Source organism: Peromyscus leucopus, chromosome 1, assembly GCF_004664715.2.
Source record: "Peromyscus leucopus breed LL Stock chromosome 1, UCI_PerLeu_2.1, whole genome shotgun sequence".
Lineage (NCBI taxonomy): Eukaryota > Metazoa > Chordata > Mammalia > Rodentia > Cricetidae > Peromyscus > Peromyscus leucopus.
The window spans coordinates 60,928,923-61,051,737 of record NC_051063.1 but is presented as its reverse complement, the minus strand read 5'-3'; the positions used below and the strand labels follow the sequence as shown (position 1 = coordinate 61,051,737).

At 48.0% G+C, this 122,815-nt stretch overlaps 2 protein-coding genes, 1 non-coding gene and 1 pseudogene across 7 annotated transcripts; 1 reads left to right on the top strand and 3 right to left on the bottom strand.

Annotated features, from left to right (window-relative positions):
• Positions 1-11,301: 11,301 nt before the first annotated feature.
• On the bottom strand, positions 11,302-46,603 carry Nap1l4 (nucleosome assembly protein 1 like 4). Of its 3 annotated transcripts, XM_028871030.2 has the most exons (16): positions 46,524-46,603; positions 37,675-37,705; positions 36,193-36,251; positions 34,188-34,287; positions 31,632-31,773; positions 31,376-31,462; positions 28,560-28,691; positions 27,130-27,201; positions 24,342-24,481; positions 22,132-22,277; positions 20,156-20,178; positions 19,616-19,735; positions 18,867-18,896; positions 17,936-17,992; positions 16,371-16,406; positions 11,302-12,379 (listed from the first exon to the last, which is right to left on the bottom strand). In XM_028871030.2, exons 2-15 carry the CDS (start codon positions 37,686-37,688, stop codon positions 16,401-16,403), a joined length of 1,128 nt encoding a protein of 375 aa, XP_028726863.1. In that variant the 5' UTR covers positions 37,689-37,705; positions 46,524-46,603; the 3' UTR covers positions 11,302-12,379; positions 16,371-16,400. The 3 variants fall into 3 exon arrangements, with proteins under 3 accessions (XP_028726863.1, XP_028726853.1, XP_037064714.1); XM_028871020.2 differs by lacking the exon at positions 16,371-16,406; XM_037208819.1 differs by lacking the exons at positions 16,371-16,406; positions 46,524-46,603 and adding an exon at positions 46,237-46,257.
• Positions 26,379-26,505, bottom strand: LOC114695448. Its single transcript, XR_003734867.1, has one exon. It is a non-coding gene; the product is annotated as a small nucleolar RNA SNORA54 (small nucleolar RNA).
• An 8,196-nt stretch (positions 46,604-54,799) lies between the features above and the next one.
• Positions 54,800-97,698, bottom strand: Cars1 (cysteinyl-tRNA synthetase 1). 3 transcript variants are annotated; one of them, XM_028871046.2, is made up of 22 exons: positions 97,441-97,698; positions 93,789-93,880; positions 92,419-92,507; positions 91,683-91,779; positions 90,975-91,073; positions 89,555-89,704; positions 73,203-73,343; positions 72,099-72,187; positions 70,620-70,741; positions 67,810-67,922; positions 67,086-67,214; positions 66,560-66,689; positions 66,373-66,476; positions 65,934-66,031; positions 65,410-65,599; positions 64,840-64,908; positions 62,070-62,151; positions 58,733-58,813; positions 57,628-57,695; positions 56,818-56,877; positions 56,281-56,364; positions 54,800-55,099 (listed from the first exon to the last, which is right to left on the bottom strand). In XM_028871046.2, exons 3-22 carry the CDS (start codon positions 92,430-92,432, stop codon positions 54,965-54,967), a joined length of 2,055 nt encoding a protein of 684 aa, XP_028726879.2. In that variant the 5' UTR covers positions 92,433-92,507; positions 93,789-93,880; positions 97,441-97,698; the 3' UTR covers positions 54,800-54,964. The 3 variants fall into 3 exon arrangements, with proteins under 3 accessions (XP_028726879.2, XP_037064712.1, XP_037064713.1); XM_037208817.1 differs by lacking the exons at positions 92,419-92,507; positions 97,441-97,698 and having other exon boundaries at positions 93,789-93,869; XM_037208818.1 differs by lacking the exons at positions 92,419-92,507; positions 93,789-93,880; positions 97,441-97,698 and having other exon boundaries at positions 90,975-91,089; positions 91,683-91,771.
• Positions 76,851-77,687, top strand: LOC114694214 (annotated as a pseudogene).
• Positions 97,699-122,815: the final 25,117 nt, after the last annotated feature.

Here is a 122,815-nt window from a genome sequence, read left to right as displayed (position 1 = left end):
CCCACGGGTTCTTTCCTAGCTCCGGCAGCCGTCTCCTCCCAGCTTGGGCGCGCATCCAAAGGCCACCCACTAGATCGTCTTGGGAAGTGGCCCTGCCCCAACGGGCTTTATTACTCATATTGCTCCCCGGAGTTGTGCCTCGAAGGAGTTCTCTGAGTTTCTTTTCCCTTCTGTAAAATGGGACGATGACCTTTATTAGGTTTTAGGTTAGGCAGTGTGGAAGGGAGAAGGGGGAACGGAACCCCGCAATGCTCAGCCATGTGAACAGAGAGGCCTGCCTCCTTTCTGGAGTCCTTATGTGCCCCAACCTGAGCAACAAACACCTCGGGCTGCGACCCTACAACCCCGACTTGCAGGAAGTTCGGGGGGTGGGGTGGCTAACAAAGCTAGCTTGGAGAATGTGGGGACCGACCTAGGGGACAGGGGTGGTGGGGGCGGCTGAGTCATCGCCTTTCAGTGCACGGTTTTATTTATCATCTGCTTTTAAAGGTTTAATGGCAGCAGGAAGCGGACGCTGCTCCTCCAAGATTCCCAGGGATGGGGGAGGAGCTGGACGAGGGACCCCAGAGAGTCCCCCACAGGTATGAGATGGGAGGCAGGGGTGCTGGGATGGGGTGGGGAGCGGGCGGGGCGGGGGAGGGGCGGGGTGTGTGCAAGGAAAAACCCCTGGCTATTGGAGAACTAGACAACCTGCGTCTAGGCCGGCTGTCTCCCAGTGAAAACGCAGGCCCCTCCATTTAAACAACTAAAATTAAGACTGACAGCCAGCCTAAAAGTCCAGTTCCGTGACCTGGTGTGATTCTGAGGCAGGTATATCCCACAATGAGGAGGCTGAGGCAAGAACGGCCAATCTAGGTCAGCCTGAGTGCCTGAGTTTTATAGTGAATTCAAGGGGGGGGGGGGGGCGAAGAGATGGCTCAGCAGTTAAGAGTGCTTGCTGCTCTTTCAGAGGATCTAAATTTGGTTCCTGCTTCCAGTTGGGTGGCTCACGACCATCCACCCAGCTCCAGGGAAACATGTTGCCCTCTCCTGCCCCCCGACACACAAAAACATATACATTAAAATAAAAATAAATCTTAAAAATAAAAAGAAATTTGGTAGTGGCCCAGTGGGCTCAGGGGTTAAGAATGCTTGCTTTTCCAGAGGACTTGGGTTGGGTTCCCAACATCCTCAGGGCGGCTGACATCCACAACCCCATGGGACGTCCTCCTCTGACCCACGTGCACATGCATGTGTGTGGGCAATACACTCAAACACATAAAATGAATGAAAAAAAATTTTTTTAAATATAAACTGGGCGATGGGGGCACACGCCTTTAGTCCCAGCACTCAGGGAGGCAGAGGCAGGTGGATCTCTGTGAGTTCGAGGCCAGCCTGGTCTACAGAGTGAGTTCCAGGACAGCCAGAGAAGAGAAACCCTGTCTCAAACAACAAAAAGTTAAAATATTAATATAAAAACAAAAAGAGAGGGCTGGAAAAATGGTTCGGTAGTTAGAGACAGTTGCTCTCAACCTTGATGGCTTGAGTTTAATCCCTGGTATCACTATGATGGAAGAAGAGAACCTGAGTCCCTCAAATTGCCCTGTGACTTTTGTGCATGGATGCGCACACACAGAGAGATCAAAGTAGTGTAAAATAAAAATCTTTTTAAATTGAAAAATGACCAAGAAATCCTGGAGCCAATCACTGACTTTCACTGTGGGTTCCACAAGCCCCTTCCCCAAAACAACCCCCCCCCGCCCCCGTGCGCGCGCGCTCACACACGCACACAGAACCCTGCCTTTCAAGGTCCCTGAGGAAAAACGAGCTTTACAAGCTCTGCCCAGGGCCCTCAGGGGGGTGTGGAAGAACAGGAGGGTCCAGCATACCTGTGGAAGAAGAGTAACAATACAGAAACAGGTAAGCAGTCGGCCAGCCCTGCCTGCTCAGATAAGAGCAATCCAGAAGGTGGATGGGAGCGTGCTCTTGGGACCCTTGGATAAGATAGGCAGTGAGTCCACACGGAAGGAATCCCAGCTGACTAGCCAACGTCAGGTTGAAAGCACTCCCAGAGGGCGACCGCTCTCCCTGGTGTCCCTTCTCCAGGCTGCTTAGCCACGTGGCGGCCTGAGCTGCCTCTGCTTGTGCTTCCAGTAGGTGAAGCGGCAGCCACTGAAGAGGCCACTCTAGAAAGTGGAAGTTAGGAAAGGAACTAACAGCTGCCCTGGATCCCCGTTCCCATCACGCTCGGTTCTCCGTGCTCCACGCTGCTCGGTGGAGCTCTTGCTCCAGGCCTCGCAGACATTTGGTGGTGTTCAAGCGGTGCTTGCCAGACTGAGTGCTGGGGAGGCAGGAGGGAGCGAGCCCCTGCTCGGCAGAAGCACTGCTGGTAGATGGTAGTGTGAGAATAGGGGCAGGGATCTGGCACTTATGGGGGCCTTGGAATGGTCCCCCAAAGAACATGGAGGGCCTTTTGCTACCCAAGTACTAGGCACTGTGTGCCCAGCTTCCACCACCATCCCAGAGATCCAAACAGAATATTCTAACCCGTGTCACTGGAGAAGAAAGAAGTTCAAGGGACCGAGGGCCTGCACGGCCCCAGGGCAGGGGAGGAGGGTGAGCACTTCAAGACCAGGGCAGGGGCAGATGATCGAGGCTGGAATCCAGCCACCCAACTCCTCTCTTTACCCAGAAGCCCTGCTGTTCTCTGGAAGCTGGGGATGACCTAGTGGACAGGGTCCTGCTGTGGAGAAAGAAGTGGGGGAAGGGAACTGGGAGGCTTGGCACAGGACACAGAAAACCCTGTGCCCGGCATCCTCTCGAGGGCTTCCTGTCCAAACCATCCAGGCCCCTCAGACAAAGTCAAGACTGGGTGTGGGCTGTGACGGCTTCTGGTGAACTGGTATCCAGATGAGTAGAGCCGACCAGCAACATTAGACCCTCTGTCAACAGAGAGCCCTTAGCTGGTCACCCGACAGCTGATAGATATCCTGGGCTCTAGCATGGCTGAGTCAAGAAGAACTGAGTTGGTACCTTGGGCTAGGTACAGACTTTCTTAGTGACATCCTCGGGAGCACCTGCCCAACACAGATACTCAGAAAGAGCAGAGTTATGTCAGGGTTACGCTGCCGGGAAGGTTCCGTCCCCAGCCCCCAGAGGCCATCTGAGTGCCCTGAGTAAGAGGCCTGAGGTGCCTGTTTCTGTTTCTCAGGTTGTTGGGGCAGGCATCAGGGGGAAGCAAGCTCTGACTCACGAGCCCAAGTGAGAGGCCCGGGACCCCAGGATGTCCTGTTGTATGTTGAGACAGGGTCTCATGCAGTTCAGGTGGGCTTTGAACTTGTTGTGTAGCAGAGGACAAGCCTAGACCTTTGATCCCCCTGCTTCCACTTGTCAAGGGCTGGTTGGTATTACAGGTGTTCAGGACCACTCCTGGCTTTATACAGTGCAGATCAAACCCGGGGCTTTGATCAGGCTAGGCAAGTGCTCTGCTAACTGAGCTCCAATCCCCAGCACCCGCTTCTAATTGTTTCTTCATCCACAATTGTCTGTGTGTGCGCACAGGTGTGCCTGTGCCACAGTGCATGGAGGTAAAGGGACGAGTTTCAGGAGTTTGTTCCCTCTTTCCAAACTCAGGTCATCAGACATGCATAGCAGTTGCTTTTACTTGCGGAGCTGTCTTGCAGCCCCCCTCAGCCCCTTTTATATAATTTCTTTTTGAACATTTTTTTAATTAAGGGCTGGAGAGATGGGTCAGGGTTAAGTGCACAGTCTGCTTTTGCAGAGCAGCCATGTTTGGTTCCCAATATCTACATGGCAGCTAGCGCCCAACCATTTTTTAACTCCCGTTCTAGGGGATCTGGCACCCTCTTCTGGCCTCTTCAGGTACTGCATGAATGTGGTGCACAGATGTATATGCAAGCACTCGTACCACATAGAATCAAAATAAATATTTTTAAAGAACCTTTAAAATTAATTCAGTTAATTAGTTAATTGATTATGTGGTGTTGGACATCAGACCATTGGCTTTATGGGCCAGTTAAGAGCGCTACCTTCTATTGAGATATACCTCAGACCCTGCCACCCTTTTTTTAAAAACAGGGTCTCATGTAGCCCAGGTTGGACTGGGACTCAGGAAGCATAACCTTCAACTGAGCCTCCAGCCTTCTTCCGCTCATCAAGTGCTAGGATTGCAGGTGCACACCATCACTCCTGTCCTTATGCAGTACTTCAGATTGAACCCAATGTCTTGGGCATGCGGCACAAGCATTCTACCAACTGCATTACATCACTCAGGCTCCTGACAGCCAAGAGCAGCCCTAGTGCCAAGACCAGGTACCAGTTTCCTGAAACGATGAGCCTGGGTGTGGATTGGGCTGTGCCCCTGGGTGGGATGTTCCACCTGAGCTCTAGGTCAGCTCACACCCAAGGAGAGTCGAGTGTGGTCCCACTCCATCCTCAAGCTGGTGTCCTCTCCTTCCCGTTACGATTACACCACAAGGTGGCAAGTGGGGGTGGGGAGAGGCACTCAGAGAGGTGATGTGATTCAACTAGTGTCCCATAGCAGTCCACAGGAGTCATACACAAAATGTCTAGTTAAAGGAGGAAGAGACGGCTCAGCAGTTAAGAGCGTTGGCAGCTATTCAGAGAACCCAGGGATTTGGTTCTCAGCACCCCTAGCAGGCTGCTTACAACTGCTTGTAATGCCTGGGGAATCAGATGTCCTCTTCAGGCCTCCATAGGTACTGCATACACAAAGCATCCATTCACATGAATATACATACATACACAGAAATACAATTAAATCTTACACATAGCATCCATTCACAAGAATATACATACACAGAAATACAATTAAATCTTATTTTTTCCTTATATTTTTTCGGAGCTGAGGCCCGAACCCAGGACCTTGTGCTTGCTAGGCAAGCGCTCTACCGCTGAGCTAAATGCCCAACCCCTTTTCCTTTTTTAAAAAAACTTTATTTATTTATTTATTTATTTTTACAGTGTAATGTCTGCATGTATCCTTGCAGGCCAGAAGAGGGCACCAGATCTCCTTACAGATGGTTGTGAACCACCATGTGGTTGCTGGGAATTGAACTCAGGACCTCTGGAAGAACAGCCAGTGTTCTTAACTGATGAGCCATCTCTCTAGCCCCCCCTATTTATTTGTTTATTTATTTATTTATTTTTATGTATACAAGTGCTTAGCTTGAATGTATGTCTGTGTGTCACATGCATGCAGTACCCACAGAGGCCAGAAGAGGATGCCAGATCCCCTGGAACTGTGATCCACCATATGGGTACTGGGAATAGAAACTGGGTCCTCTAGACGAATAACCAGTACTCTTAACCACTGGGCCATCTCTCCTGCCCCCTATTATTTATTTTTGAAACAGGGTCCCCACTGTGTAGCCCTGACTGGCCTGGAACTGGCTATTAGGCCAGGTTTGCCTTGAACTCAGAGATCTGCCTACCTCTGCCTCTGGTTGCTGAGATTTAAGGTGTGTGCCACCATGCCTGGAAAAAGAGTCTGTTTTTAAAAGTGGGGAGGGAGCTGGTGAGATGGCTAAAGTCAAAGGACATGCCATCAAACCCAACAACCTGCAGATTCCCAGGATTCACGTGGTAAAAGGAGGAGACTGATTCCCACCATTGTCCTGTGATTTCCACATGTACGTGTACACACACACATACACACACATCAATCAATCAATAAACAAAGAAATGTGATTTTAAAAAAAGAAGCCTGGCTCTATTGCATCCCAGTGCCTGGAATCAAGAAACAGCCCCTTAACTTGGTGTGGATTGGGTTAGGATTTCTCAGACGAGGTGGTGGGGAGGGGCGCAGCGTAGGGGGCTAAGCTTCCCCCATCAGTCAGCATCACTCCTGGCCAAGTTTACTAATATCTATTGGGGCAGTATCTGGATTGGCACAACTTGAGCCAAAGGATCTGCCCTCCCAGGCAGGCCAGAGTGGGTTATATGTGCCCCAACTTCTGGCGTGAACACTTTCTGTCCTGTCCAGCTGCCTGGCCCTTTGGCACTGGAGCTGGGCTGTGTGAGGCTCCGGCTCAGCCGGGAGGGAGGAACGAGGCACCTCTTTGAAACTCACCCAATGAGTTCATCTCCTCGTGGTGACAAGGCACTTGCCCAACCAGCTTGGGGAAGCCGCCAGCCTATGAGGAAACTGTCATGGAGCCTGTTGGAGTGTCAGGGACTGAATGCCACTCTCTTTCTGTGGACAGTGAACTCACTGAGGCTTGGGGATTGCCTCTTCAAGGACTGCTAGGGTGTCTAAGGCTTGCCTCTCATCAAGTGCAGTCCTTGGGTGCACAGCAGGAGGTTGGAGGAAGCATCTGATGCTACCTGTGGGGCCCACAGAGCCCCTAGTCTAGGACCTAAGAGTTAGGGCAGCCCTGGATCTCTCTTCTCCCCAGCTAGTCTAAGCAAAGAAAGAAGCGGGGGGGGGGGGGGGAGTGCAGAGGCTGGTCTACATGCCCTACTAGGTTTCAGGTCTTTGCTGTCGTCCTGGCCTTAGCCTCCCCAAGAACTGTCCTCTGTCCCTGGTTCTCGTTTGCTGGAATGTGAAGCTGCAGGTACCGGTAATGCAGGCCAATGCTGCCACCCACAGTATCCTTTCTTTTCTTTTCTTCCTTTCTTCCTTCCTTCCTTCCTTTCTTTCTTTTTTCCCCTCCAAGACAGGGTTTCTTTGGGTAGCCTCAGCTGTCCTGGAACTCGCTCTGTAGACCAGAGGTCATCAGCCCTGCAATGTAGCACATGGAAATGTCTGCCAGAACCAGCCAGGGCATTCAGAAGATGATTCTGAAGACAGTCAAAAGCTCATCTGAGACAGTCCTTAGCCAAAAGTATGGGCCAGGCACAATGGTTTGCAAGAGCAAAACTCAGCTCCTTGATGTGCTGAGCCATACCAGCAGGGTGGAACAGACTTGCTGTTCTCGGAATTCACAAGTGGACATGGTGCCTGAGGGCTGGTAAGATGCGCCCATGCTAGCCAGGTCTGGGGAGCTGAGAGGACCCATGGGCCTGACAGAAGAGGGAGGCAGAGTCTAATGAGTTCTGCCCTCCCTGGGGATCCGGTCAAAGCTGAAGGAGCCACTATGAACTCACTATGGAAACAGAGCTGAGAGGGATCTGGGGCCGTCGCTATCATGGCAGACATCATCTCACTTGAACTATTCAAATGTTCCCAAACTGGGGTCTCTGTGGATACTTCTATCCTCCCCTCACCTGATATTTATGGGGTGTTCCCTGGCTGAATGGTAGCCACCAAAGGCATGTCCACTTCCTAATCTCCAGAACCTGACCTCATTGGCTAGAGATGTTTCCCAGGTGGCCGGAAATGTCATCCCTGGTGTCCTCTAAGACACATGGAGAGGAAGAGACCAGGTGAAGACTGAGGGCAGGCATCAGTGACAGGGCCACAAGCTAAGGACACTGGGGGTCCTTAGGGCTGGGAGCAGAAGGAAAGATCCTCTGAAATCTGCAGGGAGCAAAGCCCTGCCATATTTGTGGGACTGTGTGTGTTTTAAGCTTGCACACTGCGGAGTCATGTGACCAGAAGGTCTAAGGGCAGTCTGGATGACCACCCCCAGGGGCACGCACAGATAAAGTAGCCAGCAGTGTTTTCCAGGGCTGCTGTTTTGGAGGTGTATGTCTCTGGTATCAAGCTCATGGTTGCCTCCGTCCCGAGATGTACCTGGAGAGGCAGTCAGCACAGCAGGCCACTGGACTTCAGCAAAGGCCGGCGGAAAGGCCCACCTGCTGACTCAGGGTCATCCTCTTACCTGATTCCATAAGCAAAGACCCTCTTGCCACCTCTGCATACCTGGGGGCCAGTTTGAGATACCTGCCCTGTATCCCATCTTACACAGAATGGGCCTGGCTAGAGAGCTCAAGCTCCTTACTATCTGGAGCTTCACCCTTGGAGGTGATGCCCAGGGACCAGACCCCTCCCCCACACCACAACAGAGCTGGGAATGGTTGGCCAGTGGGGTGGGGCTTGTTCAAGTCTCAGTATGTAATAGCCACAGAAGCCACCTGCTCTCTACTCCCCAGGTGAACATGAGGTTTGGGGGTGCCAGTCTAGTCAGAACTTGAGCAGGTTGAGACTCAAAGGAATCCTCAGGCTTCCTGATGCCACCTGCTGAAGGCTCGTGACAGACGGCTGTCTGTCCTCCAGTGCTGGACTGGAAAGGCTGGAGTGGGCAGGGGCAGAGTCTGAGACACTGGGGCCCTGGGAAGTGAGTTAGCTGACACTGGAGACGTTGAGGCACCAGAGAGCGTGATCTGCCACGTGCAACACATATTGGGTTGTCATGGACAACATCCAGTCTCCACCTGTGGGAGATCAATCAACATGGCCAGGCAATTGGCTGGCACAGAAGCTCTACCCAGGCACATGAAAGTGACTTGGACTTGGTAGGTGTCCCCAGGCCTCATTCTTCAGCCATTGGTGACCAAGAACTGTCCCTAGGTTAGTGGCCTATGCCCCGAGCAGAGACTTCCTGTCGACACTTCAAGGTCCATGTTTGAAAAATGATTCTATGTACATTGGAAAGCAGGTCAGATGAACCCTATGGTTCTGGGACACTTGCCAGGCTAGGTGGGGTCAGGGCCAGTATAGGGTGGAAGAATGTGTAGGTTCTGTCTGCAGAGGAAGGCCTGGGCCAAGATCCTTATTCACATTGTGTAGGAACCTGTAGGAAGCCTGGGGCAATGCTGGAGACTGTTCTGACAGCCTGGCCCTTCTGCTGGCCAAGGTCTCCTCCTTCTGCGGGCCAAGGTCTCCTCCTTCTGCGGGCCAAGGTCTCCTCCTTCTGCTGGCCACGGCTGGAACTGGAGGGGGCAGCCACTAGGAGCTCAGCCCCGCCAAACAATTTGGGGACAGTGCTAGCAAGTTGACCCAATTGGGGAGGCCAGAGCTAACTCCCCCATGATATTCTCACCTGATCCTCACCACCAGAGGCAAGTGTAAACCCTGGCAGGGTTAACACCATCTAGCTCCACCCAGGGAGGTGCTGGGGCTAGGCATTTCAGTGGGTTAGTGAGACCAGCCAGGCAACAAGATCCTTTTGCGTGGGATCTCAGTGGCCATCTGTGGCTGGATGACATCCACCCTTCCATGGCCAAGTGAACCACACAGATGCAGCCACTGATCTGGCAGCTGGCAGCAGAGCTGTCAGGGTGCTAGCTCTGCCCCTGACCCCAGCAGCCTAAATGGAGTCGAGACTGTGCAGGAGGAAGCTAGAAGGCATATCCCTTGGCCAGAGGCTTAGATGCCTCATTTGGAATACTTCAGGGACAGCTGCAGGCCTGCTGCCCCAGATCTACACAATGGGTCAGTGATGACCCATTTCTTGGGGTCTGAGCACTTAGCAATGGCCAGTCAGGGATCTGGGCTGAATGCTGAGGGACCACGTTGCACATCCTGTGACCCCAGAGGGGGGGCAACAGCATGGAACCTCTGACTACAGGTCGCCCAGCTCCATTACCCAGTCCCAAGTAGGTGGGTCCCGAACACTTCCATGTCCAGAAAGTAAAGAATCCTACCTCGCTGGGTGGTGGCGGCGCATGCCTTTAATCACAGCACAGGCAGAGGTAGGTAGATCTCAGTGAGTTTGAGGCCAGCCTGGCCCACAAATCAAGTTCCAGGGCCGCCAGGACTGTTACAGAGAAACCCTATCTCAAGGGGAAAAAAAACTAGCTCTATTCTGGGTCACGCCCCCACCCTGCTGTCTTCCTGTGTTCTCTCACACCAAGGGTGGCACTGTCATGGCTCATCTGAGAACTGCCAAATCACTGGGCACCTCTGTAATTGTGATCTGTTGGACACCTGCCAAGGGCACTCACTTCTCATTTGGGTAGAGGAGCCCCGGTGCAAAGTGCTGCATACACTGTCAGCTGACCCTCACCAGCACTCCTTCATCGAGGCCTATTGCCCATGGATGGTAAATAAGGAGCAACCCGTACATGCAGCTGTGACACCAGCTGGATTGCCAGGCTAACACACCTAGAAATTACCCAAGCACATCATTCTGTGTCGTTACCTTATCTTTTAATGGTGTGTGAGATGCACGTTTTTAAGTGAATTTAAATGGCTCGGGTGGAGATTGTGGCCTTTGCTCAGTGACTCCCCTCACACTAGGCTGGGAGTAAGGGGCAGCATGCAGGACTGTCATCACAGACGAGATAGATTCCCTAGGGGAATGACACAGGATGAAGAAAGGGTGCACCACAGTCACAGCACCTTATGTATGTCTACCTCCAAGCCTAATTCTCCTATTGCCTTCTTCTGTAGCTTTCAAGTGGCAAAGGACGGGGCAGTCATGCAGGCAGGCCACGCTGGACTTGCAGGGAGAGTAAGTCACTTTTTTTTCAAGACAGGGTTTCTCTGTGTAACAGCCCTGGCTAACCTGAACTCCCTTTGTAGACCAGGTTGGCCTTGAACTCAGAGATCTGCCTGCTTCTGCCTCCAAAGTGTGCCACCATAACCTGTTATAAGCTACTTCTGTAACTAACTGAGCATGTAAAGTAGGCATTCCTGGGATAAGCTCTTCGCCCATTAGGCTCAGTCAGAAAAGGCTACCATAAACCAGGTCTACAGCAACATTATCTCACAGCCACCCTCCCCACTAAACTTCAAATAAAGGCCTCACACAATTCTCTTTGAGGTATACATCTCTTCTGGATCCTGATCCACAAGGCACAGGCCCAGATTCAGTTGTTTTAAGTTTTATCTTAGTTGGACAATGGCAGCACACGCCTTTAATCCTAGCACTGGGGAGGCAGAGGCAGGGGGATCTGAGTTTCCAGGCCAGCCGGGGCTACAGAGAGAAACCCTGTCGTGAACCCCACCCCCACTCCCCCCACCCCCGTGCGCCAAAAAGTTTCATCTTACTGTATGAATGTGTGTGGACATGTAGACTTGTGTGCACTACATGCACACAGTGCCCAAAAGCTAGAAAAGGGCATCAGAGTCCCTGGAATTGGAGTTACAGATGGTTGTTAGACACCACGTGGGGTCTGTGAATTGAACTCTGTTCCTCTGGAAGAGAAGCCAGTACTCTGCAGAGCCATCTCAAGACCCCCCCATCCCTGGTCATTCCTTAAGCCTTTCCCACAGTAGCAAAATACTCCCAGGGCCCCAGGCTGGTTCAACAATCAAACAGCTCCCTTCTAAGAATGAGCTCTCCCAGCCCCATCAGCCAAGTGTGAAGTCTGCAGTCATTCAGTTGCGTCAGGGTGCAGCCAGTTGTGGGCAGTCAGAAAGGGTAGGTGGGTGGTCAGGAAAACAGTGCTCACTTCGTGTTTCACAACTTTAATAGAATATTCTAACTATTCTGTACAAATCGAAAACACCGTATTCAGTTACAAATGTGTTATCGGGTAAGGCTGAGCACGCTCTATATGGCTGGTCACTGTGGACATGGCTGTCCTGGCTGCCAAAGACCACAACCACACACTCAGAAACGCCACACACACACACCAACCACCAACTGGTCACCAAACCCAGGTGTGGTCCTGGTGTGCACAGTGCAAGCTGAAGCTGTGCTCTACAGGCCAGCAATCCCTAGTGAGGGAGCGCTCTGGCCCCTGGCTACAGCCTGGCACCCTCCAGAGGGGACAACAACATGTGGTCTGCATGGCACAGAGCAGCTAGTGGCAGGAGGCAGCGGGGCTTCCTCCATAGACCTCACTCACTCCACTTGATATCACATCCTCCCGGTCAAGTCAGCAACATGGTCTCATAAGTGAGAGGAGGAGGAAGGTGAAAATCAAAGCCCCCCGCCCCCAAGCACAAGTGAATAAATAAGTACAAGGGTGAACCAGACAGCTCTGGCCTCAGAGGTGTGCCATAACCCACGCAGCCCTGAAACCAAAACTCAAGGGGGAAAAAAAAGAAAGAAAAAGAAAAGAAAAGCTCTAAGGCGAGCACAGCCTCCTCTACAGTGCTTGGGAGATGACTAGGGTACAGCAGCTGGAGCGGCCTCCCACCAAGTTCAGTAGCTGGAAACCATGGAGCCTCTTCAGTAGGGGAGGGCCATGTGCACAGGTCACCAGGCTCTGCCAATTCCAGGCACAACCCCAGCCTACCCTACGTGGTCTTCAGGCACCAAGGCCGCAGGTGCTACAACTAAATCTATTCTGAACGGCAGCCCAGTCTCCACTGTACAAGTTAAGCAAAGTAAGAAGGGAAAGGGGAGAGGGATCATGCACTTGGAAATGGTTAGATGTCACAGCACTGTCAACAAAATTCTGCTTTGGCAGGGACTGGGGCCCCTGCCTGCGGCCTGGGGTCCTGACAGCCGTCCACAGGGCGGCCCCTCAGGGTCGCTGCTTCTCACTGCTGCTTGCACTCCGCTGGCTGGCTGGGTTCTTTCTGCAAGGAGAATACAGGATTTGAAGAGAATAAAATCAGTATCACTCAACAAGTCTCCCCATCCCACAAGAACCAAGATTCAAGGAGCTCATTCCTTCTTACCAAAAAGATGGCTCCTGCAAACAGACTTTAAGAGCTGACATGAAAACAAGCCAGCTCCCCAGGGAAAGTCCCAGGAGTTTGCTCTTCTGTTCTAATACAAAGTCTAACTCAGAATGTGCTAGGCAAAGATCTGCTTGGGGCCACAGAAATGAACCACGCCACAAGAGGCTTTGCTGCTTGTACAGACCACCCTGCCTCTGCCAGCAACCTCCTCTCCCAAGGGCAGCTCTGTCCTTGGATATTCATGCAGGGAAGGCTGTCCTTCCCAGCAAGCTAGTTCTCTCCACTGACAGAGAAGAACACCATAACAGATTTAACTCCAGTAGCTCAGGGTGCAGAAGCAAACGGCTAGGGGCCAGCTCCTATGAAGAGTCACGTCCATCAGTCTCACAAAGCAGGAGTCCAGATCATGCCTGTCTGAGGAGCAAGGCGACTTCAATCTAGCCTAACACACAAATCTGGTGCCGTTAAACAACATTCAGGATCCAGGGAAGCTTTGTATGGAGGCCACTGAAAGCCTGAGAACAGATGAGGACCTCAATGCTACCTCAGAGCTAAGACATGTACTCAACTCATCTGCTACCCAGAATCTCTGGGAGCTACAACTAATAATCACTGTGGCTGTGGAGCATGGTGAAAAAAGCCTGTAATCCCAGGATAAGGCAGGGAAATGCTATGCTGGAGGACAGCCTGATCCACATACTGAGACTCACCATGTCTCCAAGTAAGAAGAGCTAGTGATGCAGCCCAGTGGTGGAGCATTTGTCTGGCACGACTAAGGTCCTGGGCTTTATGCTCAGCATCCCATCAAAAATCAATTATTTTTAGACCAGAACTATGTACGCAGCTCGCAGCTCTGGCTACCCTCAAACTCAGAGCTCTACCTGCCTGAGTCTCTTAAGTGCTTTAAAAAAATTACTTTTTGTTTTGAGACAGGGTCTCACTATGTAGTCCTGGCTGTTCCAGAACTCACTGTGTAGACCAGCATAGCTTTGAACTCACCTGCCTATGTGTGTTGAGTGCTAAGATTAAAGACACGCACCACTATGCTCCATTTCTCTTATTTTATGATGTGCATGGGTGTTTTGCCTGCATGCATGTCTGTGTACCATGTACGTTCCTGTGCCAGCAGAAGTCAGAAGAGGGGGTGGTCAGATTCTCTAGGCTAGAGTTATAGACCATTGTGAGCTGCCTTTGGAAGAGCAGCCTGTGCTCATAACTGTTGAGCCATCTTTCCAGCCCCAATAACATAAATTTATTAAAAGCAATTCTGACTATTACATGGCATGGCTATGGCAAGCTAATAAGAAAAGCCTGCATTGTGTGAACATTTAAGGTAATACCAGAAGTATCTATGGTGTAAGATGAGACCTCCCCTCCCCCCAGTCCACGCTTGAGACATCACATTTCACGGGCAAAAATATACACACAGCACCAAAACATGCAAGGGGGAACCTTGGCCTGGTCTGACTTCTATTTTTTTCTCAGTTAAAAAAAATTATTTATGTGTGTGTCTGTATGTCTTTATCAGGGTAGGCAATAGATTCCCTATAACTGGAATCACAGATGGTTATAAGTTACTGTGTGGGTGCTGGGAATTGAACCCAGGTCCTCTGCAAGAGCACCTAGTGCTCTTAACAGCTGAGCCATCTCTTAGCCTCTGAACTGATAGAAGAACACAGGGATATTACTATGCCCTCCAGGTTGGGGCTCCCATCCCTACCTGTGTCTCAGGGGCCTTATAAGTCAACAAGGAACCCAAGCCCAGAGATGCTATGCTATTCTCAATTGTCAACTTGACTACATCTGGAATGAACTCAAACCCAAGCTGCTAGGCACTCCTGCGAGGGATTTTCCTTGACTGGATCATTTGAGGTAGGAGGACCCATCTTAATAGGCCACACTTATATAAAGGACATGGAAAAGAAAGCTTTTGCTCTTTGTCTGCTTGCCCTCACTCTGGCAAATCTATTCCTTCACTGGCATTAGAGCAAATTTCTTTGGGATTCTGACATATACACAAGATCAGCTGAGACATCCAGCCCGTGGACCAAAGAAGGGATCAAATTTTTTAACCGGCCGTTGGGAGATAGCCATTGTTGAAATAGTTGGATCACAGACTGTAAACCACATTCTATCAATTATTTTTCTAGAAAAGCCCAATACAGATGCGAATCAAGCAAGAACTATCAGAAGACAGCCAAGGCTAGATCTAGAGGCAATCAACACAGTGCTCAAGGTCACTGACCCACTGACCTGGAGAGCATCAGGGAAGCAGGGTGTCCCAGTCAAGTATAGCAGGGACAGTAGTAGAGAGGAAGGCAAACAATGCACACATGGGAAGAGTGTGAGCTCCATGGGCTGGGGTCCACTCGCACCACAGAGGGAAATAAAAAAGGCAAACGGAACAAGAGGCATTGCAGGTGGAAAACCAGCAGGCGAGGAGTGGGTGCCTCCCCACCACTGTCACAGATGCCTCAGGCATCCTGCACTTTATCCTGTTACTTAAATCAAGTGGCATTTTTGACCACAAGAACCTAACATTTTTGTCTCCAATAAAACCAAACTGAGGATGTAAAATCCAAAACACAGACCCCAGCAATGTAGGGGATGAAGCTACTAGGGAGCACAATCCTACTAAGGAGCAGAGGAGGCTGTCGGCAAGCCAGGGTAATGAGGCAGCAGGCTTACACAGGGACACTAACTACAGCTCCAGACCCCAGCCCTCCCAGGCAGTAGACAGCAGTGTCTGTGACTACCAGTTACACTGGTGCTCTGGGGGGTAACAAGCTTTTGAAGTGGATTGTGCAAATGGGACACTTACTGGCTTCGGCCTGTGACAGTCAGAAACTAAAATGCAAATGAACTGTAACATCTGCCACATCACAAATCTTAATGACAATTTGGCCACTCAATGCTAGCCAGCCTCTCAAGGGAGGGGAGCCAGTACTTATGGTCTGCTGCCCCTTGATAAACAGGGGCCCTTTAACACTGAGTCAACTGCACCTAACTGTTGGAGTGAAGAAGGCTCCAGAGTAAGGCCACCAAGGCCGAGGCTCTGTAGGACTATGCTATCATTCTGGACAATTCCTTATAAACTGTTGTCTTCACAACAAGAGGCGGGGCCTACCATCCACTGCTGAGTTCTTGTGATGCCTCCCACTCTTCCTGGCCTTCCTTCTCCTACCACAGCATACATGTGCAAAGCTTCCCCACAAGGAAGCCCTTGCACTGGCAAGGGTCTCTCCTCCCTGCTAGTAGTCTAAGGATGAGGGACACTCTCCAGACTGACGACACAGGGAAGAAGAAAAGGTGCCTCACACCATGTCCACAACTAGCTCTGTCATCCTCCAACCAATCTTGAGTAAGACTTTATAGTCCCCACACTGGCAGGGACTCTGTCAATCTGACCTGATCTGTTCACTCGTTTGAATAATGTCTGGTACAGTGTAAAACCCAACAGACCTACACAAACCCAGGCTAACTACAGCCAAAGGGTGTCTGAGCCTGTCACAATGCAGCCAACAGATACCCCCCCCATCAGGGCTGTGTGCCATCCTGCCAGTTGCTGACCCCCAGAGCCTCTTGTTCAAGTGACAATGCCCTCCCCTCAAAGTACAGCTCATTGACTAGTTAACAAAAACCACCAGGCCCTGAAAACAGGAGCTAAGCCTCACTGTTCTGCTGATTTTACCCATGCATTTAGCTGTGGAGCCCCATACAAGTGCTGCTCACAAGGCATGGAGGAACCCCAGCTCCTGCACACTGTGATGGACTGCACCTTTCTGTGTCCCAAAAAAAAAATAAAAAATAAAAAAAAAATCAAAGCAATGCAACGAATCAAGTAGACAGCAGTTTGGAAGTTAGGTATGAACAGATTCCACCTTACCTAGAAATGCATGAATGATTAACACAAAAATTACACCTAAATGGGGAAAAAAATTGAAAGGAACTGTCAGCATGAAAGAAATGAAAAGCACAAAATTATACAGGAGGCAAGAGCCACATTCTCATGATACAAAGGGCTTCCAGTGGGGGTAGGAGCAGCTTTAGCACAGCAGAGCTGCATTCCTTCCCAAGATCAGAACCTCATTCCCTCTTACAACAAACAACTCCCAGACAACTCTCTGTGCAATTTGTGTGCAGATTCCAGTAACCCTTCACTGTGGAAGGTGCAAAGGATGCCACAAAACCACATCTTGACCCAAGGACATCAGGACCAGCCCTTGGCCTTCCTGCGACAAGAGCTCGCCGCTGTGCCCCATTGCCTCTACTGCTTTTGTAGCTTCTCTCCACACCCAGACAATGCAAGAGGTCAGGTGTCCAAAGGGCTTTCCACTAATCACACGATCACCGAGGTGAGAGGATCTCTTCAAAAACAGGGACGTGAGGAGACAGAAGGGAAACAACAGGAAAAAGAAAAGGGAGGAGAGGGACACACCGGAGGCTAAGTGAGACAAGCACAGCACAGAGGCCAAGGTGCACCAAGATCAGGTGTGCACGTGACAAGCTGCCCTGGTCCCTGCCAACTGCACTGTGACTGTGTCATTCAGTGCCCACAGGACATGAAAGGGACCCCCTCCCCAGGCTCACCAGTACAGTCTCTGGGACCCAAGGGTGATCCTTAGAGGGGAGTAGCATTCGTGACTGTGGCAGCAGCCCATCTCTCATTTTTTCCCTCTGGAACTTCACAGTGTGTGCATGCATGCCCTGCAGCACAGCAGCCACAGCACCAAGTCATTGCAATGGCAGCTTTTAGCACACACTCCACGCAGGGAAAACAAGGACAACAGACAGACACTAGTCAGTCAGAGACACAGAGCACAGGGACACCAGGCAGGGGTGCATTCCAACAGACCCCACACACTGTCAAAACACAAGAGGGCATAGCTGCGCTAGAGCAGCTCAGGGCATCCTGTCATCAGGTGCCCACAGCCCCTACAAGTCTCCTGAGGCCACAGAGAAAAATCCCAAACAGATAAAATAGGTAGAGGAGCTTGTCCATTTTTTCTTTATGTTTTCTTTGGCCAATCTTCCTGTTCTGTTCTCAATCACAAGGCATGTGCATGTACACATACGGATGCCTAGGACACTGTTTCTGAATCTTCTCAACGGATATGAATATGAAGTTCTGACCACAATCTAATGTTCTCTTTATTAGAGCACACAATCCCCCGCCAGGTCCTCTACAGACAAACACGGGGGCTTCTTGCTATAGCATTCCTCTAAGGAAGGGCTGGAAGCCACAGGTGCATGCTCAAGTCCACAGAGCTGATCAACACCTAGTTGAATCCGACACCCAATGAATGCTTCAGGCACATGAGGTACCTTTCCTCAACTGCAGATTTTTTGGACATATGTATTCCTAGCATCACTGCCTCAAAATGGGCACAGCTTGAAAAGTCCCACTGTGTAGTACTGGTAGACTCAGTACTACAATCCCAAATAACTAACCTTGGGGTTAACATCAGCATCGTCCTCCTCTTCTCCCTCCTCATCACCTTCCAATTCCTGTATTAAAAGGAACAAAAGTAAAGGGTGCTAACTAGGGATGCAACCAAAGGCACCACTGAGCATGTAAAAAGTGACACACACACACAGCTTATTCTACATAACTAACTCAAGCTAATTCTAACAAAAGAAACCAGGGCTAGAGACACACTCAGTGGTAAAAGCACAAACTGCCCTTGTAGAGACTGAATTCAGTTCCTATGCTCACAACTACTGCAAACTTTTGCTTCAGATCTAATACACTTCTACACCCAGCACGCAAGTAGACATATTTGGGCAGACACGAGCATTTTTTTCTTTAAATCTTAGAAAATTTCTTTAAAAATGAAGGGGAGGGGGACCTCGACAGATTTAGCTAAATAGTCTGATCCAGAGGCTCACTTTCCTGTGGTTTTTACTTTCCACAAGCAAATCACAGCAGAGACCTGCTTTCAAGCCAGTCACTAACAACTACTCTGCATATCTTTTTGTTTTCACAGATAATTTGGAAACACTTCTGAAAATTTAAATATTGCTTATTAAATGGTTACTAAAGACCCCCACCCTCCCAGAGACAAGGTTTCTCTGTGTATCTCTGGCTGTCCTTGAACTTGCTCTGTAGACTCGGCTGGCCTCGAACTCAAAAAAATCCTCTTGCCTCTGCCTCCTGAGTGCTAGGATTAAAGGCGAGTGCCACCACCACCCAGCTAAGATACATTTTTATAAGCAACTACAGGGTCAAAAATCGATGGGCACCAAAACAAAACAAAACAAATGGTTTCAAACTGGCAACCCAAACCAGAGCAAGGCCTTTTGACCTCCTAATTCAAGCAAAGAAGTCAAAACCACAAAAGGCTTCAGTGAGAACACTGCATACAAACAACTTCTTCCTTACCTCCTCTTCTCCTTCCTCGCCTTCTTCAAACTGCAGGGGAAACAGAAAATAACTTAAATTTCCAGAACCATGATATAGCCCCAATACCAAGCTTATAAGCACCCTGCTATGCTAAAGGTAGCACAAAGCTTGGTGCTGCTGCTACAGAAGCAGTGATGGCTCCCTCCATCCAGGTGTCCGAGAGGCACACGCTGTTGTTGCAGGCCCAGCTCAGCCCAGCAGAGTAGCACTGAGCTGTATGATGAGGGACTTTCCAGTACCGAAAGCTGCTCAAAGCAAGAGTTAAGGATGGGGAGGTGACAAAGAGTTGCTGGCTGGTGACTAAAACAGGGGCAACTAGAGTCATTTGGGAAGAGGGACTCTCAACTGGGAAAATGCTTCCATGAGATGTGCCTAGAGGCCAAGTCAGTGGTACATTTTCTTGATTAATGATCGATGTGGGAGGGCCCAGCTCACCAAATGTGGTACCACCCCTGGGCTGGCGGTTGAGTATAAATAAGGCCGAGCAAGCCAATTAAGCAGCAATCTTCTATGGTCTCTGCATCAGTTCCTGCCTCCAGGCTCCTAACCTCATTTCCCTGGATGATAGATTACAAGCTGTAAGATGAAACAAACCCTTCCTTCCTCACGTTACTTTTGGTCATGTTTCATCACATCAACACACACCCCAACTAAGACTAAACTAAGTTAATCAGCTGCCTAGCTACATACAGGAATTTGGGCATTTCATACCCCCCTGGCCCACATACATTGTCATCGTCCTCTATGGCCTCCCCAGTGAAGTAGAGGACAGCCCGTGGCACGATTCGCTCACGGAAAAAGTGCCCAATTTCAAAGTCAGAGGCTAAGGTGAACTCGGAATCTTCATCCTGAAAGGAAAAACCAATACATTAACTCATTTCAGTGGGGTAAAGACACGCTCCGCACCCTCCCCTACCTTCAGCCCTCACATCATCTACACTGCTGGGCAATAGTCACCACATTCAAAGCCACTTCAAATGTTCTTAAAGCCAATGTTCAAATTACACTATGAAATAACATGAACGCAAAGCAACAGAGAAGATGGGCTGCAGCTCTGTCACTTGTCTGGATTTCAGGCTAAGGGCACTGGGGTCTCTAGCGAGGACTAAAGGACAGGCATAAAAAAACAAATATTCCTCCCCAGGCCCAAGATATAATGACTTCACTTTAACTACAGAAACTAAAGGAGCAGGAATAGATCAGAAAGAGCAAGTGTTTATTCAGGAAATACTTGACAGAAAAGCAGTGCTTCAGACAATACATCTTACCAGAGACTCTCCATCTCCAGAGGCTAGAAGAAAAGACAACACACTTTTATTACGATGACAATCAATGTCTTAACAATCACACTGAAGGGAACTCAGCTGGCGGTGCAGCTTGTCACCCATGGATGATGCATTCATGAGGGTCTACACACAAGACCATCAGACTGGTGCTGGGATTCACCAGGCCAAACAGGAGACATGAGGATTCTTAGCACACTCCATGAAGCTAACCATCACCTGACAGATGATCTGGACTTTGACTATCAATGTGTTGGAGTTAATCTAATTCTCTCTGCTCAACCTGTGGTGCCCAAATTTCTCACAGGGCTCATGTCATTTGGTGTTACAGCCTGGCAACATTCACTGGTGCAAAGACACAGTGTTGGTTGTATGAGCACCACCCACAAGAGACTGCTGCCATGTAGGCAAGGTACAGGGTCTGAGGGCTAGAATCCCATCTCCCCAGGTACAAGCACCCCAGCACTTGCCTAGATCTAGTTTGAGCCTGTACTATGCAGTGCTTCCTTCATCCCCAAATCTATAAGCCACCCCCTGCCACCATCCTCCTTTCCTGTTCACAGCACTTGACCTTGTGCTTTGTGCTGCCTGACGGAAATGCAGGCTGGAATTTTTTGTTTGTTTTGTTTTCTGAGACAGGGTTTCTCTGTGTAGTTTTGGTGCCTGTCCTGGATCTCGCTCTGTAGCCCAGGCTGGCCCCGAACTCACAGAGATCCGCTTGGCTCTGCCTCCTGAGTGCTGGGATCAAAGGCGTGCGCCATGGCTGGAAACTCAATGAGTGAATTTCAGAGTTGTGCTTCTGTCAATCACCACCCCAACATCATGTCTACTTAACAATCCCACTTTCGCTTTAACAACAGTTTTAAGAAAATTCCCAGAGAAGCTGACTTTGTTTTTTTTCCTCTTGCTCTCATCTTCCTTCAAGACAGGGTCTTACTTTGTAGTCCTGGCTGTGCTAGAACTCACCATATAGATCAGGCTGTCCTCGAACTCAGAGATCTGCCAGTTTCTGCCTCCCAAGTGTTGGTATTAAAGGTGTGTGTCACTATGCCCAGTGAGCTGACTCTTGGAGGCAAGGATTCTCTATCTGGGCTCCACATGGCCTGGTCCAACAAGTCAGTGTCCTCAAAAGGGATTTCCTCACACAGAAAACTTGAGCACTAAGCTTATGGGTGCTCTTATTTACCAATCAACATACTTTGTATTTTCTGGGTTCAAAGAAATCATAGAAAATGGCCATTATAACAGTAACACCCAAATGTCCCATGAGGGGCATTGTGGTGGACAAGAGCCGTGAGCTCTGGGACAAAACAAAGCCAGCTGCCTAGATCCTGGAATGAACACACCTAAGGCCACACACACAACTCTCCATGTGCTGACCTTGGTCACAGAGATGGACATTTATATCCAATGACGGTCCTTTCATGGAAAATGACGAAAAAAAAATCCTGTCCCCTCATACCCATGCTCTAATACTGAGAAAGGGTCTGGCCAAACACGTTCTCAGGACTACAGAATTACTGTAGGACCACCAAGATAGGACTCCCAAAATAGACTGAGTAATTATTACAAGGCTCAAGGTCCCTTCTTTATCGTATAGCTCAGAAAACTAACAAAAAGTTTCAATGTTATGGTTTTGCTCCCAGCCTTTAAAAAATGTAAATCGATGTACTTGTGTTTATCACACAGAAACTCCTACGCTCTATCAAATTGTGTAAAACTAAGAAAAGCTGAATTTATAAGAAAAAGAAGCTGCACAGGTGATTCTGAAGCTTTGCAACTGTGACTAGTTTAAGCCAGGAAGGGTCCCAGAGACCTGTACCTGCCTCCTGCCTGGGAAGCTGGCCTGTTCCCCTCCATATGCCCAGGAAAGGGATCATCCTCCCAAGGTGCACACTCCTGAGAGCTAAGCCAATGTGGGGAGGGAACGACTTCACACAGTACAGAGTGCCCCTGCCCACCTTTCAAGGGGCTGAAGAAGTTGAAGAAGGACTCATTGGGCACTTGTTTGGTGATGGTTCGCACGGTGCCCCGGCCCTTGTGCTTCTGCTTTTTCTTGATGGTTTTGACTGTAACATTTTTCCCTTTCTTCCAGTCAATTGTACACCTGCAGGGACAAGGCAGCTGTTATAGACACTTGCTCCAAGAGAAATCCTACTACTATGCAAGATGGAAATCACCGCCCTACGGGACTTCTGATACCACTAACCTACAAACCAAGGCAAAGAACCCAAAGCTCATCTGTATGGCAGCTTACAAAAGCTAGCCTGGTCCCATCATCCTGAAGTAACCAATGCTCAAAAAGCTTACAGCTCTGAAATGACAACAGCATTCTTCCACAATGGTCCTAGGGGTTCTGAAATGTGTCTTCTGTACAAGACCCTGTAAAGTGTGCATAACGCTCAAGAGCCCATCACCTGCTATCTCTCAGCAAACTGAGGATTACCACACTCATCCAGGACATCAGGGGCCAGGCCACTGTCTCACCTTTGGTGGTAGCTGAATGATGTCTGCTCGGGAGCACTTGGAAAGCCAAGCCCTCTCCCACATGACAGAATGTCCCCAGGAAAAGATCTTCCCTACCCCAACCCTAATTACTCCAAGCCTCTGAATCAAATGGGACTTTAATGAAGCCCGTCACTTAGTGACAGTAACAACAATTCTGGCAAGTGTTTTACTTCAACAGTCAATTTCCCAAACAGTGAGACACAGCCACAGGAGTCAATTCTAAGATGGATCTCTACTGAGTGGTCTAGAGACTAACACTAACATGCATCAGGTGGCAAATGCAGGGCCAAATTCCAAAGCTGTCACTGGGCTGTGATCTGCATCAAACTTCATCATTCAACAAATATTTTTGCTCTTAAAGAGTTTAGGGCTTTACTGGGCATGATGGTGGCACAGCCTTTAATCACAACACACTTGGGAGGCAGAGGCATGTGGAACTCTAAGTTCAGCCTAGTTTACACAGCAAGTTTTAGGCCAGCCAGAGGTACACGAGATCCCGTCTCAAAACAATCCAAATAAAAAAAACTTCAGGATGGGCTAGAGAAATGGCTCAGAAGACCAGGATTTTGCTCCCCAGCACCCACATGGCACCCCACAACCATCTTTAACTCCAATTTCAGAGCATCTGATGCCCTCTTCCAACCTCAATGGGCACTGCATGCATATAGTACACAGATACACATACAAACACAACACCCATATACGAAGTAAAAATAAAAGTAAATCTTAAAAAAAGCTTGGGGCTGCCAAGCCTGGTCTACAAAATGAGTTCCAGGAAAGGCGCAAAACTATACAGAGAAACCCTGTCTCGAAGAAAAAAAGCTTTAAAAAAAAAAAAAGCTTGGGGCTGAGTACAAAATCCAGTGGTAGAGCCCTTGGTCTGATGTGGACAAGGTCCTGGACCACAGTGCCTCAAAAATGGACAAGCCAGGTGGTGGTGGTACATGCCTTTAACCCCAGCGCTTGGGAGACAGAGGCAGGTGGATCTCTATAAGTTTGAGTTTGAAGCCAGCCTGGTCTACAAAATGAGTTCTAGACAGTCAAGGAAGGCTATATATATATATAAACTTCAATTATGTCTAGAGAATTCAAAATCTGGCCCCATTCAAACAAGAAACTGAGCACAGGTTTCCAAGTGTATCTGAACTTTAAGACATGACATACTTTCCAGCTTTGGCCAAGTCCACATTACAGCTTCCCAACTAAAAGCTACTGCACACAAACCCAGCAGGGCTTTTAAGTGCAGATTTTTTAAACTATATTTTTTAAAAAAATTATTGCTGGGTGGTGGTGGCACATGACTTTAATTTCATTGAAGCAGGGTTATTGTGGAACCTGGGGCTCATGCTTTCTTGACTAAGCTGGAAGCCCACAAGTCCCAGTCATCTTTCTGTCCCCTGCCCTCTCAAAGCTGGGGCTATAGACGTATGCAGAATGCCTACCTTGTTATGAGTGCTGGGGTCTGAACTCTGATCCTCTGATTGCATAGCCATCTCTCCAGCCCCTTAGACTTTTTTATATTACCATTTCCTATCTTTTTGTTGTAGACAAATCTCGCTGTACAACCTAGACTGGCCTTGAACACATACACTCCTACACCTGACTCTTCATTTTAAAATTTCAGAAGCATTACTACCTTCATTTTAGAAAGACATGTTCTTACCCATCACAGTCCACAATTTCAGGACCTTCAAAAGAAAATGGGTCAGCCTTGTCTGGTTCTGATTTCATCTTGTATGTTTTCGTCAGGACAGGATTGGTGAAGTAGTCGTTGGGTTCAAAGTGAAACTCTAGCACAAAAGACTGAAGCAAAGATACAGAGTAAGAACTACCTAACATCTGCAACAAGAGCTTAAGGAACCTCACAGCTCATCTCATGGGCTATAGACCTGCCTACTGAAATCAGCATTGGCAGCCCCACCCTTCTCCCCCCTCTCTGTGTGAAATCTAGATCATATTCTGCGCCTTGAAAACAGGACCCTTCATAGGCGGTGGAGAGGACAAAGTCAACTGCTCCCTTGAAACTGCACAGTACTCAGAGAGCACATGAGACAAATACTTGCAGAAAAATAGGTACACCAAAGCCACATGGCAGCAAGAAAGAAAAAAAAAAAAAACCCAGACAATTCACAAATATACAAACAAAAAACAAAACAAGCAAAACTGGGAATGATGATGCACACCTTTAATCCCAGCAGTTGGGAGGCAGAGACAGGCAGATCTCTGAGTTCAAGGCTAGCCAGGACAGCTAGGCCTACACAGAGAAACCCTGTCTCAAAAAACAGAAACAACAACAAAATAAACAAAAAATAAGCAAGCAAGGTGTACTTTTCTGGGGCAAAACGTACCAAAAAATAAACCAAAATAACAACAAAACTATGTAGGACTGACTAGTGCTCTAAGACATAGAACTGTTCACATACCAAAAAATTACTCTGACGCACCTATCACAGCTTGATCTTGGGAATTCATACCACCGGATGAAGCAGGGTGATGAGTGTGTTTACCCTCAACTTATTCAAAGAGAAACAGACCCACCTTCTCTGTCCCCAAGCCAGCTATCAAGAGACACAGAGGGTTCACAAGTGCTTCCTCCTAAACTGGAGCACAAACACAGACACTTTCCCAGCTGGAAAAGACCATGTGACAGGCCCAGACTCTGAAGGGAGGAGCCCCTGGAAGAGGAAGTTCCGCCTTCTCACTGTGTTCACTTTACCCAGAATTCAAACAAGAAACAACTACCAGAAGGGGAGAGATCTGTGCCATGCTCGCTCTACACTGGCCTGGTTTATGTTTAGAACATTATGCATAATGATTTCTTGTTACTACCTTTTTTTGGGGGGAGGCGGGGACAACACACGACACAGTCCACTCTAGCTTAGCTGATCTCATGCTCACAGCAACCCTCTTGCCTCAGCAGGGAGTATAACCCTGACTAACAAGCAGAGGAAGACAAGATGTTGGCTGGGAATGGAAGAAAATGGGCCTAAGAAATCAAACAGGCTTCTAGGAAGAAAAGAAAAAAAAAATCCAATCCATCTGAAAGTAGGTGGGCTCACGCTTTTATAGTCTCAGCACCTGGAAGGCTGAAGCAGAGGGTCTGTCATGATTTTCAGCCCTGCCTGAGATACAGTGTGAATAGGCTATCTCTAAAAACAAACAAATGAAAACCAGCCAAGGTGGCATATGCCTGTAATCCCAGGACATAGCAGAGACAAGAGGCGGCCACAAATTTGAAGCCAGCTTTGTCTATATTCTGGGTTAGTTAGCACAGGTTACACAGCATGACCCTATCTCACAGTAATAAAGGGACTCATAAGAAGGCAAAAGTGTAACAACTAAGTTTGGATGAATTGAAAGTAAAAAAACACAGAGGACCTCTGCCTGTTCAGGAAAGGCAGGGATCAGGCAGCACAGCCAGAGGCTTGGATGAGAAGGGAGCTTCTGTGGCCACATGAGTTAAGAGGACAGCCCCCCGACCAAGACAGGCAGCAAGCATGCTGAGCTCCCACTATCCATGGCCCTATCTTCAGAGCGACAGTCAAATGTTACCTCTCACAAAGCAAAGACGGATGTGTACAGTTGCCCGAGGGACTGCTGATAAAAATCCCACCCACACTGGCATGGGGTAGAGATGAGAAGACAGAGAGAGAGACCTCTAGGTCCTTCTCAAGATCTCTTGCCTAGCCCCTCATAGCATGTGTGTCTCCAAGACCTGAAACTGAAAGCCACCAGCCAGCCAGTCAGTCATGTGTCACTGGGAATCCTGTAGCACTGGAATGGAACCCGCCAACCACAGCAAGACTGACAGGTTACGAACAGTGCTCCTGAGTAGAGGGTCAGACTCAGCAAGCAACAGCCCTGCACATCCTAGGTTGTTAAGCCCATCTTCCCAGAGGCCAGATCATCTCCCACATTTGAAGCTATTTCAAGGTAGTTTTCAGTCACATCTATAATGGTTATTTTAGGCTAAACCCAGCAGGTTACTCTCCTCAGTATCTAGACTTCTGTACCTCTGCTGCTCATGTTTATATGCTCTTCCCATTCTTTTAAGAAAGGACCTCACTGTGGTATGATTCAGGTGGGTCCTGACTTCCTACATTCAAGTAATCAATCTCCCTCCCAGGATTATAAACTCATGCCACCACACCTTGCTACCTCCATGTGATACTTGGGAAAAGTATGATATACTGATCATCTCTACCAAACAAGAAAATCCAGCAACTAAATCGGAGGCTGACCATGTGATAACCCCAGCCCAGCAGTCACCAGCCTGTATTCAGCTGACTGCTCGGCCTTGGGAAAGGATATGGTCTGTGTTATTAGCCAAATGTCCAGCTCACATTGTCAACTGCAGCACCAAGAGAAGTCTGATGTCTGATAAGCAGGCATGCTTAGGGCTGACCAACTTGGAGTGACTAGAATCAGGAAGGAGCTTGGTCAATACTCACCATAGGCTGCCCGGGGTCTGAAAACTTGACTTTAATATCTTGCAGGTGTTTCAAGATCGGTTCATCATATTCCTAACAGAGAGAGAACCTTGAACAACGGCACACAACTCATGGCAGTCACAGCTGCATGTGTCCCAGATGCTGGGCACTTGTCCCTACTGGAATTCTGTCTTTGTCCAGTATTAACTTCTGGAAAGCAATGCAAATCTGTTCATTATGTATCTCTGGTGGAAGAGATGCAAAGAATCAACTGCCACCTGTCTCTGGAGTGGCACCATGGCTACCACCAATGCTCGCTGCAGGGAAGCCCCATGCTCTGTTACTACTTGACACTGCAGTTGGCACAGTGCCACCAAGACTCCTGGCCCCCAGCATCTGAGATGACAAAGCAAAAAGGCTTGGTGTCAGAAGAGATGGCTTAAGTCAGTTGTGGGTCTTCCTGAACAATATCCACCAGGGACAATAAATATCACAAATCTGCACATGCTGCTTCTATAAGATCACAGACTATGTCAAAGCCTAACATACAGGAGCCAACAACTTGCGTGGCTCTATGCTTTCACAATGACTACTGCTTAGACCTGTACTGTAAAGACCTGTGCTATACAAGTCTAAGCAATAGTCATTGTGAAAACATGAGAAAAAGCTAAAGGAATTTAAAAAAAAAAAGACGTGGATTCTCAAAATGACACACTAGTGACAGGTGTAGATTGTTAATTTCTTCATCCAAATATTGGCATTGAGTCCCAGAGGTTAAGGTTGGAAAGCTCTAAGAAGTAAGCCCACTAAAGACGACCTTCCCAATTTTAAGTTCTTTTGACATGACAGAATGAAACAAAACCAGGAAGAAGACACCTAGTAGGTATTTCAAAAGGGAAAAAAATCCAAAGACAGTTCTGGAAGCAGGCTACACCAAAAGCAGTCACATCTCTGATGCTGACAGAGGGAGCATAGAGCTCTCCAACAATATGCCCAACACCCTATGCACCTGATCTGAATGCCTAGCAGCCTATCATGCATCTACTGGCACATCAAATGAGAACCAATATGGAAGTGTGAGAATCTCCCCAGGCTCCCTGCTTTCACACAGGAAGAACTATGAACAAGGTCTTAAAGATGCAGTGCTGGACTCTGCAGGAGGTGCAGGAGACTGCCCCTCAAGCTCTTGGGTGTGTGAACAGAACTGTCAGCCTTGCCAAGAACTGCAAAAGAGAATGAAGCCTCTCCAGCAAAGACCATCCCCCTACAGCTCAGGGTTGCTGTCCAAATGCCAGCTCCCAGGAGACTTTTCATTCTCCTAAAAGGACCTCCCAGCACCCAGGTGAGGAGTACATGAGTAATATAAAGCAGTCCCTCAACATACTACAGGAGCTGTGTATCACCCCAATCTTTCCCCACTTGTACCCACTAGAGAGAAGCAAGCTCCTCACCTGCACCAGCTCGCTAAGCATATCTACATTTCTGAAGATGGTGAACCAGAATTCAGGGATGCCTTTGGGGTTCAGTTCTTCTGCTGTTGCTGCTTCTTTCTCTGCTATAACTACTTTATTCTTCATATCTCCCTACAAAACATTCAAAATACAAGTAACTGAAACACATATTTATACACAGCTCAAGGTCTTACTGAAAGATATTATTTGAGGGTCCATCACACATTTCCTTTTCCTTCTGTGTGTCTCCAAACCAAGGAGTTGGAAAAGGCATTCATGGCACTATGTCCACATGTAACTTCACAATGAAATGTCCCACCAAGGGGAGAAAACTGAAAAGGTGGCAAACTGCCATTGGTCTTGTGGAAGAATGTCCAGTCTGGCTTGGTGAGCTGCCTATCATATAATGAATACTACAATAGCTTCCATCACACACACACACACACACACACACACACACACACACACACACACACACACACACACACACAGTCATATCCATTACCATTAAGGTGGAGAAACCCTAGTTTAGGCCAGGTGTGGTAGTACACACCTGTATCCCAGCACTTGAGAGGAGGCAGAGGCATGAGGACTACCATAAATTTGAGGGTAGCCTTGTCTACATAGCAAGTTCCAGTCCAGCCAAGGCTATATGATGAGATCCTGTCTCCAAAAAAAGAAAAAAGAAAGAAAGAAAAAATAAAGTCTGTTTGCTGCAGCAGCACTGTAATCAGCAAACTGTTCGGCAACTTGGGCATGCAGTTCCCAGGACACAGAGCACATAAGGGTAGATATACTGGGCAAACACCAGCATTGTGACCAGAAGGGCCACACAGCACCATGGAAGAGAGACTTGTAACACAGCCTTAGGAAGAAGGTAGATTAAAGGAAGTTGAACCAAGTGAATTCTGAATGCTTGTCAAAATAGCCTGTTGTGATAGAACAAAATGCAGAAGACTGTCAAACCATCAAAATGGGCTTTTCGTGGGTCATAAGGAACAAATTAATGCAGAACCCAGCTTCAATCAGATTCTGCCTATGTTAAAAAAATATCTCTTGCTGGTGTGTGGTGTTATGCCATCTCTGAGTCTGAAGTCAGCCTGGTCTACACAGTGAGTTCCATGTCAGACAGGGCTACAAAACAAAATAAAACCAAAGGACTTTATACATAGCCACAAAAATTAAACATATTTTAAAAAAGATCCCTAAGAGATAATTCTACTGAACCAAAGCTACCTGTTATCTAAACACAAAATTAGGCTGACAGGGGCTTGGGTGTGACTTAGTTGTGGAAAACTTGCCTTTTGCTTGTGAACCTCTGGGCTACATCCCTAGTACCTTTAAAAAAGCAAACACACCAGGATAGAAGTTAAAGTTAACTTTGTACCATGCTGGAACTTTCCATGGCATTTGAATGAGACTGTCATAGAAAATAAATAGGACTGACAGAGTGAACCATTAAGGGGTAAGGCAGAAATTTGGAGCTAGGGAAATCCCCAGGAACTTACAAGGATGTCCCCAGGTAAGACTGATAGCAATGGTGGACAGGGTGCTTGAACTAACCTTCCCCTGCACTCAGATTGGTGTCTACCCTAATTGTCATCATAGAATCTACACCCAGTGACTGATGAGAGCAGATGCAGAGACCCACAGCTGAGCACTTGGCCAAGATCCTGGAGTTCAGTTGAAGAGTGGGAGGAGGGATTATTAGGAGCAAGGTGGGGTCAAGATCATGATCGGAAAAACCACAGCAATAGCTGATCCAAGCTAGGGGGAGCTCACACACTCCGGACTGACAGCTGGGGAGCTGCAAGGGACTGCACTAGGCCCTCTGAATGTGGGTGACAGTGGTGTGGCTTGATGTGTTTGTGGGTCCCCTGGCAATGCAACCAGGCCTTGTTCCAGGTACACGAACTGGCTTTTTAGAGCCCATTCCCTAGTGTGATGCCCTTACTCAGCCGTGATGCAGGGGGAAGGGGCTTGTCCTGCCCCAACTTGGTATGCCAGCCTGTGCTGACTACTCAAGGGAGGACTTACCCACTATGAGAGGATGGAGGTGGGATAGGGGGAGGAGGGAATGGACATGGGATGGGAGGAGGTGGTGGGGAGAGCGGGAGAAGGGGAAGGAGAGGGAACAGGAGTTGGTATGTGAAATGAAAAAACAATTTAAATTTTAAAAAAAGAGGGAGAAAAATAAAAGAAATAACACTCCAGAACAAAGAAAAAAAATGAATAGGCCATCATGATGCTGGCCACTCACTCACCTGCTGGTCTAGAGACAGAGTGAGGCTGAGCAGCCTGAGGTCTCCAGATAACCCCTTTCCACATGTGCCTACTTCCCACTGAGGAGGATCATACACAGTTCTTACCCATTCTAACCTCCATCTCCTCTGGGTTGACTTTCACTGGTGTTACAGTTAGTTTTGTTCTGGAGATAGGGTCTCACTATGTAGACCAGGCTGGCCTGGAACTCAGAGATCTATCTGCCTGTCTCTCTAGTACTGGGGTAAGAAGCATGTTCTACCATGTCTGGCACATTACAATCAATTTTTGCCTGCCTAACCTGTATTTCAATCCTGTGTTGCATAGACCACTGATAAGGGGCCACAACTCACTTGTGATAACCAACAGCACTACCTCAGATACCAGGGTGTCACCATGGACCCATGCACCCAGTGGAAGTGAAGGCCAACTACTGCCGGCCTGCTCTACAAAGCTTTGCGGACAGTAACCATGAGTAGAACAAGGCCTCGAGTTCACCTTCCAATACCACAAAAATAACTAGGATTAAACAACACTCCCCAACAGAAACTCACAGCCAACTTTTCTTCTTCCTCGTTCTCACTGTGCCACGCTGACTCTGCATCTGTTGGCTCCACGTCACCAGTGATGAATTCTCTTCTCTGCATTAAAAGCCAAGAGTCCATCAGCACTTTAGGCTCTCTGCAAACTCAAAAGCTAAGATGTTTATTTACACAGGCCTCTGAAAATACAGTCTCGAAATCCCTGGGTGGTACAGTGTCTCAGCCCACAGGAGTGACCACATGAGGCAAGCACATCAAAGGCACACACCTTGTCAAAAAGAGGCTGGTACAAGGCTGCATACTTCCTCTCCAAGTCGTGAACTTCCTCGTAGAACTTGGCTTCTATGTGTGCACACCTTACCTGGAGCTGCTTCAGAGCATTAATTCTCCTTTTGACGGCTTTGGGTAAACTACAAGAGAACAGGAAATCAAACACCTAGTGCCAGCAAACCATTACACACAAACACCTGACTATAAAGGGCTGCTAAAACCCTGCATGCAAACAAGCCAAGAAAAAAGAATGAACTTGTTAAGCCAGGTGGTGCACGCCTTTAATTCCAGCAGAAGCCGATAGATCTCTGTGAGCTCAAGGCCAGCATGGTCTACTTAAGTTCCAGGACAGCCAGGGATACATAGAAAGACCATCCCCCCACCAAAAAAAAAGGTAAGAGAAAAGGACAAGGGACTAACAGAGGAGGGCAGAAAAGACACAAACTGCCAGATGGAAAAACAGGCTCAATCTCGTATCAAAAGAAGAAATGGGAGATCAGTTTGTAAAATTGCTCTTTTGTCCCAAACTGGTGATGAAAACAGACCAAATGAAGCTGGGCACACTTGCAATCCCACCATGTGGAAGGCCACAGCAGTAAGAGTAGCAGTATAAGGCTATTCTGGGCTACAAAGAGACCAAGGAAGAAGAGTGTAGTTCACAGGTAGAGCACTAACCTAACATGCAGATAGTTCTTGGTTCAATTCCCAGCAAAACACACACATACATACACATATATACAGACACACACAGTGGGAGCTGGGCATGATGCTATGCACCTATAATCTTAACACTTGAGAAGTTGATGTAGAAGATCAGGTATTCAAGGACAGCCTTGGCTCTAGTGAATTCCAGGCCAGCCTGGGCTATACAAGATTCTATCTCTCAAAAAAATAAAGACAGCCGGGCGTGGTGGCGCACGCCTTTAATCCCAGCACTCGGGAGGCAGAGGCAGGCGGATCTCTGTGAGTTCGAGGCCAGCCTGGTCTACCAAGTGAGTTCCAGGAAAGGCGCAAAGCTACACAAAGAAACCCTGTCTCGAAAAAACCAAAAAAAAAAAAAATAAAGACTGGGGCTAGAGAGATGGCTCAACGGTTATGAGAACTTGCTGCCCTACAGAAGACCCGGGTTCAATTCCTAGCACCCAGTTTGAGTGGCTTAGAACCACCTAGAACTTCAGCTCTAGGGATATCTGATGCCTCTGGCTTCCGTGGGCATCTGCACTCAAATGTGTGTGCACACACATCCACACTCATAACTTAAAACAAAAATCCACCAAAAAGATGGCTCAGTGGGTGAAGGCACTTGCTGACAAGCATAATGACTTAAGCCCCTGAGAATCACAAGATGGAAGGAGAAAATCAACTCCTTCAAACTGTCCTCTGACCTCTACATGTGCACAATAGGATCAAATAATAAGCAGCAAACATAAAACCCCCAGGTGAGGACCAGACACAGGCAAGCTGACAGGCACAGGGGCCCTGATGTTGGCTGTCTGAAAATTCAGACACATGAAGTCTGAAGACACCCACATACAATTTTCTATAATCACCAGCTAAGAGTTTCTTTGCCTCTGTTCCAGAGTTTAATTTTTTGTTTGTATGAGTACTCCTAAAATCAAAAGAAAAAAACATGCCAGGCAGTGGTGGTCATGTCTTTAATCCCAGCACTCAGGAGGCAGAGGCAGGCAGATCTTAAGTTCTGAGGCCAGCCTGGTCTAGAGTGAGTTCTAGGACAGCCAGGGCAACACAGAGAAATCATGTCTTGAAAAACAAAAAAAGAAAAAGAAAAAAAAAATTAACCTATAAAATTGTTTAAAACTCACAAAAATAGTGTCCCCAGGTGAAAACTTGTTCACAGCAAACCTGAATGCAGGGTACACATAAGCACCCAGTGCTGGCCCAAGCACCATTTAAGGCCAGCACAGATGTGAGGCTGTGCTCATAAGCTGTCACTATCCTGTGTTCCATCCCAGTGAACAAATGACACTCCATATTACAAAAGCCAGAAAACCAGACATCATTCTCAACTCCCTCACTACAGCCTACCACCTACTCTACAAACAACTGCATATCAGGTACCTGTGCATTAGAGGCTGGAATCAATGCAGTACAAGAAAAGCAAAAGAGGACAAAGACAAACTGTATCCACTAGGTAAACCAGAAAGGCCTCCAAATGAACATGAGGAAATGTGCAGTGTCTCCTCCAGTTTTAACAGCTAAGCCTTGGAGACTGAGGTGGCTCATCTCTTCCAGCAGACAGACAGGAAGGCCCTGAGAAGTGCTGTTCAGAGTAGACGTCTCATTTCTACTGTACAACACAGCCACAACACAGGCCTCCTAACAGGGGTAAAGGTATAGGTGTCCAGCAGCCAGCCAGCACTCTATCAGCACTAGCTTATTAGCTGAGTTCTCTAAGAGCCACAAGGTGGCACTGTGCATCACCAAGCAGATGAGACGAGCTGGCTGATGCTGAGAAACAAACACCACACTTGTTCCTACTGAGGCATGGAGATATTTGTTCTGTCACTTGACATCTCACTGGCAATGTACTCACGTTTCTATGTAGCTAGAAGGAGTGTGAGAGACGTTATCAAGACGTTCCTGCAAAGCTGCCAGCACTTGTGGGTTCTGCATCACCTGGTCTGTGAGCTTTTCTATGAGTTGAAATGAGACCAGAGTTATTATTTAGCAGAAAGAGCTCAAACACCAATATGGATCTCGGGCTTGTCACCCCACCTACTCAAGAGGCTGAGCAGGGAAATGCCATGCCAAGACCTTATCTCAAAATAAACCACAAGAGAGCTGGGGCTGTAACTCAATAGTGGAATGCTTACCTAGCTCATGAAGCCCTGGGGCTCAATCCTTACCACCACAAATTTGTTTTAGAAGTACACATTCCCAGTCAGGTGTAGTGGTGCACACCTTTAATCCAAGCACTTGAGAGGGGCAGGTGGATCTCTGAGTTTGAGGCCAGTCTGGACTACAAAGTCAATTCTAGGACAGCCAGGACTACACAGAGAAACCCTGTCTCCAAAACACACACACACACACACACACACACACACACAAAAAAAAAAACATTCGTAGTTCTTTAGGCCAATATTCACTTTAAGAAAAGAAGCTTGTAGGCCGGGCAGTAGTGGCACACGCCTTTAATCCCAGCACTTGGGAAGCAGAGGCAGGAGGATCTCTTGTGAGTTCAAGGCCAACCTGATCTACAAAGTGAGTTCCAGGACAACCAGGGCTGTTACACAGAGAAATCCTGTCTCAAAAAAACAAAAAACGAGGCTTATGTTAAGTCTGGATATGGAGAAGACAACTCCAGAGCCCCAGACCACATTTGCTTCTTTAAAAAAATTAAATAAATAAAACCCCAAAAAATGTATACTTAGCTTTGCTTAGCTAATTTCTAGAAATAGTAAAGTACTTGTTTAGAGACTCCTATCTTAAAAGTATCTTTGTTAATCACCAAGTGGTTGGTGGGTGATAGTCAGAGGCTTCTGCCTGTAGCCAGATAAATCCTAAGCCCTGATCTGAGATCACTACCAACTTCAGGGGTCTACCTCTGGTTACATGTTGTTCCCCAGTCCCATTGGTGTTTGGAAGCCACGGACAGGGACATGATTAGCCCCTAGAGTGAAACAGCATCCACTCACTTCTCAGTTCAAATAGATGGCTCTCTCCCCAGCTTTCTTTCTTCCTGGAAAGCCCTTTCCCCCCAAAACCCACCTCCTACAAAAAGTACTCTGAACACCTTGCTTCTGATGGCTCACATGCCTTTGTACTGGACTTGTAACACTGAGCTGTTATTTAGAACCTGTTCCCCAAGTAAATGAGGAGACACCAAGAGAATAACTGTCCTTCACTCAGTGATGGAGTTGATCGATTTCCCTCTCATATACTTCAGGCCAACCTAGAACTTGAGACCCTCCTGCTTGGATGGACTCCCAAGCAGGGATTACATCAATCACAGTACCGCACCCAGCTCGGATACAGGTTAAAATCTTTGCATTTTATCATGATTATTCTTTTGTGTATGCGTTTAAACAGACATGCAATGTGCATGAGAACAGGTGTACATGCTCCATAGTTTGTGTGTAGAGGTCAGGGGATCACTTCTGGGATTTGCTTCTTGCCACCCAGTGGGTTCTGGGGATCAATTTCGGGTGCCATGTTTGCACAACGAGCAATGCTACAAGCTGAGCCACCTTGCTAACCCATTACATATAGATTTCTTCATGGGGAGAGACAGTGCATGTGAATTTATCGAGACAATGACACGTCTAGGTTTGGCTTCAAAATAAGCGAGAGGGAAGTTGGGGGTACAAGTCTGATTAACATTCTGATGCCCAGATTATGTAAAGGCCAGCACAGAAGCAGAGTTGTGTTGTTCTCTTTCATGGAGTCTGAATTTCTAATCACTAAATGAAGTACTGATAGTTCTCTTAGATAGAAATCCTTTATTTACTGCTACTATAATTATTGTAACAGGTGGTTCTGGAAGAGATTCCCAGACACACATGGAAACCCTCAATCACTGCTTCATCCATTGCACTGACCTGTATTACTGGCATTTTTAGCAGCTTCCGCAGAATCTGCAGGGCTTCCATCTGAAAGACTAAAACAAGTTTACAACGTATTATAAACAGAGTCCTAGAGACAGCACCATCTGGCATTTTCAGAGTTTTCCCAATATATTAGGGATCCGTGCAGCAAGGAACTTCAGGTCAGGTGAAGATAACACTGGTTGGGTATGGTGGCACATGCCTTTGATGCCAGCACTTGGAAGAGGCAGGTATATCTGAGTGACAGGACAGCTAGAGTCACATAATGAGACCCTTGCCAAAGCTTCTTAATCCCCCTTTTTGCTTTGAGACAGGGTCTAACCCAGTAGCTTTGGCTTTCTGGGTGCTGGGGTGACAAGTGTGAACTACCTACCACACTTCTCCTCATTTTTATCTCTAAGATTTAAAAAAGAAAAAAAACTTCTATGTGCCATGTGTGGTGACATACACCTTTTATCGCAGCACTTGGGAACAGAGGTAAGTGGATCTCTGGGAGTTTTGCTCACAGAGGTCTAGGTCACCCAGGGCTACACATTTGAGACTCTGTCTTAAAAACCAAATAAAATCCAAAAACAAAAATTATGTTTATGCATATGTTCATATGTGGGTATGTGGAAGAGTACAATGCCAGTGAAGGCTGGCCAGAAGAGGACATCAGATCCCCGGAACTGGAGCTGGTGAGCTGCCTAATGTGGGTGCTGGGAAGCAAACTTAGGTCTCCGAAACAGCAATACACAATATTAACCACTGAGCCATCCCTCCAGCCTTCCGATTTTTATTTTGACAATTTCTTGATTGTATAATTGGCCTACAGCACTTAAACCACACCACTCAAATAACATGCTACCATATGGTTAGCAGTGCACACAAGTGGCCTTGTGCAGTAGACACAATGGTCACAGTACTCTGAATGCCAACCATGCAGCATCACCAAAAACAATGGGCTTCACAAACACAGGCCTCACAGCTACCAGAGAGCCATGTATATCTTCCTGAATGAAGACAAAGGTCTACAAGCCCTGTGACATGAAAGCAGTCAGAGCTATGAGGAAATGAAGGGCAAATACAAGCAAAATATGACACATGTATGAAAATGCCATGATGAAATCTATTATTTTATATCCCAACTAAAAAATTAAAACAAGCACTCAACCAACACTTATCTTGAACATCCCCCCAAAAGAATCCTTCCCCCATCCCTGGTAGCTACATCAGGTTAATGGACTTCACCAAGGGTGAAGAAGGGGTTAAAGATCAAGGAACACAGATACTATATCTACACAAGGTCTGCAAATATCAGTATCTGAGACAGTTGGTATCTGGCATCAATTTCTTTGCCAGCAAAAGAGAAAGAAAAAGGCCATTACCACTTGAAATTTAAGTTATTTAACTTTGAATTCTAGTTTCTGAAATACAGTGAACACTAGCTCCCTACCTAAATCTAAGTCCAATAAACAAAAGTCCATGTTGGCTTACCTGTTTTCTGCCATCTGAATGTCTTTGTCCCCTAAAATTGAGAAAGTTAACAGTTACATTCACAAAAAAATGTTGTGTATTACTCTTCCAACACCATCTAATGATGGCAATCTATACCAGACGTAGCAGTTGAAACCTTTCTGCAGGTGAAGGAAATGTCCCAGATGTGACCTGAAATTATTTGAGCACTCATGTGTCTAATCTAATACATGGGTACACTTAAGATGTAGGTTTCACTAGACATAGAGGTGCATGCCTTTCATCTCAACTGGGAGGCAGAGGCAAGCAGATTTCTGAAAATCTGAGGCCAGCCTAATCTACATAGAGAGTTCTTGGCCAGACAAAGCTACATAGTGAGATCATGTCAAAAAATAAAATTAAATGTATCTAGGTTTCATGTCCTGCATGCCTTACTTTAAAACCTTTTATTTTTGAGACAGGATCTCATGTATCTGAGACTGGCTTTCCACTTGCCATGTAGCTAGCGGATGACCCAATTTCTGACCCTCCAATTCCACCTCCCCAGTACCAGGATTACAAATGTGCACCATCATTTTGGATTTTATGCAGTGCTGGGTGTCAAACCCAGGGCTTCATACATGCTACAAACTAAGCTAGATCCACAGCATTCTTACTGACACTTAAGTGAACAGACTTCACGGTAAGAAAACAGAACCCCAATCTGCCTTCTTTCTTCAATAAATCTAACAGATCTACATAGCAACTCTAACCCAAACAATTCAAAAGCTTTCACTGTTGTTTAAACTGTCTCTCAGATACACACAGTAATGCTAATTCTATCTGCCTTATCTTTTATGTCATCTGCACTTAAAAACATTGTGAGACACTCCACATGATCTCAAGGTGGCCTCTTTACTTTAAAGTGTAATGAACAGAGGCCACACAAAGCCCCTTACACTTGCCCAGTGCACACAGTAAGACTTTCTGAAAGCTGTGCTGGTGCGAGGAAAACAGGAGACTTAGGATCCTAAAACAGTTCCAGCAAGTGATGTACAACTGTTTTACCGTTAACTCAGTTCCATCTTCTATTAGGTTTTTATTGCTTCAAAATAAACTGTGTGTAGATGGCCCAAACCTTTAATCCAGGGTTTGGTAGGCATAGGCAAGTATTTAAGGATTGACATCATGGTCTACATATTGAGGTTCAGTGAAACCCTGTCTCAAAACAAACTCAAAATAAAATGTACAAAAACAGGCCAGGCGGTGGTAGTGAACACCTTTAATCCCAGCAATCGGGAAGCAGAGTCAGGCAGATCTCTGTGAATTCGAGGCCAGCCTGGTCTACAGACTGAGATCCAGGACAGGCTCCAAAGCTACACAGAGAAACAGGGTTTTTGGTTGTCTGGGAACACTCCCTCTGTATACCAGGCTGACCTCGAACTCAGAGATCCACCTGCCTCTCCCTCCCAAATGCTGGGATCACTACAGCCCTACAGCTATTTTCTTTTTGGTTTTTCAAGACAGGGTTTCTCTGTGCAGCCCTGGCTATCCTGGAACATGCTCTGTAGACCAGAGATCTCCTGCCTCTGCCTCCCGAGTGAGTGCTGGGATTAAAAGTGTGCACCACTATTGCCTGGCTATTGTCTTTTTAAAAGTAAGTCATTTAATAGAAGCAAAAGGAAAAAAAGAGGCAACAACAGTACTGCAGATGACCAAGTCTACAGCACTTCCCACACCCAGCTTCACCTGTCACCTCCAAAGAACCTTCCACAGACCCTAGCATCTTCTTTGAAGTCCAAAATCACTGGCCACAGGATCTACATTCCTTTATCCACCCTGCAAAGCTCACCATTCTCAATGCCAGCAAACACAATTGCCTAGATGGCCAGACCAAAGCTTTTCTACCATAGACTTTTGGTTCATGGTCTCCATGAACACCTTAGTCAAATGCGGTTTCCCACCCCTTGCTATTTTTAACTTGCCCACCATCCTTTCCCAGTTATACTGCCTCACCATAGTGGTATAGCAGGCCTGCCCACCTCTATGACACATACATAGACTATCTTGCCCTGTCATTCTATCCCCTGCACAGAGACCAAGGCAAAGTGCCAGTACATGCTACAGTTCACTTAGCCATGCTTCAGCATCATCCATTATTGTGTTTACCAAACACTGAAAGTCATAAAGAGTTATCAATTTACAGGTATGAGAGAAACATTCATTTTATTTTAAAGGTTGGAATGATAGGTTTAATGCTGGTTTTATGAAGCCATAGTACTAAGCCTTGTCAGGCAAACTACTTTTAAAAGGCATCAAGAGCCAGACATAATGATGCATGCCTGTAATTCCAGGACTTGGAAGGTATGGTTATGCTGGCTATATGGCAAGTTAGAGGTCAGCCTGGGCTACAGAAGTATCCGTCTTAAAACAAAATAAAAAATAAAAAAAACCTAGCAATCAAGTTAGATTATAAATGACACCAAGGAATCCTAAGTTAATATAATACAGAGGTTTAGATTCACTTCCAGGGCCAACATGCTGTTTTTTTTTGTTTTTTTTTTTTAACTTCAGGACACCACGACAGCCCTATTATAGTCATTTCCTTTTTTTGTTCCAAACATCAAAAACTTTTCAAAGGAAAAACTTTTGTAGCAAACTTTAAACTGGCCACTTCTTAAATGTTTTTATATATTTTTATATATTATCTGTCTTCATAAAGTCAAAGGTCCTCAAAGTCTTAACACAAGATAAGCAAATGATTACTATTAGCCAAAACTAGCCTGAAGAGATAGGTCAGTGGATAAAGATGCTTGCAATCAAGCCTGATGATCTGAGTTTGATTACTGGGCCCTATACGATAGAACAGACTCCCAGAAGTTGTACTCTGACCTCTGTATCTAGCACATAAACACATTATGTTATGTGCATGTACATAAAGGAACCCTAAAGCACAGTAACTTGGTTCAGTCAGAAATGGCAGGATGAGCTAGTGAAGCTGAGGATGTGTGCTCAGGTCCTATAGGAGTACTGACTCCCAGCAACTCAGGACCATGTCAAAGGAGGAAATAAATGGCCTGTTCAAAGAAGGAATCAGAAAGCCCCCTAGGACATCCCAATTTCCCCTGGCCAGTGAGTGAGGCCAACACTGGACACAGCCCATCACTACCCCCAGTATGCTAAGTGTACATGGAAACACTTAAGCCCTTAGGGAACTGACTCAGATTCCCACATGTACACAATGTCTTGCTAACTAGGCTGGAGATGCAGCTAGGTAGTAAATCACTGCCCAGCAAGCAGAGTGCCTAAGTCCATTTCCAAAAAAGAATGGAAAGGGCTACTAGTCAACATTCATTTATCCTTTTAGTTTCAGAGTTGTTAAAAACAAAAGGGAGCCGGGCCTTTAATCCCAGCAATCGGGAGGCAGAGCCAGGCGGATCTCTGTGAGTTCAAGGCCAGCCTGGTCTACAGAGTTCCAGGAAAGGCCCAAAGCTACACAGAGAAACCCTGTCTCGAAAAACCAAAATACAACAAAAGGGATCCAGGAAGATTGCTTTGAGTTCAAGGCCAGCCTGGGATACATAAAACCTTGTCTCAAAACTGCTGTAGTTTCCTGCCCCCTAACTAAAAGAGGTAAAGTGTACCTGACCCTAAACACACACCAGTAGCCTTTACGTTTAAACTAATTTATACTTAATGTCTATTATCTAATATATACGGCCTTCCTTTATTGTAGATGTAACGGTCTTATTAAATAAGAAACAGAGCCAAATGCAGAGTTAAAAGCCCCAGAGGTCAGAGAGCAGTAGCTAAGAGCTGAGACCAAGACCGCTTTCTTACCACTCACTGCCGTTGCCGTCCTTCCCCTGAGAGAGAGAGAGACCTCCTGTGTGTCTGTCTTTTTATTGACTTTCTGTTTGGCCTTTTCATTGGTTGTAAACCCAACCACATGACCTCGTCACTGCCTGTCTATACAGACCTCCAGGTCTCTATGGTTGGTATTGAGATTAAAGGTGTGTGTCTCCATGCTGGTGGTGTCCTTGAACACAGAGATCTACCTGTCATGTGATTGGGATTAAGGGCGTGTGCTACCACTACCAGACTTCTGCTAAGTGGCTTGTTATTAGCTCTGACCCCCAGGCACTTTTATTTATTAACATACAGGTAAAATCACATTTCAGCACAAATAAAGTATCACCATACTTTATCTTTTAGCCTTTATCATAATATTTAACTAAACCAGGTATGGTGGCTCATCTCTGTCTCAGCACACTGGAGGCTGAAGCCACAGAGTCAGAACATAAAGACCAGCCTCAACTGAGACAGAAGAACCTCTCTCAGAAAAATACAAAGCAAACCACAGGAAGTCAGACGTAGTAGTACACACTTGCAAGGACACTGAGGGAATGAGACTGAGGTCAGGCTGTCTCAAAAAAACCCAGGCCAGCACTAAAGAAATGGAGTAGTGACTCACCATCAGCTACATAGCAAGGTCCAGCCAGGCCAGCTAGGGCCTTGTCTTTAAACCAAACAATAAAAAACAGAAGGAGACCCCCCAAGTGTTGACAGAGGCAGATGTTGAAGTCATATAGCTGCAGGCGAGGATCTATAGTCATCAACCCTTGCTGCAGGTTTTGAAAGATAGCATGGCCCTGACAATACCTTGACTCTATACTCCTAACCTCTGAACTATGACACAATAAATGTGCTATTTGTTGAAGCAAAACTGAAAAACAAAAACTCACCAAAGAGAACCCCTACATGTAACATGGTTATTATTTGACCATGTTATTTTGGAGTGACTTATTATGTGTGTGATGTGTGCCCCTGTGCACATGTGTGTGGAGGTCAAAGGACTGACCTACCACTTTCCACCTTATTTCCTCAAGACAAGACTGTCACTGAACTTAAAGCTTGTCTTAGGCTAGGGCACACCTGGCTTTCCACATTGGTGCTTGGTCCACACTGAGGTTCTCATGTTGTACATCAAGTGCTCTCAACCACTGAATCATCTCCCCAGCCCTAATAATAAAACATTTTACAATTCATATTTATTTATTTTGTGTGTGTGTGGGGGGGGAATTGTGCCATGCACATGGAAGTCAGAGGATAACTTCCATGAGTAGGTTCTCTCCTTTCACCATGTGGGTATAGGGAACACATTTAGGTCATCAGGCTTGGTAGTAGGCACCTTTGCCGGCTGAGCCATCTTGTTAGCTCTTTTTTTTTTTCTGGAGCTGAGGACCGAACCTAGGGCCTTGCACTTGCTAGGCAAGCGCTCCACCACTGAGCTAAATCCCCAGCCCCAGTAAGCTCATATTTTTAAGCAATTAGATTTAAGCAATTGAAGGGCCGGGCGGTGGTGGCACACGCCTTTAATCCCAGCACTAGGGAGGCAGAGGCAGGCGGATCTCTGTGAGTTGGAGGCCAGCCTGGCCTACCATGTGAGTTCCAGGAAAGGCGCAAAGCTACACAGAGAAACCCTGTCTCGAAAAACCAAAAAAAAAAAAAGCAATTGAAGGTGCTAGGGAAGATCCTTGTTTTTCTGTTTGCTTTTGAAATTTCTCATCAGCATTTATCACTAATGACAGATGAAAATTCCAGGAGGGCAGAGCATGTCCACTGACTCAATGCAGAGTTCAGGCTCAGCAAAGGACTTGGCAAGAAACAGGTAGCCAGAAATCTTGCCCAATTAATCCCTGCTGTTTCCTGTAAGTACCATGGTACTAAACAGGAACCCTTTGCACACCTTGACCTCTCCTAGGCAATTCTGGAAGACACAGGATGAAGACATTTCCTTAGTCACACTTGCTTACAATACCTACAACTCTGAAGTAACTGTGACTTAAACTATATATTAATCTTTGTACATAAAACTCAGCCAATCTCATCTCACTAGACTGAGTTTCCTGGACACAGAATGGAAGCACACTCAGTTGCAACAGCTGACACACCAGACAACACAGTAGAAGGAATTTAAGACTGCACAGCAAGCAGTCAGGATCAAAGGTAAAGTTCACAAAGCTATCTTCTGTAGTCTTCACACTACAAAAACACAATATGCCTCCTGTTACTCCAAATCACCCCAAAGTAAAGCAGCCGAGCTTCCTCTACCAAAGGCAGGGGACACCTGACTGCTAAAAGCAAACCTACACTACCATCAATTATGTCCTCGAAATGCCTAAAGGTCCAATCCAAGACTCCACTATTTACTCATCTAAACAGGCCTCCTCGTCTGTGATCAATAACAGGTCCCCCAAGTGTGGTTCAGGGAGCCTCCACATGCTACCACTAACAGGTAGTTCCATGCAAAGGCTGGGGGTAGAAGAGGAAGTCCCTGCGGTTCCCCTAGTAGCTTCCTCCACTACAGCAGAAGCAGCAAACTGACATCAGCTTCAATTCTCAATGCCTGACATGCACTTCATCTTTATTGCTGTGGTGCTGGCTGGCCTTGAGCTACCTCCCAAGTTCTGGAATACAGACAGAAGGCAGCACACCCACTTACATTTCCTTTTAAATAAACAAAAGCTTGTACTCATCAGTTAGTGGTCCCCAAGAGCTCATGACCACTGCCTTTTTTCAGAACATGTCACCTGGGCCAAGATCCAAGCTGTAAAAACACTCACCCAACTGCCCACTCCACACAGAGAGTAGCCTTTAGACCTTCAGGGATCTAAACTACTCTTTCTTAAAATTTTAATTTATTTTATGGGTATGGGTGTTTTCCCTGCTTGTCTGGCACTACTTGCAGAGGCCAGAAGAGGGCATTGGATCCATAACTCCATGGGATTGGAGTTACAGACCATTAGGAGTCAGCCTATGAGTGCTGGGACTAAAACCTGGGTCCTTTGCAAGATCACCCAATGTTCTTAACTGCTGAGCCATCTCTCAGCCCCTAAATTACTCTTGCCCAGATTTTTTTTTTCTTCCAAAACAAAAATTTTTAGGTTTTCTACAAGCTGCTTTTTTTCTTTCTTTTCTTTTTCTTTCTTTCTTTTCTTTTTTTTTTTTTACAAATACAACACAAACTTTTGTACAGGCCTCAAACCATATACAGCATGAAGAGAAGACAGCAAGCAGGGAGTTAGTACTCTCTTAGTTAGCTCTCATTAAGGGGCAAACAGGAGAGAAAAAAATTGAGCCAGGATCTTGCTGTGTTACCAAGACTGATTTTGAAGTCTGAGTTCCAGAGCAGCTGGGACTACAGATGTGTACCGCCACACCTACCTTAGTTGGGACATTTTAAAAGTCAGGCACAAAGTCAGACTGAGGTGGTGAACTACCTCATCCCTAAGAACTGCATCTCTGCAGAAGTATTAACTTGTAAACTCTATACTTGCTAGCTACTACACACTGGTAAACTATTCTCTACACAAATCCAAACAGCCAACTCACAAGCCATAAAGGCCATGCTTTCTGAGAAGATCTCTAAATATATACATCTTTTCCAATATTTTGGTGGTCAAGGCTAGTAATCCAGAAAACGATAGAATCAGCTATCATTTTCAGCAGTTATTCCATATATTTGAAAAACAGTTCAAGATTTAAAGCTAACACATCAGAATTTAAGCATTTAGATACTAGGACATTGTGAACCAATAATACTGGTCAACCCAGGGGAAAAAAAAAAAGCCACACCTGAGTCTGACAGCAACTACTTTAGACAAAGGCATTAAAATGCTAACAGTCCCTGACAGGTGAACCATCCCTCTTTAATTCTGGACTATATCCCAATCCTATCACTGCCCTCTTTTCTCTGAATCTCACTATTCATCTGCAGTGTTTATTTCAACAGCAACTGAGCCAGATCAAGTCTACTTGAGCTTAAATTCAAGCTACCATCACAAACCACCACACTTAACCTAACAGGGCTTTAATTTGCAATACAAGCCAAACACTCCTATGCCAAAAATTCAGAACACTCCAAACCCCATTTCTTTCACAGCTTTCTTTATGCCAGATTTTGGACTTCCAGATTAGGAACGCTAATCTGCCAAACCTACAAATATTCCATAAACTAAACGGCTTCTAAACCCAGGCGTTTCGTGTAAAGGCATACTCAGCCTGTTGCACCTATTACACACACTATGAACAACAGAGTTAAGACACCAGCTTTGAGGAGCCCCTGGTGTGTAGTAACCAGATTAGTCACCGAGAGGAGGCAGCTACTATGACAGGAAGGCGGCACTAACTTAAAAGCATGTAACTTTTAGGACCAAGAACTTCAACTTGGGCCTTTTTACCGGGGAATTTGCATACGCCTGTTAAGAGTGGCGTACATGCAGCAAGGTACCCCAGGGATTCCTCCGAGGCAGCAACGCCAAGCACAGTCGGATGGAGGAAGCGCAGGCCGACTGCCCCAATGATACCCTGGGGAGAAGGGGTACTGCTAGCGTCCCTGCACCCTTTAGGGGCCCACGGGTCGGAAGGCTCAGTGTGTCACTAAGTTGGCTACGCCTCCACCTCGGCTAGGAGAGTCGGACCAGGGAGCTGTGCGAAGACCATGCAAAGCCCGGAAGGGCGAGGCGGCGGCCCGGCCGCGCGAACGCCATAAACCCCTTCCTTCCCAGAAGCGGTTTCAAGACAAGGCGCACCCAGGCCCACCTCGCTGGGAAGGCCTCGTCCCCCTCAGGGAACCGCCTGCGCGGCTTCGCGTGCGCTCTCAGGCGGCGGGAACAAAGCGCGCTGACCTTCAGCCGGGGGCGGGGCGGCGCAGAGGAGGGACGGGCCCGCCATCCGCCGCCACCCGCCACCCGGACTGCTGATGGGGCCGCCGCCCGCCTCTGCTAGCCGCCATGGCACGTCGGCCCGCCCGCGCCACCCACCCCCCGCCTCTGCCGCCCCGGCCCCTGTCCAGCCGCCCGCCGCGCCGTTACCCGCCGGGACCGCACCTCGCGCCTCCTGCGGCACTGGCGCCCGTGTAAAGCTCGCTCCGGGGCTACGCCGCCGTGGCCGCCAACAAAACCACCTGCCACTGGCCACGTCGCCAGGCTCCGCCCTCTCCGAACAAAACGGGCTGTGAATTGGCAACAGAGCTGCCTGTCAACTGCACCTAGGCGCTGGTAGAGGCGGCATCCAATCAAAAGCCGTTGAGGGGGCACGGCGCCACGCTCGAGCCCGCGAGCTATATGTAAATAGAGCCGTGACGTGTGTTCCGGCGCACGCGCAGTTCCGCGCCTTTTTAAAGGGGCTGCTGGGGCGTGTGGAGGACTTCGGGCTTTCTTGTCTCTTGACTCTGCTGCAACGTCTAAGGCTTGCGTCCTGGGTCAGTTGACAGTGTTTTCCCCACGTTACCTGCCGCCCGTGGCCCGGGGAAAGCATTGCCTACTTCCCAAGGCCTTCGGGTCCTCAGTCTACGGTGTGTGCCTGACCTGGGGCTACCCAGCTGATAGTTAGAAAACTTCCACACACCTGATAAAAAATAGATTGCTTAAAGATGTGTGCTCTCCTAACATCTACAAACAGGGTCATTGAAAACAATTCTGAATGTGGTGGGGCGTGCAAGGTGAGAGAATGAGCCATTTGCCACTTTCAACTACGTAGCAAGTTTAGGACCAGCCTAAGCTTCATGAGACGTCTCAAAAAACAAAACACAAAATGAAGTGTGGTTGCTGAAGTCTAGAAGGTTTACAGCGCAGGATTTTACTGTATTCCCTCCCATCCTTCAATTGAAACTGTACTATATAAAGTTTCAATTACAAAATTAAGAAAAGTAAATAAGCTCATATATTTTTAATTTTTACTTGGGAAGTGGGATGAGTGGAAAGTGGTTAGAGTCGACAAGAATAGAAAATAGTTGGACAGCTAGGAACTCCATTTGCTTTGGGCTGTGCATACACCCCTCTTCTAATACTACACCTGGCAGTCTAAGAGCCCCCTGCCTCCACACACACATACACATATAAATTTTTTTTGGGGGGCGGGTTTCGAGACAGGGTTTCTCTGTGTAGTTTTGGTGCCTGTCCTGGAGCTCTGTCTATAGACCAGGCTGGCCTCGAACTCACAGAGATCCACCTGCCTCGGCCTCTCGAGTGCTGGGATTAAAGGCGTGTGCCACCACCGCCCGGCTAAAAATTTTTTAAATCTTAAAAAAGAAAAAAAAAAGAGACAATATCCTTGGGCATTTTCTCACTCTGTGGCCCACTGTCACAGAGTATTTCCCATCTTTACTATTACTTTGCTTTTGTATAAAATTTCCTTGCTACTTTGCGATCTGTGTGTAGCTTTATTTCAATTCCTTGAATAAAATGCTCAGCCCACCAACAACTGGTAATAAGTCTAGCGAGATCCAGGACAGGCGCAAAGCTACACAGAGAAACCCTATCTCAAAAAACCAAAAAAAAAAAAAAAAAAAAAAAAGAATCTTTTTTGAGACAGGGTTTCTCTGTGTAGCTTTGTGCCTTTCTTGGTAGCCCAGGCTGGCCTTGAACTCACAGAGATCTGCCTGCCTCTGTCTCCCGAGTGCTGGGATTAAGGGCATGCGCCACCACCGCCCGGCTTCATTATTATTTTTGAGACAAGGTCTCACTATGTAGCGCTGGCTGTCCTTGAATCCAGGGATCTGCCTGCTTCTGCCTCCTGGGTACTGGGATTAAAGGCATACTCCATCATACCTGGATTATATGAATATAGACTGAGTTAAGAGAGGTGCTCAGAAAAAAGACACAGCCCAAAGCATGGGCATGGGAGGGGGGCATCTAAAGCATGGCACTACTTAATTTTTAACTTTACTAAAATTTTAAGGTAATCTTTTTTTATTTTGTTTTGTTTTGTTTTGAGACATGGTTTCTTTGTGTATTTCTAGCTGTCCTGGAACTTGCTCTGTAGACCAGGCTGCCTCATGCTGGGAATAAAGGCACGCGCCACCACCTCTTGGCTTAAACTTCATCTTTAACTGTTGCTATAAATTGCATTCTTTGAGCAGTCTGACTTAGCCACAGGGTTACATCGACAGTTGCTCTTAAGGTAGGTAAGCCTGGCTTTCAGCAGCCTGCACTCATGTCTCACATATGAACTCTCTCTCTTGCTCAATGCCTGTGCTTAAATCCAAAGCGTAAACTATTTCCTTTTTTTACTAAAACTTAAAATTTATTTTACATACCAACCATAGTTTCCCCTCCCTCTCTCCTCCCGTTCCCTCCCTCACTACCTCCTACCCCAATCCACTCCTCAGAAAGGGTAAGGCCTCCCAAGATGGAACTATTTCTTGTTTAATATTCTTGCTAACTTTGCTTTGTTATGACTTGTCCTGAAATTCTTTTCTGTAGCTGTCAAGGATCCAGTTTTACCTGAGTAGTGGCCCCTAAGGAGGAACGAAATGCATCAGGCTATAGCAGTACTGGGCTCTCCACTGCTGCTGACAAGGGTGCTAGGGAGCTGGGTACCAGCCTCAGCCTCCCCGTGTCAGTTTATAGAAAAACATCCAATTTGGGTAGCAAATAAGGTTCCCAGGCAGGGATGGACAATGGTCTTCATTTCTTAGAAATTAGGTTTTTTTTTGTTGGGTGAAGGTTGCTTTGGAACAATTTCAGTCTGATATTTTTAGCACACGATTCCTGCTCTGTACTAGCTATAACAGGAAAAAGTTTAAAACCACCTGAAGGCTCGCGATGAAGGAGATGACATCAGGGGTTGCTGTCTTAATTGTGTTTTCACTTGTCAAACACAACCTAAAGGAGAAGGGTTTATTTTAAGTCACAGTACAAGGTACACTCAGTCCATCATGGTGGGGGTGTCAAGATGACAGGACCAGCTGGTCACATTAAGTCTAGAGTCCCAAGCAGTGCTGGTACTCAGCCCACTTTCTCCTTTTCATGCAGTCCAGGATTCCCCCATCCAGGGAATGGTCCTGTCCAGAACTAAGAAGGGTCTTTCCACATCAGTTATCCTAATGAATACAATCCCTGGGACCAGGAATTATAATCTCCTAGGTGATTCTAGTTTCTTGCATTGGCAATGCTGACCATGATAGCTGGTTACAAACTTCAGCCGCATCTAGACTGTGTCTCACTCAGTTAAGCTCTGCTATCCACGGGACACTCCTGCCTCTTACTTCACCACCAGGCTTTGCCTTTGGTGAGCCTGGGAGAGGCAGAGGTGAAGAAGCAAAGACAAAAGAAACTATAGAAGAAAGGAATGCCAGCATTTTCAAATTTGAGTCTCATAGCCTCAGTCTACTTTTCTGTCATGGTGTCTACCCCACCTTGGGGTTAGTGTGCGTGACATCAATGTGCTGGAGCCCCCGTGGGAGCTGGTACTGGCTCCTAAATCTGATGATGGTGGGTGACTAGTAGGTAGACAATATTCTCCCCAAATCCTCCCATTTATAAGGACTTTGAGAACGCTTTCCTGAGTTGCTACAACCAAGTAGCCCAAGTTGGATGGCTTACTAACCAGGAATGAACTTTAGAGAGAAGACTGAAATGCGTTATGTGGCAGCTATGCTGAACTGAAGCCAAGGTTTAGGGTGTGTGGGGCCTCCCTCCTTTCATCTTCCAGCTCCTGAGGCTCCAGGCCTTCCTTGGCTGGTGTTTGCAACCCTATATCCCAGCTGCTGTCTGCACATGGCCTCCCCTTAGGTCCTATCCTAGACCCACCCTCACAATTTAATTGTGACTGATTTAGTCCTGTAGGACCATCCCCAGATGTCATATGCATAGGCACCAGGGATTGGGTGCTGAACAGAACTATGGGGTCCCTGTGCATCTCACCTGATGTTAAAGCAGGGCTGTGGCAGTTGTGATGTCTGGCTGTGAAGATGCTATCAGACAGAGGTTACAGGGTAGGGACTCCTGGGTAAGACTTGTAACTAGCTGGTGACCCTGGGCAATTACCTGTGCCTCTGTTTCCCCATATGCCTACTTGAAGAGGCCTGGAGTAGCACGAAGTGAGTTGTCAGCTTGAGGCCAGTATTACCTGTTCTCATAGGCTCCTGTCCACCTATGTAATAGTAATGAGAAGGAATCCAACCAGCCAAGGTCCTAGGAGCCAGAAACTGTGGCCCAGCAGATCCCTTTAATCCTACCCCTCAGAGAGGCTCAGTCCACACCAAGGCCTGTCTACACTCAGTCCCACACCATCCCTGTGCTCAGGAAAGTGAATGCTGAGGGCAGCCAGGAGTAATGCAACTGTGGGATTTATATGCTGAGCTGAAGACCAATTCTGAGAATTGTTTTCCCTAAAGCAATTAAACCCAGAGCTTGGCACATGCTAGGCAAGCACTCAACCATTGAGCTATATTTTTGGATGGTCCCATTAAATTGCCCAATCTGGCCTTGAACTCATGATCCTCTTGCCATAGCCTCCCAAGTAGCTGGGGATTGTACAGCCTGCACCACCACACTTAATCTCTAACAGCCCTTTGAGTGACTAAAAGGACCAGTTCAGTTAATAGGTTCACTTCTGGCTTGGCTATCACCTGAAGTCCACCTGACTGCATCTGGAGCTCCACACCCTGGCTGTCTCTCTAGGCCTCTAAGGAATTTGGAAGGAAGTTGAGAATAATGTCAAAGTCCTGTCTGTCTACATGCTCCCACCTTAGTGCCCCCCCCCATCATTTAAGTCCTCTGAGAAGCCTTTGCTTACAGCCAGAACAGCCATCACTGTTTGTTGCCTGCTTCCTCCACTCAAGTCATTGGATTGTGCAGCTCTTTCAACACCTGTTCCCTGACCCTACCTCCTTACCCCTAGAAGTGTCAGGGCGTTTGGAGGAAAGGATCTGGGAGCTGATGATGGCTAAGGCCCTACAGCAGCCAGCAGCCAGCAGCATGGTACAACATTGGACCCATGACTATCTCAGGCTGGCTCATGTCCCTACCCAGTGAAGGGGAGCTCACAGGGAAGGCATCCTCAGAGGCAGGTGCCTCTGTCCCACTGACGTGACAGGGATTAGATGTGAAGGTGATGCCAGACTGTCACCCTGGCTAGCAGGGTATCATGTAGATACCTAGTGGGTCTGGGACTCTGGCATCTTCTGATGTGACTGCCTGGCCTGGGATTTCCCAGCAGGAACCTGAAGAACCCCACACACTCAGCCCCCTGAAGAGCAGCTTTCGGTCCCCACAAGATGTACAGCCATTGCTATCTTCATCAGAGTGGCTGTGACTTCCTGCAAGAGATTCAAGATTGCGCCTGTTAATGTTTCCTCATAAGATATGTTGAGGAAAGTCATCAAACCCTCACCTGGGATACCACTGTCTCCTGCACCTCCCTCCCAGCCGTGTGTAATTTTGTTTCAGCGGCACAGCTTGGCAGGTGCCGGTCTACAGAGGGTGGAAGTCGAAGTTGGGGGCAGAACTCCATCGATGTATTGATGGGGAAGCCATGCTGGAGTGAGATAGGGATGGTGGCTGTTTGGGGATTGCCCCTGCTTCTCCAGTTACTCTTGACCCGTGCTCCTGTAAGTCCAGCGAATGCACTGGTCCATCAGGCTAGACGGGAATCTCACTCTACCATCACTGGTGCAATGGTCTGTTAGTGTGTAACAAGCTGGGTATGGTGGCTCATGCCCGAAATTCTATAACCCAGGAGGCCAAGGTGAGAGAACCGCCACAAGTTCCAGGCCAGCTGAGGCTGCACGGTGAGTCCCAGGCCAGCTTGAGCTACCGGGTAAGGATGTCTTCTAACAAATGAACAAAATTAGGTGACAAATTCCTGTGCCTATAGGAAGCCTGTTTAGCTCTTGGTGGCCTGGAACTTACAGAAATCTTAGAAGTGTGTGCTACCATGCCTGGTTTTGAGCATATTCTTTATAGTGTTTTCATTTTTAACAGACACGGTGACTTTGCGTAGGGTGGAAAGTGACGTTTCTATGAATGTTTACTGTATAGTGATTAGACTGACATATCTGTCACTCCAGACATTTGTGCTGGCAACACTAACGATCCTGTCTACCAGCTATTTTGAATATTTTTAACTATGTGTGTGCGCCTGTGTGGGGGTTTGTGCACCTGTGTGCAGGTGCCCATGGAAGTCAAAGGCACTGGATTCCCTGGAGCTGAAGTTACAGGAGGCTGTGAGCCACCTGAAGTGGATGCTGGGTACTAACCCAGGACCTCTGGAGGAGTAAACTATGTTCTTAACTGCTGAGCCATCTCTCCAGTCCTACGAAGTACTTTGAAATACTGAGTTTCCCCAGCTTCAGTTACACTACTGAACGTTTTCCCATACACTAGCTGGCCCTTTGTATTACTTCCTCTGAGCTTTGCTTGTCAAATAAAACACTTACTTCTGTTTTTCTGCTACGGAGAGCAGGGGTGGTGAATAGTTGTCTGTCTGCTTCCTGTGGCTGCTGTGAGGAAGTATCACAAGCCAGAAGCTTACAGTACCAGAAACACATTCTTACAGCTGTGTAGAACCAGGGTTGGGGCAGGGCCTGGCAACCCCCAACTCCCCGCCCCGGAAGCCTCTACCTCTGTGTTCCTGTGTCCCTTTCTCTGCATGTATGGGTGTCTGTCTCCTCTTCCAGCAATACCAGTTGTATTACCACCCCTGCCTCCACCACTTTCCGAACGTTCTATCTTGCATGGCCAGAGCAGATCAATGCCAGAGGCAGACATTGGCAGCAGGAGTGGTTGGTTCTGCAGCATGTCACACAGGCAGGGCTGCCCCATCATTGCTGCCCCTGCGGCCTGGATTTGAAATTATCATTTGAGAATCAGACATGTGGGACCTTTGCAGATTTGCTACTTTCTCCCTTAGCATAACGCCCTTGAGAACCAGCTGGCGGCTATGTGTCACTAGGCTGTCCCTTGTTCCTTCGTGGGCAGACCACTTCTCAGGACTGTTGCCCGCTGCTGTAGGAGGGAGAACATGTAAGGCCTAGGCTGCCCTGCTGCCCCACTCTGCCAGCTTGGCCAGCTGTACTGCCTGGAGGGACCCAGTGTTGGTGCCTCCACCCTGCTGTCCAATTCACAATGCATTGCTGTGCCTTTCCTTCTTGGGTGGTACTCTTACACGAGACTCTTGGCTCCTGCCACCGACATTCCATTTGCTTGGCCTCCGATTATAGCTGGGGTGTAGCTCAGTGGTCTTGCCTGTGTGTGCGATACTTGTAGATGCCCACAGCCAAACTGCGGTAGCTCAGTATTATAGTATTACTGCAGCTGAGATACACAGGGAAGCTCTTCTCCGACGCTGACTGACTTTGTGCTCTCTCCAGCCCTCACCCTCTCTGGGAACTTGTCTTATCTCCTCATGGTGACAATGGGTAAACTTGGGATGCTTCTAAACAGAGCCCAAGGAGGGACTGTGCTGACCTTCGAGGCACCATCTTAAAAAGCCATCCAGTGCCTTCTCGCTCACGGCAGCCGCCTGTGGAACCACGGCTTCCAGGTGGGAGATGCAGTCACTCGGAAGCCTCAAGAGAGGCCACAGAGATACAAGGTACCCAGGTGCACACCTCAGATGATCCCCTCTGATTATGACTATCTGAGAGACCTTGTATGGCCTCCTGCAGCCTCACACTACTACACTCCACGACACATGCCTATGGTACCCCCGGCTGGTACAGGTGTCTCCAGGACAGTTCTTAACAAGAACAAAGGGGCAGCACACCTGCCACATGGGCTCTGTGGCACCTGGAATCCACACCTGCCCCTGGTGTCTCTGGGGCTGGTCTTTACAGGTGCCAGGCAGGTTCTGGCTGCTGCCCATACCCTTTTTTTTTATCATCAGAGAAGGCCAGACACATTCAGCCTGGGTGCTGATTCTGAGCAGCAGCAGATGGGAGCAGGCGGGAAGGAAACACACGAGGCTAGCCCTGAAGACTCCTTCCTTATCTCACATGCCAGTGGTGCTGATCTGGGCTTGCTGTCCTAACAGTAGCCCCAGGCGGCTTGCCAGACCCCACCCCACAGGGCACAGGTCCTGCTGCCACCCTGCCAGTTGCTCTGGGAAACCCGCAGTGTGTGTTCATCGGAGCCAGAGAGCCAACTGAACAGCCTTTGTCTGAGGCTCAGGGGCATCTGTTGGGCTGATTCGGCCTTTTTCCTACTCCAATACCACCAAATGTGCCAACACAGCAGAGATTAGCCCAGCTCGCCAATGTGAGGGAAATTCCTCGGGCAGGCTGGCTGAAGGGGCTCAATTGACTAGGTGGCCTAAGTTGTAAGCTGCTGACCAGGCACCCATAGGCCAGCTCTCCAAGTGCTGAGAGGGCAGAACAGGCTTCACCATTCAGAAGAATTTATTAACAGTGTCCCAGAGCTGCCACTCTCCTGATTCAGGTGTGAGAACAGCTGTAAACATGACCAGGGCACGGGGCCTGAGTGGGTGTGGCCTCAGTCTATGGTGGCCAGGCTGGCAGGTACAGCCCTCCCAGGCTGCTGTGGCATCACTGGAGGCTGCCGTTCTGCAACATCTGCAGATACTCCTTGTACAGTTTCTCCTGGGCTTCAAAGAGCTTCTTCAGTTTCTTGGCCTGCCCCTTGCTCAGCTCTTTGCCTTCAGTGTCGTGGGTAGGCAGCCCCTGCAAGGACCACACACATGCCATCAGTTCCCTTCTCCTTTCAGGCCTCATCCCTGCTGAGAGAAAACACCTCTCTCCTTGACTTGGCTGTATTTAGACTAAGGGTCAGCATCCACATCCTTGTTTATCTAGTGTGTTTCTGAGACAGGGGAATTTCAAGATTGAGACTGGCTGTGCAGCAGTGGCGCACGCCTTTAATCCCAGCACTCCAGAGGCAGAGACAGACGGATCTGTGAATTAGAGGCCAGCCTGGACTACTGAGTGAGTTCCAGGATAGCAGCCAGGGCTATACAGAGAAACCCTGTCTTGAAAAACCAAAAAAAGTCAGGCAGTGGTGGCGCACGCCTTTAATCCCAGTACTCCGGAGGCAGAGCCAGGCGGATCTCTGTGAGTTCGAGGCCAGCCTGGGCTACCAAGTGAGTCCCAGGAAAGGCGCAAAGCTACACAGAGAAACCCTGTCTCGAAAAAACCCCCCCCAAAAAACAAAAAAACAAAAACCTCAAAACAAAAAGGAAGGGAGGAAGGAAGGAAGGGAGGGAGGGAGGGAGGGAGAGAAAGCTAGGGGTTAGCTTTAGCTTCAAACTCGAGATCCTCCTGCCTCCATCTCCAAAGTGCTGGGATCACAAGTATGTGTCACTACACCTCTGTGTGGCTGTCTGGTCACCACCCTCAGTCCAGTGTGCCCATCTGGCAGTGGGATTCTAGCAGATGAGACTAGAGAAAGTGACAGAAGTCTGGAGCACTCTTCTTAGGGTGAGGAGCAAAGTCCCATTAAGGCCTATAACTTCTTAGCTGAGAGGTGGCCAGGGAGAGTTACGTAGAGATGAATCCAAGAGCCTTCAGGGAGACACCTAAGGGACACCAAGACACCTCCAGGGAGGAGGCAGGGTTATAAATTTGCACTTTGGGCAGTTGGGAGGGTCCCCACAGAACCTGCAGATTTCTTTTCTGTCACCTTAAACTGGACCTGGGGCCATACTCCAGTGCCAGGGGCCAGAGCTCCCCATATCACTGGCAGAGATAGCCTAGCTTAGCCTTTGCCCTGACAGGAGCGGCACGTTCCCAGCTGCCCCAACAGCCTTCTCCAAACAGGAGACCCACTGGCCCAAGGCTGAAAGTCCCAGGACTCCAGCTTGGAGGACATAGGCTACCAAAGCCTGAAGAGTGAGGGGTTGTCTTACATTTTCATCAAACTTGGAATACTTGTTGGTTTCTGACAGGAACATCTCACTGGGTGGAGTCTTCATCTTGGCCAGCTTTGCTGCCTGGAACACACAATACACACACACACACACACACACAGACACACAAACATACGTGTCACAGTCCTGCCACCACCGTGCTGTCCACTCTACCGCCTCCACCACATGGCTTCCAAGCTCTTAAACTCAACGTAAGCCCAGCAGAGAGACTGGGAGGGAAGCCACAAGCAGGGAGCAGAAAGACCACCTAACCATCAGAGGCCTGAGGGGCCGCAGCAGTCCTCAGATGGCAGGACCATGGAGCTGCTGGCCCTGGGGACCCACCTAGGGCAACGTTCCTTTGCTGATGCCAGGACACCATCTGAGGGGTGGAGGCAGAGGCCAGCTCCCTCTGGGAGGCTCCTCAGGGTGCCTGGTCCGAGCCCAAAGAAGGCACAGAGAACTGAACAGCAGGGGTGAAAGTGTGATTTTGCCCAGGAGACCCTACACCCCCAACAAACAAGCGAAAATAATTACTTCTTGCTCCTGTTTTCTCCTGGCCGCCTCCTCTTTCTTCCTCCTCTTCTCTTCTTCAGCCTAGGGAAGCAGCACACACCTGAGACATGCTCTTGAGCCCACCCTGCTGTCCTGCCAGGCCCTACCCGGGGTGCCTCTCCCTGACCCTGTGTATCAGCCCTCAGCCACCCAACTATCAACTCTGCCCCTTTCTCAAAGGTCCCTGAGAGAGCTGCCCTGAGCCTGCTCTCTAAGCTGGTGCACACCCAACATGGTGCCTGCCTGTGACTGGCCCACGGAGCATAATGACCCCAAGGTGCCCACTCACTGCATCCAGAGTTAGGACAGTGAGTCTTTTTTTTTTTTTTTAAGTGTCTTGCTGTATAGCTCAGGTTAGTCTGCAACTCATGGTAATTCCCCTGGCTCAGCTCCTGGGTACTGAGGTTATACATGTGTATCACTACACTTACTATGACAACATGTTTCTGTTCTTTCTCCCATTTGACACCCAAATCCTTACATGCAGGGGCCATCCCCATCACTGAGAGTGGGGACAGGGAGAGGGACACTTGGAGGACAGGCAGACAGAATGAGCACGGCACATGACAGCACCCAGGACACTTGGCACCAGGTGAGAGCCTTGAACTCAAGATACTTGCTTGCCTCTAACGCCTTAGTGCTGGGATTAAAGGGGTGTGTCACCATGCCCCCAAGGATCAGAATTTTAACCAAAGCACAAACATCCATTCTTAAAGCAACACACAAATCAAACAGCATTACAGTGTTTTCATTTTCAGCAAACTCAAGCTCCATCACTTTGGCTTTACTAACCCTTTTCTTCTCTTCCTTCTCTTTCAGTAAGGTGTCTCTGTCTACCAGCTTCACCACTGTTGGCAGTCCTGAAAGCAGACAGTCAGTGAGACAGAGACTGTGACCTGCCTGCTTGCCAGGCTCGACCTCTGAGCCTGTTAGCCAAGGCCCCAACACCACTCCTGCATGGGGATCTGGGACTCTGCCTTCTGGCTCACACAGGCAAAAATCAATGGCAGGTGAAGAAAACTGGTAAAAAGCAAACAAAGCAGGGCTGGGTTGCAGATCAGGGTAGAATGCCTGCCTAGCACTGTTCGTGGCCCAGGGATTCCATACCAGTGTTGCAAAAACACAAAACCACAGTAAAATGGGAAAGCCTTGCCTGTCTGGACTCATCAAATTCAACCCATCGTTTTGGCAGGTGCTGTGGCTCACACCTGCGATTAATTCCAGCATTTGGGAGACTGAGGCAAGAGAACTGTCACAAAATCGAGCCTAGCCTGGGCTACATAGTAAGATGCTGTCTCAGAAAAACAATATTAAGAACAGTGAACTTTCTGCCATCTTCTTCCTTCTTATCCAGAAAAAAGATCCTTTGGTATGCTGAGCAAACCCTTGGAAGGAAAGGAGCTGAGTGCTCAAGTCAGCCACAGCTGTCAGTCACCTTCAGACGAGCACAGGTGGCCTGGACAAGTGCTGTTTGTCCTGTATGACTCTTTGAATATTAAAAAGGTGGAATTAAAAAAAAAATTCTGTGTAGCAAAAGGCTCCACAAAGTCAGAAAGCACACAGTGAGACTGGGGTACGTGCAGCTTGTCTCCATACAAGTGTGAGGGAAGGCCGCAGGTAGAAAACCAGCAATGGTTGCCCAGGTCCCTTGGGGAAATGAACACATCATCGTAACGAGCAATGAGCTATGCGTCTTGGATGAGATGGGGTGAAGGGTAGGGCACATCTGAGAAGACATCTACTTTGCTTGGGCTTCTTCAACCACACATGAAAGTGCCAGTGCCCTTGGGCCCCTAGACTACTGCTGTGCCACCCGGCCTCCCAGCATCCTTCTCACCACCTACCTATACCCAACTACTTGCCCTGTCCATAGGGAGCAGCTCAGGGAATCACCCACCTTCATGGTCTTCAAACCGCACCCCGAGCTCAGGCAGGATGTCATCCCGGAGAGCATCACTGAGCTGCAGAACCTCAAGAACTGTAGGCAAGAAAGAGCAGCTCCCTTAGACCACAGAAGGCCTAGGTCCCCCAAACCCGTGCTTCCTCCAGTGCTGGCAAGTGGGTACTGGCTGCCAGATTTGGAGAGAAGATAGGAAAGCCAGGAGGTTACCCATACCACCACCACCACATAAGTCCAGGATAGAGCACAGACCCACAGCCTCCCTCCTGGTGAACCCACAGGGTCCAATGAAGACAATCAGCTGTTCTAGCACTGCGGCCTAGTGCTGGAAGCCTGTCTTAAAACACTCTGTGGACTGCTCCCAGAGACGCAGAGACTGCCTTGAGCCCGGTATGGCCAAACTTTGTCCCACAATGACAAGGCTCCATAACATTCGAAGCCCTGGTCATCACCAGCCTGACTCAGCACTGAGGCCATGTTCCCTCATGCATGTGTGCTGGCCAATGCTACATCTATTCAAGGTCTCTGCTCTGAGTCATCCCGATGTCCTGAAGGGCTCTTCCTTCCCCTGACACTGCCGCCTCAGCAGTTTTATGCATGTGTCTAAGGGCTAAGCACTCCTTAGGTGTTTGAGAAGACCCAGCTCCCCACAGCTCTAAATGCCCTGCCAAATCAGAATGTAGTTGGAGTGAAGGGTATTCATGGTTTAGGCTAGGTCTGGAGACTGGGGTGGCCCTCCAATTGCTGCCCGTCTCACGTAGAGATGTTAGTCAGGTCTGATCACCAGGTGCAGATACGGAGGGGCCACAGACAGGGAAAGGGACCCACACACAACCTCAGGGGTGACACTGGATCTGGTTCAGCAGGGAGTTTGATGAGCCTGGTCAGACCTGGCTCAGTCACTACAAGATGTAGCTGCCTCAAGGCTGAGCCAGAACACACAGGAAAGATTGAGAGCCAAAGAGGAGGAGACAGAGAAGCTGAACAGACAGAGGAGGTGAGAATGAAAGGACTGTGGATGTGGCCACTGAGGGCGTAAACATTCCTAACCTCTGAGTCAGTTTCTCTGCTGGTGCTAGGACTTTCATTGACCAGATACATTACCTGTGGCAGGTAAAAGGACAGACACTGGAAGGCCAAGCACTCAAGGAAAGGACTGGGCTTTTTTTTTAAGGCCAGCACCATGGTCCACAGCAGACATAACACAGATTCCCTATCTGCTCAGGCTGAGATTCCAATTCCCATTGCACTTATGAACCAAGAGTCCTAAAGGTCTCTTATCATCCTAGATGGTCTTCTGGCCACAACAGACCTGCTTTTTTTCCCCTGAAGAAAATGCACCCAAGAGGGTCAGGTAAGTCCCTCTATGGCCACAAACTCACAGCAAGGCAGGGTACGTGAAATAAGACTGCATGGTCAATCAGGCTGCGCGTCCTGTTTACAGGATCTCCTTAAGAGGCAAACTCTGCTTAGAAGTGTGAACATCTGCAGTGTGTGGGCTCCCTTCCAAGTCTTCCAAGTTGGCCTTAGCTAGCATCACCACCACCAAAACATGTAAGTAAATTAAAAAAAAAAAAAAAATGACAGAGAGGCTGGAAAGCAACAGCTCAGTGGATAGAAAGTACTTGCTACACAAACATGGAGACCCATATTCGAATCCCAGCACCCATGGAAAGAGCCAGGCATGATGCTGTGAGCTTACAATTCCAGCACAGGAGAGATAGAAACAGGTCCCTGGTGCTTGCTGGCCAGTCAGCCATCTGAATCAGTAACTCCAGATCCCAGTGACAGAATCTGTCTCATAAGGTGGAACGATCCTGAGGAACAACACTTAAACTTGACCTCTGGCCTCCATACACACGTGTGGAAAGGCATAAGTGGAAATATGTGGAAAGGCGCACACACATATTCTTTAAGTGGAAGAGGAGGGGAGAGAGATGTAGAACCAGAGAGAAAGGTAGAGCTAGAGATCAATCCAGAAAGTAGGAGGCAGGAAACCAGAACCTGTACTGATGCTCAGGAGCATGGCACAGCCCGGCCCTCATGGAGAAGCTGGCATGTCTGTAGTACTTGCCGTCAGAAACCCAGGCGCCCCACCTTCCTACTCCCATGGGCAAGCCTAGAAAAACTGAAATCCATTTCCAGTGAGGGCCTGGCATGCTGTCCTTAGCAGCAAGCACCATCACAACTACTATCGAGTAAGAAGCAAAAAGAAAGTGAGATCTGTGGACAGGAGTCAGCCATCCACTGAGCCTTGAGAGAGAACAAAACAGATGCCAGCTGTGGCATGGAGAGACCTCAAAGATGCCATGCTCCATGAAAGGCCAGGATGGGGCAGTCTGCAGCATGCCATGCTCCATGAAAGGCCAGGATGGGGCAGTCTGCAGCAGCAGCAGCAGCAGTACTGTGTGCCAGTGAGGGGTGCACGCTGGAGGGATGGGAGGTGGAGCTGCACAAGAGAGCACTGCACTGAATGCTGGGAGCTGATCTGAAGATGACTTTTGTTACACACCATCCACCTCAATAAATTATATGCCTGCCTGAGCCTAGTCTCTACTGGGAGAAGCCTGGTACTGTCACCTACATGACTCAGAGGACACAGCCCAGGCTGCTGGGGTCCCCAGTGCATGGAGGTTTAGGTTTGGAACTGCCTGCTGAGTCTGGAACCAGGATGGAAGCCTACTAGAAGAGGAGAGGTTCTTCCGAGTTGGAGGTCACCCTTGCCATAGCCAGTAATATTCCTGCTGAGAAGCAAGCCACTTCGTAATTAGTGTGGTGCCTAGGTACCTACTGGGGATACCTGTGCCAGCAGCAGGTGATTCCCCAGAACCACCTGGCACAAATGATGGTGTGGGTCTTGGTACCCTGAGTAATCCTCTGTCTCTCAAATCATACACCTCCTAACTTTGGAGGGTGAAAGGATGGGTGTGCATGGGCAGCCTGGCACCACCATGCCCCAGGTAGGGCAGAGATAGGACTCTAGTTCTGGCCCCACACAGGAGCTTTTCCAAGCAACCTGAGACTAAACAGGACAAGCCATTCTTGGGTCACCAGGAACAGAAAAGAGACCCAATGCAAGGCAAGGGCAAGTGTATGTTCACTGTGCACAAGGTCCTCTATCCTGCCTCTGTTCAGAACAAGGGCTATGCAGACACCTGGCCCTCAGGACTAAGGAAAGGTTCTCCCCGAGATGTTCTAAGTCAAAGGTAACTCTGACCTAGTACAATGGTCCAGCCTGGCTTGGAGGTATACACATACAGAACATGGGCAGCTGTCACAGGGAACCCGGCAGAGGGTGAGCGGCAAGGGTGAGGTACCCAGCATGGGGCCTCACCTTTTTTCTCACGGGCAATCTTCCGCACGCCTTCTCTGAATTCCGACAACACCTGCAGGTAGGGCATGACGGTGGACTCCAGCTGTGGAAAGAATGAGTTTGAGTCACCAGAGCCATTGCTGTATTTGTAAATGAACACCTAACAGTTCAGTGGATATGCCATATGTCACATGCTGCTGTATCCCGTGTCCTGAAGCCCACAAGTCCTTGTCATGCCAGGTGCTGGAATGGAGCTAGACCCTATCTTGGACAGCTTAAAGAAGCTAGCCACCATACTGCCAACCTCAGCTCCCAGTACCTAATAAAGGTAATGTGGGCCAGGGAGCAAAAAGCACCTTTGGGCTTCTAGCTAGATACACTCAGTAGACACTACTCTGTCCCTTGCTGATACAATGTGTTTTCCTCAGGACAGACACAGTTGTCAGAAACCTGTCCTTACCATCTCCAATGGGCCATTGGGATGCACTGACCATAAGTGGTCACATGTGAGCCTGCTGAGGACTAGTCATCTTATCAACGTAGACGCACACTAATAGCTGTACAAAGGGTCACTACCTACATCGACACTGAGGATAAAGCCAGGGGACCCAGAGCCACACTGGGCAAGACCCAAATAGGAGTCTGAATCTAGAGCCATCTTACAGTGTTATTTCTTTATCTCCAGGACCAAAAAGGTCTGGGACTTCTGAGAAGGGTCTCAGATTACACAATAACCCAAGAACCAAGATAATGAAGTATAGAAACATTGGCTGGAAGGCAAGAGAGAACTAAACTCTGAGCTAACTAGGCCTGGCCTTCTACCAGACAGACTGAGGGAAACTGTCTAATTACAGCAGAGGCTCTGGACTTCTGAAGTAGAATTAGACCTTATCTCCAACCCCCTTGACCAGCTTAAATAGCCCAGTCACCATACTACCAACTTAGCTCCAGTACCCAAAGAGGCCTCTTGGTAGAGGGCAGGGTCTGTCTCCAACTGTCCTGGAGCTAGTATCCTACTGCCTGGCTTCTACCTGGGCACAAGAGGTTTAGGCCCAGGTCTGCCTCTCTGACTCACACAGCATTTTTAAACTTATCTTCACCATGGGAGCTGTGCAGTAGACGATGCTTGGCCTCACAGGCTTAGTACATTCATTAGTGGCTGCTATTTCCTCTAAGCCAACATCAAGGGGCTAATGAGAACATCTGGGGATACATAATGTGATATATCTTAAGATGCCTCCTCAAGACCACAGCACTGTTGAAGACTAAAAACTACTTTTAATTTCAAAGGCAGAACGGCTTCCACTAGGAGTTATATCTTGTTTTTTTGTTTTCAAAGAAAACAGCGGGGCTGGAAAGATGGCTCAACATTTGGTGGCCTTGCAGAGGATCCAGTTCCTGGCACCTGTATCGGGTAACTCCCAATCACCTGTAACTCCAGCTCCAGGGACTCTGATGCCCTCTTCTGAGGGCACCTGTATTCACATGCACATACCACCCCCTTACACACAATTAAAAATAAAATGTTAAAAAAGAAAGCTGGCAACATATTTGTTAATAGGACAGAGGAGCCTTGTATGAATTTCTAAAAAGCCCCAGCAGTGATTCCTATCTGACAAAGTCTAGAAGCCACCACACCAACAGTTCACTCAGACTCAGAGACCTCTTCCTTCACGGGAGCGGGGCTCTCGGTTGACAGCCCTGTGTAGAGGAGGGGCCCCTTGTGCTGCCGTCAGTAGGAAGCAGCTCTGAGACAGCTTTGTCTTTCCATTTGTACTGAGCTACTGTTTGCATTAGCACAGCAGATGCTCCATCTAAATACTGATATACACTGCCTTAATTTTGTAATTAACGAGCACTCTCTGCAGGAGGAGGGTGGAGGGGATCATAAATGAGCTGTCCTCACGTTGCAAAGGACCATTACTGACACGTGGGTCCATCAGCCTACTAGACCTGAAAATGCTGAAGCCAGTTGTGGGCATGGGTCTGTTCTAACAGGGCTTCCTCGCATGCTTAGACTGGCACCTGGATGCTTTATGAGACCACGCTTTCCATTTTCTTGGCACTGGCTGCAGGAACAGGGGCTTGGGCTATGTGGTGGGCTCTGGACTGGTGTGAGAACTGGAACTAGGCTGGCATGGGGTTCTGCCCAGTTCTGAGGGGCAGTGGAATAGTGGGAATTCCCCCAGGATAGCACTGTGGCATGTGATCACATGACCTTTAAGAATGTGCCCAGTGATTATAGCATCCACACTCCATATTCTCAGGTTGAAATACTTGGAGGAAAAACAATCATGTATGTGTACTGAACATGTACCATCATTCCCCAGACCACACAATGTAACCATCTGCACAGCATTTATACCACAGGATTATAAACAACCTAGAGGTAACTAAAATGTATAAAGGAGGACTAAGGCGACAGCTGTTGGTAAAGTGCTACTGGGCAAGCATGAGGACCTGAGTTCGATCCCAGCAACTACATGAAAAAGCCAGGGTGATAGGACATGCTTGTGATCCCAGTGCTGGGGTGCAGACAGGTGAATCCCTGGAGCTTGATGGCTAGCCAGCCTAGCCTAAGAGTCTCAAGTCAATGAGAGACTCTGGCTCAAAAAACAGGGCAGGTGGCTTCTGAGGTTGACCTCTGACCTCTACACACACATACACACACACACACACACACACACACACACACACACACACACACACACACACACAAAGGCAGGCAGGCATGCATACAGAGGGTGGCAGCAGCTGGCCACCTAGGACCCTTTTGGTGCACTCTACTTACATTCAGGTTGGTTCCAGGCCCACCAACTGGGAAACCAAGGGGGCTCTCCTCCTCTATGGCTCCAAAGATCTGAGGGAAGAAACAGACAGGACTCAACTGTGAGTGGGATGAACAAGATGAACAAGAGGTGAGGTGTCACCTATGGCCAGTAGCTCAAGAACTGTCCTGACATCTCTGGGGACAGGTAGCCAAGTGGGTCCCCATGACTGGCTGGGGAGAAGCAGGAAAGAGCAGCATCAAGCCCTATGACCCTATCCCAAGGTGTCTGCATCCATCCATGGTGCACCCTGACTCAGAGTTGCAGCTAAAAGCCACCAGAGGATGACAAGGACAGAAGGGTGAGGTAGGGAAAGTCCCACTGGCCTGGTGTCAGAAATGCTGTGTACAAGATAAGGTCCAAGTCAAGGTCCTGTCACTGGCTTTTGCTTAGCAGGGACCAACAGCTGTGACTACAGATGGCTCTGAGGCTTTAATCACAATTCAGGGAGGCTCCAGCCCAGGATGCTGTCATGCAGCACGAGGCAGCTTCCAGCATCGCTTAGAAGCTAAGTTTCCTGTTGCTGGGCTCACCTTCAGCATGTGAGTGAGGTACATGGCAATGTTCTCCAGCAGCACCCGATTGGGCCTCCTCCTTTCAGCCTTCCTGGCTGCCATGTAGAGGTTGCACTGACTGACCAAAGCCCGCATCTCTTCCATGACAGTGCGGGTGTCGATGTTATCACACAGGGCTTCATGAACTGCTGTCTTCTTGTCAGAGAAGCTGAGCGAGGAAGGGAATGAAGCAGCAGTCAGGCCCGGTGCTCCACCACAGACGTTCTCCAGAGTCCAACAATCAGAGCCACTGCCAACAGCAGGTACTGCACTTCTGACATGTGACAGGGCCTGGCCACGTCATCAGCACAGGACAAGCCATGGTAGAGAGACCCTCAGAAGGCCCAGAACACACACACACACACACACACACACACACACACACACACACACACACCCCACCCCACCCCACCCCAGTCCACCCCACCCCACCCCACCACAGCACACCACACCACACATTCTCTCTCTCTCTCTCTGGCCCCAAGGAAAAGGCTCCACCTTACTTCTTATTGAGCTCCACTTCTTCAGCTTCCCACTTTTCAAACTGGCCAGTGATGTCTACAGGGGCTCGAAGGATGTCTTTCACGTTTAAGAAAAACTCCTGAAGTTATGGAAGTCAAGTTAATGGCATTTGGACAACCTTCTACCTATAGAGACTTGACGTCCTACTGACTGATATCACTTGAGGGGAGATCTATCAGTACAATGCACACAGGTCCAAAAGACACAGAACACTTCTCCTCCCTTGGGACAGAAACGTGACAACTCCCAGGGCAGGAAGCCTGAGTCAGAATGAAATGTCCTACATGTGGACATGGCCTTCACTTTGCAGCTATCAGTTTCAGGAAGTGGCACCAAGTGGCATCACTGTGCCCTGGCTTATATCAGAGGACCCACACCACCTACAATGTCCTCCACCTCCAGCAAGAACTGGGCACTCACGTTCATGAACTTTTCATACTGAAGCGCAGACTCCATAGTGTTGCTGGAATAGTCCAGTGTGTCTTTCCAAGAGTGCATGAGGAATGCCAGCCGCAGCTGCCGAGCTGGGGAGCAGACACACAGCTACTGTTACTCCTGAACAGCTGCTGGTACCCATGTCATGGGCTTCTGCAGGAGCTCTGCTTACCTGAATGCTTCTTTAAGGCGTCTTTAATGGTGATGAAGTTTTTCAGTGACTTGGACATCTTGCAGCCAGCTATCGTCAGGTGGCCCGTGTGCAAAAAGTATCTGACCCAGCAGTCATTCTCAAAGTAAGCCTGAGTACAAAGAGACAGGAGGGAGGCTTGGCTGCTACGGTGCGGCCTCACCTGCCAGGAGGTTCTGGACACTCAATACATGGTGTCTTGCTGTGTGCCCCATGGATGAGGTAGATGCCACCTCTCCTAAGTTGGGCACCTGAGGCTTGAAGGGAATGCCCTGATGACCTGCCAGCAGGATACAACTGGTTTGAACCTAAGCCTGTCTGTTACTGAAGGTCAAGCTGTTACCACTGGGATTGAGACAAAATGATTATGATACAACTCTCCCTCAGCTCCCAAGATGGATGCCAAGTTCATCAGAAGGCTCTTCCTTAGGGTGCTGCTGATATCTCTCCCCAACAGAGCAGGAAGGACATCATGTCCCTTTCTAGCAAGGCAACTGTCTTTACCTACCTCTGACTGCGCCAGCTCATTGTCATGGTGGGGGAAGCGGAGGTCAAACCCCCCACCATGAATGTCCATTGAGGCTCCCAGGAGCGTGCCTGCCATAGCGGAGCACTCTATGTGCCATCCTGGACGACCCTAGAGAGAAGAGACACAGAGGGCCCTGCTGACCACTCCAAACCTGCCCAGGCCTTTATTACTCAAGGAAACGACCTTTAAGCCTCTGAACCTCACTGCAATGGCCTCAAATCTTCACAGGACAGACTAAAGGAAAATCTGTTTATACAGTTCAAAGTCAGTCTCTGTGGCTGCGGCTTAGCTAAAGCCTGGGAATTATTTCTAATCCCCAAGCACTCAACAAGTGGCAAATAGCCACACACACAAGACTTGCCACAAGGCTGTCACACAGCCATCTAGACCTCCAGTGCCAACAACATCAACTTACAGGCACAGACACCCAGAGCAGAAGCCTGAGGCAGCCAATTGCCTTGCACACACTAAGAGATCAGGACACCGACCTGAGAAGAGAAGCTGCTAACTTCGAGGCCCAGCATCCGTGGGCCTACAGCTCTTCACTGCTCCAGAACCAGGTCTGGTCCCAGTAGCACTGTCCATCCTTTCCCAGCATCCACCCCACCACCAGAGCTGCCTGTTAGAGGACTAAGCGAGCTATGTTAGCAGCCTGTGACACTACTCTTTTCACTGTCCCTGCTCCCAACAGTGGCTCACTCACCTTTCCCCAGGGGCAAGGCCAGGACGGCTCTCCTGGCTTGGAGGCCTTCCACAGGGCGAAGTCATTGGGAGAGTGTTTTTCACTGAGGCGGTCAGTGGAGATGCTCAAGTCACCTGTGAATGTGAATGGTTAAGAGAAGAGGGCAGGGTCATTTACAGATGCCTACAGGAGTGTCAGCACCTTACCTCAAGGCCACTCTGTGTGTCTATGGCCAACCTTTCTCTTAACCAGTTAACTTGCAACAGACATGGGTACCAATTGCTGCCTATCAGCTCTTATGTCTGATTCTGAGCTGGGGTCTCAGCCACTGTTGCAGTTCTAGAGACACATCTGCCTCTTCAGCTCTGAACTCCAAGTCTGTAGGAGAGGTCATTGCACTCTGGGCCGAAGCTAAACGGGTGTGTGGCTCACTGGGGCACCCAGGGTCAGCAGCACACATAGCTGCCAGTATGCTGGTTTCCAGAAGTGCAAAGGTGTGGCTGAGATGCACCACTCTGTGGAAGCTGAGATCAGTGGTACACTCCCTCCTGGATTCACAAGGCACGAGGTACACTGGCTAAGGTGTAGCCTCAATCATGAGAGCAGGGTGCCTGCTGGGTGCATTTCCTGCCAGATCCTCTGAGACCCCATGGGGTGGTGGAGGGAACCACTGGCTAGAGGCACCTGAATAGCAGCACACAAGTATAAGGTGGCTGGAGACCCAAGAGAACGGCACTGTCACCAAGTACATGAAGGACCTGCAGATAGAACTGCTGTGGAGATGGAGACTTGGTCCCCAACATTGATGATCAAGCCTATGTTAGATGACTGGATAGAGTGAACACCTTCCTTCCACCTCAAGTTTAGGTCCTGGACTGCAAGGGTCTACCTGATCCTTGCTATTCTAGGCTAACTTGAGATCTAAATGCAGCTCCATCTTTCAGGAACTGAGTGCCTAGGCTTGATGTCCCTGAGCTGTGGTGGAGGGAGGCACTGCTAGGGCATCCTGAAACACCAGCTCCAGATGTGGGACATGTACTGAATGCAGAATGCTTGAGCAGGACTCCTGGCATCACTCCAGGCCCAGAGACAATCACTATTACATTCTGGTGTGCTCATCTGCAGAATGAAAATAATCTTTTCAAGAGGGTTGCAGATAACGAGGCACCCAGGACAGACCTCAGCCTGGCTCTAGCTCCTTCCTGCTGTTCCTCTGCCAGCAAGAAGCATCCAGAACCACAGCTCTCGAGGCTCTACATCATGCTCTTCCAGCTAGTCTCTAGCTGGCAGCCAGGCTTTCCATGTTATTTAATGTGTCTTCGGAGAGCCAGTCTAGCTTACAAAGTCATTCACCAACTGGGCTTTATCTTTCCTCCATTCACTGCTCTTCTCTGCTGTCTGACGGCCCAGCTCATTTCCTTTCTCTCTGCTTATTCACAGCCATGTGTGCTCAGTGGTCAGCATGACACCTGCCTCCCGTGCCTCTGGGCTCCTTTCCTCTGAGGGACTCAGGAGTAGAAACCTCAGGTAGCTTGCCAGTCTCCCACCCTGCAGTGTGGAGGCCCGCACACCTGCACCTTGGTCAGACAATAAGAGGCTTGTTTGGGACTCCTCTCAGACTTCCTTCTGCACCTGGCCTGTGGTCTGGGGCTGGAGAGATAGCTCAGTGGTTATGAGCACTGGCTGCTCTTTGAGAGGACCTGGGTTCAGTTCCCAGTACCCGCACGGTAACTCAAAACCTTTCTGTAATCCAATTTCAGGGGGTCTGACACTCCTACTTTCTAACCTTCTTGGGCACAGGCACACACAGTGCTCAGGCATACATGCAAGCAAATACCATACACATTCAAACCAAAATTTAAACAGGGAAAGATGCTATGATTCCTTCAACCACGTCTGTTAGCATATTAGAAACTTTTGCTCCGCTGTTAACCGCTGCCTCCCAACCTCTCTGTTTCTGTAAAGTATGCAAGGCTGGCTCTCGGCATGGGTCAGTGCACGGCCCTGGAGCCCTCTCAGCTTTATCACCGTGAGTCACCTCTTTAAAACCGAACACTACACCTATCCACCACTGGGCCCGGGATCAATGCTAAACTGGCTTAGCTTCTCTCTTGCCAAGGTTTCCATGTTTTCTGTTGAGCTTCTCAGTTCTGGTATTTCTTTAGAAAGGGCGCCACAGCTGCTATATCTATACAAAGCCTACATTTGTATGGCTGGTTCAACCTCTAGAAACAAGGGGTCAGTGGGAGATATATCTGGCATGAAAGTTACTCCTCATCTTAACAGTGTGCTTTCCCAACCTCGGGTTTTGTGAGACTGTCCTTAGCTTCAGTGGGTAAAGACTTCTGAAAAGTGTTTTCATGCAGTTCTGCCTGATCCAGGAAGACACTGACACCTGTGTTTAAAATACTTGGAATAAGATCGCCAAACACACATCACTGCACACATATCTAAACCACACACTGTCACAGCAGGGCAGGCTCTGAGGCCCCCGTGTCAGGTGCCCCATCAGAACAGCTTAGGACCAGGCCCAGGGCCTCTGTGCCCAGTGCCTGTCACAGCAGCTGAAGGCCCAGGGCCTCTGTGTCAGGACAGTGCAGTGCTAACCTCTGTTTCTTAAGTGAGTGCTAACCTCTCTGTTTCTTAATTGATGCTGTCTTGAGCAGAAAAGTCCTGGGACTCCTTTAGGGGAAGCAGCCTGCTCTCCATGTGCCTGTGGAGTGTACATGGGCACCCACCATGACCAAGAAGTAGAGACCTGGTGCAGGCCGTGAGTGAGGAAGAGCAGCTTAGCTTTGCTTCCACACCGCATGTGCTCTGTGAGCTCTTACCTTCCCCTTCCTGAAGAGCTTTCTGGTCCCCAACAGCCTCAGGCACCAGCTTCCCATAGGAGTGCTTTTCACTAGCAGCAAACTTGGCTGTGTCAAAGTAGACGGACCCATTTGAAGCATAGCTGGAAACAAGAGGAAAGGGGTCTCAGACATACACCACAGCACTGGTGAGGAAGCAAGAAGGGCCGGAAGGGCCAAGGGCCAAGGCCACCAAGCCTCTGCTTTCTGCAGCTGGCCAGAAGCCCTAGTTTCATGAGCTGAGAAGGAGAAACAGGGATGCCTCCTGAGGCAGAGGTGGCTGGCCTCAGTGTCAGGTAGGGTGTCCCTCACAGACCCTCTGCTTGGTGTACTGTAGCCATTTGATTACATCCCCACTCGATGGCACAACCCCAAGACACACCTTCTCCTCTCTCTGTCTGCATTCTACTTTGTGATCCTGTCACGGCTCTCCATGTGACTCTAACATATTCTAGCACAGAGGAGTGTCCTCTCTGACCCAGGCTGGCCACTTGGCTGGACCAGTGTCTCCTGCTGCCCTGCAGCCATTGGTCACGAGGGGTGAGGGAGCACCGTCTCTTCGGAGGTAGCTCTGTAGCAGGCACTGTGAACACTCCTCTCTTCTCTAGCCTGTGCAGCCAACAAGTAGAGAAGTGACCTGAGGCCAGGTCCGGGAATGCAGTCAGCCGGTGCCTAGGGCTGCCTGCAGCACCAGGGTCCCATCCAGAACTCCCTTTAAGGAGCCTCTGGAAAGGCTAATGTTAGTGATGTGGGAAAGCTTCCAGTTGTCAGACATGCTAGAGCAGCAACCCTGAGCTTGGTAGTGTCTACACTGAAATCACAGCCACCAATAGGACACACACTCATAAAGTGTCTAAATGGTACTTTGGGGCCCTGCAGGGTCCAAGCTTACGATCATGCCATTCTGGCCCCAAAGACCTATGGTCATCACTGTCAAGCTTCCAAGCAGATATGAGACCAGGTATTCCTGATTAACGTCCAGAGCCACTCAGAAGAATTCTCATTGCTCAGATGGCATGATGTTCCACACCCTGGCTGGTTTAGCAGGAAAACAGACAGGGCAGACAGAAAGACCTGGTCCTTTCCTGCCTGGGGCCTGTAGGGGGAGGAGCCTTAGGACACCTGAGCATGGGCCTCTGGGCAGTCATGAGGACCATGACAGTGCTTTCAGAGAATGGCTGTTGGGAGCTAGCTTGTGGCCAGTTCTGCCTCTCCAGCTTGCTTCCTGACTCAATTTTCCCAGTTTCAAAGCTTGTGACAATGGCATGGACTATGTATGTCGTGAACCAGGCAAGGGCTTCATCCTTAAAGCAATCCAAGTTCCTTGCAGCAGAGCTGGAGTGAAGTGCAGAGTTAGGCCAGGTTCAGGGCTGAGGAGTGAGGTGTGGCCTCCGCACCTAGACTCTCTCTTCCCATGGAGCTGTGTGGCCTGGCAGGGGAGGGGAGGTTTCTCATGCTCACCCATAACCATTGTCCACAATCTTTTGGACGAAGTTCACAATCTCTGGTACATACTCGCTGACCCGGGTCAGGACATCAGGAGGGAGAACCTGCGGGGACAGAATCTCAGCGCTTTCTCCCGGCCAGTCTGAAAGCCTCAGCCTCCACTGAGCACACTCCCTGGAAAGTGTAGGACTGTCAGAACCGACAGCACAGACGTGGCATCCCTGCTACTCGGGGGACCAGGGCAGGAGAATCACAAGTTCAAGGCCCACATGGAAAGCTCATCGAAACCCTGTTTCAAAATAAAAGGTAAGGGCTGGAAAAATGTTTCAGCAGGAAAATAGACATATGGCAGACAGAAAGATCTGGTCTTCCCTGTCTGATGCCTGCAGGGGAAGAGCCTTAAAACAGCTGAGCATGGGCATCTGGGCAGCCATGAGGACTGTGACAGAAACCTGTCCTGCCTTCTGGGAGGCCTACCCAGTTGATCCTATTTGTTTGCTTATCTTTTTTTTTTTTTTTTTTTTTTTTTTTTGAGACAGGGTCTTTCACAGAGATCTACCTGCCTCTGCCTTCCAAGTGCTGGGATTGAAGGCGGTTCATTTTTTATTTTATTTATTCTTTTATTTTCTTGGTTTTTCGAGACAGGGTTTCTCTGTGTAGCTTTGGAGCCTATCCTGGAACTCACTCTGTAGCTCAAGAAATCACAGAGACCCATCTGCCTTTGCCTCCCAAGTGATGGGATTAAAGGCGTGAGCCACCACTGCCTGGAAGGCTGTTTATTTTTGAGGCAGGATCACACAACACAGTTCAGACTGGCCATGAACTTGAGATCCTCCTGCCTCCTGAGTGCTAGGAACACAGGACTGCTTCCACAGCCGGCTTCCACCCCAGGTTTCTGACGTCTTTTCTAGGCAGTCCTAAGCACCAGGCATGGGAATACACATGAAAACACTAAAACAAGGAGAAGAAGTATCTCCTCACCCCTCATTCAAGTTCACTCACTGATCTTGCAAAATGAAGACACCGTGGATCACAGGCTTTGTGGCTTTACCAAAATCAGAACGTGGAAAGCAGGGCTTGGCCTAAGAAAGCAAGGACGAGGCAATCCAAGACACTCACATTCAGGGCTTCCATGTCTTTGTGGAACTCTTCTTCCCAGAACTTGGGCAGTTTGGAGAAAATAGAATTGTCAGTCACCTCGCTGCCACCTGTGGAGTCCAGCCAGTCAGAGAGCAAGTCCTTTGCTTCTTCCAGCAATACCTAAGAGAAAGGATAGCCACACATGGGCTAGGTTTCATGCAAGCACACACAGATGGTAGGAACCGCTCAGTGCCCTGAGGTCAAAGCCAGCCTTGCAGAGAAGGATCCATGAGCTGCCATCTCCCACTGTTGGTGTGAAACATGTTCCAACTGTACTCATGTGGGGTGAGAAAAGGGCTGTCCTCGCCCTTCTAGGATGAATGTCTTGAGCACGTTACCTTCAGCAGTGTCACGCTGTGAGGCCATTGGAGTCTGCACTCTATCACAGGAGCACAAGGCAAAGAGCAAAGGGAAGACGGACAAAGAGCAGATGACCTGACAGATCAAGGGCACCAGGGAGGACAGAGGGCTTGGGACACTGGCAGGAAGGATGCAGGGAGCCACACAGGCTGCCACTGCTGTCAGCGTTCCTGGAAGTAGCAAGGTGGATCTCTTCAGGGTACTTACTCTTCCCCACGTGAAGGGGCAGGGGATACAGAAGAGGCAAAAGCAATCTGGGTGCAGTGGCTTGTGCCTTTACTTTAAGCACTAGGGAGGCTGAGGCAAGAAAAATGCTATGAATTTCAGGCCAGCCTGCAAGATCCTGCCTCATAAACAAACAAACAAAAAAATGAGGAAGCCAGTTGTGGTAGCATGCTTTTAATCCTAGTACTTGGGAGGCAGAGGCAGGAGGATCTCTGTGAGGTGGAGGCCAGCCTGGTCTACAGAGAGAGTTCCAAGACAGTTGGGGGGCTGGAGAGATGGCTCAGAGGTTCAGAGCACTGGCTGCTCTTCCAGAAGTCTTGAGTTCAATTCCCAGCAACCACATGGTGGCTCACAACCATCTGTAATGAGATCTGGTGCCCTCTTCTGGCCTGCAAGCATACATTCAGAACACTGTATACATAATAAATAAATAAATCTAAAAAAATAAAAAATTCACTTTAAGCTGGGCGGTGGTGACACATGCCTTTAATCCCAACACTTGGGAGGCAGAGGCAGGTGGATCTCTATGAGTTTGAGGCCAGTCTGGGCTACACACAGAGTGAGTTCCAGGACAGGCACAAAAACTACACAGAGAAACCCTGTCTCGAAAAACAAAAACAAACAAACAAACAAAGAGCTAGTTGGGGAAAAACCTAAGCTAAGGCCAAACTTCCATAATTAATAATAAGTCTCCATGTCATTATTTCTGAGCTGCCGGCCCAAAAGAAAGTTCAACTGCAACTAGAAGTCACCTAAAATTGACTGAGACCAGAAGGGCGGGACAGAGCTGGGCCTCTGCCAGGAATCCCAAGGGAGGAAAGGAAGCAGCAGGAGTCCAGGGAAACACCGAAAGGACTTGTCAGAACTCAGGTGACAGCTTGCAGGCTGGCACTGCATGCATACTTGGGCATCGTATGAGACAGCAGAAAGCCACCAGATTGTCTTTAGAAGGAGGAGCTAGACCGAAGACACAGGAAAATAATTTATAGGAGAGCGTCCTGTCCTCAGTTCCTGCTGACATGGGGAGCTGGCAGCCAGTAGGGCAGTCCTGGGGCTCAGAGAAAAGTGTACCCAAGGAGCACCTCCTGCAAACCCTCTGAGACCACACCGAAATGGGCACTATTGTAAGCAGTCAACAGCTGGGCCTCCCACTAGAACTCTCAAACAGAGAAGACGCAGAGGCTAGTCACACTCCATCTTGTCCAGGGGAAAGCTGGCTCCATGGGTGGCCCATCCCCACAAAAGTGGGTGTCATCAAAAGCTCATCCATTCAAAGATCATGGCACCAAAGCCAGTATGTGGCCTGAAGCCTACACTGACAGTGTTCTTGGGAGCTCTGGAAAGGCAGGCCACTGAGCCCAGCCAGCACCCACCAGCAGGGGCTCAAGGGAACACCAGAAATCTGCACTTTTAAAAAAAGGTTCATTTTTATTCATGTGTATGCACCTGCCATGTGAGTATAGGGTATAAACGGGGGCCAGAAGGGAGCATCAGATGCCCTGGAGCTGAGTTAAAGTCGTTGTGAGTCCCCGTGTGGTGCTGGGAACCAAGCTTACTCTTTTTTTGTTGTTTTGTTTTTTTTTTTTTGAGACAGGGTTTCTCAGTATAGCTTTGGAGCCTGTCCTGGAACTCCCTCTGTAGATCAGGCTGGCCTCCAACTCACAGAGATCCGCCTGCCTCTGCCTCCCAAGCGCTGGGATAAAAGGTGGTGGCGCACGCCTTTAACTCTCAATTTACTCTTAACTACTAAGCCATTTCTCCAGCCCAGAAACCTACATCTAACAGCTACAGGAGACAGGACCAACGGATGCTCAGGAACTCATCAAAGTGAATCTGACTTCAGTGACGAGAGACTGAGGTGCAAGGGTGCAGATGGCTGAGACACCTAACAGAAGCTTGAGAAACAAGAGACCACAGTGTGTGGCTAGGAGCTGGGCGGGAACACTGTGTTCTGACCTGTACTACTTGGAAGCCCATAGCACAGCAACCACAGAAGAGGCCAAAAGAAACCAAGACACTGGGCCTCACACTGTAATTCCAGCACTTGGGAGACTAAGGAATGCGAACAGAAGTTAGCCTGGGCTACACTGATTTTTAAGGTAGACTGGCTGAGATCACTCCGCAGACAGAAAGCAGGAGGTTAGTTTCAACAGCTGCTGTGGGCCGCAGAAATATAAGAACTCAGCTGGTTATGGCAAAGTCACTACCTGAAGGGATCAAGGAATTCTTTCAGAGGAAGCCAAATTCCAAGGAGCATTTGGTGTTATTTGGCTTGATATACATGATTTATGAAAATCATGTGTGCCTTCATAGTTTTCCCAATTGATTTTTCCCTAAGAAAGACTAACAGTGTGGATTGATCACTCTCTGGATATACACATTCAAGGTATTTGGAGAACAGCCTCAGGAAAGGCTTCCTCTGAAATCAGATATCTCCCTCAGCCACTTTCAATGACTAACAGTAATAACAGTCCACATGCTAGTCTCCTGACTTAAGGTAAATTTCACAAGGACACACCACCTAGGTCAGGTGGACGTTAATAGCTTTACAAAATGTAGCTAGGACCCTCCTTTCTGACAGTCTTATTAACTTCATTGACCTTTAACTCCTTATCTAACCACTTCTACGAATATTTAGATAACCTTCTGTGTTGATAGCTATGCTCAGCCAGAACCCCAATTCAAGCCTCCCTGTAATTATCGTCATTGGCAGCATCCGGCCAGGTCCATCCCCAGATGGAGGAAAGTACCTTATCAGAGATACCTCTGTACCCTCTAAATAACAGACTTAAGCATCCAGACTACCCATTTTAGAAGGCCTGGCGGATGTGCCAATTAAGCTTAACTTCCTCCTATCTCAAATCTTACCTTTAGTTCCAGATGTCCCTTTAACTATCACCAGAGGCATCTAGCTGTACACAGGTTGCCTAGCAACGGAGCACACCTTTCCCCACCCTGCAGAAAAGCGGCAGATAGCTTGGACAGATGGAAGCCAAAGGAAAAAAGAAGACAGTTTTATTTTCTCCCATTGACCTAGCAACTTACAGATTTTTAACATTTTCTACCAATCACGGTTAAGATTACAGTTGAGGGAAAGCAGCAGCACCAGATCCAAGATGGCGGTCAGCAGGAGGCTGATGAAGGACAACCCTCTGTACAACAAGGGGACCTTTAGAATTGAAATCAACTTTCCAGCAGAGTATTCATTCAAACCACCCAAGACCACATTTAAAACCAAGATCTATCATCCTAACATTGATGAGAAGGGGCAGGTCTATCTGCCAGTAATTAGTGCTGAAAACTAGAAGCCAGCCACCAAGACCGACCAAGTAATCCAGTCCCTCATAGCACCGGTGAATGACCTCCCAGCCTGAGTACCCACTCCGGGCTGACCTAGCTGAAGAATACTCTAAGGACTGTAAAAAAATTCTGTAAGAATGCTGAAGAGTTTACAAAGAAATATGGGAAAAGCGACCTGTGGACTAAAATCTGCCGAGTGATTCCAGCAAGTTTGAGCAGAGCCTGGAGCCGTACACAGATACCCCGCAAAGCAGGACTCTGGAAAATTGACACAGGCCACCACCTGGCGTCCACTTGTGGCAGTTACTAACTTTCTACAGTTTTCTTAATCAAAAGTGGTCTAGGTAACCTGTAGAGAAGGATTAAAAAATTCCGATGTTCTTAAAAAAAAAAAAAAAGATTACAGTTGAGCACATAAGATCCCTCTTCTTAGATATTACCTGAATTTAGCCTTTAGTTAATTCATTAGTCTCTTCCCTTTTGGACTGCAAATGATAGTTAACAATTATTGCCCCTCTATGTGATTCTTATCACCCCTCCATTGACACTGGAAACCTGGTGGTCACTGCCTGAGGAAAATTCTTACCTGCCTTTATGACTCCAAAGAATTTAAGCCTGGTGACCTTGCTCGAACAAGGGGATTGCTATTGCTTGGGTTTATAACTGGACTCCTGAGAGACTTGGGGAGAATGGAGAGATGGAGAACGGAGAGGGAAAAGGAGGATTTTGTCCAGAGAGAATGGGGGTGTGTGTGAGATGGAAGATGAGGAAGAGTCAGATGGGGAAGTACTAGCTGGTTAAGAACGAGATGATAAGGACCTAGATGAGGCAGAATTAAGAAGAGAGAATTAAGATAGAACTTAAAGGAGCAGTAGATGAATATAGAGAGAAGTCAGGCAAGAAAGGAGCTAAAAGGGAATAGAAGCTTATATAGAGAGAACTGACACAGAATAATAAAGTGTATGGACAAAGGAGTTTCCTGTGCATAGATTCATTTCTTTTCATCAAAGATTAATTATCAGCTGGTTGTAGATTCTTCCCAGACCCTGGGAGGGGACTATTGAGGGGCTGGACCCCCACAGTCCTCGATACCTGGCGCCATGAACAGACTTAACTGTTTAGGTACTCGGGGACTGATAGGAAGTAAGGTTTGGAGCATATCCAGGGAGAGAGGTGTCGCTTCACAGAGGGTTGCCCAGTTAGAGGCTCAACTCTCAACTCTTGTGAGGTATGATTTTTGGAGACCTCTGGAGTATCAGCTACAATTAGTCCTCACTGAAGGATGCTGCAGATCCCAGGGACACCAACCCCCCACTCCCCGAGTTTGGAGCGGTGAGTAACCATGAATTACGCCCCCACCCCCACCCCCAAATAGAATGAGTCTGAAGAGAAAGAGCTTCTGATAGAAGTTACAGGACACAGGCTTAAGACAAAAGGCATTTCAGTCAGCTCCAGTCTGTTTACAGGCTTAGATAAGGAAGCAACAGACTATTTTAATCCCATAAGGCCTCCTAAAAAACATAAGGAAAGACTTAGGGGACTTCTTAAAGCCGCTGACCTTATAGAATGGATTTACTGGCAGACTATGATAAGCAGCAGAGATTCTAATTCCTCCCTTTTAGGGAGAAACCTGCCGTTATTTCTTTGGGGTCTTGTAAGGAGGTAACACAATATTATCACACTATCAGAGCTCCTGAGATGTAAACTAGAGCTAATGAAGTTCACTATGTTCTCCATAGAAGCAGCAGTGTCCTGCTACAGCCTTTTTGTTGTTGTTGTTGCTAAAACTATTGGAATCTAAGGGCTAATTTGAGCCCTAAACTTCTCACTCCAGCAACCTTCATTTAAATAACAATGCAAGCTTCAGAGCCAGAGCCTGTTTAAAAACTTATGGCAACTCCCAGGTCTCCTAAAAGTGTCTTTCTCTCTCTCTTTCCTCTTTTTTTTTTTTTTGGTTTTTCGAGACAGGGTTTCTCTGTGTAGCTTTGCGCCTTTCCTGGAACTCACTTGGTAGCCCAGGCTGGCCTCGAACTCACAGAGATCCGCCCGGCTCTGCCTCCCGAGTGCTGGGATTAAAGGCGTGCACCACCACTGCCCGGCTTCTCTTTTCTCTTTTTTCGAGACAGGGTTTCTCTGTGTACCTTGCGCCTTTCCTGGATCTCGCTCTGTAGAGCAGGCTGGCCTCGAACTCACAAAGATATACCTGCCTCTGCCTCCCGAGTGCTGGGATTAAAGGTGTGTGCCACCTGATGTTTTGTTGAGACTCCAAGGATTCATAATTTTGCTCTGACAAAATTTACCACTGTTATACTGCTAACATGTCTAAGATTTTGTCTATTAAGAAGGTTCTTATAAGCTCTAGGAGATCAGAATTTGCCAATGCTCACAAGCCAAGAAGGACTGGGAGGAATGCAACTTAACTACAGTTTTTATCTCCCACTTACAAAATTTCTTTTTCTTCTCTGGGGTGGAAAGGAGCCTTCCCTCTCCCTGGCCTGGTATCCCCTTCTCTCATGTGCTAACCACACATTTAATATTCCATAGATACACATAAGAGAAAAGGTTTCCTCTTTAAAACTCCTTGGCTGCATGTTCTACCATGAATACAAATTATATTTATTTCCAGCAGAAATTCTAATCATTTAAAGAGTTACAGATTTTCATCCTCTGGACCACGGACATGCTGTCTAGCTGCAGATCTGCATTCCATCCTCCGGCCCACACAGATGTGTGGTCCGGTCCGGCTCAACCCTGCATCATGCTCTCTAGCCCATGAGGCAGAAAACTCTGCTATACTGCATATCTCACAGAGCCTGAAACAGCCTGTGCTTCCTGGGTTTCCACTGCATTCCGGGCCTCAAGACTCTCACAGCTTCACCCCCATATCAGCAGGAAATAACCATGAGAGACTTCTACAGCCCCACTGTCACCTCTTTTTCTGAACTGAACTCTCCAGCCTAGGGACTGAACTGCCCTAAAATAATGTTCTATTACTAATTGTATAAATTCTGCCCATGATCCTGAATTGTATGTACTAGCAGACATTCTCCTTATGTATTTATGACAACTGTTCCGTATGTAAGTCTTGCTATGTATACCCTGACATAGGTTATTACTGTTTTTCATAACTAGTGGTTTAATTAATATTCCATTGATTACAAATTTAAATTAGATAAGCTTCAGCTGCAGCCTTGGTCCCACAGGTGCTCAGACTAACTCAGGTAACTCTTTAACTGTGCCTCCTTAAAATACAGGTTAACCAAATTTATACCACTAACCAAAGATTAATAGAGTTAATGTTCCAAACTAACCATTTCTTTTTGACAAGTCACAATCATAGTATTCAGACACTTTTGACCATATTATGCTATACTAGCTAATGATAGATTTTATGTTACTCCTCTGCTCCCTTACAAGGTCAGAGATGTTCTAACTATATATAACTATACCCAACAGATGGCTAAACTAATTCTCAGCCTGTCATCTATATAAACTATTGATTATAAATATATATAGTACTGATACAATATTGATTAAATATCAATATTAATCATTACATATCATTTTCATGTCATCTCCAAATTTAAGTTTATCTACATATTCATTGCCCTAGAGAGAATTAAACATTTTCCTTTTTTTCTAAACGAAAAAAATGGGAACTGCTGTGGGACACAGAAATATATCATAAGAACTCAGATGGTTATGGCAAAGTCACTACCTGAAGGGATCAAGGAATTCTTTCAGAGGAAGCCAAATTCCAAGAAGATTTTGGTGTTACTTGGCTTGTTATATATCAGCTGTCTTCTGTTATGAAAATCATGTGTGCCTTCATAGTTTTCCCAATTGATTTTTCCCTGAGAAGGGCTAACAGTGTGGACTGATCACTCTCTGGATATACACATTCAAGGTATTTGGAGAACTGCCTCAGGAAAGGCTTCCTCTGGAATCAGATATCTCCCTTAGCCACTTTCAATGATTAACAGTAATAACAGTCCACATACTAGTCTCCTGATTTAAGGTAAATTTCACAAGGACACACCGCCTAGGTCAGATGGACGTTAATAGCTTTACACAACGTAGCTCAGACCCTCCTTTCTGACAGTCTTATTAACTTCATTGACCTTTAACTCCTTATCTAACCACTTCTACGAATATTTAGATAACCTTCTGTGCTAATAGCTATGCTCAGCCAGAACCCCAATTCAAGCCTCCCTGTAATTATCGTCATTGGCAGCATCCGGCCAGGTCCATTCCCAGATGAAGGAAAGTACCTTATCAGAGATACCTCTGTACCCTCTAAAGAACAGACTTAAGCATCCAGACTACCCATTTTCGAAGGCCTGGCGGATGTGCCAATTAAGCTTAACTTCCTCCTATCTCAAATTTTACCTTTAGTTCCAGATCTCCCTTTAACTATCACCAGAGGCATCTAGCTGTACACAGGTTGCCTAGCAACAGAGCACACCTTTTCCCACCCTGCAGAAAAGCGGCAGATAGCTTGGACAGATGGGAGCCAAAGGAAAAAAGACAGTTTTATTTTCTCCCACTGACCTAGCAACTTACAGATTTTTAACATTTTCTACCAATCACATTTAAGATTACAGTTGAGCACATAAGATCCCTCTTCTTAGATATTACCTGAATTTAGCCTTTAGTTAATTCATTAGTCACTTTCCTTTTGGACTGCAAATGATAGTTAACAATTACTGCCCCTCTATGTGATTCTTATCACCCCTCCATTGACACTGGAAACCTGGTGGTCACTGCCTGAGGAAAATTCTTACCTGCCTTTATGACTCCAAAGAATTTAAGCCTGGTGACCTTGCTGGAACAAGGGGATTGCTATTGCTTGGGTTTATAACTGGACTCCTGAGAGACTTGGGGAGAACGGAGAGATGGAGAACAGAGAGGGACAAGGAGGATTTTGTCCAGAGAGAATGGGGGTGTGTGTGTGTGAGATGGAAGATGAGGAAGAGTCAGGTGGGGAAGTACTAGCTGGGTAAGAACGAGATGATAAGGACCTCGATGAGGCAGAATTAAGACGAGATAATTAAGACTTGGTCCCTGATGGTGGTGCCATTTGGGGAGGTGGAAGTTCATCAGTGGGGGTGGGCTTTAGGAGTTTATAGAATCACTCCACTTCCAGTTTGCTCTCTCAGTTTCCTGCTCTGGCTCCCTGTTGCCATGCCTCGCCCATCATTATGGACTTCCCTTCTGGAAACATAAGCCATCACTCTGCACCACACTCCCAAACTCCTTCCTTAAGTTGCTTTTGTTCATGGTGGTTTATCACAGGAACAGAAACGTAACTGCTACAAGTAGCAACGGACAACTGGAGATCCACATTTTTCTTTTAATGTGCATTGGTGTTTTGCCTGCATGTATGTATGTTAAGGGCGATGGTTGCCCTGGAACTGGAGATACAGACAGTTGTGAGCTGCCATATGGGTGTGAGGAATTGAACCTGGAAGAGCATCCAGTGCTCCTAACCACTGAGCCATTGTCCAGCCCTAAGAGATCAACATTTTAAAAAATGTTCTTTAAAGTAGCTCCAAAACAGTCATGAAAAGGTGCTTGGTAACACATGCCATCAATGAACTCAAATTAAAACACAGCAGAGCCAGGTGGATCTGTGAGTTCTAGGCCAGCTTACTCTACATAGTGAGTTCCAGGACAGCCAGGGCTAAAGAAAGGTCTTGTCTCAAAATAAAATACAACACAGCACAGGGGCTGGAGAGCACTTGCTGCTGAGCCATGATGACCTAAATTTGAATCTCAGCACCCATAACAGGTAGCTCACAACTGCCTGTCACTGAAGATCCAAGGGACTGGACTCCCTCTTCTGACTGCTGCACAAACATGCACACATACCCAAAAGTAAGTAAACCCAACCCAATTCCCATAAGCCCCACACCTACGATGGTGGCAGAGTCTTCTAGACTCTGCTGATGACACTGCAGTGGGGACTCTCTCAAGGCCAGTGGAGCTCAGAATGGTGCCAACACTTTAGAAGACAGTTGGAAGCTTCGAAAGAAATAAGCATTCATTTGCCGAATGATCTGGCAAGCACATTCACTGTTATTTATCCAAAAGAGCTGAAAACTTAGGTCCACACAAAGCCCACACACAGCTGTCTATAGCAGCTCTATTCCTAACTGCCAGACCTGGAAGCAAGACACCATTCAGATAAATGAATGGGTGCATCTAGACAATAGGATATGGAATATTACTCAGTGCTAAAAAGACATGAGCTATGAGGCCACGAAAAACTTAGAACACAGATTTCTAAGAGAAGCAGCGGTACTGTGAAATAATTACACAACACTCGTCTCTAGTTTCTTACACAAAGCCTCTAACTAGTTTGGAATTTCCTGGGTGAAGGAGCACCTTTTGTTCCGTTGAGGGCACAGCCTTGAAGTGGGGTCTGCTTCTCAAGAGAGTTCCAGCCACCAAGGTCACGAAAGGGGAGGATGGAAGGCTGAGCTGACTATCAGTGGCTGTCCACAGACTGATCAAGCACACCTGCATCATGAAGGCTCAAAGAAACCAAAGAAAGTGGGTTGTGGTGGTCACATGTGCAATTCCAACAGGAAGCTGAGGCAGGAGGATAATCAGTTTGAAGCTAGACTGGACTGTGAAAAGACCCTATGTCAATAAATAAAATCAAAACAACAAGAAGAAAAACTCCACAAAAAAGCCAAAGGACACAGTTGGGAAGTTCTGGGTAGCTGAAGCTGGGCGTGCAAGGCGTGCAGACCTGGCTGGGCCTCAGCCTCTGCATGCTTTACTAATAAGCCAGTGAATGCATCTCAGTTGTTTCCCTGAGTTCGGTAACTGGTCCTGGCAAACCGACTGAAGCTGAGGAGGAGGACTATGGGGACCCTGGATTCACAGCTGACTAGTCACAAGGTAGGTGACAGCTTATTACTTGGGGTTGGCAGGTGACGTTGTGAGGCCTTCACCTCTTAGGTTCGGAGGCCACCTTCACTGAGTGTCAGACTGAATGAACTGCAGGGTGTCTGGCAGATGTCTCTGGAGGATCGGTGGTGGTATGTATGGAGGTGAGGAGGGGGAGTCTCTCATATTTTGGTGAAGCCAGTCTGGAAAGGAACATTCCACGCAACTGCAACCCAGTCACGCCTGGGGAAGGCTTGTCTATGGAGACACATGAAGTTCAGCAGCGACCAGGAGCTCAGGGGAGAGAGGAGCAGGTGGAGCACCCACAGCCTTAGGTCTGTGATGATGGAGCCAAGTCCTTACCCATGGGTCCAAACCCCCAGGACACACAGCACATGTGGTCACCTGTGTAATCCCAACGTTAGGGAGCTGACTGTAAAGCCAGATAACCACTTATCAAAGCAGGCTGCCAGATGGTAACAAAGGCATGACTCTGGTGGGTGCTGCTGATGGGAGCAGCTGTGCGGGGAGCAGGAACCACATGATACCTCTCATTTTTTTGTGTGACTCAGAGCCTAGTCTAAGAAATACCCCCCCTCCCCCACCCAGACAGGGTTTCTCTGTGTAGCTTTGCGCTTCCTGGAACTCACTTGGTAGCCCAGGCTGGCCTTGAACTCACAGTGATCCGCCTGGCTCTGCCTCCCGAGTGCTGGGATTAAAGGCGTGTGCCACCACCGCCGTGCGAAATATCTTTTTGTTTGTTGATTTGTTTGAGACCAAGTCTCACTTTGTAGACCAGGCTGGCCTAGAACTCTCAAGAGCTCCATCTGCTGGGTCTAAAGGCATGGTAAAAATAAGATCTTTAAGAAGCAAACAGCCAGGCCTGGTAGCACAGACCTACAATCTTAGCCCATCTGAAGGCTAAGGCATCAAGACAGCATTCAAGGCTAATGTGAGTAACACAAGGAGACTCATCCACCACTCCAAAAAGGGGAGGAGAGAAGGCTGGTGCTCGGTAGCAGAGTGCTTATCTAGCATGTAGGAAGCCCTGGGTCTCAGCTCAACATAGAAGGAAGGAAGGGAAGGCAGGTGGTTTGGGTAGAACAGGAGATGCAAATGACCCAGCATCAGCGGACCTTCTTCTCAGTAGACTTTTAACGGTTGTATCAATAGGATGAACTGTCAAAAAAACTGTCAAAGACACACAGAACCCCACCACACAGCTGAGGGACAGGAGTGCAGCACAAAGAATACAGAAGGCCCTCTGGCATCAGTGTCCCCAGCCTGACACTAGAAGCCAACCTCCTGCTTAGGCGCACAGGACCCAGTCTGCTGGGTGAATGAATCTCACCCAAACAGCAACTAAGTTGATGTGAAAAGGGCAGTCCACTTGGAAATAAGAAACAGACCTTTCAAAAGGTTAGAAAGGTTATCAAAAGCTGCTCTAAGCATGTGCTATCAGGACCAGCACACAAGGCCTGGAGTGATGGTACACACCTTTAATCTTAACCATTCCTTTAGTCCCAGCTCTTGGAAGACAGAGGCAGGCAGATTTCTGTGAATTTAAGGCCAGCCTGGTCTACATAGTGAGTTTCAGGACTATGAAGAGATACACAGTAAGACCCTGTCTCCAAAAAACAAACAAACAAAAAACAAAACATCAAAAAAACCCACTTAAAACAGAAAATGAGCTCCACCTATTAAGGAGTAAGACAAAACAGCAAAGAATGAAGGCTAGAATGGAGAGATGAATTGCTCTTCCAGAGGACCCCGGTTCGGTTTCCTGTATGCATGTGGTGCTTATAAACTCAACCAGGCGCACACACACATAAACTTACAAATAAAATTTTTAAAAAATTCTTAAAAAAAAAAAAGAATGAAGGAAAGAGGCAACAAACAATGGGCAAGGATTGGTGCTGCAGACAGAGCCAGAGGACCAACAGACCTAGAGGCTGGTCTAGAACGTTCCACATGCCACAGGATACCACCAGCATTTGCTTCCGCTCAGACTGGCAATAGGTGCTCCTGCTGGGCTGGACAGTACAACTGACAGAGTTCACATAGGAGACATGTAGAAAGTCCTGGTGCAGGGTATCCCCTGCCTAGGGGAAGGCAGAATCCTCACTTAACCACTCATAAAGTAATGTGCACGACTTCCAGGGGAATTCTAAAACTTTACACCTTTGAAAGAAAACCGGGGTGGGAGTGGGGGGAAATGGGGGGCAGTGCACACCTTTAATCCTAGCACTCGGGAGGCAGAGGCAGGCAGATCTCTGTGAGTTTGAGAGGCCAGCCTGGGCTACAGAGTGAGTTCCAGGAAAGGCGCCAAAGCTACACCGAGAAACCCTGTCTCAAAAAACAAGGAAGGAAAAAAGGAAGGAGGGAGGGAAGGAGGGAGGGAGGGAAGGGAGGAAGGGAGGGAGGGAGGGAGGGAAGGAGGGAGGGAAGGGAGGAAGGAAGGAAGGAAGGAAAGAAGGAAGGAAGGAAGGAAGGAAGGAAGGAAGGAAGGAAGGAAGGAAGGAAGGAAGGAAGAAAACACAGGAGAATGGTGGGGCAGATTTCTTGAGACAAAATAATGTTCATTCATTCCCCAAAAAGGAAAGAGCTGCGAACAGTGCAGCAGGCCTGCAATCCCAGCACTCAGAAAATGAGGCATGGAGCTGAATTCCAGGCCACAAAGAGTTCTAGGCTAGCTTGAGATATATAGTGAGACCCAAGACTCAAACAACAGGGATAAATCTGGATGAAAACTAAGGCTCTCTGCTCACTGAAAAGCAGTGGCAGGAAGGCTGTTAGACAGGCATGCTAGCAATGTAGTTAAGTGAAAAGCTTCGGTGGGCAGAGATGGTAGGATGCTTACAAACCATTCAGAAAAAAGCCAACAACCCCGGAAGGAGCAGGACAGGGGTCTAAATCACCACACACAAGAAAGCAGCAAAACTGTCTCAGGAGACTTTGGGAGAGGTACCCAAGTCATAGGTGTTACCTCCAAACACTCACTTGACTGATACAAAGGAAAGAAGGGGAAACCAGTGAGGCAGGTGAAGGTGCACATGCTGGGTGTGGCCACTGGCGAACTCACAAGCATCTATGTGAGAAGGAGCAAGGCTGCCACCTTGAGGACAGCCAGGTTCCCTCTGCTGAGCAGCTGGTGCCTGGCCCTGCTGCAGCAGCGCCCGCCCCCCCTCCCCCGGCTCTGCTCTAACACTGGAGACCATGGGGATGGAGCCCTCGCTTTGCTTCCTGGAATCTAAGCTGTTGACTGTGCTGATGTAGAAACCACAGCCCTGACAGCTGAGGCTCCTGTGGGCTTCCCTGGGAGATGCGGTTCCTACGCAGCTGATCTTTCCAGGGCAGCACGGGCTGTGTCCTGGGTGTAGGTCGATTCAGAGCTGTGTATGAAATCTTGTGTATGGAATTTTGCAGCATCTGCCTATTCTCAGCATGATGGTGTCTCACCTGTGTCGCTGTGACCGATCTCAGAAACGATACAACTCCACACAAGTCCCCCGAGGTCCTTCAGAGAACCTGGGAATGTATGGTCAGGGTTGGGGACTCCCAAAAGTCATCCAAATATATGGTCTAATAATACTCAGCAATTCTACATGCTAGAATATGTCCAAAAGAAACTCTGAGGAACTTGCACAGAGGCAACACACCACAGACAGTTCATACATGGATGCACAGCACCACTGGCAGCTGGGAAATGCCATCACAGGCCACAGAGGGCCTGCCTCCCACACACTGGGCTGGCTATTCCCAAAGGCGTGGGCACCAAGCACCGTGAGAATTCACAAATGTGCTGGGTAAACAGCACGGCGTTCCTGAGAATGCTCAACAGAGAATCAAAGGAGGACCATGCAATTCCACTCGGGCACATGCGAAAAGCTTTTAAAGGCAGGTAGGCTCTGGAACAAACACGTGCACACTATGTTTTCAGCAATACAACAACAAACAGCAGAACAGCACGGGAGTGGACAGCCAGTGTCCATGGCACAAGGGAAGGTCATTTCCCTTAAATGGATAGAAATGCTGGCCTGCACTGCAACATGGATGAACCTGGAAGGCACTGTGCTGAGAGAAGCCAGCCCCAAGAATTAGGACTCCTTGCTCAAGGTTCCTAAACAATCAGACAAAAAGGCAGGATGTGGTGCCAGGTCTAGGAAAAGGCCTGGGCAACCAGAGCTTTCTAGGAAGCTTCCGTTTGAGAATGTGGCAAGCTCTAGTGGTGGATGGTGGGTACTGCAGCACACAAGTGTGGCTGCTCCTGGTACTGAGATATGTGTGCTTACAGGGCTAAAATGAAAGCTTTTTTGTTTTGTTTGTTTGTTTTCTGAGACAGGGTTTCTCTGTGTAACAGCGCTGGCTGTCCTGGAACTCACTCTGTAGACCAGGCTGTCCTCGAACTCACCGAGATCCACCTGCCTCTTCCTCCTGAGTGCTGAGATTAAAGGCATGTGCCACCACCACCCGGCTAAGATGGCAGTATTTATGTTACATATATCATCAGGACTTTTCGCGCGCACACGCGCACACACACACACACACAGTCTCCATATATTGCACAGGCTGACCCGGAACTGGCTACAATCCTCCTCCCTCAGTCTCCTGAGTGCTGGAATGTGTGACATTTTCTAAGATGGGTACTGGTAGAAGAACTGGGGAAAGACTTTAGTGGGACTGTTGGTCACCAGACTGCAGGCCTCAAAAGCATGAGAGAGAAACTTGCCCTAGAGGAATGGCAATAACATGTGGGCCCATCTCAAAAACACAACCTGAGGGAAAGCACGTGGCCCTCATGGTTATCAACATGGACTCCTCATAAACACCAGAATCTGCCATGCAGGAACACAGAAGAGAGAAATCCTAACAAAAAGTGAGCCAAAGGTAGAACGGTCAGCTCAGTGGGGCCCCAAGTGGGACACAAGTCTGTAACACAGAAGCCAGGTCTCTCCTGGGCACACCTTGGTGCCGCCTGATGACCTGCAGCCACGTGCCTCCTGTCTGGTTTCCTCGAGTTAGAGAGTGGCCAGCAGGGGGTGCTAGCACAAAGGGGAGGGCCATCTGTGTTCGGAGAGCTGCTATGGCGGGAGGACAGAGGCCAGGATGCCCTCACTTTTGTCTCAAGGAGGCTTTTTCAGGAGTGGGAGAGTTGGCAAGTGCGGCAGCCCCGGCTCCACTGCCAACTACAAGTTGCTGCTCACTTCTCCTTCAATTGCCGGCTCTGCTTTCTGCTACCAAGAAATGTGGGGGAAGAGCCAGTGGCTAATTGTGAAGTGGGAAAACAGATGGCTGCTCCACAAGTGGAAGGAGGGAGTTGCAATATGGGCTCACAGGGAAGCCAAAGCCAAGCTCAACTCCCGTGGTGCCGAGCCCCATGCCTGGGGAATGGGGCTCCAGAGGCTGGGGTTCCCAGGTGGGACGGGACACTAGCTGAGCCCTAAGAACGGAGCCGCGGGTCTGGGTCACATTGACTCTGAATGTGGATCAATCTTGTGCAGAGTATGACGTTTTACACAAATGGTTGTCCAGGACCCAGGAGAGCTCACCTGCACACGGCTGTCCACTTCCTCTTCAGAGGGGCTGGAGTGCATGGCCTGCTCCAGGGGTTCTGTGGCAAGCTTCACAGAGCTCTGGATCCGCTCCAGCATCTGCCTCTTGTCAGGATCTGTTGTCTCACTTAACTTGACTGCAAATGGCTACAACCATAAGAACACACCAAATATGTCAGGCACAGTGCAGAACCCCACTTCCTAAAGCTGACTCAAGGCATCAGAGCACTGTGTGCCCCAGTGTCCAGACTTTCAGTCCCAACCCAGGCAGGTCTGCTGCCTTTCTTCATGTGTGCCTAGACAGGCTGCTTAACTTTACTGAGCACGTTGCCCGCCCCCCCATGCAAAATGGGTATAACAAAATGTACATCTAGCAAGCCCCAATAGCTGGCGGCCACCTCTATGTCAAGAGTGCCTCTGCTCCCTCAGCTCCCGGCCTTGTCAGCCCAAAGACAGCTATGCTCTAACTTTAGGCCTAATTTCTTCTCAGGGACAATGCCATGGGCATCCCAGCAGCTGCTACTGTAGTTGCTAAGGATGGGATACGACAGGAAGCAGAATGATCCAGTCTCACCACATATGATGGTTTAAAAGAGAAATGGTTCCCACAGGCTCTGGGAGTTGGACACTTGGTCCAAGCATAGTGGTGCTGTTTAGGGAGGTTTAGGAGGTGCAACCTTGCAGGAAAAAGGATGGCACCGGGGGCAGGCTCTGAGAGCTTAAAACCACGCCTTACTGCTTGCAGTTTGCTTCCTCGGCTTTGTGCTTCTGTTTGAGGAGGGGAGCTCTCAGCTTCCTGCTCCTGTTAACATGCCTGCTAACTGCTGTCATGCCTCCCTGTCACGATGGGCTCACCACTCCGGAACCATAAGCCAAAATCAACTTCTATTAAGCTGCCTCAGTCATGGTGTTTTACCACGGCAATAGGAAAATAACTAAGACACTGTAATATAAGAGTCTATACATTAAAAGGAGGCTCATTTAGAGTAAAGGTGTGAAACTGAGAGAACATACTTCCTCAGTGGAGGTTACAGCACTGTGAATGTGACAAGGACGTAGAGATCATGTGTCTGCCTTGTGGTCAGAAGTGGGCATCAGATTGCTTAGGACCCCCAGCACTGAGGACCAGACAGCAGCAGTTCAATCCAGATCAAAAGGAATGGAGATAGATCAGATACTACTTCCCCTAAGTGACAGGAGGACCACCTACTCCACATCATATCCTTCAGAACTCTGCCCTGGTGACTGTCTCATGAGCCTGGCCGGGGGTGACAACCTGCTGTAGCTTTGGTGCCCCAATGCAGCAGGTTTGAGTATTGCTTTGGAAATGACTGCCAGGTTAAACACCATCCTAGACAAGGGCCTGCACAGGGCCTAAGAGGCAAAAGGAGGAGACAGGATGGTGTTGAGGGCTTACCTTCAGGGCAGCATGGACATCCTTCAGGAGCTGAGCAGCTGGGGGTTTCTTTTCCCGATACTGTTCAAACAGGTAGTTCTGCCGTGCCCGCCTGATGATCTGCCAAGGTGGAAGACTGGTAACAATCAGAGTCCACTCCCTCCCATGTGTACAACCCTGCTCACACTGCAACTCTGAGCGAGGGCGAAGGGGAATGGGGGCAGCCACAGGTCCTAAACAGTGTGGCACTGTGGGACACTATTACCACCCTCCACCTGTACCTGCAAAGTGTGGCTGAGGTCTGTCAATTTCTGGGTGTCTAAGTACAGGTCACTGAGGCCCCAACTTCCTCAGCTAGTGAGATACAGAGTGGGCCTGTTCCATAAAGAACCAGGAATCATGGACACTTAGTCAATGATACGAATGTGTAGATATCTAGCAGTATCTACATGCCTATGCAAATGACCCTATATCTGCATGAACTGTGTTATCAGTTCACAGCAGGGACTCTGTTTATTAGGTCAGACCTGAGCCAGCCTTTCCTTCAGCCCACCTGTCCATCCATGTAGCCCAAGCAGTTCTGCAACTCCCTAAGCAGTCCAGACTGGCCTCAAACTCATAATCTGCCTCCTAAGCGATGTTCTGCAGCTATATTTTCTTATCTGAAAGTCCTACTTCCTCTCGTATCAGCTATTCAGATGTGAACGTTACCTTAGGAACCCCCTTTACCTTATCATCAATGTCCGTGATGTTCATGCAATAAAAGACATCATACTGGAAGTAATCCCTCAGCACCCTCCTCAGGATGTCAAAAGAGATGTAGGACCTAAAACAGTGGAAAGCACAGTTCCCCAGTTGGCACACGCTGTCCATGATCTGGACATTCCAAGAAGAGCATGCACAGGCTGAGCACCCTAAAACCAGAAACATCTCCAAATCCTAAGTTTTCTGAGCACCCACATGATGCCACAAATAGAAACTTCCACTCCACTCTATGAAATAATGTTTCATGAACAAAACTGTTAAGAATTAAAACTACCTTTAGGCTATGTATCTAAGATATACATGAAATAAATAAATGCTGTGTTTTAGTGTGGGTTCCATCCCTAAGACCCTTGTTCCTATGCAAATAGTCCAAAATCTGAAAACCTTGCAGCCCTCAGCACTTCTGGACCAGGCACCTGGGCTAAGGAAACTCAGCTTGCTGGGGCAGGATCCATGGCCTTTACCCCATCGGCCATCACCTGTGAAAAGTCACACCCATGAACGTGTGTGTCTGTGTGTGGCAAGGAAGGGGTTACAATCCATTACACCTAAAGCCTGCATGCCATGGACACATCACATGTCCACTGAGGTAGGGACAGTGTCTGGGTGGATTCCAGGATGGCAACCATAGGCTCTGTGCACGTCCCCTTCCTGCTGTCTTTAATCCTCCAGCAGTGTAGATCCCAGGCACCAGACCTACCTGGCATGTCCCATGTGAGATGCATCATAGACAGTCGGCCCACAGCAGTACCACGTCACCTTCTTCCCATCTTGAGGTATAAATACATCCTTGTTAAAAAACAAGGAATGCCATCACCAGAAACTCAAAAAACTCCTCGGCACAGCAAAAGAAGCCACAAACAGCACACTAACTGACTGCCTAGGGCCATTTGTCTGTGAGCCAGGCTCTACTTGGAATTCACTATCCTCTTACCTCCACCTAAACAAACTTAAGATGATAGGCCTGAGCCACAACCAGCAAGACCTTCCTGTCTCCAGTTTCACTGATAAAGTCGTGCCACAGGGGGTAAGCTGTGTAGTGGGAGCCTGGCAAGGGCATCCTCACCCCGTCTCCCTGGGGCCTTTCTTCTCAGAGTGGGTAAGGGAACAAGGTTGCTGTTGTGAAAATGCTCGCTTAACAGAAGTTGCAGCTAACAAGTTCTACCCTGAATCCTACCTGCTCCAGACAACCATCTCAGGAGCTTGGCACTGATGCGGTCTTGTCCAGATAAAGAGCACGAGGCCCTCAGCAGCTAGCCAGGGTATCCCAACACTCTCAGACTTCTCTGGAGGCGGCATCATCAGTGAGTTACGTAAGGAGATGGGACCTGTCCCAAACTTATCTCCTGCTTGCTAAGCATATGTACTGACCAAAAACCCAGCCAGGGGGCTGGAGAGATGAGTGCATACTTCTTTAAAGGACTTGAATTCAATTTCTACCATCCATGCTGGGGTACTCACAACCATTTGTAATTTCATCTCCAAGGGATCTGAATCCTCTGCCCTTTGTGGGCACTGTATTCATATGCACACATACACCCCCTACACACACACACACACACACACACACACACACAATTAAAAATAAAACATTAAAACAAAAACAACAACCCAGCCCACAACTGGAAAGCTTTCTGGAGCCTGTGCCACCATGGCTATGAGCCAAGCAGAGCAAATCATGATAAGCCTATCAGGTCAAGAGCCTGTGCCAGCATCCTGGCACATGCTGGGCTCCAAGCTCCAACACCACCTGGCAGGTTTGCCTCTTTGCCTAATCTGCTTGGCTTGGGGCAATCTAGACAGCCATGAGTCTTCCTGAAAGCTGCCAGCACTTGGCTTGGCTGTGATGGTGACCTTGAACACTCACGCCTGGCCAGCAGGTAGGCTTTCCCAAAGATTGTGTACAAAGTATTTGTGCCCTACTTTCAGAGCACAGCTCTGTCTGGGTTCCAGAGGCCATAGCACAGGAGTAAGAGAAGGACCCTGAATGAAGAGGAGGAAACATGGAGCCATGTGGTTAACAGGCTATGATTTGCTCTGCAAGGGCACAGGGCATCTCATCCTTCTTACCTTGTTCCGGGTGAGGCTATTGTACAAGCGGAGCTTGCAGGGCTCAGTCCCTGCTGGAGGGGTCCACTGAGGCTGCACTCGCCGGCCTTTACCTGGAGGCAGAAGAGCAGACAGGTCACACAGCAGGTCACCACTAGCTCTCAACACCTGGGTTCAACAATGGAACTGTGCTGTTGAGATGGGTTCTCACTTTGTAGCCCAGGCCTTTCTGAAACTTCCCTTGTAGTTCAGGCTGGCCTTAAATTCAGGATCCTTTGGCCTCAGCCTCCCTAGTCTGTAATTTTCAGTTCACGTTCTACATAGTGCTGCATCCCAACAAACAAGGTGTGGTTGCTGCCAGCTCTCAGGATCCTTTGCCTGTGCAACTTAAGAGTCTGGACAATTTGTGACACACAGGCCACTTCCTAGTCACCAGGTGCAGCAAAGGTCAAGGTGAGAAAGGCTTCTAACCCCTCCTTATCCGGGTCCTTGGCATCAGATCTGGCTTGGCCCCACAACCAGACTGACTATGCCTCTGGATACAAGCCTGCGGCACCTCCATCCCCACCCAGGCTGGTCCACACGGCCTTGACAGGCTCCCCAGCCCAGCCCCTTTCTCTCAGGCAGTGCCTGCTCTGGACACTACATGGCACAGTCCCTCCTTGGCATGTGTCCGAGGTCTGTAGGTCCTTCCCCAAAGACAGACCTGCTTCTGACCCTGAGCAAAGCTGTCCCTAATATGCATGCCCGGGAACTTGAAGATGTCACAAGGGTGATGCTTTAAGCCTCACAATCTCAGTCCAGGATGGCTGACTGAAGCCACCTGGAAACCATGTGATCATCCACAGCCTGCTCCTGTGCTCTGTGGGGGAATACCTGCCTTCTTCCTTAGCCCTGCCAAGAGCCTAACACACCTTTGTAAGGTGCCCAGTCCATCAGCCCCCCTCACCTCTGCTGAGCAGGTGGGAGGTCTTGAGCTGACCTGGTCCCAGTCTTCCCTCACATGGATACTTCTCTTGCCTCCAGCCACCTCTAACTTCTATGAGCAATGCCTACAGGTAACACATCTGAGCCTGTCAATCTGTTGAGTCCACTTCAAGAGTCACAGAGTAATTTGTTCAGGGCACAGGCCATTTCCAGGCTCCAATCCTTGCCCAGATCACACTAGACAGAATAAAAGGCATTGGTAACTAACAGGCTAAAGATAAAGGGGAGGACTTCCAACTGATTCGGGGCCTATGAGGGAGGCGACAGCGGTTAGCTGCAAGCAGGAACTCCTTCCTCCAGGTGAGTTGGGGATCCAGTCACAGGTGGCCACAGACTAGGGTGGAGGAAAACCCCAAACTGTTCACCAGACACCAAGTTTAGCCTCAGCCCACAGTGGCATCCTTATGGGAAAGTCTCACTCTGTGATGTGATGAAGGATTTGGTGTCACTGTCCTTGCTTGGAAAATGCAGAGGTGACACCAAAAATGGAGGTCCTGATGCATTCTCACAGGAAAAACACTGCCAAGGGCTACTTCGCTGAGGGCTGAAGGTGAGTCCCTGTAAAATCTGGGCTACATTCAGCGGTCAGCTCTCACTCCACACATACACACGGAAACAGTTCCACTCCAGGCCGGGCACCATGGTGGCATGTTCACCATGGTGAAAGCGTCACTGACCCAACAGGCAGCTCTGCAGTACCGACAGCTACACTGTGAAAATGGGATGCAAGAGGCTGGCGGTCCAAAGATGGAGAAGCTGCTGGGAAGCAGCAGACTGCCCCAGGAGCGTGAGGTAATGCAGGCAGCTTGAGCCCTAGCTGTGGCCACCAGCCTAGGAGGGAGCACTCAGAACTTGAACCTTCCTAAATACTTTGCCTTGGCTTCCAGCAGACCCTTTCCTCAGTGGTAGTATGTCTGCTTCCTCCAGAAGAGCTGGGAGAATTAAGGGGCCAAATGGGCTGAGCCCCAGGTCCAGGTGAGAGCTCCCAAGCAAGCTCAAAGCCCTGGGATGGAGTGGATCTCCAAGGTGAATCATAGAGGGTGAGAAGGTGACAAGATGGGAGAAAGGAGGCAGGGGGGCTGGTGGGAAGAGGGCTGGCTCCTCTGGAAGGGGACCATGAAGGCTAAGAACATATGAATTTTCCATGTCTGACAGCCTTTGCTGCTAAGGCCTCAGGCTTGAGAAGGGGGAGGCTGGTGAAGGCAAGATATGGCTGTCTAATGTACAGAGCAGCAAGCATAAGGAATGCCGGGCTGTCCTGGGGAGCAGCGCTTGAAGTGGGGAGGTGGTATCACTTGGAGACCATACTTTAGAGACACCAGGGCCCGGAGAACTCCAGTCCTCACAGCTATAAATCTAGAAGCATGCTGTGGACACCGGACTCTGGAGCCTAGGCCTGCCAAAAGCCAGGTAGCCCAGCTCCACCCTGCTTTCCCCTCCAGCCAAGCTTCTGAACAGTTTGCTCAAGGGACATTTGACCTAACATGTTCTTCACAGGCTTACAAGGTCCTGATGGCCTCATGGGCAGCTGTGGTACTGGAGGAAGCAGGATAATCCTGTTGGTGCTGTCCTTGGTCTATCCTCCATACAAAAGCATCACTCAGAGAAGCCTCAGGGGACAGTGGCTGGCTGCAGTGGGAGACCCTCTCTTCATGGTCGCGAGGCCCCTGAGAAGTAATGCTCTGCTGTGTCCACTGGCACGGACAGTGGTGTGCCTGTTCAGTTCTTCCTAGGACCATAAAGGAAGCGTAGATGGGTGGCTGCTGAAGCCAGGACCAGGTCCCTGATCTCATTCCTACCGCCATGACTTGGAGTTGGGGCATAGTGTTCAGACATCTGACTCCTTGAGCTTTTTGGAGAAGACAAAAATGGTAATATGATACCTGGGACACAGTGCCTCACACAAGGACAGCAGTTGTCCAGGCAAGACCACTTATGCTGCCACATCCCCCACCTAGGCTGGAGTACGGTGTTTACTTAGAATAATCCAGAAAAATCAAGACCCTAGCAGACCCTTCCTCCCACATGTTCCAAGTTCCCCACCCCCAGTCTGCAAAGTCTCATGGAGGCCACAGCAGGGACTACCGTAAGTCAGCACTCAGCCCTCTCCACCTAAAGGAGAAGAGTATTATAGCCATGAGAAACTGGAGGGAGCACCCACAGAAGGGAACATTTCCATATGGTCAAGGTGACAAACCATTTGGGTCCCAAACCAGAGCCTCCCCAGGAGTGCCTCCCTGGCCTAACAACTGTGCCCAGCAGCACCCACAGGCATGGCTGACTTCATTTTAAACCACAGACAGGAGACCTATGTCTGGTTTTTGAAAGGTTCAACGTCAATGAATACAGTGCTAATATTCAGTGACATTGCACCTGAAGAGAAACAAGTGTAACCTATGGGACTAAAGACAAGAACTAAGAGCCACTGTGAGCAAAACATTAACTGAACCCCTAGACAGGCCGGCAGCAGCATGCAGTGTGGCCCCAAAGTGGTCCCTGGTCACGGTGGCTCTGAGCTCTGCCATTCTGGGTACATAACTTCACTCTACCAGACCCTGCGAGCATGGCTTCTGTCCCATGGGAACACTTGACTGAAATATGGAGGTGAGTCTCCAGTAGGATATCCACTGTCCTGTAGCACCGTATGCCCTTGACCTTGGAGCAGAGGTTCACTGCTGTTACTCACTTGTTTGGAGCCTGCAGGGCTCGCCTCTGCCTTGGGGGCCACCCAGGAGCGCTTCTATGTGTCTGAACCACCGAACCACGTGGAAGAACCTTGAGTCATCGGGAGGGGCTGAGAGCTGCCTGAACACGTCCACATCTGCCTGGGACAGGGAGTACCCCTGGACATAGCTACGCGTGCTGAGGTGTTGGTCCAGGGCCTGCACCCTGGCTGCCTCGTCACTAATGCTCAGAATGGACCTGTAGTCGGCAGCTGCAAAGACAGAGGGCATAGGACATCAGGCCAGATGGCAGGCAATACATGACATCAGGCAGGCAGGAAAGCAGGCAGAAGGGCACATGATGTCAGGCAAGTGGGTAGGAGAGATGCAACATCAGGCAGGCAGGTAGAGAGCATGGGACAGAAAAAGGAAGAGGTCACAGAATGCCAGGCATGCGCACAGAAAGCTGCCCAGGAACAAGAGCCAGAGAGTTGTGTGTGTCAAAGCCCTTTCCTGAATGTCAGATATCCAGAAGAGGAAGGATCACGGGGTGGGCACGCAGAGCAGTGGCTGGCAGGAGGAGGAAGGCAAGGTGACAGGGGAACAGGTCAGATTTCCTCCTGAGACTTATGGAAAGGTTTCACATGTACACTGCAGTGGTCTGCAGTGTCGTGGGTGCTCTAAATGCCAGGGATTGTGTACTTTAAAATGGCTAACTTTGGGTCGGACATGGTGGTGAACACCTTTAATCCCAGCAGAGGCAGAGGCAGGCGGATCTCTGGCAGATGTAGTTCAGTGGCAGAGCACTCACTCACTTAGTGAGTAGAAGGCTCTTAATTTGATGCCCAGCACCGGAAAATAAACAAATTCATTAATGAAATGGCTATTTTATGCTATGCAGAGAGGGGACAGCAACTGCAGAGCCCTCAGCACATGTCAGCAGCATGCATAGGCCTGCAGACACTGGAACAAACAGCTTCCAGAAGCAAGATACCACATCCCCGGGTTGTCCAAGCCTACTCGAGAGTGCTCAGGGCTGCCAGAAGAACTGCTCTGAGGCCACCTGACCCCTTCACTGGGGCACCTGCTACAAAGGGTACAATAGTCATGACTCCTACCACCCACAACCCTGAGGGAGTGTAGGACTCCAGGGTAAGGTTCTGCATGGGCTACCAGGGGGACAGACATCTAAACTCTTATCATGGCTGGACAATTACATCATACCCAGGCTATTATGTCAACTTGGTGTAAGCTAGTCATTTGGGAAAAGGGAACCTCGGTTGGGGACATTCCACCACCAGACCTGCCTATGAAGAAGCTTGTGGTACATTCTCTGATTTAGTGGTTGAAAGCCAGTCCATCGTGGCGGTGCCACCCCTGGGCAGGTGGCCCTGGGGTGTGTAAGAAGGCAAGCTGAGCAGTCAGCAGGTGAGAAGCCTGCTTGCAGGCTGCACCACCACTGCCACCACCCACTGAATTCTGTTCCCCCAAGACCCACCCTGGCACCCAACCCCACCCATAATACAAAGAGGGAGCTTAGTCCTACCTCAACTTAATATGCCATGCTTTGTTGACACCCATGGGAGGCCTGCCCCATTCACAACAGAAACAGAAGAGTGGATGGGGGGCGAGGGGGAAGGAGATGGAGGGGATGGGAGGAGAGGAGGGAGGGGAAACTGTGGTCAAGATGTAAAATAAATGAAAAAATTTAATAAAAAGAAAGAATGAAAGCTGAGCAAGCGAGTAAGCAGTACCCCTCCATGGCCTCTGCATCAGCAACTGCCTCCCGGTTTCTACCGTGTTTTGAGTTCCTGCCCTGACTTCCCTCAGCAATACAGAGCTGTAAGCTGAAATAAACCCATTCTTCCCCTATGTGGCTTTGGTCACAATATTTCATCAGAACAATAGGAACCCTAAGACATACTGCAAGTCCTGCATCCTCTTCCACCTGGGCCACTAGCCCTCATGTTCCCTTAAATAGCAAGTACCCTCTGCTAGATAGGACTGGAACGGTGCTCTCAGGTCCTGCCCCTGTGGTGGCAGTCAGTGGGGAAGACATTTCACCATTTTACCAGATGTCTTGCTGTATGTATCTTTCTCTGAATGGAGAGGTTAGGATCAGGCACTGCCCCCAGGCCCTGCCTCCCCACGCTGGGGCAGAGCAAATAGGTAGCACCCGAGGGAGCCTGGCCCCAGCACATGAACAGGCAGCATCCAAGTCTGACTGTCCCATGGATTTCATTTGCTGAGGGAACTACAGGAAAGGCCTAGGCTCATCCCTCACAGACGCCTTCCTACTCTGACAGATGGCTCAGGTGGGCAAGGACATGCTGATGACCTCTCACTCTGCCAAACCCCAGAAAGCTCCCCAGACCATGACTGCCAGGAGTGACAACTCATGAACCATCCTACACCTCTCAGGGCCTGCGCCTCCCTCCTCTAATCCATCCTTCCCCTCCTACACCTGGCACACGCTGACTAGCCCAGACCAAGGCCACCCACCGCTCCCGCACCAGACAACAGAGTGTAAGCAGGGAGATGTGTTTCTTCCCAAGTGACTGGAGCTTCATGGGGCAGAGAGGTCCAGAGAATGAAACACGAAGCTACAGCAGCGTGGCCATGCCAGGCCCAGGATAGAAGCCTCCTCCGACTCTCAAAGTGGACACTGCTAAACATAGGCTCTCCAGACATTCCTGACAGAGACCTGATGAGCACCCATGGGTCCCCACCGGCCTTGCTTCCTCTCAAACGCACAGAGCCACCTTTCCAGGGGACTCAAAATTAGCCAAGGCTCTATGCGGCCACAGGAGCCCAAAGTTTCATCGTCCCCTTCAGACCAGTCCAAACCATGTCCCTTTCCAGAGCACCCCACCTTTCCACCAGCACCTGGACCCAGATCCCTCGCCACAGTTCCCTGCACAGCAGTGTGGGCCCAGCTCCCCTCTCACCTGCAGGTCTAACAAACCAGGCCTGCAGTCCAGCATGGCCTTCCCTGCTGAGAAGGGGAGAGTCTATCTTTGTTTCCCACACATCTTGCCTTACAGAATCATAGGCCAGGCCTCCCGCTGGCCCAGGGATGGCACCTGAGGCTCTTTTGGGAGGTATCTGTACCTCCAGGCATGGCCAACCCCCTCACTTCCTTCACCACTTCAGTGCCCGCTGCCAGGGGATCTCACCCTTTCTCCCTGTGCGCCGCCCCTCCCCCCACTGCCTGCTGCTCTCCAGTTGCTTTGCTCACCACGGTATCTCAGCATCCAGAACTCAGTCTGGACATTTCCAGGCATTTGGCAAAGCTGTGAGGGCAGGACTGGCAGGGCGCTGGCGCTTTAGCTATAGCTTTGGGATCACTGTGCCTTTCTCAGGAAGGACCCCAACACGGAGCCAGCACTGGCTGGAGACTACTACCCAAAGACACAGGGATCCGAGAACAAGAAAGGCACTTTTCACTCAGACCAGTCAACTGCCAAGTGACGCCGAGCAACAGACAGACCCTGTCCCTGCAAGGGTATCAGAGAGAGCTGGGGACTCCCAAGGGCCAGTTCTTCCAGCTCATGCCCAGTGTCAGTTTCCCTCCCTTCTTCAAGCATGTAGCTCCCAGGACCCAGCTGCGGCCTTTGAAAAACAGCACCTTGTTCCAGGCCCTCAGCCACAGGTGGAGGAGCTGGATGTGTGCCTACTGCCTCCATGCCACTTGGTGACATAACAGGGCATCTCTTCCCAGATGAAGAGGCTCCACAGGGAAGAAGGCGCCCCCTGCCTAAGAGTCCCTGAGCACCACTGAGCCATGCCCAGGGATACCCCCAACGTTTACGCCCCCCCCCCCGCCCCTTGTGTGCATCACTTCTGTTTTCTACTCTAGGCCCCCAACAAGTCCCCTGCTGAGTAAAGCCCCCACGCTGCCCTGACCACTGCAATGCTTTGGAGTGTTGGGAACTAGCACAGGGAAGGGACAGGCTGTAGGCCGCTCTGGGAGATGGGCCTAGCCTGCAGGCTGAGCACCTGCCCTCTTCAGGCTGAACCACTTAATACCACCCACCTTGTAAAGCCTTAGAGCGCCAAGTGCAATTACACTTACAGAATGCTTTACAAACCTCTGGCAAAAAGCCAGCTCCCCCTGCTTGCTGTCATTACTGTAATTGCTCCTGCATTATGATGATGACTGTAATCACTGAAGAACTCCAGAGGCTCCCTGGAGGAATGTACCAGACCACAGGATCCCAAAGGCTCTATGTAGAGCAGTCCGGACCACTGGGAGGGAACAAAGCCTAGCCAGGTGAGCAGGGAACTGAGAATGTGTGAGGTGGTCCTTTTGGTAATGGTGGCTGTGCAGACACTCCTGGAGGAAATGTCTAGAACAGGTCAGCTTTCTCAGGGGAGCTGGTGGAGCCATCTCCAGCTGTTCATTGCCTGGCAACAGAATTCCTCCCGGGTCCACTCTGCAAACTTGGCCTCACCAGGAGCCTTCACACACCATGCCCAAACTACTCTGCCTCTACAGGACAGGTCACTGCCAGGCACATCTGCAGCTCATCCCCTGGACACAGACAGAGCAGAGCCCTATGACGGCAGGACTGTCCCAAAGGCAGATAATAACTAACACAGCGCATGGATGGAGTCTTTGCCAGTCACCGAGTGTGCTAGTACTCAGCACAGTGAAGAAGCCACCTCACTTCAAATGACCCACAGTCCTAACATGTGGAAGGGCAGCCGGGCAGCATCCAGCCTGGCTCCGCCCATCAGCATTCACACCTGTCTCTGTCCCCTTTCCTGAGTCCTCCCGGGTATACTGGAAGAAAGCAGTCCTGGAGCAGCTCCCTAAGCTCGCAGGGGGTAAGCCTCCACTTGACATTACACCTCCTGACCCTCTCTGCCTGTTACCGCCACTACTGCTGAGGGCCCCTCAAAGCCCTCACCTCACAGATGTCCCAGCAATACCCACACCTTCATATCGCTCCCTCCCAGCAAAAGCACCCCTCAGCCTTCTCTAGCTGCTCTTGCTTCTAGCCCAATGCTCCCTATGGGGTTCCTCACCTCACCACCTGCCGCTATGGAGCTGCTCGCTCAATTGGACAGGTTCTGTTAGGTAGTTTGGCAGTTTGGGGGGCTCTGGGCTAGAAAGTGCCACAGGGTTATGCTCGGAATACGAAGAAGTCAGTAGCAAATGGACAGAAACCTCACTCTGCCTGAGTAAAGGAGCTAAAAGATCGAGACACTTGCTCACATCCTGCTGTGAGTAATACAACATGGAGTTCCCAAGGAATGTCCGGCCAGTATGAGTCATAATTGTAGTCATGTAGTCCAGTCCCTTCTATAGTGATACGACATTGTATGCGCATCTGCTCTTTCTACTTTGAGCGTCGAGATCTCTGTGCAAGCGTGGAGCCCGCAGCATACCTTGACCTCCTCTAAGATAATGTGCAAGATGTCACTGGACGTGGACTGAAGTCCCTGCATAGACCGAAGGTAGGGGAGAGCCTCGCGTAACCCCTGTCTAGGTTTGTGGTAACATAAGAGAGCATTGGGCTTAAAAGGGGGCAAGAGCAGGCGAGTGAGGACTCAAGGCAGATGCTGACAGGGATGGAGTTGTCTTGTGGGTGCTTGTCTGCACAGGACAGGATGAGCGAGAGAGAGAGAAGCAGGAGGCACCTGTTAACAGACTGTGCTGGGACTTGTGCTGTAGACAGGGAACTCCCGTATGACGCATGGTCATGGAGACTGTATGGGTTATTCAAGTATAGGGAAAATAATCAGGTGTCGCGGAGGAGGACAAGCTGCCCTGCCATTCTGCCCGTGGTACTTCTGACTGATGATGCAAGGGCTTGGCTCAGAGTAGGACAGTGCCGAGGAAACCTCCACAAGGACAAAAGATAAGCATGAGTTGGCACTCGTCAAAAAACAGCAGAGAGGGATTCACTGCCCAGAAAGTGTCCACAAAATAAATGAGCATCTCCTAGACGATTGTTGTGCTGATCCAGGTTCGCCTTTAGTGGATATTCCATGCCCTTTGGTCTCTGGAGACAGTGTATTCTAAGTGAGTAGAAGCACGCTGCGTCTCTACACGTGGAGACTCTCCTGCCTCGAGTCTCCTTAGAGGTGTTAATATATCGTATACGAGTACTCAGCACGCGTAGAGGAGCCACAGTTTTTGGAGTTAGGATTGTTAGGCAGGACTATTGTGTCCTGAGGTTATCTAGTATTATTAAATCTTCTTTGTGTGATCGAATTTGAAGAATCGACGAGGTTAAGACTATGGTGTCGCCTCTGACTGAGCCTTACCAACTGAGTACCGCTGCATGCCGACTTCTGAGCACTAGTGTTGTCAGTGTGAATTACTCAGAGATCTCTGCTGCTCTGGAGCAGAGACTAGAATTACGATATGACGCACATGCCCAACATTTAGACACACTCACTAGCCAGGTGTGCCTTGCTTCTCTATAGAGGCTCTGACTAGCTTGGGTAGTCCATCTGTACCTTAATAGGAACTAGTGCAATGCATCCCTGAGCCTTGACTGTGATCTCTGTGGAGAAACTCTATTTGCTAATCTCTTTGTTTCTAATTTGGGGTGACTCATGGTTCAGAGGGCTAGAATTCCATAACACATGGGCTGACGGTGAGCATGGCCAGGCAGCTATGCGCCATGAGTCGCGCATTGGCACTGGATAGCAGTAAGCTGGATATGCATCATCTATCGTTCGGCGAACTCAAGCTAGAAGGTAGTGACGCACCTAATAGGGATGCAGAGGCTTTCTTGAAGACAAAAGACTCTCACCCCAGTGAACACTTCATCCAACAGAAGACTATCCTCTTAGTCTTGCTCCGCTATGCTCGATTGCAATTACTATAGGCAGCCTGTAGGAAACCGATGGCACTCAGTATCAGCACCACACCAATTACCCATTTGATTTAAAGCAACGACAGAAGTTGGACGTGGTGGTACCACAATACCTGTCATCCCTGCATGCAGTAAAAGGGCAGGGACACGGATGCAGGTTATCAGATCAAGGCCATGCCGGAGCCCGGGCATATTAATAGATAAACCCTGTCCTTTCAAACAAATCAAACAAACAAACAAAGAAATTAAACAAATAGTGAGGAGGTCTCATGTTTTGACAGACCTAGTGTTTATCATATCCAGGTCGAGCGTTTGCTGAGAGTGCCTCCATACGACTCTATTGTGCTGCTGAACATGACTAACGCTCTCTCAGAGGCTCGCTAGGAACACACTTCCCGTTGTTGTGAGTATGGCGGCACACGTTTATAGTGATTCCCAGACTCTTGCTGAGCAGGCAGGAGTGGTAGTGCTGGAGCCCAATCCAGGAGCAGGATGAGTCTCTGTTGCCAGGCGATGTTGAAACAGGGAGTCTAGGCTGGACTTTCTAAGGATCTGCGTACTGAGAGTTGCGAAACGACTGTCTGGAAACCGATAGCACACGCCAGTGGAGCTGGAATGCTCTGGCACATACTGAAGGTTAGAGAAGAGCACACCGCTGACGGTTCTCATCTGGGGTCAACATAGTGCTAACCACAGCAGTCCATGTCATGACCGACGTGTGCCCCACATCCACCGACGGCTAAGAGTCCAGGTGTGGTCCAGTACACCTGAGCCTATCTCTAGCCCTAGAGAAACTCGAGAGTCATAGCCATAAACAAAAGGGAGGAACCTAAAATCTACACCCAGCTAATTCACTTAGAGATATGCTTGCTCTAGATATTCTTTTCAGATCTGGGCCACGCCTGCTTCTTTCTAGAACCGCTGTCACCACTCTGCTGAAGGCACACATGTAGAAAAGACAGCTACTGCTTCAGAGTCTGCCAAAGGCCTGTGGTCCTTGGGCCACCCCGTTGTGGTCGACACTACAGTGACTGTCCTCCTTGCAGAGGAGGGCTCCCAGTGTGGCACCTAAAGTGGAACAGTGAATTTGCTGCTCTGACTGGCACATGGATCCCCTGTAGTAGTGACGCAGCTCGTCTCTACAGGAACCCTGCGGTACTTGGAATAGACCTAATAAAGCCCCAAACTTCTCCTTCTCATGTATGGGTGTAGGCACGGCGACGTCCTGTGGGCTAGTCTCCTTTCCTACCAGTGAATTCATTCATCCCTAAGTACATCACATCATAATGGCAGAGACACGATCAAGATGTCCCCATCACGTGCACCCAACCTGCTTGGGACAGAAGACGAGGACCAAACCAATCTTTGGGCCATCTGGAGAGAGATCCCCAAAGTACAGGCTCAGGCAGAGAGGGTAGGGGGTGATATCTCATCCACGGCACCTAGCTGGAGACAGGCTCTACTTGAATTTCAGACTCACTCCTAGCTAGAGGGCTATCCGTATAAAAGCAAATCTCGACATTACAAGAAATTGTTTGAGGCAGAGTGAGAGGGGATGGCAACTTATACACTAGGTGGAGCGCTTCCACGGACACAGAAGCTAGGTACTCAAGGGTCAGGGAGGGCGCTATGGCGTGACCAACTCCCTTGGATATGTTGGGCTGTGTCCACTTTCAAGCCTGCCCGGACAGACAGTGAGACTGGCCTGAGCCCACGCCAGGTAGCTCACTCCCGAGTCGGGCACTGGCCACTTGGGTCCATCGGCTGCTGTCACAGTAACTTAGAGCCATAGAGCGCTTGTCAGCCCCAATCCTGCCCAGCACGAGAGCCGGGCTGGCCCAGTACCCACGTCGCACGCTCCCTAGATCACAGCCCACATTGCTCCTCTGTTCACCATCTGAGCCCACTGCCATGCTACGCTATGCCTACACACATTACCAGGATCCTCACCGCCTGACAAGACTACTATGAGAAGCCTGTGAGAGCCCACGTGTGCCACCGGGCTTTCACCACGAGTGAGCACCGTGCAGGAGGAAGCCTTCATTTTGGGTTGAGCCATGGGCTATGCCCTACATAGATCACACTATGTCTGAGGGAAAAACAGTAAAGTGCATTTCTCTTGGGCCGTTGGCCAGACACAAGGGGCCTCCCACGAGCCCCGAGGGAGAGGGGGCGTCGGCAGACTGACCTCTACTGCTGTGATGACTCTACGTCTCCGCCTCAAGAGCAATGCCGAGACAACTTCACACGTGGTTCGTGCTTCCCTGGCTCAGGCGGAGGAACCTGCCATCGAGGGTGGGAATCCCAGACCCTGTTCGGTCTGCCGCCACAACTTCACTTAAGTCAGAGCAGGCTGAGGCACGAGGAGCGCCTGTGCTTAAGCCATCCACTGCCGCACGCAGTCGTCCTTCCGGGCACGTCGCAGCTAGTCAATTTCGAGAGAGCGAGACTGTCGACGGACCTGCGTGAGGGGACTGACTGTGTAGAATTAGTCACCGCAGACTAGTGTGTCATGAGAGGCTAAGGGTTCAGGGACACGAAATACAGGATAAGAGAGTGAGAAAAGCATGGGCTGGGCCACTGCCAGGAACACGGGCTGAGAGAGTGGCGGGACGAGGGACAAGGGAGGAGCGAGGAGCTGGAAAAGTCAGGCAGCGTCCTCCGCAGGTCGATAGCTGAGTGGGCGTGCAAGGAGACCACGGAACGAGGAGGTGCTGTATATGCGAAAGCGTTGGACGCGTGGCACAGGCAGACGGGTGGAGAGGACGACGTCATTGCTCTCAGAGCAGCAGATACCCTTAAACTGAGGCGAGCACAAAGCAGTGAAAACATGGCGCCCCTCTCACCTGTTAACCACCTCACCTGAACATCCATTTCTTGTTCTATCTGTATAATAAATGTCGCCTTCCAGAGAACTCCCCACAGAGGGAGGTTGTAAGAAGGAAAATGAGAGAAGGAAGGGTTACAGGATTATTAAAACACTAATCCGCGAAACAAAACTGAGAGAAAAGTCAAAAAAACAAAACATTTGCGAGAGCCATCGGACTGGAGAGATGGCCCTCAAAAAGAGCACTGACCGCTTGCAAATGGACCGTAAGGGCTTCAAGTGTATCAGACGCCACACTATGGGAAAGCTTCAGCACTCCTCTTCTGTTAGGAGATATGCTTCGTTCAGGTAGTCCAACACCTATGACCATAGACCATGTCATCTATCCGACGAGTCAAACCACATCTAAGAGGGCAACACCACAACACAAAAAGAGTACTGAATGAATTATACTATAGATATGCAAGTATTTGGTGTAACAGAAAGTAGACTTCGGACCTATGGGTAACCAAAACAATACCCCGTGAGAGAGGAACAGCCATACTTGAAGTAATAGTGAAGACCCTACTCTTAAAACTTTACACAAATAGCAACAACAAAATTGAGATTTTCCTCGTGTTTCTTTCTGTTTTTTGTGTGTTGAGTTTGTTACTGTCGAGTAGACCACCGAAGTTCTGACGCTGTGTACACGTGCTTGGCGTGTCCTTGGCATTTCTGAGCCATTCACTGGACTAGCTGATCACCAAGCACAAAGAGCTATTGTAGACTGCTAAAGCGCCAGCGCCCTGTCATGATACTGCTTCCTAGGCAGCAATTTTAGAGACTACTGCCTAAACTGCTCGGCCTTGGACGTAGAGGTCGCGCTATGACTGACATGCATTCTGGATGCATTGAGATACGTGGTGAGCAAAGCAAATGGAAGAGCAGCAGCAGTGGGGGGGGGCGGCGCACAGGGAGAAAGGTGTGAGAATCCCCCTGGCAGCGTGTGGCACTGAAGTGGTGAAGGTAGAGTAGGACAAATAAACATACATAAGGCGAGCAGGAGAGACGAGGTAACAAAAATTGAGTGACATTCACAATACTGACAAATAAACTATAATGTAAAGAGAATCACACCTGAGAATGAAATCTGGCAACCATGTCTCCTTAATTCCCTACCAAGCAACTCACAGAGACCGGAGCGGAGAGAGGCAGGGCTGGCTTCATAGTGAACCTGGGTTCAGCAACGCCAGGTAGGCGTAGCACCTGAAACATATGCGTAGGCCTGGTCTACAAATTATAACATGTAAAGTGAGAGTGCATGAATGTAGACGAAGTATTATAGACAATACACTGTTATAAAGTAGACTCTTTCTATATCATACTAATTCTAAATGACACGACAGAAAGGAGAGAAGTCCAATGCGAACATTGTTCGTACACACTTCAGCTACAGTATAGAGTGTCATATGCTATGAGTAACTCTAGCAGCGTGATTCAGTTTAGTGCGAGGTGTTCTGTGAGGCCCACAATGTCTGTTGTGCTAGAGAGAATTGTGTGAGTATGTGTGTCTGGTTTCACTAGTTTGTCTGTGTATATGTGTGTGTCTTGAATAGGCATGGTTATATATGGTGTACTGGTGCCACACTGGGCAATCGTACTATGTAACTTGGACAGCAGCGTCGACTCCTGGCCCAGAGCATAGAGCCTGTCCAGAGAGCATGAGACGATCAGTACCGCACGTCCTCACCGTAAGCTGAAGAACGTGACAGGAAGACGTGGCTCAATGTGTTGTCGGTTTATGAGATGGACACGTCATGGGCCGGTTGCTGGGGAAACCAACACACCGACTCAGGTTGATCTGGACACATACAGGGCCAGCTCTTCTAACTGAGTAAGTCTATCTATGGTCCCAGCCGAGAAATGTCCTGGAGACGCTCGTATCGATCATGAGAACAAGTCACTAAACGCAAGTCTCAGAGCGAGGATGGACGAGTGGTACTCTTGACATAATCCTAGCACGGTCCGGGAAGAGCGAGGGAGAGGGGCACACTTGACGATGTAAAGAGTATTGAGGCAGCCCTGGCTACATAATCTGCCTGGTCTAGCATTGAGTATATGTAATGGGACATGGTATGTAAAATTAACACAAAAGGGGTGGTTGCGCTTGAAGAATACGTGTCTCAGCAGTTCAGCAGAACATCTGAGCTGGTAAGTCTCCAGTAGAGACCTCTGGAAGGTTACAACTTCACAGTCTTCACCTCACTAATATAGGCCATTCACAATATACGAGAAAATCAATAATCAAGAGGAACAGAAGACAAAATAGCAACAAAAAAAAACCTGAGTCGCAGTGTCCAGGAGAATTTGACATCTTCATGACAGACCGTATCTAATTCAGGTGCAAAACACTCGAGATAGACATGACCAGTCAGTCGTGATGAATAAAACTCAGGATATATGTAGATGGAAGAGGAAGAAGAGTAGGTTAGAGTTGAAAAAAACTCACCGCGACCACCGACGAAAGAATAACTCAAACGTTTTGCTAGGGAGACGATCGATGGTGCAACACACCTGTAAGTAACGCCGAGAGATAGAAGCAGAAGGTCGTAGGAATGTCGTCAGTTTGTAAGTGATATTTCTGATGACCTCAGATGGAGCATGACATTGGATATACGCAGTCTCTAACAACACTAATGTTAGAACAATGTATCAAGGAGCATTATGTTAGGTCTGGGGAGCTTTCTGGGGTGGCAGAGTGAAGAAGTTCATCAGCATGTCTTGCACCTGAAGCACCATCTGTCAGAGGTAGGAGGCGTCTGTGAGGGATGAGCACTAGCCTTTCTGTAGTTTCCCTCAGCAAATTAATAGTTATAAACAGCTCTTGGCGTAGTGGGAGAGGATAGATACTATGAGTGATCTAAGACATATTTGCAACAGAAACATTAAATTATGTATCCTTTTTCTGTCGAAACCAGTGTAAAAAGCTATAAACTTTCGTCTTAGGACAAGGAAATTTCCAATCTTTTTATCTCCTCACGATGTTCATGAGGGAGAGCCAGGGCTTCACCTCGGCAATGCATCACCGTATTTGCTCTGACCGCCCTCACCAAAAGCGCTGAGGCTCGGCGGGATCACGGCGCTGGGGGCCAGTCCAGTTCGCTGAATTCTTGCGGGTATAGCTGACTCTCACATTACAGATCGAATAGATGACATACAGATGTCACTGACCACCGACTATCCTGGTAGACAGACTGGCGTGTATTAAAGAAATACATTCCTCCTAGACTGATTTCCATTATGTGTACTCAAGTTGTTGCCTGCAAGATGTGGTGTATGTGACCAGAGCCTATGATCTGGGGTAGTAAACGCATAGGGTAAAAGAGCGGATATCAGATCCCAGGATGGGTATGTTCTCATAGAATCACACCAATTAGTCTTAGGCTGCAGATGTAATTGTATACGATGAGCCGTCACTTCTTTACACGAGAGAGAAAGCAGAGGGAACATATACGTGGCCCAGTGGGAGCTAGCATGTAAGCCTCGTGTCACTCAACATGAGCAATCTCTTAGTTGCCTCAATTGGTACATCCATTAATAGAATAATACTATCCCAGGAACTAAGATAGAGGGATAAAATAGAGACGTTCAACCACCTGTGGTTAGGATCAAAAGACCGAGAGTGAACGGCCTGATCCTTATGGTGCCGCTGTGCTAGCATGTTATGGTGTTGCTCATTCAGTCGAAGCATTAAGCAGCTCTGTAGATGGTAGCTGAGATGTGAAGTCCACTGGTGCAAGACGGAAGACTCTCTCACCACTAGCGCAGTGAGAATGAATCCGCGGATGGCATGTCTTGCTATGCGAACCCTGGACATTTGTTGAGTGCCTATCAATGACGGAGGTACATGCAATTAACAAACGCTTTAAGCTCAGCATGGAGCTGAGGTAGAGTCACCCGAGAGATGTAGGATGGACAGCACTTTAGAGGTTGAGGCAGGAGGATGACACATACAATCTGTAAAGCTTTCATCAAGGGCAAACCTAAATCCAAGGGCAATTTGTGATTCAGTTAATTCTGTTAAAATTCACCAAGGGAAGCCTTGGTGTTCACGAGTCTTGGCAGCAGGGCAATCTGATATCAGAAAGGAAATGCCTTTAGCTGTACCTTTTGGTAAAGGTACGCTGCTATGATTTATTACGCCGGGGGCCCCCAAGGGTATCCCACGAGTGCAGGGAAACATGCTGGCATGCTGGGCAGATGCATTGGTGGGCTGGCTGGGTGACCCACTCCATGCAGGCATGACGGCCGAGGTGGCCGGTAATAAACAACCCAGAGGCTGCATCCACATGGAGAGTTTATTATAATAAAGAGATAAAGAGGCAGAGAGACAGAAAGAGGGAGACAGAGAGAGAGAGAAAGGGAGAGAAGGGGGTGTGTACACCTTATGGGAGGAAAAGTGGAAGGAGAGAGAAAGGGACGGAGTTTTTCCTTAAGACACCCCAGCGTCGCCTTCTATCGTTTCAAGGATCACGGGTTGGACAGTCCACTAGTAGACCAAGTCCACTCGACGCGTACTCCCTACCTGCAGCTAGGCAAAGGCACCGAACTATCCTCTCGAGGTGCCCTGCTGTGTGTTGATTCACTCGGACCCTCGCTAACATAACGCCATACCTGATAGAGCTACGTCATTATTTCGCGGCATGTTCCCAAATGTTGAGCGGTGCTTAGACAGATACAGGAGGGATCAAGGACACGTTTTCCTTTCTATAGAGTGGCTGAAACAATAACATTTGCAAATGTGTCTGAAATTATTTACAAGTTAAAAACTAAAATAAATAATCATACATTAAGTATTGAAAGGGATACGAGACTTTCTCTAAGAAACTACGACTAGTTTGCTTGATGCTCTTTGTATGGTGTGAAGAGTAGATGTGGCACACTAGGGGTGGTAGCCGTTGGGGTGCCGTAGGGTGGGTCTTGGGGGAAACAAATTCAGTGGGTGGCATAAGAGACGATCTAGTCCAGATTAGTGCTTTGTTTAGCTATTAAAAGGATGCAACGCCAGTCTAGAAGGGAGAACTTCTAATCCCAGCGGCAGCCTCAAGTACTCCCGCTCACGCCTGAGGTAAGCCTTCCTGCTCTCCTCCGTAGTAGCTACACCTCTCCCAGTAAATCTCATAACAACTTTGCATAGAGGACTGGCACACGGACAGGGAGGTCCTCAGCACTGCTCCGTCATCGCAGTCTACCAAACATAAAGCTGGTGTATAGCTGCTGTCATTTCTGCTTCTCGTGTGCTCAGCAAACGATAACGAGACACTCTGGCCTGTATTAGGTCATATACACAATATAAGTCAATATTTCATAACGAGAGGTATGTTATATGTCTAGCCTGGTATTACAAAGATTGAAGTACTTGATACATATTGTGATTTTCATGTAAGATGTGCCTATGAGGAATAAATAGAGTAGTTGTTGCTCCTGGGGATCAGAGCTATTAAGGAGCAATACGCAAGAAGTAAGGTGGCGGCGAGGCCGAGCGGCGTGCGGTCTAGTGCCACGCTTCTAATCCTCTCAACATCTTTCGGTAGCCAAACTAAGGTATTCTGTGTTGGGTTCCATGGGAGGCAATTAACAGCCACAGCCATTGAGAGTCCATACGCCTTTAAAAGAAGGGGGTCTGTATAGACATACAGACATATGAACATGAAGAGCTAGTCAACGTGTTTGGTCTTTCTAGGCAAGTCACAGATAGTGAGATAGGCAGAATCAATAAGACTTAGTGTAAAGAAGCTTCACCACACAGGAATAGTTCTCCTCTTATTCAGGAGCTAAGCAGCAGTTGAAGTGAGGAAGGGTAAGATTTTAGCTTCACTGAGCTATGACTCTTCCTCGGCCTTCTCTCTGCTGTTATACATTCGAGGTTCTCGTATGTTTTTCGTCTAATTGAATTAATCACAGAACGTTGGTTTACATCTACATGAGATGTTCTTCTTTCCATACTGCACAATGTTCTTTGATGGAAACCATTCTCTTCAAGTGTGGAGTGGGCTAGTTTGTGCAGATAGAGTCATGTTTGACGCATCACAGTAGATCTCAAGTTCTCATTTTGAGTGTGAACAGGCCATTTAAATCAGGCGCCCGAAATTCTTGAAAAACAGCAAAGATAATGGGTTTTGGAAGTAGCGAGATCTAGAATAGCAGTCTCAGCACCTATGAGGGGACAAGTAGAGTTTGGATTTTGGGCACTCTTGGGATTGCACAAACCCCCATATTGATGTAGCAAAAAGTAGTCTTTTACACATAGTAGAAATTAGCACAACTGAAGTTCCTGGTAGGATCATGACATCCATTCAGAGGTAGGCTTGACGGGACGGAGGAAAGTACAACTCTCGGCGGTAAGAGGACTCCAACGAGTTGCGAGGATGGTCGTTGGGAAGACTTTCCCAAATCTATGCGAGCAACGTGGAGAGTGCATTGGTTATTAACCATGCTTTAAAGCTGGACAAGACGGGCTTGGTGGGCTCTGTCTATCGCCATTTAATCCCAGTACTGTGTCTGCAGGTCCGCGTATGCAGAGGCAGAGCGTCAGGACTGTCTGGTCTCTGTGAGTTGATTTGCAAGGTGGGAGCACTGCCTGGTCCCTACCAGAGTGAGAGAGGGACAGGCACGCACATAAATGAGTAACCACAGAGTAAAGTGAGGTGAGGGGCGGGTATATGCCTGTTCAAAACGGCACATGGAGTGACAAGTCGTAGGAGCGTAAAACAGTCTATCCAAATAGGAACTCTCTAATGTATTCTCATAACTAGACAGCTATGATGCATTGGTTTGCAGGTAATTCCATGTCCAAATTGATATATCGGACGCGGTGTGCTGAGGAGCAAGTTGGTTGACGAGTTATATGTACAGAAAAGGAAGAGGCCCATCACATGTTACATAAGACGATCGAGCAATGTTGATGAAATCAGTTTTAAGAGTTACGAAGCATTGCTCTGGAGCCGTCTACAGACGTGAGGAGCCACTTAAAACGCCACACATCTGAGGTAGAACAGAAGGAAGTATAAAAGACGAGTATCGCCTTGCAAGAAGATGGCTACGAGCTAGCATTGCTCAAGTCACGCAGAGGAGAATCCGTTCCTGTCACTAGGAGAGGAGTAAGAGGATGTCTCTTGGGTAGGGGAGTATGGTTCGGTGGGAAAATGGAAGTGAGCGACGAGCAAAGACACTCAGAGGCACGATATGGATATCTCCGATCCCCCTCCATTATATGAGTTATTGAAAGAACAAGACTTAGAAATATGTTGAATAAGGTTAACTGACAAGAGTTTGAAAATACAAGCACGATTTCAGAGACCAAAGCCAATATAAGAGACAGAAAAGATGGAAACTAGTTAGAGAAAAGGAGGAAAGAAAAGGACTATCAAAAAGGCAATCCTTCCGCACACACGAGAAAGAGGAAAGAAAGGAGAATCACATTACCTTGGACAGAAAAGAGAGGAGAATCCCACATTCAAGAGCAAAAAGGTAGTTATTCACAGTAAACCAATGTGAGAGACTACTATTGACATTCTACGAGGCTCTAAAAAATTTCGTTTCAAAAAAGGCCCATATGTGAAAATATAAGGAATCAAAGCAGGAAATGAAGAGGAAATGAACAAATAGCCTCTTCCCAGTAAGATAAAGACAACGAAAAAAACAGCTCTTCTCATGCATCATAAGGAATTGAGGATAGCTGAAACTCAGAGCCTTCTTAGCACGGACTCTACGCTTCTGCCAGCCACTAGAGCTCTGCAGCTATCTGAACTTACAAGCAGACTGCATCTGATGTAGTGAGCCAGCCCATCCACATCGCGTTGTCCTTCCTCTTCTGGCGATACTTCTGTGAGACAGCACAGTTCAGCTGCACAGAGGCTAGTGCTTATAGAATTTAGTTGCATTCTAGCTATAATATCTAAATTTTCATTCTATTGTCTCCTTCTCAGAGAGTTTGGGAATCCTACGAGCTGCAATCAAGTTATAATTCTGGAGGCGTCTCCTTATTCGCCTGGGGAGATTGTTTCATGTGTATTTAAATCCCTATAGTTCGGTGAATCCTAATCTCATTTATTATATCTCGGTTCGTCTCATCGCGCAATGGACAAGAGAAAACTCTATTACTTAAGACTAACCCCTATACACTTTGTCTATTACAAAGACAACAAAACTTCTCTGGCCTATCCAGGGCACTCAGAAGGTTAAATAAGGCTTGTAACATGCTCAGTTTAGTAATTTATCTAGCAGAATCTTAGTCATTCATCGCTCTCTCTTAGACACGATGTCTGTTCTTCCTACCTGACTTGTCTATTGATGCCTTTGAAAAAGGAATGTTTATATTTTCTACATAGGTTAGAAATGAACTTGAACTATCGAGAAACTTCATTGCGTATTTGTGAATCAGAATATTAATGTGGCGTATATGCCGGCTGTCGTTCTGTCTTTTCTGTGAAATGTCTGAGGCTCCAGAGCATCTTTCGATAAGCTTTCATTGTCTACGGAAATTCTTGTTTAATTTCCTTGTAGGAGTGTAACACCTATAAAAGAGTTAGGAGGTTGCTTGAGGAGAGTTACTAGGAACCAACAGAACATAACAACGGCAGTAGTCAGTAGTGGTATACTTAACCGAGTGAAGAAGCTTACTATGAAAAAACCTGTCGACAGGTCTAGATCGACCGGATAAAGAGCTTACAAAAGATCAGTTTTGTTCCAATACAGGCATGCGTCTTCCTAAATGATACATCCTATCAAGGACTGAATGAACGTTGATTGTTTCGCACAGTGATTGAGGTAATAGTGAGCTAAGTTGCATTGACAAGGCTTATGCTTTGTATACTCCTACACGAGCGTGTGCAGTTGGTTGGCGGGATAGGGTTCACCACGGAACACTTGGTATATAATTAAGCCCACGGTCCAGACTCCCGGGGCAGAGCTCAGGTGTGGATTGACAGGTGGCAGCCTCAAAGAGAGGTGTACGAGCGCTGCAAGCTCTGGTCTACAGGAGTGAGTTCCAGCGTACCAAGAAGCACAGATGAGCAGTAACAAGCACAGATGAACGCCTCGGCTGGCTCATACGGATACAAAGGAGCAAACGAATAGCACAACACACGACAGATGGAAATAAACCCAACCGCTGGACGGCACACCAAAAAAAAAACATGTTACATCTGAGCATCTCAAAAAATATCAAAATAACGAGATCATACCGTCTCGAATTTCCTAAAAGGATACTAGTAGAAGATGACACTATGGGCTCGAATGAGGTGAGTTCTTGGCTAGATGTGAAAAAGTTACTATGTACCCTACAATTGTTGTCAGTAAGTCTCATAGTAGCCACCGTGAGAGACAGGAGGGAGAGCCACTTTGTGTATGTGGGCTCTTAACTACAGCTTCTGGAGATTTAGTCGGACTTAGGGCACACCATTCACAGCCCCATTAGCTAAAGACGAGGTTGTGATAGTCAGTTTAATGTTGGGCTTAGACTCACTAAAACTAGATGGCTGACTTAGTTCATTGTCTATGTGACAAGTAATCGCGTCCATAGAGGTGTGCAGCCTAATACAGAAGCCCAGTCTACGTCAGTTATCTAATGGCTCTCTACTGGGTGCAAGAGAGGAAGGCGCAGTGTCACACGACATGTGAGAACACGTAGAGTGATATCACGAATTGAGCAGGAGTAAATAGTTGGATAAGGCGGCTACCTCAATTGTTCAGAGAAAACCAAGACACGATCAAGGTCTCATGCTGATCACTGTGATCTAAAGATGACAGTCTATAGCGAGTCTCAGATGCACTGCTGAGGCGTGCTGACGTGCGGAGCTGGCCCATGTTAGTAGCGTCCTAAGGGGAGCCGGGGAGGACTATCACGATCTGAGGAGACCGAGAGAGAATCAAAGATTCTATTGAGTGACTCCCACAAAAATCACACAAAGTGTCGAGAGGTTAAGGTTCATACTCCTGATTTGATTTTTCTCTATTTTGAGGGACAGAGATAGTACTTCACCATGCACTGTGCATAGGCAGTACTGCTGATCCTGATGTATCGAGAAGGTTTATTGTAGTTCTTTGGCTTTTCTCTCGCACAATGCAAATGTAGCTGCATATATGATCAAAATAGCCCATAAGACCCTAAAGCTCAGGGAGCTTCATTTCATCAGACACTAGTGTATTAAAGCTACACTGATGATAGTTATGAGGAGCATGCAGGTAGCTAGGACTTTAAACGTACGTAGATATAATGAGCCGCCTGCATGTTAGGCAGCCTTTCTTCAAGATCTGAGAGAGGTCTTTAAGATCTCATGTGACACAGACTAAGGAGGTGTCTGGTAGAGACTAGCGTGAAATCGAGTACATGTTGAAGAGGGAGAGGGAAGAGATGCTTTATGTTCTAGTCGGGGTCTTAGCATAAATATGTCTAGAGGTATTTAATCGCTATTCTAAGAGAAGCGGAGCAGCCAAGTAGCGTGGATTGCACCGCCATTATAATCCCACACTTGGAGCAGAGCGCAGAGGGCGGATAGTCTCACTGTGAGTTTCCAGAGGAGGATGAACCAGCCTGGTCTACTATGAGGCTGACTGGGTACAATCCTAACTGTTCACATTCGCTAGGATAAACTACACTGTGCGTCCCAGGATGATATCATACTGTCATCAGAAAAAGCACCATATCTTCTTTCGTGAATGGCACTTGCAATGACAAATGACATCTAAGGAGTGCGAGATAGTAGCCCTGTGTATACAGACTGAATGTGGGCACCAGGTTAAAAACCTCAAACATAACACTTATCCACGAAGAATATACATTGGCGTGTATAGGTCAATGCACAGCACTGCAGAAGTGTACGCTTGGTACATCTATGGCTATGTCATAACCGAGACATGGGGTGTATGGCTCACCACTTCCCGAAGGAATGTGATAGGATATTTGGGTTGATGCAGTCAGCAGTTAATTACGACTATTCCCAAGTGATTTATATTTGGTCACCTACGGAAGAACTGAACACCCAGGGTAATTATAGACAGATGAAGATTCACCTTAGGTAGACACACGTAGCACCAAGTGAGGCATCAGGTACAGAGAGCAAGAGACTTGACTAAATACTGCAAGGGCCTGGTGATGCGAGGAATTGCTCGATTGTTTTTACTCCGATATTTTAAAGGCAAAGAAGCTCCCATATGTAGAACAGGAGGTTTTGGAAGTAGGGGGGCAGGGGGGTGGAGGGCGGGGGGAGGCCTAAATTAAAAGTAAAACTAAATGGGATTGAGATGGAAGGATTATTGGATTCTGGTGCTGATATATCCACAATTTCATAAGAATCCTGGGATCCCAACTGGCCTTTACAAGAAGTCTCCACTCAATTTGTAGGCATTGGAACCTTATCTCAAATAAAACAAAGTGTCAAGTGGATTAAATATATAGGGCCTGAAGGACAAATAGGGATGTTAAAGCCTTATACGTAGCTGATGTAACCATGAATTTATGGGGGAAAGATTTGTTACAACAATGGGGAGTTCAAATTAATATTCCTGCAATTTCAGAAGCAGCTCATAAAATGATGTTTAAAATGGGATATATTCCTAGAAAGCGCACACTCTTTTTTTTTTTTTTTTTTTTTTTTTTTTTTTTTTTTTGGTTTTTTCGAGACAGGGTTTCTCTGTGTAGCTTTGCACCTTTCCTGGAGCTCACTTGGTAGCCCAGGCTGGCCTCGAACTCACAGAGATCCTCCTGGCTCTGCCTCCCGAGTGCTGGGATTAAAGGCATGCGCCACCACGCCCGGCCCAAAGAGCACACTTTTAATGATTTTCAAAAATTATAGTGTGATATTAATTGGTTGTGTCCTACCATTGGGTTGTCTACTTAAGAATTAAGTAATTTGTTTCAAATTTTGCAAGGTGACTCAGATTTAAACTGTCCAAGACAACAGCTGAGGCTGAAAGGGAATTAGCTTAAGTAAAACAAAACCTACAAAATGCCTATGTGGATCGATTAGCTCTCAAAATTAGATGGATTTTAGTAACTGTACCTTCCAATCATTCCCCACTACACTCATTATGCAGAGAGAGGATAACGTTTTGGAATGATTCTCCTAGCTTATAAACAGAGTAAAAAAATGAAAGACCTATATAGAATAAGTTTCTGAATTAGTCGTACAGGAAAGAACTGTCAGTTGTCAGGAATGGACTCAGCTGAAATTGTGGTACCCTGTACTAGTGCTGAAATTGTGAAATTGTGGGTGATTAATGATAATTGGCAAAGAGCTTGTAGTAATTTCATATGAGAAATTAACAACAAATATTCAAAAAGTAAGCAGCTACAACTTATAAAAAGAACTGAATGGATTCTTCCCTGTGTAGTGAAAAGAGCACCTATTCCTGGGACTCTTACATTTTATACTGATGCAAATAAATTAGGAATGGCTGCTTATAAAGCAGGAAACATCAGTAAAGTTATTTAAAGTCCATATGATTCTGTTCAAAAATCAGAGATGTATGCCTTTCTGATTGCTTTATTAGACTTCAATGAATCTCTTAATATAATTACTGACTCTCAATATACGGAAAGTGTTATATTGTATATAGAAACTGCTGAATTTATTCCTGATAATCCAGAATTAACTTCATAATTTGTACAACTACAACAGGCAATCTGAGAAAGGAATTGCCCACTTTATATTACCCACATCCAATCTCATTCTGGGTTGCCTGGACCATTAGCAAAAGGAAATGAAGAGATTGATCAATTACTGATAGGAAATGTGTTGGAAGCATCAGAATTTCATTTTAAAAAATCATGTTAATAGCAGGGGCTTAAAGAAAAAAATTCTATTACTTGGCAATAAGCTAAGGAAATTATAAAAAACTGTCCTGCTTGTTCTTTGTATAATCAAGTTCCTTTACCTGCAGAAACTAATCCTAAAGGTACACAAAGGAATGAAATTTGGCAAATGGATGTATTTCATTTAGCAGAATTTGGAAAATTAAAATATATCCATCATACCATTGATACATACTCTAAGTTTCAATGGGCATCTGCTTTAAGTTCTGAAAAGGCAGAGTCTATAATTATATATTTATTAGAAACAATGGATGTAATGGACATACCAATACAAATTAAAACTGAGAATGCCCCAGCTTATGTTTCCAGTAAAATGAAACAAATTTTTGCACGTCACAACATAAAACACATTACAGAAATATCATACAATCCTACAGAACATGCAATTGTTGAAAGATCTAATCATACTCTAAAGGAGATTCTTGCTAAATAGGAGGATATGAGAACCCCCAGACATAGACTGCACAATGCCTTATTAATCTTAAATTTTTAAAATGTTAATGAAACAGGGACAACAGCTGCTGAAAGACATTGGACCATAGGGAAAAAAACTACTGAATTAAACCAGCCTGTGTACTATAAGGATGCCTTGACTTCAGTATGGAAAATGAGGGGGGGGGTGTTACCATGGGGTTGAGGTTATGTTTATGTTTCCACAAAAGATAAAAGATTGTGGATCCCATCAAAGTTGATAAAAATCTGGCATGAACAAGAAGGGTCTCTTGGATGCTTCTGAGATGCCTCTATAAGGAAAACAAACAAAAACAAACACAGAAGGCCTTTGTAGCAGACAGATAATCCTCCCACCTGGGGAGATCTTAAGAATTTGTGTGAGAAAGGAAAGGCAATAATCTGTATAACTCAGAAACTTCTGAATGCTACAAATTTATTCCTTGCTATGCTATTGGTGGAAACTGTGCAAGTAAAAGGGTCTGACCATAATTTTTGGACTTTTATCCCTAATACTCCAATTAACTTAGCAGTAAATTGGGAAGATTAAATATTCCTGTAGTGGTTAATGAATCTTCTTGGCTACCTGGTCCTTTTGACAACTGAGGACCTGTTCAACTAATGGAGGAGGGTAAAGGCATTGTGGTTTGTATGGGAAATGGAATTCAATGTCTAAATATAACCTTTCAAGTATGGCTATCCTTAGTCAATACTACCCAAGATTATCACAATAAGTTTTATATGCTTCATGCATCTAGTTTTAAAGGACAGGAGAATAATGAGAACAATAAAAGGGCCCTTTGTTAAGTGACAGTGGACCAGCCCATAGAGATGGATCCCCCCTGCAGCTGGGAGAGGCTGGAATCATCCTTGAGATGCCTCTGTGTTTTGATTACATGGACCATATGAACCTGAACCTACACCCAATAGACAACACCCACCAGCAGTAGAGGAGTGTTTCCCTTACTCCATATCCTCTCCAACATAAGCTGTCATCAGTTTTTTTTAATCTTAGCCATTCTGACAGGTGTAAGATGGTATTTCAGAGTCATATTGATTTGCATTTCCCTGATGACTAAGGATATTGAGCAATTCCTTAAATGTCTTTCGGCCACTTGAAATTTTTCTTTTGAGAATTCTATGTTTAGATCTGTACCCCACTTTTAAATTCGATTATTTGGTATTTTGATGTCTAGTTTCTTGAGTTCTTTATATATTTTGGAGATCAGCCCTCTGTCAGACTTGGGGTTGGTGAAGATCTTTTCCCATTCTATGAGATGCTGTTTGCCTTATGGACATTGTCCTTTGCCTTACAGAAGCTTTTCAGTTTCAGGAGGTCCCATTTATTAATTGTCAATCTCAGTGTCTGTGCTACTGGTGTTATATTCTGGAAGTGGTCTCCTGTGCCAATGCATTCTAGGCTACTTCCCACTTTCCCTTCTGTCAGATTCAGTGTAACTGGATTTATGTTGAGGTCTTTGATTCACTTGTACTTGAGTTTTGTGCAGAGCGATAGACATGGATCTACTACATGTTGACATCCAGTTATGTCAGCACCATGGGTTGAAGATGCTCTCTTTTTTCCCATTGTACAATTTTGGCTTCTTTATCAAAAAAACAGGTATTCATAGGTGTGTGGATTTACATCAGGTTCTTCAGTTTCATTCCATTGATCCATGTGTCTGTTTTTATGCCAATACCAAGCTGGTTTTATTATTATAGCTCTGTAGTAGAGCTTGAAATCAGGGATGGTGATGCCTTCAGAAATTCCATTATTGTACAAGATTGTTTTAGTTATCCTGTTTTGTTTTTTTTTTTTTTTTTCCATATGAAGTTGGGTATGGTTCTTTCAAGGTCTGTGAAGAACTGTGTAGAGATTTTGATAGGGATTGCATTGAATCTGTAGATTGCTTTTGGTAAGATTGCCATTTTTATTATGTTAATCCTACTGATCCATGAACATGGAAGATCTCTCCATCTTCTGATACCTTCACCAATTTCTTCCTTCAAAGACTTAAAGTTCTTGTCATACAGGTCTTTCATCTGTTTGGCTAGAGTTACCCTAAGACATTCTATATTATTTGCGGCTATCATAAAGGGTGTTGTTTCCCTGATTTCTTTCTCAGTCCATTTTTCATATATAGTATATAATATATATCATATATTGTACATAGGAGGGCTACTGGTTTTTTTTTTTTCAGTTAATCTTGTATCCAGCCAGATCACTGAAGGTGATTATCAGCTGTAGGAACTCCCTGGTAGAATTTCTGGGGTCACTTATGTATACTATCATATCATCTGCAAATAGCCTAAGTTTGACTTCTTCCTTTCCAATTTGTATCTCCTTGATCTCCTTTTGATGTCTTATTGCTCTAGCTATAACTTCAAGTACTATATTGAATAGATGTGGAGAGAGGGCACAGCTTGTTCCTGAT

Coding starts and splice junctions, on each gene's coding strand:
- Nap1l4 (XM_028871020.2), bottom strand. Junction 31,463..31,631: donor ACCAGCCTCTTTTTGACAAG/GTGTGTGCCTTT, acceptor CTTTTAATGCAG/AGAAGAGAATTCATCACTGG. Junction 19,736..20,155: donor CTGGAGATGGAGAGTCTCTG/GTAAGATGTATT, acceptor TTTTCCTTTCAG/GATGAAGATTCCGAGTTCAC.
- Cars1 (XM_028871046.2), bottom strand. Junction 58,814..62,069: donor GATTGCCCGTGAGAAAAAAG/GTGAGGCCCCAT, acceptor TCTTGCCTACAG/TTCTTGAGGTTCTGCAGCTC. Junction 55,100..56,280: donor ATTCCAAGTTTGATGAAAAT/GTAAGACAACCC, acceptor TGGTCCTTGCAG/GGGCTGCCTACCCACGACAC.